A 113,161-nucleotide genomic window follows, 5' to 3' on the forward strand; every position below is an offset into this window, starting at 1 on the left:
AAGAATACATGTTGAGCAACGTTGTTGGAAAGGTTTGGTTCAGTTAAAAATAATGTTACAGTGAAAGAAACCTTGCATTTGAAGTAGGACTGGAGTCGTCTTTTGCCTAACGGCTGCTGTTTCTAGAACTTACCTGCTGTTTGGCTTTAGCAAATGACTGGCATCTTGAGTGCCGACATGTACACTGGGGATGACACCTAACAAGCGAACATCAAAGAGCCCGACACGAAGCAAGCACTCAACAATGACAGGGACTGCACCGCCTACCGCCCCCTTTAGGTATTTTTCTCTATTTGCGAAGCCATAGGGTAAAAATAGATTTTCTTTCAAACCAGCACTGAAATAGTATACCAGGCTTGCCAAGGACGAAAAGGCCCCTCCGGCGCGGCAGACAGGTCAGCTATGCGAAGCGCTGTCTTGAGACCTCCATTTGGGGGCGAGATCCACGACGGGGTGTTCCAGAGGCTGCTCTCCATAGGCGCTCGTGAGACTGAGCAAACAAAACAACACAAAATGACACAAATAACCCACCGAAAACCACTCGGCACCAGCGTCCCGCGGCGTTCCTCGGGCGAAGCCTGGAAAAAGGTGAAAGGAAGGAAGCAGGAAGTGACGCCACCACAAGGGATACGGAAGTGACCACACACCGGAAGTGTACTTGTTTCCAAGGCGACGGCTCCGCCACCACTCCCTCCAGGCTGCAGGCACTGAGACGCTGGAAAACGACTCTGAGGAGAGCGTTCCCGCGGACGGCGGCCTCCGCCACAGCCACCCGCGGGTACAGGAACTCGAAGACGGCGGCCTCCGCGCCAGCCGCCGCGCATGTGCGATCCGCGGCTCGCACGGCTACCTAGGCGCCGGGTCCAGGGAGAGGGTCGTGGAAGAGCAGGGATCCTGTCGCCTCAACCCCAGAGAAAGAAACCGCGAAGAAGGTGACCGCCGCTCCAGGATCTCCGGACGAGTAGGTGAGGACGGCGGCTTTTCCCGCAGGGACTCGAGAAGAGTCAGTGAAGACCTAGGCCAGCACCGCAGTGTCTCCCAGGAGAGAGTCAGGGGACACGATGGCCACCGGCAGAGCGGCCCATGGGTGGCTGTGAGGGGTGCCGGCGGCCAGTGCAGCAGCGACGCGGACCCCCATCCCTGCGACCCGAGGGGAGCTGTCAGCGAAGACGCCTGGGTGGGCATCCCTGAAGCCCGAGGGTCCCGAACCCCCGACTCGGGGGACAGAGGCAGTGACGGCCGCAGCGGTTCTTGTGAAGGAGCAAGTGTCGATGGCAGTCACCGCCCCAGTAGTTCTTGTGGAGGAGTAAGTGATGACCGGGGCTATGAGGCCAGCAACTCCTCCAGGGTGAGCATCAGCGAAGACGCCAGCCGCCGCCTCAGTGGCTTCTGGGAGAGAGACAGCGGAGAAGATTCCCACTTCAGGGGCTCTTGGGAGAGAAGGGAGGATCGTGGGCCCCGCGCCAGCGACGAGGAAACCAGTAGCTGCAGCAGCAGTGACCCGTGCGTGGGAGCAAGTGAAGACCGGCGCAGCAGCAGGGGCCTGGGCTCCACTCCTCCCCAGAGTCCAAGTCCGAGGGCGAAGGACCGGACCATGCCTGGTGTGTCCAATTCAGGCCCCTCCAAGTCCTCTAGGGAGACTGCAGACTCATGTGAGTCACATTCTTCTGTTGTCATCCCTCGTCTAGGCCACGGCACCTTTCCTACTTCAGGGGGCATCACTTTCCTTTGCCCTTTATTTTCACCGATTCCCTACATTCCCTTATTGAGCCTTCCCTTTTATATCTACATCATTTGTCTGTCGGACATCTTACTCAGCTCAAACATCATTTGTTAAATATTATGGATATTTGTAAGTTCTTTTCTGCGGTAATTTAGATCTATCCGTTTTTCTAATTTTCATTCTGTTGGAGCTCCATTTATGGCCTTTTCTTTTTCCTCCTCCTTTTGGTGAGGATGGGTGTTGTGTGGTAAAACTTTTCCTGGGGATACACAACACACATGTCTACTCACCCCAGAGAGGGATCCCACAACAGACCAAAGGACTGGATAACACCAAACTCCAACTTGGTGAACTAATGAGTTTTTCTGGGTTACTTACAGGAATATGGGGGAGAAGTTACAGGAGCAGAAATGACTCAAAGACAGATGCATCACCAAGGCCCACCCAGCACCGGTGACAGCTCACAAAAGCTGGGAAACCTGGAGCACACTGCACAGTCTGCAGGCAGCTCAACAGGTTGAGAGTGTCATTTCCAAGAAACTCTGGTCTGAACCTCTTCCAGGCCGCTGGTCTCAGACAGAGTCTTTGCAGTTTTTTTTTCCTCTTAGGTCTTTTTGCAGCTCAGCTTCCTTTGGTCTGAGAGGGACTCTCAGCTTTTATTGTTTCTTCTATCAGGGAGAGGCCTAGTGAGTCTGGTCAGTTTCAGGGACTTCCCAAAGCTATTTTGAGTTGTGTACCTTCCTGCTCAAGGAGCTTCCTGTAGGATGGAATCTTTCAGTCCTTTCACTTCTTCCTCATTTTATTATGTTCTTTCTGTATTCTCTTTCCTATGAGCTTTGAGCCTTAGAAGAGTTGACTGTTAGATGTTTACCTCTGATTAAGAAATAGGTCACCATGCCACAGTAACAGTTGCCTGTTGAGCTTTACCAGTGGTTACGAGTTGAGGCTGACAACAACAGTGATCTATGGGCATAAACAGGTGTTTACAGGGCAGTTTGACGAGAACATCATATCCATCTAGAAAAGCCAAAATTTCCTCTGAACCTTAACTGTTTTTAGAGCATCTCCATGTCCCTCTTCAAGCAGCAGGTTTGCTGTCCCATACAATGTGGACAGACTGCAGTCCTAGGGTTTCTCCCACAGACACTCTATCCTGATGGCTCAGCCATAGTTGCAGTACTGCCTATTGCCAGAACCATGTGGCTGCTGTCAGAGCACAAAGGCACACTAACGTACACATATAGGAAAGGACAACTCCATGTGTTTTTCCTCTGCAGATGCTCATCCACCCAGGTTTCTCAATCTTAGTTGCATTCCTTGGTACCCATAGCCGGGATCATATACTCACTCTTCTCCAACTCATCTTTGTTCTGTTGTGTTCTTGTTCAGGTGCCAGTTCTTTGCAGCTCGGCTTCTTTTTGTCTGAGAAGGATGTCCCTTTATGGTGGATTGTGATTGGGACATGTAAACTGAAATAAATCCTTTCCTCCCCAGGTCGCTTTTGCTTATGGTATTTCATCACAGTAATAGGAACCCTAACTATGATACTGAGCCTGGGCAAGTCATCAGAATTATCATTTAAGTGTTTCTAGCAGGTTATGACTTCTAGCAATATTTGTAAGCTGAACTCAATTATATTTCTCTGTATATGCTTCTTTCTCTAGATTTAGGATGCCAGTTTTTTCTGAGACTTAGTTCTTCCTTCCTTCCTTCCTTCCTTCCTTCCTTCCTTCCTTCCTTCCTTCCTTCCTTCCTCCCTCCCTCCCTCCCTCCCTCCCTCCCTCCCTCCCTCCCTTCCTTCTTTTTCTTTTTTTGAGACAGTATCTCACTATGTAGCCTTGGCTGGTTTGGACTCACTATGTAGACCAATCTGGCCTTAAAATTATAGAGATCTGCCTGCCTTTGCCTCCTAAGTGTTGAGATTAAAGGCACTCACCACCATGGCTGTGTTTAATTTTTGATATATTCAGTTCCTTTGTTGGAAGGGTGGTGGGTCAGTGGTCATGCTGTATAGCTCAGAACTAGAACCTGAAGTCTGATTAAGATATACTTAGTTGGTTTCAATTTTTAGTTTATATAAACAGTGCTTAGTGATTGTTTCATGTAGGTCTTATTCTTGAGATGTATACCAGGGCAACTGGGATCTCTCATGTTTCAAGGTGGTATGCTTATATTAGCTATTATCTTTCCTTAGTCACAAAACTGTCTATCTTATCTGTCTCCAACACATATATACATAAACTTTTTTTTTTCTGGAAACATGGCTGTTTGTGTGATTTGTTGTTGTTTTTTTTTGTTATGTTTTAGACTACTCTAGTTCAGAATAGTCTAAATTTTGTAGTACATTTTCCAGAAAGCTAAAGGGATGTGCTTTCTCTTGGTTCATTGCTCTAGTCTTTTTTTTTTTTTTTTGTTTTTTTTGTTTTTTTTGTTTTTCGAGACAGGGATTCTCTGTGTAGCTTTGTGCCTTTCCTGGAACTCACTAACTCACTTGGTAGCCCAGGCTGGCCTCGAACTCACAGAGATCCGCCTGGCTCTGCCTCCCAAGTGCTGGGATTAAAGGCATGCGCCACCACCGCCCGGCGCTCTAGTCTTTTTTTCCACAGTTCTGTAATTTATTTGAAGAAATTTGATTTTTCAGTAGGTTCCAGGAAGAAGGTGCATTTTGGCAGTATACATGATGCAGTACGGGCTGGAGATGTCAAGCAGCTTTCAGACATAGTGGGACGTGGAGCCAACCTTAATGAAGTGGATGTTCTCCATCAGTTTACCCCTTTACATTGGGCAGCGCATTCTGGAAGTTTGGAGGTAAGAATCTATAACTACTGTTAAACTAAAATAAATTGATAATGATAGTTTTATAAATTTAGTATACAGGGATAAGGCTTCATGCTTGACACTCAAAATAATCTTTTCAGTTCAATCTGTTATTTGAGTGATCTTAAGTAGGGCTTCCTAACAAATTATCTGAAAATGCAGTGTTGTGAAGTAGCCATTTTTAATGCTCATGAGTGAACTAAGAGGTTGAATTGCAGTGACAGCTTGTCTTTGGTCCATAATGTCTGGGAATGTTTAGTTAGAAGGCTGGAAGACCACAGCTGGGGATATAGCTCAATGATAGAGTACCTGTCCCCCGGTACATGAGACCCTAGGTTCAATCTCCAGTACTGAACTAGTGTGCTGAGGCTGGACTCTCCTGAAGCCTCATTCACTCAGATAGCTAGTGGTTGATGCGGGATATAGACTGAGTACTTTATTTCCAAGTAGGTGTTTTGCTGAGTTCTTTCCTGGAGCTAGTTTGTACTTCTTTACAATATGGTGACTAGGTTCTAAAGACAAGCAGAGAGGCTAACTTGTAGAGCATGACAATGAACCCATGCTCATGTTTTGCATAAAATTTAAAGTTCCAAAGAACACTTCTTAGGCATCATTCCTCTCCAGAAAGTTAAGTATTGCACAGGGTGGGCATTTATCAGTCTTTTGATTACTGGACTTCAATACTTTGATAGCTGGACCTTTGTAGTGAGCCTCAGGAGGAGGAAGTGGCCAAATAAGGGACTAGACCTTGGCAGCTAGCTTTAGGAATGTAATCTAACGGGTTTTAGCAAGGCAGAGGGAATGGAGTAGAAGGGCAAGGCCTACCAGAGCCATGTTTGCCATGCTCAGGCTGGCTAGTGCCCCTTCAGTACCCATTCAGCCTCATTGATTACTTTCATTTATTCATTTTTAAAGGTTTTAAAAGATATTTTATTTATTTATGTTTTAGACAAGGTCTCACTGTATAGCCTTGGCTGTCCTGGAACTTCCTATGTAGTCCAAGCTGGCCTCAGACTCGGAGATCTACCTGCCTCTGCCTCCTGAGTGCTGGGAATAAAGGACTGAAATCATGACACACTATTTCTGATACTGGTTTTCCCAAGTTGTTGGCTACTGAGGTTGGGATTTTTCTCTACAATATGCTTGAGCCTAGTGTTCACTTTGTTCCCTTCTAAATAAAATGACCCTCTGGTAGGAAAATGGAACTATATAACCAAGTAGATCTGCACTATGAAGCTATGGGTAGGGAAAGCTCCAGGTAGAAACAAGCCCTTTCCTTTTCTTACTGAAATATAGTAGCTTTTCTTTCTGTTTCTTTTAAAAATATTTCTATTTATGTGTATGTATGCATGTGTGGATAGTGTGCAGTCTTGTATAATATTAGAGGGACCAGCCTTAATATTATACATCCCAGGGGCTCAGGAGAGAGAACTACTAATGGCGAGGACTGTTTTCAGGAAATTGAATCTCAGCACACCGAGCTCTGTAGTCCACTTGTTTAATTCCTCTGGCATAACATCCTTTATACACACATAGTTTCAGTTCTGTTCTCGTGCCTAGCTCCTTTCTTGCCTGATTTCTCTCTACACTTATCTAAGTTCTATCTTAATTCTCTCGTCTTAATTCTGCCTCATCTAGGTCCTTTTCAGCTTGTTCTTACCCAGCTAGGACTTCCCCATCTGACTCTTCCTCATCTTCCATCTCATTCCTCCATTACTCTCTTCTAGCCCTTCAACCTAGTTCTTCCCCATCTCAGTTTGTTCCTCTCAAGTTCTTACCCATCTAGTTCTTCCATTCTCTTTTCTCTTCTCCATCTCTCGTGCCCTGGAAGTCCTGGTATATAAAGCCAGGCTTCCAAGGTCAAACAGAGGGGTGATAAGAATCACACTAAGAGGCGATAACCATTAATTATCATTTGCAACCCCAAAGGGAAGTGACCAATGGGAAAATGAATTAACTAAAGGCTAAATTCAGGTAATATCTAAGGAGAGGGAATCTTATGTGCTCAACTATAATCTTAAACGTGATTAGTAGAAAATGTTAAGAATCTATAAATTGCTAGGTCAATGGGAGAAAATAAAACTTGTCTTTTTTTTTCCTGTGGTTCCTATCTGTCCAAGATATCTGCCGTTTTTTCTGCAGGGTGGGGGAAAGTGTGCTCAGTCGCTAGGCAACCTGTGTACAGCTAGATGCCTCTGGTGATAGTTAAAGGGAGATCTGGAACTGGCAGTAAGGTTTGGGAAAGGAGGAAGTAAAGCTTAATTGGCACATCCACCAGGCCTTCTCAAACAGGTAGCCTGGATGGTTAAGTCTGTTCTTAGAGAGTACAGAGGTATCTCTGCTAAGGTACTTTCCTCCATCTGGGGATGGACCTGGCGGGATGCTGCCAATGATGATAATTACAGGGAGGCTTGAACTGGGGTTCTGGCTGAGCATAGCTGTCAGTGCAGAGGATTATCTAAATATTCCTAGAAGTGGTTAGATAAGGAGTTAAAGGTCTATAATGTTAGTAAGGCTGTAATAAAGGAGGGTCCGAGCTAAATTGTGTAAAGCTATTACTGAACATCCACCTGACCTAGACGGTGTCTCTTTGTGGAATTTACCATAAATCAGGAGACTTTCATGTGGACTGTTATTACTGCTAGTCCTTGAAAGTGGCTAAGGGAGATACTTGATTCCAGAGAAAGCCTTTCCTGAGGCTGTTCTCCAAATACCTGGAATGTGTATGTCCAGAGAGTGATCAGTCCACACTGTTAGCCCTTCTTAGGGAAAAGTCAATTGGAAAAACTATGAAGGCACACATGATTTTCATAACAGAATACAGCTGATATATAACAAGCCAAGTAACACCAAAAGCTCCTTGGAATTTGGCTTCCTCTAGAGGAAATCCTTGATCCCTCCAGGTAGTGACTTTGCCGTAACCAGCTGAGTTCTTATGATATATTCCTGTGGCCCGCAGCAGTGCACATGTGTGCATGTGCCTGAGGAGACCAGAAGAGGTCTCCCGGAACTGGAGTTCTAGGCAGGTGTGAGCCACCCAGCATGGGTACTGAGGACTGAACCCAGTCCATTTTTCTTTTTTCTAATAATTACTATTTTTTAGATTGATTTTATTTTAAGTGTGTAGGTACTTTGCCTGCATGTATGTCTGTGTATGATGTGTGTGCCTGGTGCCTACAGAGGTCAGAAGAGAGCATTAGATTCCTTAGTATTGGAACTGTGGATGGCTGTGAACCATCATGTGTATGCTGGGAATTGAACTCGGGTTCTTGCAAGAGCAATCAGTACTCTTAATCACTGAGCCATCTCTCCAGCCCCAAATAACATTTTTATTAGTTGTCCTAACTGGACCTTCATGTGAAATGAATGTGAACCTTGATCCATACTAGGCTCCATATAGAATTTATCCAAAATAGATCATAACTAAATATAAAACTTGTAAGATTTATATAAAAGCAGGACAGAACCTTTACAAACCATATCCTCGACTAGAAATCATATCCAGTTTAAATAAGGAACACTTAGAACTGAACAGTAAGAAAATAAATGTGCAAAAGTTATTAGACATTTTCTCAGAGAGAATGTGTGGCTGGACAGCAATTGAGCCTCCCAAGAAGTTCAACATCATTAGCCATTAGAGAAATGCAAATTAAAATTACAGTGAGAAGCTACATATACATAGTAACAGTGAAAGAGAAAGTGAAAAATCCCCAAATGACAATACCTTGGCCAAGAATGTGGAGAACCAGAAACACTCATGCATGGTGAGACGTTAAAATAAAATAGACACTCTGGCAGACATTTGGGTACTTTGTTATGATGTAAAACATACATTATTCCTATGTAACAGCACTTTTATTACATATTTATTCAAGAGAAATGCTAAAGCAGCATGTGAGTGTTTATAGTGGCTTTAATTTCAAGGAGCTAAACAGTGCTTACACATAGTCGTTTCTCCACAAATATTCGTCGAATAAATGATGGTTAGTCAGGTTGCGCTCCTTTAAAAAGTGGACTAGGAAGAGAGCTCAGCAAGTAAAGGTGCCTGTTGCCAAACTTGACAACCTGAGTTTGACCCCTGGAACCCACATGGTGGAAGGAAAGAGCTAGTTCTCACAAGTTGTCCTTTGACTTCCATATGTAGGCATGTGTGAATCATGCAGACAAGATAATGAATAAATATAATAAAAAGCTATAAAAAGAGGGCAGTGTCCCAAACATCCAAGCTTATTTAAATAAACATTTAAAAAAAATGACAAAATTTTTTGTTGGTCATTAATTTTGGTGGCAGACAAATGATGCCTAAATGATAAGTCTTTTAGTAAATTGCAGGTTATGAGGGATGTGGAAATGAGTCAAAGATAGTCAATTCTTTTAAAAGGAAAAGTGCTTCTTAGAAGTAGAATGTGCGAAGTTAAGTATTTAAAGATTAAACACCAGATGCTGCACAGACCTCTAGGTGCAGTAGTAAGGTGAGATGTAGGTTAGTTTAAAAACCCTCAGGTTTTAGTTCACTGACTGCTCTTCTTTTTTTAAAAACCCCTGTTATAGGTATTTTAGAGATACTATCAAAGTAACAGTGTTTGTTTCGATACAGAAGTTTCTGGGCCCATTTAAAAATTTGTAGTAGAAGTTAGGCATAGTGTTAAGTGCTAGTTATGTACTCCCAGCTACGCAGAAGAATAAGGCAGGGAATCGTTTGAATCCAGGAGTTCAAGGCCATCTTGGACAACATTGCAAGATCACAACTCTTAAAAAAAAAAGATTTATTTTAATTAGGTATATGAGTGTGTGTCCCTGTGTGTGTGTGCGAGAGAGTGCATGTGAGTGCAGGTGCTGAGGCCAGAAGAGGGTGTTGGATTCTCCTGGAGATGGAGTTAGAGGTGGTTGGGAGCTACCTGACATTGGTGGTGGGAACTGAACTCCTGTCTCTAGGAAGAGCAGCAAGTACTGTTGAGCCATCTTTCTAGCTCTAGAAGAGAAGAACAAAAAAGAAAATTATAACTGCACATTGGCAGCTCTTGAGGAAACTTACTCACAGATTGGTTTTGTTTGGCATGTACAAAATTAGCCAAGTGGTGTATTTATTGGACCAGCATTTATTTCATTCACAGCAAGAAATGTCTATAATTTAGTATCAAGTGTACCTGGTAGACAAGGAATATAGCTTCCAGTTTGCTATAATTTCTATTACTTTCTCTTACCTGACAGTGAAGCCAAATATTGGTTGCTGTGCCACTGTGTTTGTGCTTTTAATTTTCTTTCTTTCTTTTTTTTTTTTTGTTTTTTGTTTTTTGGTTTTTTTTCAAGACAGGATTTCTCTGTGTAGTTTTGGTGCCTGTCCTGGATCTCGCTCTGTAGACCAGGCTGGCCTTGAACGAACTCACAGAGATCTGCCTGGCTCTGCCTTCTGAGTGCTGGGATTAAGGTGTGTGCCACCACTGCCCGGTGCTTTTGATTTTCTTACACTGGGTTTACACTCATCTATGTTGTTTTTCATGTTATAGTGGGAATCTCATGAAAGACTAAATTTAAAAGTTATAATTTAAAAATATAAAAATACTAAAAGTATCTAACATACCACCCATTAATGCTGTTATTCTCTTAGTGCCTTCACTGGCTACTCTGGCAGGGTGCTGATACCACACAGAAAACTGCAAGAGGATGGACAGCAGCTCACATAGCTGCAATCCGGGGTCAGGATGCCTGTATGCAGGTAATGATTTTGGTTACTGTTTTTTTTTTTTTTTTCCCTTTTAGTTCAGTGAGTTCAGTTACTTTATCATAGCTCTGTTGGATTTTACTCTTATTCTCTTTGATCCAACATGTGCAGTTATATGCTGTAAAGAAGGAATGATGGACAACAGCTAGCCACATCGATGATATGTAGCTGTAGATTCTTTAGTCTCTGAAGTAATTGGGTTGTTTTGAGTGCTATCACACTCATGACCAGAGAATCTTGTTTGTGGTTTGCTGCTGTGGTGCAGATGTTTGTATTGTATAAATCTGTTCAAATCTTAGCTCTCGAAGTTATGGGTGTTAACTTGAGAAGGTAGGCAGTAAGAGGAAAGAGAAAATACAATAGTAACTTTTTGGGAAGTTAGGTCAAGTGAAGCTTTGCTGGATGTGTTCCTTCCAACAAGCTTTAGCTCAAGCCACTCCTTGCACCCCAATTCTCTTTTCTGCCCTACAGTGGTCTCTTCCTTCTTAGACTTTTTATGTTGTGTATTTTGGTGCTGTGCTGTGGGCTTGCTCTTCATCAAGGCCTTCTTTATGTAGTTGATTATGTATCCTTACAAATGTCCTGATTCCCTAGGTTTACAAGGTTTATTATTATTGTTATAATCCTTAAAACACAGTAAGTACCCAGTATATCATTTATGACTGTTATTGGCTGGTTAGATTAGACAAGGTCATGAAGATTATTCTCTTTTAAAGCCCTTGGTAGGAATTATGACTGAGTAATCCTTTGCTAAGGTATTGGTAAATAAAGGCTGATTAAAAATGGAAATGCTGAGTGAGAAAAAAATAAAAAAATATTGACTAGGAGGGAGTTGGGAGTGTAGCTGCATGATACAATGCAGGGGTAGCATGGTCAAGGCTCTGGGTCTAATCCTCAGTGCCAAAAAAAAAAAAGGAAAAGGTACTGAAAGTTCATTTGTAAAAATAGATTTTAATCTTTGGAGCTGTTGTAGGGTCAGCAAAATTGAGCAGAAGATACACAGATTTCGATTGTTAGATTGACTTTCCAGCCGGTGGCTCTCTAGTGGTACAGCATAATTACCTGACACCCATAATTTACACTGGGGTTCACTCTTGGTATTGTACATACTGTGCATTTGGACAAATTTATAAGGACACAGTTCTTGGCTTCTTTGCTTATTTTAGTGATAATGTCTTGATGTATAAGACAAGCTGGGCTTGAACTTGTGATCCTCCTTCCTCAGCCTCCCAAGTTCTAGGATTATAGGCACCAACATACCTGATGATCACTAATTTTTTTCATTCTTCTCTCATACATTACATCCTGACTGCAGTTTTCCTTCCCTCCCCTCCCCTAGTCTCTACCCTACCTCCCCTCTTATCCAGCCCTCCCCGCTCCCCCTGCCACCTCCCCTCAGACAAGAGCTGTCCTCCCAGGAATATTAATCAAACATGGCATAACAAGCTACAAGATGAGGCACATCAAGGCTGGACAAGGCAACACAGTAGGAGGAAAAGGGCCCCATAAGTAGGCAAAAGAGTCAGAGACAGCCCACCCCCCAAGGCTCCCTGATCTCTTCTAGCTCCCAAGAATCCTGGTCAAGTTGATTATGGATCACTAATTTCCTTTAGTGCTGGGTATTTTATTGTCTGAATGTTTGTTAATGTTCACCAACTCAAGGATATTTTTGTTGTTTCCAGTCCTGACAATATGAATAAAGCTTATAAATATTCACTTTAAGATTTTCATTGAGCTGGGTGGTGGTGGCACATGCCTTTAATCCCAGCACTCGGGAGGCAGAGGCAGGCAGATAGATCTCTGTGAGTTCAAGGCCAGCCTGGTCTACAAAGCAAGTTCCAGGAAAGGCACAAAGCTACACAGAGAAACCCTGTCTTGAAAAACAAAAACTAAAAACAAAAAAAAAACAAAAAAAAAAAAAAAAAGATTTTCATTGAGCCTAAGTTTTCTATTTTATTATTAGGTATTTACCTAAATACCAAGGAGTGTGTGATTGTTGGGTTATGGTTATGCTAAGCTAAGGTTATGCTTAGCTTCCTAAGAGACACACCCCACTGTCTTTCAGAGTACTCAGCCTCTGGTTCCTCAGCCTTGCCAGCTTTTGTGTTGTCAGGGTTCTGGAGTTGGGCCATTCTAAAAAGTAGATAGTAGCATTTTATTGTTTATATTTGCATTTCTCTGGTGACCTTTGATGTGGAGTAGCTTTTCATATGGTTATCATCTTTGGTCAGTGTCTGCTCTGAACTTTTTTTGGTATTATAGGAGAGTGGTCTCAGGGTCTGCTGCAAGTTAAGGAGTTTACCACTGAGCTACATTTACAACTCTGAACAATGTTAAAATTGAACTTTTTTCTTATTGTTTAAGAATTTGTTTTGTATCTTGGGTAATAGTCCTTTATCGAATATGTCTTTAACAAATATTTTCTCTGTATGTGAACTATCTTTTTTATTCTCTTTCCAGTGTCTTTTTAGAGTAGTGGTGTTTAATTTCGATGAAGCCTAGTTTATTAGTTCTTTCTTTCATGGATTGTACATTTGGTATTGTATCTAAAAAACTATAGCCCAGCCCCCAGTCATTTAGATTTTTCCTCTAAGGGGTGTTACAGTTTTGTGTTTTCTATGTGTGATCTATTTTAAGTTAGTTTCTTTCTTTCTTTCTTTCTCTCTCTCTCTCTCTCTCTCTCTCTCTCTCTCTCTCTCTCTCTCTCTCTTATTGAGACAAGGTCTCTCTACATAGCCCTGACTGTCCTGGAACTCACTGTGTAGACCAGGCTTGCACCAAACTCACGAAGATCTTCCTGCTTCTGCCTCCCAAGTGCTAAGATTAAAGGTATGTGCCGCCATACCTGGCCAAATTATTATTTTTTTCAATGTTTGTAAGATTTGTGCTTAGTTTAATATTTTTACATGTGACTACTCAATTGTTTTAGCACCTGTATATTGAAAAGACAATCTTTTCTTCATTGTATTTACTGTCTTTTCTCCTTTGCCAGAGTTTAGTTGACTGTTTACGTAGGTCTATCTCTAGGTGCTCTCTTCAGTTTCCTTCAGTTCCTTGCAAAAATATCTGTTTGTTCTTTGGTCAGTATCAGTTTGTCTTGATTTCTGAAATGAGTCTTGAAGTTGGGTAATGTCGGTCCTCCAACTTTGTTCTTCTTTTTTAATATTGTCTTGATTATTCTGGGTCTTTTGCTTCTTTATAAATTTTAAAATCTGTTTCTTGATATCCAGAAAACACATCACTGGGTTTTGATTGGGACTGATAGATTTGTCAAATTAATTCTTTGTCTGTTATATAGGAAGAAATACTATAGTCTATGACCTGTGTGGAAATTGGCTCAGTTGCACATTTGGATGAAACCATCTTAGAAGATTGACTGGGAACCTAGAGCTAGCCAATTAAGGTCCTGCAGGCAGTGTTAAAGAAGACCTCAACCCCTTCTTAGGGTTACCTAAGGAATGTATCATATTTTGCCTGTAGGTCATATATAGTAGTTTTGTTATAGATAAATTAATTGCGTACCTTTACTCTGTATCAGAACTCATAGTTTAACACCTATACTCATGCATGCCTATTCCCATTTCTCTGTTTGTAGGCTCTTATAATCAATGGAGCCAACCTGGCAGCTCAAGATGATCGTGGATGCACCCCTATACACCTCGCTGCCACTCATGGACACTCGTTTACTTTACAAGTAATGCTGCGAAGTGGAGTGGTGAGGGACTCCTTAATTAGTGGTGGGGTGTGATCATGTAGATGGACTAGGTTTGGTAGTCTGGTTATCTCGTCCTGACTTTAAAATCCTTCCTATGACTTGGAGGAAGTAATTTTTTTCCTTTAGCTTTCCCATCTTTAAACATGGATGCAGTAATTGAGACAAATATTCCCCTGCCTCTCACCCAAATGAACAGTAATACAAAATATTTCAGAGGTTTTGTGTTTGGCTGCTGGTTCAGAGCTTAACTGGGAAGATTCTGAAGCTTTTAAACAAATCTTTACCAGGTAATTATGTCTTTATGAATTTGTGTATATCTACAAAATGCTTTAAAAAACCTCTTTATTTCATATACCAGTTTAGGAAGTGATTTATTTCTCCAGGTTTTAATTTATTTATTCTAATGTTTATTATTTTTTTAAAAATATTTTTAAACTGACCAGGTGGCAGTGGTACACACCTTTAATCCTAGCACTTGGGAGGCAGAGCCAAGTAGATCTCTGTGAGTTTGAGGCCAGCCTGGTCTACAGAGCAAGATCTAGAATAGGCCAAAACTACACAGAGAAACCCTGTCTTAAAAAACCAAAAAACAAAACAAAACAAAACAAAAAAAACTATGTGTATGTGCTTGTAGGTATGTGTATATGAGTACAGGTGCCTGCAGAGGCCAGAGGCCTCAGATTCTCACTGGAATAGTTAGAGGCTAATGTTAGCCTACTGATGTGGTTGCTCAGAACCAAACACAGGTCCTCTCCATGTTTAACTGCTGAGCCACCTCTTTGGTTCCCTAGTATTTATTTTTGATAGCACTCAGTGGTTGTCTAATTTTTTTTAAAGAACAGAGCTTCTACTGAGTATGATGGCTCATGCCTGTAATCTCAGTATTTGGGAGGTTGAGACAAGAGGAGTGCAAGCCTGAGGCCACCTCCCCCACCAGAAAGAGAGAGGTGAGGGAAGAAGCACACTGCCAATATAGAAGACACTATAGTAAGAGTCTTTTCCAGGAAGTAAAAACATTAAACATTTTTTCTTTTGGTTAATTCTTTGTTGTCAAAGATAAGGCATCATTACCTATCCCATCCTTTTTATTTTATAGAGTAGAACTGTGAAACAATTACTTTTAGTTTCTTTGAAAACATTGTTTTATGTGACTAGTAGTTTTCTTTTTTTTTTAAGAAGGCTGTTTTATAACAGTTCACTGAAAATTTCATTGCTTATGTGTTCAGATCAGTGGGTGCAGTCAAGTTTTTATTATATTAAATGTTTGCTGTATAATTTTAAGAATAGCTTCTAATTTTCAGTTGCAGAATCAGGCTTCTAGATTTACTGCTTTTCTTACAAAATGGCAAGAAACTGAGCTCTTGTGAATTTTGCCTCTAGGATCCCAGTGTGACTGACAAAAGAGAGTGGAGACCTGTGCATTATGCAGCATTTCATGGGCGCCTGGGCTGTTTGCAGCTTCTTGTCAAGTGGGGGTGTGGCATAGAAGATGTGGACTACAATGGAAACCTTCCAGGTATTGAACTAAAGCAAACATTTTAGTTTTTCATTGATAAAATATTGAAATGCTTGATCATATTTAAGAAATTTAAACTGTCCCATCATTCTGTAATTTCCTCATGACGCTAAAATAGTAGATCAGCTGATATGAACATCACATCTGTGTTATATACCCTTCGTGATTTCTTTTCTAGAGCTGTCCCAGCAGTAGAGAAACTGGCTCTTCTTTCTCTTTTGCCTCTCCCTCCCCTGCTTCCTCAGTATTCATGTGGGATCCAGCTGTGAGGGCCTTAACAAGTTCAGCAGGTGCCTGGTCACTGGGCTATATCCCCCAGGGTTAGTGCTTTTTTTTTTTTTTTTTTTTTTTTTTTAAACTTCCTACCTCTCTGCCACTCTGACAACTCTTTTACTATTTAGGTAGTAAGAGGACAGACTTATGTAGCTAAAGTTTTCCTGCCTGGTCCACGGTCAGGGCAAATCTCTCTCACCTGCCAGTCCCACAGCCGTCAGACCCAACCAAGTAAACACAGAGACTTATATTGCTTACAAACTGTATGGCCGTGGCAGGCTTCTTGCTAACTGTTCTTACAGCTTAAATTAATCCATTTCTATAAATCTATACCTTGCCACATGGCTCGTGGCTTACCGGCATCTTCACATGCTGTTTGTCATTGTGGCAGCTGGCAGTGTCTCTCTGACTCAGCCTTCCACTTCCCAGCTTTATTCTCCTCCTTGTCCCACCTATACTTCCTGCCTGGCCACTGGCCAATCAGTGTTTTATTTATTGACCAATCAGAGCAACACATTTGCCATACAGAACATCCCACAGCACACATATGTATGAGCTGCTTTGTTAATTGCAGTTTAAGTTTAACTTAAAGCAAACTAGCTAGTTATACATAGATTCTAAACACCCTATCTTCTCCATGAAGTGGTACTGAAATTCAGAAGACAGAGCACAGAGATAGGAGTAAAAATGATTCTTGAGGGCTGGAGAGATGGCGTGGGCAGTTAAAATAACTCACTGCTCTTCCAGAGGATCTTAGTTTAATTCCCAGCATCTACATCAGGTGGTTCACAACTGCCTGTACCTCCATCTCCAGGGGATCTGATACCCTCTTCTGGACTCTGTGAGGTCATCGGCACTTACCTGTGCACTTATCCACACATACACTCATGTGTATGCATGATTTTAAAAAGAAATCCTTCAATTATACCTTAAAGGAATCTTAAGCACTCATATGAAGAGTAAATCTAGACAGATAATATGAGCAAGTCTGATCCAGTTGCTTTGCTGTTTAGACCATCTCTGGATCCCTGTGGATCCATGATTGTTTGTGTTTAGACCATCTCTGGATCCCAGTGGGTCCGTGATTGTTTGCCTTGGTATGCTGGATGCTGTTTTCTCTTTCCCTGTCTTGTCTGCCTTCTCACCTTTACACTATACTACTATCCCAGGCTTTCTTTATGAAGTATACTTTTAGCATTCTTTTTGTGAAGGCTTGGTTGCTATGAATACATTTTTCTTTAATATGTGAAAGTGATCTTACTTTGCTCTCATCATTTTTTTTTTTTTTTGTCAGAGCTGAGGACTGAACCCAGGGCCTTGCGCTTGCTAGGCAAGTGCTCTACCACTGAGCTAAATCCCCAACCCCAGCTCTCATCATTTTAAAACTTATTCTTTTGTTCAATTAAATCTGTCTGTCTCTGTCTCTGCCTCTGCCTCTGCCTCTCTCTCTCTCTCTCTCTCTCTCTCTCTCTCTCTCTCTCTCTCTGTCTCTGTGTGTGTGTGTGTGTGTGTGTGTGTGTGTGTGTGTATGTGTGCATGTGTTGCTCGGGATCAGAACCTAGCATGTAATCTCTACCATTGAGATACATTCTACTCCTCCTCCCAAATTTAAAGTATAATGTACATATATAAAAGCACCCAATTCCATGCATATGCCATTGAATTTTCACAAATGAATGCATCTATGTAACCATTAAGATCAACTAATATCTATTACTCACAAACTTTTCTCCCATCCCTTTTCCAGTTTATTGGACCTTCCACAATTAATCCCTATCTTCTGGCTTATAAGTCAGCTCCCCTAGTTTTGAACTGTCTGGGATAAAATAATATATTAATATTCTGAGTGCCTAGCTTGTATTTCTTTTCCAAAGTAGGTATACCAGTTATACCTATAACAGTATTTAAGACTTTCCTTTGCACCTGGGTGTGATGGTGTGTGCCTCCAATCCTAGCATTTGAAAGGTAAAGGAGGATCAAGAATTTGAAACTGCCATGGACTGAAAAATGAGGTCAAGGCCAGCCTGGGCTCCATAGGGAATTTCTCTCATATGCAGAATTAAATTTAGATTTAAGTGTATATGGAATTAACTATGTAAAGACAATATAAAATACATAGAGGGGCTGGAGAGATGACTCAGCAGTTAAGAGCACTTACTGCTCTTGTAGAGGACCTGAGTTTAGGTCCCAGCACCCATTTTGGGCAGCTCACAACTGCCTGTAACTCCAGCTGGACATTCCTACACAGAGACATGCACATATACAAATAATTTTTTAAAAATATATAAATATAATTTTAAATAAATATAAGTAAGGCATTATATATAATATATATATATATATAATATATATATAGTATATATATAAAGCCATGAAATAAAGGCAGAAGGACAACTATTTTGGGGGTTGGGGCAATAAGAAGGGGAAATGGAAGAGTGAATATCAGCAGTTTATGATAATACTCATATAAAAATGTCATAGTGAAATCCATTATTTTAATGATAATTAAAATTAATAAAGAAGGTAATATGAAAATATAGAAGAAAACATTTTAGTAGCTCACCTTATTAATACTGGCCAATAACCAATTGTTTTAATTTTAGGATTATTGGCTCTCTTGCTGGTTTTAAATTGTATTTTTCTCATGACTGCTGACAGTCCACATCATTTTATATCTTTCTATGTTTAATTACTACTAGTTATTTTCTGTTGTGAAGTAGCAGTTCAGACATCCTTCTGATGTCCTGGTTCTTCTTCTTTTTTTCCTGAGTTGTAAGGGTTCTTCACAGAATCTAGATGGAAGCCTTTTATCAGCTTCACACATTTCACAAACCTTTGCCTTTCTATGGACTGCTGTTTTACTCTTTTGAGACATCCTTTAATGAACAGAAGTTTACTTTCAGTGTAGACCAGTTTAATAATATCTTCTCTTTGTGGTTAGTACTTTTTATATTGATTAAAAAATGCTCACCCTATTCTATGTCATAGAGACATTCTTTATGTTTGAGAAGTTTCATTATTTTACCTTTATGTTTACTTTTCTATGTGCAATACAAAGTAGGAGTTAGTTTCATTTCAAGTATGTCTGATCATTTTTATTGGTCCTTTGCCCTTTAGTCATTAAAAAGATCAAACTTGTTTTTAAAAATGTATCCTTGTTATAATACTATAATATAGAGGATAAGAATGCCTGCAGGACTAGAGATACTCTCAAAGACTTTTTTTATGAAACCAATTTGGGGTTTAATAAAAATCTTTTAGTATTGATTTAAGCATGAAAGTTAAGAGAAAGAGATATGCTCAGAGAGACACAAACCATATCATGAGTGTACCACCCATATGTCTATGTCCCAGAGATATCTCAGCATAAAGTACAAAGTCATTGCTTTCATGTAGTAAGTAGTGAGGGGAAGGATAGATAATCATCAAAACGAATGATTCAAACATACACCATTATATAGGGATACTTGTTTGGGAAAATATAGCTAAGGAGTGGCGACTATTAGAGGAATAAAATTTAAAGGAGTGTTGTAGTTAGGAAAGCCTTCACTGAGGCAGTAACAGTTGGTGGAGACCAAAGGATTGAGCTTTTGGCTAGTCCGAGGAAGAGTGTTACAGGGAGAGGTGATGAGGCCTGTGTTGCTCCCCTCTGGAGGCCTGGTGGTTTGCATAACAGCCAATCAGTGTGACCAGAACAAAAGAAAGACCTGAGGAACAGACGAGGTTGCAGATGTACCAAGAGTAACTGAAAGGGTTTGAGCACGGGGTGACCTGAGCAAATGTATGTGTTATGCAGTGGTTCTCAACCTGTGGATGGCAACCCCATAGGCAAACTTTTATCGCCAAAAATATTTACATCATGATTCAGAACAGTAGCAAAAGTACATTTATGAGTTAACAATGAAATAATTTTATGGTTGGGGATCACCACAACATGAAGAGCAGTATTAAAAGGGTTGTAGCATTAGGAAGGTTGAGAACCACTGCCTTAGAGGATCATTTTGGCTATTATGTTTGTGATCTACTGTAGTGAGGGTGTGGGCATGGCAAGGGAGGAAACAAAGAACCCAGATATGGTGGCAGACTCTTATAATCTCAGCTATCCCATAGTTTGAGGCATGAGGATTGCAAATTTGAGGCCAGGCTGAGTAATTTAGCAAGACACTGTCTCAAAATAAAATTTAAGAAAAAAGGAGATGTAGCCTAGTGGTTGGGCATTTGTGTAGCATGTTCAAGGCCCCGGGTTTAATCTCCAGTGCCTGGGGAGAGGAAAACAGAAGTCCAGTACAACAATTTAAACTACTGTTCCGGTTTGACCATGTCTGGTGGTGTGGGATGGAAGATGGAAGGAGGGGGGGAAGAAATTGGGTTCTGTACATATTCTGAGGGAGCCACTAGGAGTTTCTGATGTAGTAGATGTGGGGAGTGACAACAATAATAAAGCCTGGACAACTTAGGAAGGAGAGAGTTTTCTGTTGGTTAAGATGCAGAGACAAGGCTGGAGATATGGCTCAGCAGCTAAGACCACACTGGCTGTTATTCCAGAGGACCCAGGTTCAATTTCTAGTGTCCACATGGCAGCTCACAACTGTAGCCGGAAGTTTCTCCTGTCCTGCCTGGCCCTATAGTTGGGACGAATCTCTCCTACCCATGTCCTGCAGCTGTAGATCCCAAATAAACACACACAAATAAACACAAATAAAAGAGGCTTATATTACTTAATAACTGCATGGCCTACAGCAGGCCTCTTGCTAACAAGCTCTTTTCCTCTTAAATTAACCCATTTCTGTTAATCTGTGTTTTGCCATGTGTTCCATGGCATTACCAGTTCTTTCACACCTTGCTTCTTCTGGTGGCAGCTGGCATCTCTTTCCTCTCCCTCTCCTTTTCTTGTCTCCGTCTTGGATTTCCTGCCTGCCTATAAGCTGCCTTGCCATAGGCCAAAATAGCTTTATTTATTAACCAATCATAGCACCACATATTCATAGCATACAGAAAGACATCACACAGCACACAACAGCCTGTAACTCCATCTCCAGAGGATCCGACACCCTTAGACATACACGCATGCAAAACACAAATGCACATAAAATAAAAATAAACAAATCATTAAAAAAAGATGTAGAAGACAGTGTCAGGAAAATGTGAGGGAAGAACTTATTTCTGATATATTAAGTTAGAAATCTGTGAGATTTGAAAACATACGTGATGAGTAAGGAGGGAACCTTTTGATAGGGCTGCAGGATGACCCAGGATGGCATGGTATGAGCCTCCAAACTAGCCTCTGGACGTAGGACTTCTCTTTGTGATACGGTGGCCACTTGAACACTACCTTGCTTTCTTTTAGTTGCAGTTTGCCCAAATATTGCACTTTTTCTTGGTCTCTGGAGTCATTGCTTTATAACTGATTTTTTTCCCTCTCTCTGCAAAAGGTTTGGTTATGACTGCTCCTCAATCTGATCTAATTTTTTAAGGATTTTTTGAATTTTCTTGTCTGTTCATGCTATTCTATTTTGTTTGTTTTGGTCCTTTATAGCTTTTAGAAATGACTTGTGTTGTTTTATTTTCAAGGATTTAGTGTGGAAACAGTGGATTTGCTAATGTGTGCTTAGTATGCAGCCTTTTTCTTTTTGAGACAGGGTCTTATTGTCTCAAAGCCATGGTGGCTTTGAACTTGTACTCTTGCCTTCACCTCTCCGATGCTGGGATTGCAGGCCTGTGCCTCCATGACTGGCTAGTGTAGAGTTTTAACTTAAGTTTTTGTATTAATTATAAAGAATAATGAATTATGAGAAGGTGACAAATACAGAATGGTAAAAATATTCATCTTTGCTCTTTAAAGCTCTCTTTCTTTCTTTCTTTCTTTCTTTCTTTCTTTTTTTTTTTTTTTTTTTTGTCTTTTTTGAGACAGGGTCTATGTATTATGTAGCTCTGGCTGTCCTGGAATCACTATGTAAACCAGGCTGGCCTCCAACTCACAGAGAGATTCACCTGCTTCTGCCTTTCAATTGCTGGGATTAAAGGTGTGCCAAACTACTCCCGACTAAAGCTATTTTCAAAGTATTTTTTTTTTTTTAGACAGTGTCTCTCTCTGTAGTCACAAGCTGGTCTAGAGCCCGAGATGGCCTGGAAATTAAGAGTCCTTTTGCCTCTCCCATTAGGAGTTCTTGTGTTATAACCAGGTGTCACTCCATCCAGCTTTTGGAGGTATCGTATTGTCAGTTTTAGGATTGACTCCATTCTTTTTGTCTTCTCTGCAGTTCACTTAGCAGCCATGGAGGGCCACCTTCATTGTTTTAAATTCCTACTGAGTAGAATGAACAGTGGGGCACAAGCTTTAAAAGCCTTCAATGATAATGGAGAGAATGTACTGGACCTGGCCCAGCGCTTCTTGAAACAGAACATTTTACAGTTTATACAGGGGGCTGAGTATGAAGGAAGCAATCCAGAAGATCAGTACAGTAAGTAATTAACTCCACATATTTTAGCAGAGAATGATAATATTAAAATGGAACCCAAAGACAAAGAAATTGTAATGCAAATGTTACATTAAAATCTATATATTACTATCCATATTCATCCAGATTCTTTATTATGAAGCATTTTAGACAAATCATGTAGATAGTAGCATAAAGAACACTATATGTGACTGTTGGCTAGTTTTTATGTCAGCTTGATACAAGCTAGAGTCATTAGTGAGAAGGGAGCCTAAATTGAGAAAATGACTTCATAAAATCTGACTGTAGGCAAGCCTGTAAGGCATTTTCTTTTAATTAGTGATTGATGTGGGAGGGCCCAGCCTATTGACTGCTGGTTGTGGGTTCTAGAAGAAAGCAGGCTGAGCAAGCCATGGGGAACAAGCCATAAACAGCATCCCTCCATGGCTTCTGCATCAGCTCCTGCCTCCAGGTCCCTGCCCTGTTTGAGTTCCTGTTCTGACTTCTTTCAATGATGAACAACAATATGGAAGTGTAAGCCAAATAAACCCTTTCCTCCCTAAGTTGCTTTGGCCATGGTGTTTTATCACAGCAATAGTAACCCTTACTAAGACAGTGACATTGAACTTAAGAATAAAATACTGCAGAGTTAAAGCAGTTAGCTCTCCCTAATGCCATTCTCTTTTTCCTCAAGGGGGTGTCTTAGTGTTATTATTGCTGTGATCAAACACCATGATCAAAAGCAACTTGGGGAAGAAAGGATTTATTTGGCTTACACTTCCAAAGTCAGCACAGGAACTCAAGCAGGGTAGGAACCTGAAGTCAGGAGCTAATGCTGAGGCTGTGGAGGAGTAGTGCTTAGGCTTATAGAACCCAGGACCAGCAGCCTAAGGATGGTCCCACCCACAGTGGGCTGGACTCTCCCTCATCAATCACTAAGAAAATGCTCTAAAGGCTTGCCTACAGCCTGATCTTATGGAAGATTTTCTCAATTGAGGTTCCCTTTCTCAGATGACTTTAGCTTGTGTCAAGTTGACATAAATTATAGCCAGGACAAGGGAAAATGTTATTTGGTCCATCTATGGTTTTATATCTTAGTTATAATTCTATTTATATATAATACATTCACAAAATATATAATACTATATTGTGCGTTTATTACAGTAAGAAACTAAACTATTGCAACATATTACTTGTCTTTTCTCCATTTGGCCTTTAAGTTGCTTATGGTTTCTTGCTAAAACTTAATGTGTAATGAATATTTTTGTACGTGCTTCCCTGCATACACAGAGTTTCTTTGGAGAATCATTTCCTTTTCATTATTTCACATAGCCCACACTGAATGTGAAGATTGTATTTCATTCTGAGATCATTGGATGAAGCTTCTTAAAATTTTGACCATTCTGTGGAAACTCATAATTAACAGTTCTGCTTTTGTGGGGACATGGTGCTATGTGCTTTATGTTCCTATGAATATATACATTTTTGTTATATACCTATATTTTCCCTCTTTAAAAGTTGCAATTTTTTTTTAAAATTTTTCTGGAGCTGAGGACTGAACCCAGGGCCTTGCGCTTGCTAGGCAAGCGCTCCACCACTGAGCTAAATCCCCGACCCGCATTGTTTTTCTAAGTAATTTGAGTTCTCTATATTCTTGGTATGAATTATTTATTGATTTTTATCAGATATAATTTTTCCTTACAAGTGAATTGTTCTTTCACTTTGATTATGATATCTTTAAACATCAGTTTTTAATTTACTTAAAGTGCATTTAGGTACACGATTTTATGATCTTTAGTCTATGTGTGCACTCATCATCCTAACAGTGAAGATGGAGACATTCCCATCACTCCTGGGTTTGCTCAGACTCCTTTCAGCTTACCACTCCTTTTATTCTGTCCCTGTGCAGTCGCTGATCTGCTTTCTGTTAATACAGATTCGCTTGCCTTTTTCAGAGTTTTGTGTAGAGAGTCATTTTGAGAATCCACATATATTAGTGTATTTGTAGTTTGTTCCTTTTTAGTGCTCTGCTGTATTCCATGATCAATTGAACAGAGGTGAGCATTTGGATTGCTTTCAGTTTGGCATTTATCAATAGAGTAGCTATTTTGTTTACGTAGACCAGGCATTCTCAACCTTCCTAATGCTGCAATCCTTTAATATGGTTCCTCATGTTGTGGTGACCCCCACCCATAAAATTATTTTCATTGCTACTTCATAACTACAATTTTGATACTGTTATGAATCATAATGTAAATATCAGATATGCAGGATATCTGATATGTGACCCTTATGAAAGGGCCCTTCAACCCTCAAAGGCATCAGGACCCACAGGATGAGAACCACTGACAGATATCTATTTCTATCCCTCTTTGGTAAGTACTTAGGAGTGAAACATATGATGGATATATATCTAACTTCAGATGTTGTTAAGGAGCTGCTTTCCACACTGTTTTCCAAAGTGCTTTGTACCCTTGTCAACACAGGTCATAGTTAGTCTGTTCTGTTGTAGTCATTTTAATGGGTGTATGATGTTCCTTTGGCCTGGATTGGCCATTCATATCACTTCTGTAATGAAATGTCTTTTTAGTTTTTGACATTGTAAAGATAAGCCTATTCTAATTATTGAATGCTTGAGAGATTTTTTTGCATATTCTGGACATAATCTGTCAGATGTGGATCACAAATATTTTCTCCCATTCACAGTCTTTTTGTTTTCAAAGAGAAAAAATTTTAAATTTTATTAAGTTATAGTTTGTAATTTTTTTGTTTTAGATAGTGTTGCACAATTAGTACTATTGTATTTTGTAATTCTTTTTATTTGTCAGTATGTCAGTTGAACTCACCTGAGTAGCTTCATACTTAGAATAATATTGAAACCTGAATTGTATGACAGCTTGAGGTAGGGAAAAGAACAAATGCTCATGTTTACTAAAATGCTGACTTTTTGTTCAGATTTAGCTTTTCCAGGTCATGTGGCTGCCTTTAAGGGTGACTTAGAAATGCTTAAGAACTTGATCGGAAATGGAATAATTAATTTGAATGAACGTGATGATAATGGTTCGACTCCTATGCATAAAGGTGAGCTTGCTTCATACAATTTCTCATGAATTATTCAGCTTTTAAAGTAGTTATTGATCAGAAAATCTACCCTAGTATATATTAGTGAATGTTATATAAAATATACAGTGCCTGATTTCTAATTCAAGGGCCTTTTATGATGCCAGATATATATACCTTTGCTGGTAATGCCAGTCACGTTTCTCAGTGACATTGTTCTTATAGTCATATGTGAAATGCACTGCTAAGGAAACTTCTTACAACAATATTTATTAAAAGATTTATATTATCTATTCATTTATTTGATTTTTTGAGATAGGTTTCTTTGTGTAGGTCTGGGTGTCCTGGAACTAGCTCTTTAGATCGGGCTGGCCTCCATCTCACAGAGGTTCACCTGCCTCTGCCTCCTGAGTGCTGGGATTAAAGGTGTGTGCCACCACTACTTGGAAGATTTATGTTATTTTTCCTCTTTTATTTTTTTTTGGGGGGAGGGGGAACAGGGTCTTACTGTATATCCCTGTCTATGTTTGTAAAGTAGGCTGGCCTCAAACTCAGAGATCTGTCTGACTCTGTTTCTGTCCTGAGTACTGGGATTAAAGGCATGTGCCACCATGTCCTGCTCTTTTTTTTCCTTTAAAAAATATTTATTTTATTTTATGTATATGAGTGTTTGCCTGCATGTATGGATATGCACCATGTGCATGCCTGGTACCTGAACAAACTAGAAGAGGGCATCAGATCCCCTGGTACTGGAGTTACAGATAGTTGTGAGCTGCCATGTGGGTGCTGGGAACTGCACTCAGGTCCTCCTGTAAGAACAAATGCTCTTAATGGCTGAGCCATTTCTCCAGCTCAGCATCTTTTTCTTATATTCCATTTTACATAAATTATTTATCCTTCCTCTTTCCTGTGATAGAATGGAAATGTTGGGCTAAACTAATTATTTTAAATGACACCATTATTCATGATCTTAAATACAATTTTTTGATCACATTTAAGAATAGAATATGTTACTGTTTTTGTCTAATGGGTATTTACTTATAGAGCGTTGGCCAGTCCTTTAGTATTTTTTTTATCAGCTGGTTTTGGATAGGAGAGAGAGAGATGAGGAAAGGGAGTAGGAATTGAGGAACAGAACAAGGTGCTAGTGATCAAAGTGATGCTATGTTTATGGGGACTTAGTAACATGATCATATGTTTATAACACTTAGCAGTGCCTATCTCTCACTACATTTAATGATTATTGAAACCCTGTCTACCTACCTACCTACCTACCTACCTACCTACCTACCCATCCTACCTATCTATCTACCTACCGATCTAGAGCAAGATTTGGTGTGGGGGTGGGGGGGATATCAGTGATATGGTTCAGTGGGTAAAGGTGCTTGCCGCCAAACCTAATGATGTGAGTTCGATCCCAGGAATCTACATGGTAGATGCACCTGAAAGTTGTCCTCTGACCCCCACTTTCACACTGTTCATGCACAATGTGTGCAGATACAGACACAAAGTCAATAAAAATATGTAAAATTTTTGAGAAAAGATTTCTTTCATGTGTGATTTTCATATGCAATAAGTAGGCATAGAATACAATTTTTGCTGTCTCTGAGGTCCTTGTGATTGGAATGTACTTTGGTGTATGACAGAAGACTGCTTAGAAGCTATGCAGTATGACATAGCACTTGGGTAAGGGTTAGAAAGACTGGATTCTAGTTTCAAATCTATGATTTGCTTGTTTGAACTTTGAGCTCCAAGTTTTATATCTGTATCTAAAATTATTTGGATAGGACCTGAACACAGTAGATATTTGATTAAATGTCTAATAAATGCACAAGTGAAAAAGAAAACATTTGCGCAGCCTACTTTTGTTAGTTACTACAAGGTCAAAATATCAGAAAACTGTTTGCAATAACTTCTTTCTCTACGTGTGTTTCCTTGTTTTTTCTTTTTAAAAAGCTGCTGGACAAGGCCACATAGAGTGTTTGCAGTGGTTAATTGAAATGGGAGCCAACAGTAATATTATCAACAAAGCAGGAGAGAAACCCAGCGATGTGGCTAAGAGGTATAAACTCCTGTCTACCATGCTCCTTGCTTCTACTTTTAAAGTTGTGCATTTACTTTCTTATACTTAGAAATTTCTGATAAGTTAACACAGGTTTGGGGGACTCATTAAGATGCTGTTGGAATCAGTTTTTAAGTTGGTTGGTGTTTATTTCTTGTTAGCTCTCCTCTTTAAAGCAATTATTCTCAGCTGGATAGTTGTATCAGTTCTCTTTCCTCTCGGGAAGGGACATATAGAGATGAGAGTGAAGGTCATAACAATGAACATCTACCACATCAGGATGTCAGGTCCAGGAATCCTAAGCATTCTGCAGTGATCTAATTAGTGTGCACAATGCATTCTTGCATTCAAATATCCTTGATACCTTGTTGAGAAACACTGGTAAAAGCAATAATAACAGTGATAACAGAGAAGCAATTATAAGGGGTTTAAGTCATATTTAGAAGTTTACATGGGAAATAAATGTAGCCTCTATCATGAAACTCTGTGAGCTCTTTCAGGTCAGGCCCTCAAGGGATAGTTAGTGCATATCTGTGTTCTCATTTGTTTGTTGTTAATTCAGCATCCTGTCTAGTCACTATGGTCCAGGCACTGTGGCCAGAAGTCAGATTGTAAATACAGGAATGCACAGTGCCTGCTGTCCAGGAGCTTATAGTCATAGAAGCCCTAGAGGTTTATACTTCAAAGAAAAACAAATATACAAGCAAAAGTTCTTAGTCATTATAATCATTGTCCCACCCATATTACATGCTATGTATAAGTGAGGAAAACTGCCAACTCTATTTGTCAATGGTGTGGGTTTGGAAATGGTACAGATGATAGTAAAAGATATGAAAGAAATTGCAGCAGGATAGAATTTAGATCATTGTCAAGAACATTTTTTGAAGAAGCAGCATTTATATTGATACTTGGAGAATTATAGCATTTTTCATTTTTGTTGTTCAGAACTGCTTGAATTTATACCATGAGTGTGGGCTACAATGGCCCATGAGGCTTGATCTGATATTTGGTTGGGCCCAGTCACTCACTTAACTTCATGTGTAGCTCAGGCTGCCCTTCAACTTACACTCCTGTCTCAGCCTCCCTGGTGCTGGGATTAGAGGTTTGTGCCACACTATACCTAGTTCAGATTGTTTTCTTTTTGTTGAGTTTAAAAGGTTCTTTACCTATTCTAGATACTAGTTCTTTCTCAGAAAATATCCTTTGTAAGATTTTTCTCTCACTTGTGGGATATTTTTCATACCTTAAAAATATCTTTGGAAGTGATGTCTCCACAAAGTTTTCCTCTTTTGGATTGTGCTTTTGGTGTTAGATCTTGAAAATTTTTGTGACCTTGTATCCTATGTTTTCTTTTAGAAGTTGTATAGTTTTAGGCTGTGATGTCTATGGTTCACGATAAGTTTTTTTTTATATTATACTAGGTATGTATTTAAGTTCATTCTTTTCATGTGGATATCAATTATAGTACTATTTGTTGAAAATGTTATACTTTCTTCATTGCCTTTGTGACTTTGTCAAAACCAACTTTATTTGCTTGTTTGAAACGGTCTTTCTCCATAGTCCAGGCTGGCTTTAAATTGCCATAGAGCCCAAACTGGCCTCCAATTTGCAGTCTTCTTCCTGCGTTCATTTCTTAAGTGCTGAGATTGTAGGCATGTGCCACCATATACCTAACCTAATATTTAAATATAGTAAAATATAAAAAAGGAAATAAGAAATATATCCCCAAAGAATAAAAAAGGACAACTAAGGTAATTTATAGAGTAAATTAGGATATTAAAATGTAATTCAGGTAAAATATTAATAAAGTGGGGAATATGAGTAAGGGAAAAGTAGCATGAAGATTGGCAAGAGAGGAGAGGTATGTGTAATTAAGGTATGGGAAATAACAGGGAAAAGAAAAGAAAGCAATTAAAAAAACTGAGATGGGCATGGTAGTACATACCCACTATTCTGAAGGCAGGAACGGGAAATATCTGTAGAGTTCAAGGCCAGCCTGTTCTATATAGTGAGTTCCAGACCAGCCAGGGCTACACAGTGAGACCTTGTCTGTGATTGTTTTTTTTTTTTGTTTTTTTGTTTTTTTTTTTTGAGCCCCACCACTCAGCTTCCAAATAAATATACAGAGACTTATTTTTACTTATGAATGCCCGGCCTTAGCTTGGTTTGTTTCTAGTCAGCATTTCTAACTTAAATTAACCCATTTCTCTTCTTCTATGTTTTGCCCCTGGGCTTTTTACTGTTCTTTATTCTATGTCTTTCTTCCTTTCTTACTCCATGGCTGGTTGTGTGGCTGAGAGACTGGCCCCTGGCGTCTTCCTCTCCTCCTTTTCTCGTTCCTAGCTCTTCTCTCAAGCCTAGATTTCTCCTCCTATTTATTCTCTCTGCCTGGCAGCCCCACCAATCCTTTTCTCCTCCCTAGCTACTGGGCATTCAGCTCTTTATTAGATGTTTTAGACAGGCAAAGTAACACAGCTTTACAGAGTTAAACAAATGCAACATAAAAGAATATATCACATCTTTGCATCATTAAACAAATATTCCACAGCATAAGCGAATGTAACACATTTTAAACTAATATTCCACAACACCTGTCTCTAAACAAAAAGGAAGACAAAACAAAAACAAACTCAAGTAGCCATCCTTAGTTCCTTCTTGTAAGCAGGTGGGAGATAGTTGGTGTTTCTCCCCCAAGCTGCTGCTTCTAACATGTACTGGGGTTGGAGAGGTGGGCGGCAAGTTGTTTTTCTCTCTGTTCCAAACAGGTTGAACCTGAAAGAAATGTATGGAGGCTGAGCCCTTCTGAGCCTTACTAAGTGGGGCAAGGGCTAAGACAGTGACCACCATTGGCTCAGTTCATGCCTGTGATCTCTGTAGTTAACCTAGCACTTCAGCAAGTACAGGAGCAGCGCCCCCATGTATGGGAGCAGTGCACCACCAGTGCATACTCGGGCATGAGGAATACCAAAGCTATGGCAGTATTTCCACCATTTGTCTCTCGGGGCTCTGAGAGTGGAGAAGGTGATCAGACCCACACAATCTGCATCAAGAGTATGATGTACAGGCACTGAGTAATCCTGTCTGTTCTGACAGTGCTAGTCTATGCTCCAGCCTCTGCTTATAGCCACCAACTGCTAGTTTCAGGCCACTGTTTCCAAATAAATGGAAGTGCCATTTCCCTCTGCATGCATTTCCCAGCCTTGGAGAGCTATGTCGATACATGTGTGTCCACATCGCAGCCAGTTTCTTGGGCCCACATTGTCTCCTGCAGTAAGCACTTACAGAGCTAGTAAAGAGAGGCTCTTGGCACTTCAAGGTATCAAGGTGCAGGGCATCTAGTTCCTCAAGCCTTAGGTTTTGTTTGTTCGTTTTCTAGACAGGGTTTCTCTGTGTAGTCCTGGCTGTCCTGGAACTTGCTCTGTAGACCAGGCTGGCCTTGAACTCAAAGATCCTGCCTCTGCCTCCCAAGTGCTGGAATCAAAGGTGTGCACCACCACTCCTGGCTCAAGCCTTAGGTTTGATGGTGGCATCTCTCTCAAGATGATTGCTCAGAGCACACTGAGCAAACTAGCAAGTGCAGGGGCCCTCTCCTGGGCATGCCTGTACTGTGTGGGTCTAGATACTGTCTTAAACTCATTCTGCACAGACTGTGCACTGGGCCTGCCTGTACTGTGTAGATCTAGATGCTGTCTTAAACTCATTCTGCACAGACTGTGCACCTGTGGAGCTTGCCCAGGTTCTCTTCTCTCCTGTTCTTAAAGCGTCAAGGGGAATTTTGTCCTTGTCCCCACTGTGCTGCCTAGCAGTCAGTGCTACAGTTCTTTGCTTCTTTCATAATTGAAAGTACAGTATGTCTCAATTTGACCTGGTCACCAACGGTTGCACACACCTGCAGCCACACACCCAGTGTTCTTTTTTCATCTTATAGAGATTCAGGAATGTTCTGGCTGTCTCCAGTCTACCATACTTACTCTTTTGTCAGCCACACAACTTTCTCTATAAATTTATTACCTAGGTACTTATACATGCTAGGCAAGTGCTCTACCACCCAGCTGCAAAGCCAGCCATATCCTTTAATAATTTACTTGCTGCACCTGATAAAAAATAAGAATGTAATACGTAATGTGTTTTAAAAATATGAATGTATTAGTTTTTGTTTGTTTGTTTTTGCATTGTTGTAACCAAAATACCTAACCAACAGCTTGAGAGGAGAAAGGCTTATTTGGGCTCAGAGTTTCGGAGAATCTCAGCTCATTACACTTAGGAAGGCTTGGCAGCCGAGGCATGGTAGTAAGAGCATGTGTTGGTGGCTGCTCACATGCTGGGAAGCTGGAAGCAGACAGTTCTGGCTCTTTAGGGGTAGGTATAATCTTCAAAGCCAGGCTTCATCTCTTAAAGGTCTTCCCTTCCACGTAGCACCACAAGCTGGGAACCTGAGCTGGCGTCCAAAACACGAGTGTATGGAAATACTGCACATTCACACTATAACAGTGTGGAAAATAGAGTTTAGTGTGTGGTGACTCTCCATGTCCTAGAAGACAGTATCACATAGTTCAGTTAACAACACTGTGGGAAAGTATGCTTGTTCCATTCATTCACAACAGAAAAATTTTCTGAAATCAAAAATTTATTAGTAGAGGCTTCATGAAATATGAGAAAGAGCAAAGAGAATAGAAAACAGAAGGAAAGGTCATATTGTTCCTTTCAATTTTAAAATCAAGCCAGGTGTTTTGGGTTGAAGGATGAAGAGTAAGTATGGTAAGAACTATAGGTAACTTGAAAACTGGAACAGAATTAATTCTGTCACCTATCTTGGGCTAAGAAAAGGCAATAAAATAGAGAGTCAAGTAGGATAGTTCTGGGCTCTGTAGTCACTAGAGTCATTCTATTTGGAGGCACAGTAACTATTCTTCTACTGTGGGATCTCTTCTCCCAGTGTATTTTAGATCCACTACTGGGATCACTTCTCAGTATGAGTACTATATAGTAGTCAGTAACTGAGGTTCCCACATAGCTGAGTGTGCATCAGATTCACTGACCTTAAGCTACAGGTTTGCCTCCTTGCTTGGTGGTGGGTAGATAGAAGTGCATATATGGTGGAATTGCCCAAGTTAAGTATGAACTGCAGTTTAAATGTATGGCAGTTTGGGAATCTGGTTAATTATTCATTCCTTTCTACAGATTTGCCCATTTGGCAGCAGTGAAACTGTTAGAGGGGCTACAGAAATATGAGCTAAATGATGAGATTGGAATTGATGACAATCATACAAAGTTTTTCCTGAGACACGGTGTTGAGGGAAGCACCGATGCCAAGGATGACTTATGTCTGAGTGATGCAGACAAAGCAAATGCCAGAAGTAAGTGTGCTGCCTCTGTCAGGAGTTAGCCATTCAGAAAGACTGTGGCCACGGGGACGGGGAGATGGCTTGGTGGGTAAAAGCGCTTGCTGTGCACCTGTGAGAACCTGACTTTAATCCCCGGAACTCATGTAAAGCTGCCATAGTGGCATGCTTCTGTAATCCCAGTGCTCCTAAGGCAAAGACAAGATGGGAGGCAAAGACAAGAGAAACCCTCGAAGCTCGAGGGCCAGGTAACCTGGAGTATGCATCCGTGAACAACAAAGAGACCCTGTCTCAAGTAAGGTGGAAAGCAAGGACTAACACCAGAGGTTGTCCTTGGAGCTCCAAAAGTGTTGTAGCATGTGCTTGCCTGAGTGCACATAAAAGAGCGTGTACACGGATGAAATGTGTGCACACAGACAACATATATCATACACACTGCCAGCAAAAGGAAAGAATACATTGGGGCTGGCGGGATGGCTCAGTGGTTAAGAGCTCTTGCTGCTCTGTTAGAGGTTGATTCCCAGCACCCACTTCTAGTGTAACTCCAGTTCCAGGGATGACCTCTCTTAGCAGTCACATAAGGAAAATTACGATAAGGCCTACTTTTTACTGTGTGTTTGGAGATTATTCAAATGACACTGTCTACAAAGAAAAGTAATTTAGTGTTTTTGTCCTAAGAGTTATTGAAATATAAACAAGTGTATGATATGGTCTTTGGAATGGAAGAATGTAACATGGGAACTAAAGAAGTTAAATAAGACAGACATACTTAAGTGGATCATAGACATAGTAAAAGACAATCAAGAGTGATAATCCTAGCACTTGGGAGACTGGGTAAGAGGAAGACAAGTTTGAGGCTAGTCTGGACTGTATAGTGAGCTTAAAGTAAGCATGGGCTGCAAAGAAAGACTTTAACTCTCTCCTGCCCCAGCGCACACACAAAAGCATCTCAATGATTGCTAAGGTTTGTTGGGAATGATATTTTTGTAAAGATTTATTATTTTAATTTGATATGTATGGGGGTTTTGCATATATATATATATGTGTGTGTGTGTGTGTGTATGTGTGTGTCTGTGTGTGTCTGTGTGTGTCTGTGTGTGTGTCTGTGCACCACACATCCAGAAGGAGGCATCACATCCTCTGGAGCTGCAATTACAGATGGCTGTTAGGCACCATTTGGTACTGGGAATCAAACCTGGGTCTTCTCTGCAAGAGTAAGAATACTTTTAGCCACTGAGCCATCTCTCCATCACAAGTAATTATTTCATTTTTGAAATTATAATATAATTACACCATTTCACACTTTCCTCCCTCTAAACCTTCTCATATACCCCTTCCTTCTCTCCTTCAAATTCATGGCAGATTCTTTTTTTCACTAATTGTTATTGCATATATTCTCAGTCCAGTAATTTTTTTCTTTTTTTTTTAAGAGATTTATTTATTTATTATGTATACAATGTTCCGCCTGCATGTATGTCTACAGGCCAGAAGAGGGCACCAGATCTCATTACAGATGGTTGTGAGCCACCATGTGGTTGCTGGGAAGAGCAGTCACTGCTCTTAACCTCTGATCCATCTCTCCAGCCCCCCTTTTTTTTCCTTTGGTTTTTCGAGACAGAGTTTCTCTGTGTAGTTTTGCGCCTTTCCTGGAACTCACTCTGTAGTCCAGGCTAGCCTTGAACTCACAGAGATCCGCCGGCCTCTGCCTCCCGAGTGCTGGGACTAAAGGCGTGCGCCACCATGGCCCGGCCAGTAATTTTTAAAGAGAATCATTGCAACAAGTTTTACTGATAGTCCATGTGCCATACAGTTGTTGTTATTAGGGAAAATGAGTCAATTCAAAGGCACTTCTATTTGGTGATGGTAGTCATAGGGAGGGGTAATAAACAATTGATAAGAAAATAGGAGCAGCCGGGCGGTGGTGGCGCACGCCTTTAATCCCAGCACTCGGGAGGCAGAGCCAGGCGGATCTCTGTGAGTTCGAGGCCAGCCTGGGCTACCAAGTGAGTTCCAGGAAAGGCGCAAAACTACACAGAGAAACCCTGCCTCGAAAAACCGGAAAAAAAATTAAAAAAAAAAAAAAAAAAAAAAAAAAAAGAAAATAGGAGCATAAAGAAAATAGTGTAGGTAACTGTTAGGACTCTGTGGTAACATTTCAGAAGAGACCTGAATGATGAGAATGAACTGTATGGAGATCTTAGGAGAAAATTCTAAACAGAGCATGTGCAAAGGCTGAGAGGAATCACTAAGGAGAAGTTAACAGAGAAAGTTGGAGAGGAAAGTGGGGGCCCAGTAGGAATCATAAAGGGCTTAATAATAATTTAGCTTTAGGTTTTCTTCTAAGCCATTGGAACAATTTAGGGCAGAGATGATGTCATTTGAGTTATGTTTAAAGACTGTCATTCTAACTACTGGGGATGTAACAGACTGGAGGGCGAGGAGAGTATACTAGTTCAGGTGGGTTGTTAATTAGGAGAGGAGAGAACATACTCATTTGTCAATATGGATGGTTTCTAACTTAATTTATGAAGGATAACTCAACTAAAATTGTGCAAGATATAGTATTACCTGTATAGTTTCTTGGGCCCTGTAAGTCTGTAATGGAGGCCCATGACTACCAGAGACACATTCTTGTTTTGTTTCAGCCTCTTTGTACTAGAGATTTTCATTCCAGCAGAGCTTGCATTAGTACTATGCATTTCCCTTTAATATATTTTACACACGCACACACACACACACACACACACACACACACACACACACACACTTTGGTACATTAACCAGACAGCAGTAGTAAAGCCATACAGTATCTAGAGGTTGATTATGGAGAAAGCAAGCCAGGACCCAATTGGTTCTGCCTGTTTGTGTATTTAGATTTCTAGAAGGTAGAAAGGCCATTTGCTCTCACAGAGCAAGAATGGAAGTAGGGCCGGGCGGTGGTGGCGCACGCCTTTAATCCCAGCACTCGGGAGGCAGAGCCAGGCGGATTTCTGTGAGTTCGAGGCCAGCCTGGGCTACCAAGTGAGTTCCAGGAAAGGCGCAAAGCTACACAGAGAAACCCTGTCTCGAAAAACCAAAAAAAAAAAAAAAAAAAAAAAAAAAAGAATGGAAGTAGGAAAGTCAGTTAGGAGAATGTGGCCTTAATTTGGAAGAGAGTTGGTGATAGCTTGGATCGGAATGGAGATGGTGAGATTTGGAGGTGCTTTTTAAAGGGGTCATGGGATTTGCTGACTGAGCTAGGTGTGAGGAGTTTGAAGATGAAGGCAGGAAAGGATGACTCTTAGTTATTTCACATACCTAGGTGAATGGTAACGAGTTTTAAAGGATTATTCACTCAGGAGAGAGTAGAAAGGAAACCTTTGTAAAAGTGGGATTTGTGCTTTGCCTTTACTGACTAGGGCGAAATGTTTGAGGAAGGCGTGCCATTTATCCAACATGTGTGGATCTGTTCTGTGTTCGTAGCCTTGGCTCAGGACTATGGTAATATACCAGATATATATAGTTCCTCATTTTTAGAAAATATTCTGAACTCAACATAGTACTATAAGATGTTTCTGAAACTGTGCCTTCTCAGTTATTTCTCTTTTATCATCCAACAGGTGCTTACTGAATATTGTTTATGTGTCAGGCAGTGTTTAAGCACTAGAGTTACATTGGTAAACATGTAAATCATTTCTCCATGCTTTTGAACTGATTTTTAATAACCATGGAAGTGTTTATCATTTTCTTTCAAAAATATTTTTTTCTGTTTTAAATTGTGTGTGTGTGTGTGTGTGTGTGTGTGTGTGTGTGTATCTGTGCACATGAGTACAGGTGCCCTTGGAAGCCTTCGGAGTGTGTGTGTGTGTGTATGTGTGTGTGTGTGTGTGTGTGTGTGCGTGTGCGCGTGTATCTGTGCATATGAGTACAGGTGCCCTTGGAAGCCTTCGAAGGAGGAGTTGCAGGTTGTGAGTCACTAAATGTGGGTGCTGGGATCCAAACTTGAATCCTCTGGAAGAGCAGCAGCAAGTGCTCCTAACAGCTGAGAGAATGTATTAATTACTTTTCTGTTGCTAAATACCATGACTGTGGTGATTTTTGTAATCTAAGAAATAAAGCTTGCCTGAAGATCAGAGGACAGAGCTAGCCACAGAGTTAGCCATAGAGGTCAGGCAGCGGTGGCATACACCTTTAATTCCAGCACTTGGGATCACACACCTTTAATCCCAGCACTTGGGATCTCACATCCTTAATCCCAGCACTAGGAAGACTGAAACAGGAAGTGATATGCTGGGCAGAGAAAGGAATATAAGGAGTGAAGAGACAGGAACTCTCAGGCTTTCACCCCTGTATTTGGCTCTGTGTTTCTTATTTAATAAAACTGTTTAGAAATTCGTCTACAAGAGAGCAAGATCAACATGGGAGGCTTTTAGCTCTCAGAGCCCAACCCCAGTGACTTCCTCCAGCAAAGCTGCACCACTGAATTTCTTCAAACAATCAACTAGGGACCTTGTGTTCAAATACCATAGCCTACTGGGGACATTGTAATACAAACCATGACAGCCATGTTAATTGGTTTGTGTTTAAAGACTTTCATTCTAACTATTGGGGATATAATAGACTGGAGGATGAGAAAGGGTATAACATTTCTAGCCCCTCAATTATTGTCATGATGACCACTTGGAGGATAATCTGATTCCATTTAATGATGCCTTAATGTGCTCAGGCTGTTGTAATTAAACACTAGAGACTGGAAAAGTTAAACAACAGAAATTTATTTCTTACAATTAGGGTCTGGAAGTCCTAGATCAAAGTCTAACATGACTGTTTTATAGAGAAGGGTCTGCTTTTGGCTTTGATATAACCATATACTCAAAATGGAAGAGTGAGGAGCATTTGGGGAAGAACATGGATGGGAATGTAAGCCATTTAAAGTGTTTTCCTCTAATGATACTAATCTCATAAGAACAGTACATGGTATTTAACCCCAATCACCTTCTAAAACCCTATCTCCACATAATATCACCTTGGAATATAGAGCTTTAATGTGAGTTTTGAGAGCGATTCATGCAGTCCATAACAAATGGATAACCACCCAAACCTTCTAAATTAGTTTAAGTTAGACTGCTCCTCCTACCCGCAGAATACATGTTGACACAGATAGATACCCTGAAGCCAGTGGGGCTGTGGTTTCTATTGGTATTATGCTTTAAAATTTTTTTGAACTAAACAGAAGTCTGGTAATTAGAGCAAATTTTGTTTCTGTGGCATTTCTGCTGATGTTTCAGCTACTGGCATCTTAACTCTTGTGCCAGAAATTTGACTCTACAATATTGAAAGTTTAATATTTCTGTAGAACTTTACAGTTTACAAAACTTCCATTGATCACAGTAAGTGTATGGGAATGATTATATCTGTGTTCTCTCTTAAGAAACACTTATAGAGTATCATATTATTTGATTTATAAAGCACCTTAGGTTTAGAGATGCTAAGTTGCTTGTCCAAAGTCACCCAGCAAGTGGACATAGGCTTTAGACTTCTTTATATAATGCCCTTGTCACCACATCTGGAAGGGAGTATTTCCATGCCATGTAACCTTGATGTTTCTTCTGTGTTTGGTCAGGGAGCTGTGGTTTATTCTAGTGAATGAGAGGGATGGTTTCAGTGGCTCTCTGAGTGGTGAGGAAAGTTAGAAGAAAGTGTTTGAGTTGAGGCTGATCTAAGCACAAGCAGCTATGTAGTGAGTGGACAGTAGGTCTTAGGCAATGGATTCAGACATCAGAGCGTCCCCACTTTTTAGTTTGTTGCTATCAGAACCTTAGTTTCTCATCTATGAAAATCAGCAATGTTGATATTGCTACCCTGACAGAATTGTTATAAGACTTCATTTCATACTCTAATGAATAAGAACTGCCTAGCTTATGGCAGAGGCTCAGAAAATGTCAGTTCTCCGTCCTTTTGATCTTTGGAGGGTGCTTTTAGTTATTCTGGTTGGAATATATAGTTGTGCTTAAACTATATTTTCTAAAAAAAATTTGAAATTCATGTCTAGATTTTTTTCCTCTAAAAATACTTAAAAGCTCCAGGTACAGTCTTAGGCTTATTTTTCAGGGACATGGGAGATCCTTCCATTTTGAGTTCAATCAAGGGAGAAACTGAAGGTGCTGGCATGAGTTTTCACTAATTTTCTGACATGCAGTAGATAATACATGGGCTAGTACTTACTTTTCATCTTAAAACACTATTAAGCTTTTTTGGGCCATCATGCCTATAATATCAGTATCATAATTATCTGGTACATGTTCCAATAACAGATAAAGAATCCTCTAACTAGGCATTTCCTTGCTTGCATCACTGATATTTATTCCTCTGCATGTGTACCACACTTTCATCAAGTCCTTCCATAAACAGCAGACTTGGTTTTATTAAAAAAGAAAATGGGGCTGAAGAGATGGCTCAGTGGTTAAGAATACTTTTTGCTTTTGAAGAGGACCTGGGTTTGGTTCCTAGCACCCATGTGGAGGCTCTCAGCCATCTTTCTCCAGTTCCAGGAGATCCAATGCCCTCTTCTGACATCCTCAGGTACCAGGCATGAATGTAGTCTACAGACATACATGCAGGCAAAGCACTCATACACATAAAATAAATAAATATTTTTAAGAAGGCTGTTGCAAAGAAAAAGAAGGAAAAATGTTGAGAGAGAATCACTATCCTGTAAGCATATGTGCTGTTGTCTAAATTAGGTTCCGATTCAACTGTCTTTCAGTGAGAGCCCACAAGAAAATTGTGGAATTGAGACAACTTCTGGAAATCGCTGAGAGCAACTTCAAACACTTGGGTGGGATAACAGAAGAGGAGCTACAGCAGAGAAAAGAACAGCTGGAGGCTGAGAAGTAGGGTCCTTAAAGCCAGTGCTTTGTATTTCAGTACCTATGAATCCCATGTGGGGCTTTCTTACCAGAAACGTGTTCTTTCATTCTGCCAGAGTTAGGTTCCATTCTTTCCCCTCCTGAGTTCGTTAAGACGTTTTTTAAAGTTGTGGAATAATAGGCTTAACATAAAGTTACCATATCAGCAGTTTTAAGTGTGTAGTTCAGTAGTGCTAAACATACTCATGCCATTGTGATTCCAGTCTTCCAAACTACTTTCATTTTGTAAAATTGGCATTATTTATGGAGTTCTTGAGACCACAGCTATTTTAAATCCTTCAGCCAGTATAGGTGACATGGTCTGTAAACATTCTCATTAGGCTGAACTTCCCAATCAAAAAATTATGAAATCCATTTCTTTGTTGACTAAATTGTAGGCCCAACATGCTATCCTCACCATTCAGTTATAGAGACAGAAACTCTGGTTCAAGTCACAGCATCTTTTATCTGGATAATTATCACAGTTTCTTCATAGGTGTCTCAACACACTGACTTCTGCTGTTTACCCATACTTCTTACCCTGTAGTTTGTACTTAACACAACGTCCAGAAAAATCATAGGAAAGCTTAAATGAGATCATGTTGCAATGTCAAGCCCTCTCCTGGCTTCCTGTTTTACTCATAAAAGCCAGTCTTTGCTCTGACTGAGAGGCTGTATTTGTTCTGGTTCTCTTTATCGCTAGTCTACATGACTGTCTTATTTAAACTATTCCAGTCATGCTAGCCTGTAGCTTTCTTGTATTTGCTTAGGCAGAATCCTTTCTTAGGGCTTGTTCCCTACTGTCTGGAATGATCTTTCCACAGTGTCTAAACACTTCTCTCATTCCTTTCAGGACGTGGCTCAAATCTCTTTTCAGTAAAGTCTCCTTAGCCACTGTATATGAAGTTGCCCTTTCTGTTGCTGTGATAAAACGCTCCCCAGAACCAGTTTGGAGGAGAGAAGGGTTTATTTGTTGTTCCCTCTTTCCAGATGTGCTTTTGTGATAGTGACAAAAAACTGACCAGCCCAATTGCCCCTGGTCAGTTTGGCACAAATATGTAATTATTAAACCAACCTTTCTTGTTCATCCCTAAGATCTCATGTTAATATTTTAATATAAAACATAGTATAACTTTTAAAAGTCCTAATGTCTTTTAAAAATTAAAACACTTTAAGAGTTAAAAGGTTTTTTTCCTTCTTCTTGGCATGGTGGCACAGTGCTTGGGAGGCAGAAGCAGGGAGAGCTCTGTGATTTGAGGTCAGCCTAGTCTACGTAGTGAGTTCCATGACAGCCAGGACTAAATGGAGTGATCCTGATTTGAAAACAAAACAAAACATAAATTGTTACTTTAAAAAAAAATAATGACAGGGTCTTATTATGTAGCTTTGGCGGTCTGGAATTCACTATATAGTCCACAGAAATTTGCCTGCCTCTACCTCCTGCATGCTGGGATTAAAGGTGTGTGCCACATGCCTGGAACCTGGGAGAGTCTTAAGTGTTACCAAGTTCAACTTCTGGCTTAAGATGCCTCCTTGACCCACGACTGGACCACAGCCTCCATGTGCTGACCCCAAGAAATACTTGCCAGAACACTTCACCTCAGTAATTCTGACCTCTTGTTAATCACGGCTGCTTCCTCAGCCTCAGCTAACCAGTGTTAATTAGGCCAGCAAACCCAGTTCCCTCGAGTGGTGCTGGGCTCTTGTTAGTCACAGCTGACTCCAGCCCTAGCTGAGGGCATCGCTGTTGTAGTGAAGCACAGGCCAGCTTCCATAGATCTTAGCTCAGATAGATCACAGGAATGGCTCTGATAGAGTCTCTTCTTCTTCCAGAAACAGCTCATCCTACATCTCTCACCATTCTTACTTCCAAGCTCCTACAACAGTTCATTAAGCTTTTAGTACTTAGAACCCAAAGTTCTGAAAGCTTCCACAGTGCTCCCTAGAACAACATGGCCAGATCTGTCACCATGTTGTGGGTCCAAGGCTCTGAATCAGCAGACACAGGTTCCGAAAAGCAAGATTTATTGCAGGAAAGTACTACAGAAACTAATTGGTCAGAGACCACAGTACAGACTCGGGAGCTGACTTTGTCCCCAAATGTTCATTTCAGCAAATATTTAAGCGCAAACCCCACAAACATCTGTGCCAAGTTACAGTTAGATTTTTCCACCAATCAGGATTCAAAGATTGGGGGCTTTCCCTATGTGTTCCATCACTGTTAAATGACATACAATGTAAGCTTTTCAGTCTAACCAATCAGATTCATTTGTTCTTTATGTTGTTAGGAACAGCCATAATGTTTCTAGAGAACTAAAGATGCATAACAGACTGTTTCTGTTTAAGGAGGAGGTGGGTCAGCTGTTAGAAGGTCCCCAGCTCCCCTAAGGCTTGGGGATGTGAACTTTGTTTCACCCTACAAGTAAAACGGAGTCTGAAATCAAAATAGCAGTACTTAGGACAAGGTGTTTTTGCCTGTTCCTAACAACATTAATAGCCCACTCTGGTACCAACTTCTGTCCTAGTTTGCTCCCCCCCCCCCCCCCCCAGAGCTGAGGACAGAACTCAGGGCAATCTACCACTGAGCTAAATCCCCAACCCCTAGTTTGCTTTTTTGTGACTGTGATGAAATTGACCAAAACCAGCTTGCGGGGAGGAAAGTGTTTATACTTCCAAGTCACACTGTTAAAGGGATGCCAGGGCAGGAACTGCAGCTCTTACTCACTGGCTCCTCATAGCTTGCTCAGCCTGTTTTCTTATATCCTAAGGGTCACCTGTCCAGGTGAGCTTGGCTAGGCCTTCCCACACCATTCATTTTAATCAAGAAAATGTCCCACAGGCATACGCCTCCTTGGGCAGTCTGATGGAAGGAATTTCTCAGTTGGGGCTCCCTCTTCCCACATGACTCTAGCTTATGTCAAGTTGATAAAAACTAACTAACACAGAGGTGTTAATCATCTGCTCCACATTTTCTATTACTGTTTCCTGCTTTATTTTTCTCCCTCTTAGTACTTGTTACCTTCCTGCATATCGTGTATTTTGCTTATTTATTCTTGGTCACTACTCATTCCCAGTACTTAAATCCCTGCTGATTCATATAAGACCCTAAATGCAGTTGACAAATAAATGATTTTATTTGTTTTAAACTCAAAGTATAGATGCTTTCCACACTTAACAAAAATAGTTGTTAGGTAAATCATGATTGACTGAGAAAACATTTTTGCTAGGACCATCAAAGAACTGCAGGACCAGCTAGCCTATGAGCGACTCCGCAGAGAAAAGTTAGAGAGTCAACTGGACGAATACCGAGCAGAGGTGGATCAACTCAAGGAAACGCTGGAGAAAATTCAGGTCCCCAGTGTCGTGGCTATGGTTGGTGTTCTTAATACATTTCTTTTTCTTGATAAATGGTATATAGAAGAGGCTAAGATTTTGAGCTTTGAGTTGGGGCAGAACTTGAATCCTGTCTATAATCTTTTTTGATGTGGGTAAGCTTTTGGCCTATTTGAACTTGTGTTGCAAACTAGAGCTAACTATACTTTCTAGAACTGACATCAAGATTGTGAATTTGACGCTCTTTGCCACTGTGAGTAAGTATTATTTTTTACTGTCTGGAGCTGTATTTGAGTTTCAAATGCATAACTTTTGTTATGAAAAAAAAAAGCCAAAATCCAAAGGGCAAGAATTTAAATAGTGATTAAATTTAAAAAGAAATTAAATAGTGGTTCCATTCAGTGTCAATTTTTCTAGTAGAAGAAACAACCTCCCCACAAAGTCCCATATCAGCAACACCTGCACGAACAAGAAGCATAGAATGAGGACAGAAAAGTAGAGTTTCTCTGTCAGCAGGGAACTTAGAGCCATTAAGTGTCAGTAGACTGACTAGGCTTTGATTCCCAATCTTCTGCAAGAAAAGATTCTGTGAGCCGAGTGTGGTGGGGCACGCCTTTAATCCCAGACTGGGGAGGCAGAGGCAGGTAGAGCTCTGAGTTCGAAGCCAGCCTGGTCTACAGGGCGAGTTCCAGGACAGCCAGGGCTGTTACACAGGAAAACAGTCTGAAAACACACTGTGATGTGGCTCTGGGGACAGCTTATCCTGACATTATGGGGACTGAGAAACATTAACATTTTCATCCTTTGCAGCAGTTTTTTTCTTCAGTTGCCATGGATAAATTGTTTAGACCTTTGCCACCTTGTCTGATCTGTAACAAACTCCCAGGCTTTATTTTATCCAAACTAATCATTAGCCTTGTAATCACTTCAGGATCGTGACATAATAGAGTTGCTTGCAAGATGTTGAAACCAGATAAATGTTCCCCAGATGAAGCCTCTGCTAACAGTTTAGTTCATGAGATGTAGAAAAAATTTCCATTTATCTGTGACACATACTTGTATATATGTGTCTTCCTTCCTCCCCACTCCCTTATAATTTTCTTGAGAGAGGGTCTTATGATACCCCAGACCTAACATGCACTAGGTAGCCCAGGCTGGTCTGATCTTATCTCCACTTCTGTATACAAAGACTAACTTGTACTTTAGTATAATGCTCTCACTAGGGCTCCCTCCCTTTGTTCGGACCAATAGCTGACTATTTCCATCTGAAATTCCTAGCAGTGTCTAATTTAAAACTGTCTAAAACCAAACTTAACATCAAGACCAGAGTTTCACCCCCAGGTCTATTTTCTTAATTGCCTATTTTTCTACTTTATTTATTTATTTATTTAATTAATTTATTTATTTTGACCAGGTCTCTCTATGTAGCCATGGCTGGCCCAGAACTCATTATGTAGATTAGGCTGGCCCCTGTCTCCCAGGTGCTGGGATAAAGGTGTACACCACTACACCTGGCCAGTTTTGGACTCCTGAGGCTTTCCCTACATTTCTTTCCCTATAACCATAAACTGTGGTTCACCAGCATGGTCTACTTTTTGTTGCTGCCCTAATACATGAACTCTTAGCACAGAATTTAGTATCTAGTCTTTCCCTACCCAAATACATTTGAGAAAACAGTCAGCTTGGTTTCCTGTCATTTTTTTGTTCTAAAAATCTTTGAACAAAGTGGATTCCTCAGTTTGGATTCTGACAACTTACCTTATCAGCCCTATACTTGTCACTTCTTATGTAGGTGAGCCTTTTCAAACTTAGCACATAGCACATACTTTCCCAACTTAGCACATACTTTCCTGCACCAAGCCTTTGTTCTTCCATCTCAAGGTCCCCTATCAAATCTGCCCCATAAAAGCCCCTAGGAGTCATCTGTTACTTTGTCCCAAGGCTCCTAACCACTGATACTCTTTCCATTAAGCACTTTATACTGCTTTGAGGGTGTCTCACTTTTTTAGTGAGGTTGACCACTTTACCCACAGTACTGAAATTTAAGTTTCATGAGATCGTTTAACACACTTTGAGATCTTGGTCATCATCAATAATAGGTATTATGATTTAATTATATATTGGGCTTAATGTCAAGCCTTTTTTGCTTAGCATGCTAATTGAGAAACCTAGTGCCAGATAAAACAGTTTGTAAAGTTACAACAGTCTGTTAGATAGCTGCGATTTCATCTGCCTAGCTCCAAATCCAAGCGTGCTTTTTCCACCACTGTTACTGCCATTGTAAGCCATTCTCTCTCATTTTCTGATGGGACTCGTGGACAATTCTGACACATTTTGTCTTTAAGACTCAGATGATTCCAAGTTAAGTGTCAGAAACAGAGCAGAGGGAAGGGTATGGAAACACGGTTTTGTTTTTCCAGGTTGTATTGGATAGTAGCAGCTTCCATGTTCACATGCTAGTGTTCAAGAGTTAGCAATGGCATGGGCAGGAACACCTTCGGAAGTAACTCTAGCCATGAGCTCTTCCCAAGGACATGTGCCAGAAAGGCTGTTTTAGGAACACCTGTGTTCACAGCTGTCTTGCCTAAATAAGGTATTTTCTTTTTAAAATTCATTTAAAATTTTTTGTGCAGTGTAGTTTGGTCATATTCCTCCCCACCCCCTACTCTTTCCAGACTCCCATTCCACTTTATATAAACTGAACAAATTTCAAACACACACACACACACACACACACACACACACACACACACACACAAAACATCCAAACCAAAAAACTAAGACAAAACCAAACCATGGAGCCTATTTAGTGTTGGCCAACCATTCGTGAGCATGTAGCCTGCCCCAGGCTCACTGGCAGGCACAGCCTTTTTTACTAGAAGTATTCAACAATGACAACATCCAGTGACATGTGTTGTGCTCTTGTCCCCGCCTTTGCTCCTCCTATAGCACTTGTTGACTCTTGTGTGTTAGGTTATGTGAATACCAAGATGATGAGAGAGTTTCAGAATGGGCTGTAGTAGAATATTTTAAGGTGTGTTACTTCTGTTTATGTTGCATTTGTTTAACTCTGGAAGTTGTGTTACTTTGCCTTTCTAACACACCTGATAGTCTAATAAAGAACTGGCCAATAGCACGGCAGGAGAAAGGATAGGTGGGGCTGGCGGTCAGAGAGAAGATATAGAGGGAGAAATCTCTGGGAGGAGAGAAGGAAAAAGATGGAGGAGTGAAAGAAGGAAGGAGCCAGAGAAGGAGGAGGACTCCAGGGGCCAGCCACCTAGCTACAGCAGCAAGCCACCGGGTAAGAGTAAGATTTACAGAAGTAAGAGAACAAGAAAAGCCCAGAGGCAAAAGATAGTGGGATAATTTAAGGAAAGCTGACAAGAAACTAAGACAAGCTAAGGCTGGGCATTCATAATTAAGAATAAGCCTGCATGTGTGATTTATTTGGGAGCTGGGTGGTGGGCCTCCAAAAGAGATGAAAACATAAAACAACAATGGACAAAGTGGAAAATGAAAAAAGTTGGAAAGGAATACTGTACAAACAAAAACTCAGGAATGGAGAAGTATAAATCCTGGCCCTGTAGGCTCCATAAGGGTTCCAAATGAAGTCATTTTACCACATTCTGCGTCACAGGTATGCAGACAATGTAGTCAAGATCAAAGCAGAAGTGACAAGATGCTCCCTTTGGGGTTTATATTAAGCAGAGATGGCACTGAATGACTTTCTAAGGTGTCTCCCAGTCTTATGATCCAGCACAACACGAAGCACTAGTCCTTTAGATCTGGGAATGTGGTTATACAAATTCCTAAAGGAAATTTAATCAGAGCAGAAAATACTTAGCATGGCTCCTTTTTCCTTTTTGGATGCTGTTGAAGAATGTTAGCATGAAGCTTTATTTGACTCTCCTTTTCTTTGTTCATAGGAAGAGGACTCATCTGAGTCTACCAAAGAGAAGCATCGAGTGAAAAAAAAAGTGTCTCCGGGGGGAACGCTTGTGAGAAGGTACTAATCAGTGTAATAAGGTTAAATAAACAATTGATTTTTCCCTTCACTTTAAACATGATATAAATGTAAATCAATAGAAATCCTTCAGTTCTGAAGGTGAAAATGTCTTATCAAAGGGATTTTAAAAATTCCATGGACTCAGGATACTTTTTATACACATATATACGCAAGCCAACAATTTGTGAGTAATAATTTTCCAAGTATTCACATAAACTGTGAAATATAAGATGGTACAATCTAATAGTCAAAGGAAATCCAATTCTAGCTAATAAACATTATTAAAATGACACTATGGCTTCATAATAAAGTTGTATTCCTTTTCTCTCTCTGGGTTTTTTTTTTTTTTTTTTTTTTTTTTTTGTTTTTTTTTTGAAGACAGGGTTTCTCCGTGTAACAGTCCTGGCTGTACTGGAACTCTCTTTATAGACTAGGCTGGCCTCAAACTCAAGAGAAATCCACTTGCCTCTGCCTTACAAAAAAGGCGTGCACCACCAAGCCCAGCTAAATTTGTTATTTCTTTTACTGTCTAGAAAGTGGTATTTACTACTACTAATGTGCATATAGTTTTAAGAGTTTTGTTCTTCGTCAGGTATTACAGTGCATACCTCTAAATCCAGCATTTAGGAGACTGGGGAGGGAGTATTATGAATTTGTGGCAGCTGGCCTCCAAGTGACTGTCTGAAGACGACATGCATGCATGCATGCACCTAAACACATTCACCCACCTTGAACAAAACATTTTATTTATTCAAATGACTTAAGTTTTACAAAGTGTCTAGACTTGGAAGAAAATTTTTTAAAAAGTAGTAAGTTTTTACATAGAACAGCTTTATAACAATTACCAAATATCACTCAAAAGCTTTACATGAGTGAAAATCTACTCTTAAAAAAAAAACAACCAAAAACCTATGCTATACTTTTACTAAGAATGCCCCCTTAGATAATCTGGTTCAGAATTCCATCTTTGCTCTCTGCTGCAAGCTTTATGGGAATATAGTTAAGAATAAAACAAGTTTAATTCAAAATAATCCTGCCAAATTTTAAGGTCCAAACTATATAGGAGAAAAAAGGTATCTTGGTGTCTCTTTATTTGAAAGAGGATCTCATGTAGTCCTGGCTGGCCTCAAATGGGCTAACCAAGAATGACCTTGAACTCCCAAGTGCTAGACTTACAAGCATGTGCTACCATGCCCAATTTTATGTTGTGCTGGATATTGAACCTAGAGTATTCATGCATGCTAGGCAAGCACTTTCCAACTGCTCTCTGCTCTCCTCCCCATCCCAGCCAAGCCATTTTTTAACACTTGCTTACAGACTTTTGATGAGCCTGATCTGATCTCAGCAATCAGGTTCTCCTGATGATACCAGGTTAAAATAGCCACCACATATCTTGCTGGCTCACCATAATAAGAAAGAGGACAAATAGCCAAACGAATGGAAACACATGAACTATGAACCAATGGCTGAGGGGTCACCAACTGGATCAGGCCCTCTGAGTGAGTGAGACAGTTGATTGGCCTGATCTGTTTGGGAGGCATCCAGGCAGTGGGACCGGGTCCTGTGCTCATTGCATGAGTCGGCTGTTTGAAACTTGGGGCCTATGCAGGATCGCTTGGCTCGGCCTGGGAGGAGGGGACTGGACCTACCTGGACTGAGTCTACCAGGTTGATCTCAGTCCTCAGGGAAGGCTTTGCCCTGGAGGAGGTGGGAATCGGGAGTGGGCTGGGGGGAAGGTGAGGGGGGCGGGAGGGGGGAGAACAAGGGAATCCATGGCTGATATGTAGAACTGAATTGTATTGCAAAATAAAAATTAAAAAAAATTAAATAAAAAAGAAAAGAAAGAGGAATAGAATGGAAATGTTCAGAAACTAAATCAGAACCACAGCCACTTTTTGGTCAACAAAAAACAAAAGTTTCTAAATTCAAGGGATTATAGGGGAAAGAAAAAAACAAGCCATGTGCTGTCATCCTGCATGTGCCACTGTGACTGGTTTAATAAAGAGCCGAATGGAAGAGGATAGGAGGGACTTCTGAGCCTTAAAAGAGTATAGATAGCTGAGTGGCGGTGGTGCATGCCTTTAATCCCAGCACTTGAGAGGCAGAGCCAGGCGGATCTCTGTGAGTTCGAGGCCAGCCTGGTCTAAAGAGCAAGATCCAGGACAGGCTCCAAAACAACACAGAGATACCCTATTTCGACAAGACAAAAAAAAAAAAAAATAACATAGGTGGAAAGACATTGCTTAATTTAAGTTATAAGACCTAGTTAGAAACAAGCCTAAGCTAAGGCCGAGCTTTTATTAATTAATAAGTATCTGTGTCATTTTTTGCGAGCTGGTGGCTCAAAGAAAAATCTGTCTATATGAAACAAAACACAAAAACCCACCCCTCAAACTGCTATACATATGAAAAATTTAAAAGATACACATAATAATCAGAGTACCTCTATAGATTTCATATTAAGTATAACACATTTGCAATGGGATAGACATTATTTAAAATTTATTATTCACTACAAAAAAATCTCTACTTACATAGGAAGTCACTTGGAAAATCCAATTAACTTTGTTGTAGCATTTTATTTTATATAAAAATCTAACTGCAATAAGCAGGGAAGTAAAATCCAGTAAGTATGCAGACTATGGAACTGTCTTCAAGTATGCAATCTGATAACAAATACTAATTCATTTACAAAGCTACAAAGCTCAAATGCAAAACTGTTTTTGTTGCTGTAGTTATCAAAAGGATAAGGACAAAATGCCCTTTCATTTCAAACCAGGCTTTGGGAGACAGCTTTTCAACATATAAAGTCATACAACATAAAAGTAAAATACCAAAACACTTGTATTTAGTCCATAAGTACTTTGGAGAATTTGTAGTAAATCCATTCTATGGAGTGATCAGCAGCCAACAGCAGGAGTGTCAATATTCCTTCCAGAACCTATAAAACCCCAGTGCTATTGCCAAACAAGTGAACACGGAGGCTGTGGAAAGAAAGAAACTATGTTACAAGTTAGAGTTTAATTAATTTCAGGTAGTAAAATAATAATTAAATGAACAGAAACAAAATCAAATTTATATCCCATGTTCTTTATTCCCTAGAAAACTAAACTAAGGATAAAAGGCATTTGTAAAGCAAGATTTAAATCAATAGCTTCCTGTATTTTAGAGGGTAAAAATGAAAATAATTTAAAAATATAGGTGTCTTGTCAGAAAATGTAAGCAGTACCTCAAAGTTACTAGCACTGTGTCTTAGGGTTTCTATTGCTGTAATAAACACAAAGCAGCTTGAGGAGGAAAGGGTTTATTTTATCTTAAACTCTCAGGTTACACTCCATCACTGAGGAAAGTCAGCACAGGAACTCCAGGCAAGAACATGGAGACAGGAACTGAAGCAGAAACCAGATGGCTAACTGACATACTCAGCCTGTTTTCTGCCTGTCCAGAGGCTGGTGGCACCACCTACAGTGGGCTGAGTCCTTTAAATCAATCATTAATTAAGAAAATTCCCCACAGGCTTGCCTATAGGCTGATCTTATGGAGGTGTTTTCTCAGTTGAAGTTTCTGGGCACAGATGGTATATGCCTGTATTTCCAGATACTTGGGAGACTAAGCCTAGAAGTTTTGGCCAAATTGACAGCCAAATCCTACCATGCCTGGTATTTGTGAATTCAATAAATGGGACCTTATTGTGTTAGCAATGGCTCAGGTATTCTAGGACAAATGGATCCACTCATGCCATATCTTCCTACTTATTTAAAAATAGGTAATTGCAGATTCCTAAAATGCTTATCAGTAACAACAGTACTAAAACATATTTAAAGAAGGAGGAAAGAGAAATTGCCTCATATTATTGGTTCTAAATCCTCAGTGGAAAAAAAAAAGAAGGATGACTCGGGAAAAATCTTTATTATTTATTTATTTTTATGTGTATGTGTATTTTACATGTATGTCTGTGAACTATGTGTGCGCTTTGTGCCTATGGAGGCCAGAAAAGGGCATTGGATCTCCTGGGACTGGAGTTATAGATGATTGTGAGCCACAACGTGGGTGCTGGGAATCAAACCCTAGTCCTTTAGGAGAACAACCAGTGCACTTAACCACTGAGCCTTCTCTCCAGACCCAAGGAAATTTTTTCTAAAACAATTGCTAATTTGCTTATTTCTTTTGCTACCACTAAATCTATTAGATTTGCCTTGTAGATCTAAACTACTGAATGGAAGCTTTTTGGAAAATGTCACCATCTTCAACTTGGAGGGTAAAAGGGGTTGTTTAAACTATGGTATTCTTTAGGTGACTACTCACGAGAATATTGGAAAATAGTAGGTAGGATTTGTTGCTGTGGGACTGATTTTAGAAGAGAATGAACATTCCAAATGGCTGTTTGGAATTTCCCTCAGCATTACAGTTAAGCTCAAGGCCTTCAATTCTACAGACTTTTCTAGAATAGGGGTTTTCAAAGCCTAGCTGTAGAATTATTTTTTTAATCTGAATTTTAAGCAGGAATATAATGTTAAAGAGATAAAAAAAAAAACCAAAAACAAAACAGAGCCCTCAGAGTTAAGAAAAGTGCTACACAAGAGTTGAAGGCTGGCTCCTTCATCTTCTAATTTGCCAAATCACCACAAGCAGTGGCTGGTGAGAAAACCACTATGATCAGGAATTTTTTTTTATATAGTATTTTGTTAATACAGACATTTAAAATAGGTGTACCTTCTGACTCCAAATTTTCAAATGTGCATAGCAACAAGGGTATAGAAGTGTGTGTCCTTAGAAAAGCATGCACATCTATGGATGTTCAGAGTAGCAATGCTCTTAAGGATGAAGAATTCAAAGCAACATTGTTGGGGAAATTATAACATTTTGATACAACAGAATGCTATCTTTTGTAATTAAAAAGATGTGTAGTAATGTTAAAATATATTTAAGACATATAGTTACATTTAAACACACAGAGTTAATTATAATGTGTAATTCCTTTTTACAAGTCTATATATTACTTGTATATAGCAGACAAGATATAAACTGCTAATAGTAAATAAAGAAGGCGAGGGGATTTTCACTGCTCTTGAATTATATGGACAATTTAAATGAAAATATATTGCTTTTAAGAAAAAGGAAACAGACAAGTAATACTTAACTAATGCATTCTTCTCATCACATGGGGCCATAAAATCTTAGGAGAGATTGAAGTTGTGGAGCTCAGTAGGGGACAAGCCAGTTTGGGGACGGTATCTGTGTGCTCAGTTGGTTTGAGGTAAGATGTTTCTGTACCCTCCACTCTTCTCTGTTTGCTGTGTTTTTAACAGCCTACATCTACTTTAGTCATCTTTCTAACACCATTCAAATCTTTACAATAATCAATTTTTTTACTGTGGAATTTATTCAATTTTACCACTTGTTTTTTGGTTTATTTTCTTGATAGCCAGACACCTTTTTCTCTAAGGGAACTGCCCAGTTGCCTAATCAACTTCGATGTTGAAACTGGAACCTTCTTCAAGCAGAACAGGGTATCAAGCAATAAAGAACATTTTAGCTCCTTTGTTCTCTGTCCTGGCATGGTTATCCTGACAGGTAGGACCCAACAGATCCAAAGACTCCCTGTCGGCAATTCCTTTCTCCGACAGACTTACCTGCAAGATAACGAATTGTCTCAAGTTTGTTCGACTCCATTAGTGTTTTTAAGGATGCAATTTCAGTGTCGATTTTATTGCTGGTCTCTGAAATAATACTTTTGGTTTGGGTATCCTGTAGCAAATCCGAATAAACAGAGTTTTACTTTTGTCCCTATGTATTATGGACAAAAACATTTATATTAAAACCTTCAGTTGTGTGCTAATAGTGCATTTAAAAAAGTCTGAATTGATAGTAAATGAATACTGCCAAGTGACAAAAACATTCCTCCAATTTCATATCTGGAGACAATTTCCTCGAATTATTCAATACTGGGCATAGTCTACTAAAAATCTCCTAAGATATATGAGACCTAAATATATGATAAACTAAGAAGTAAACATGTTGGTCCCAGACCTATCATTTTATGTGTAAAGTCCTTGGAATATTATTAACACTTTAAACATAAAGACATACTTTAAATATATTTTGCCAAAAAAAAAAATCATCCAAGGTTATAGTATGAATGGAGATCAATATAAAAGGAACTGGAATATACCTAGTGGGTAACTTTGCACATATAGGGAGCAGAACTCAGAAATTAGCTGAGAGAATTTGCTCATTTCCTTAATTATCTACTTTCTCTGGCCAAGAAGTATATGAAAATGGATTCCTGAAAGCACAGGTGATCTTCCCTTCTACTGAATTCTGAACAAGAGAACTTTTAAAGAAAAGGATGAGGCTAAATCAGAAAGCTAGAGTTTACTTACTATTTAATGATTATATTACAGGATTATTGAGAATGTAAACAAGACCTCTAAGTACAGGGTTTAGAGCCTGGGTTCTTGATTTGAGACAGGATATCACATAGCCCAGCCTGGCTTCAAACTCATGACAGTCCTGAGTTCTGGGATTACATACCATATCTGGATTAGAATCTTCTGGATTAGAATCTGTATTCTTTTTTTTAATTATTTATTTTTATTTCATGTGCATTGGCGTTTGCCTGCATGTATATGTCTTTGTGAGGGTGTCTGATCCCCTGGAACTGGAGTTAAAGCCACTTGTGAGCTGCCATATGGGTGCTTGGAATTGAACTTAGGTCTTCTGGAAGAGAAGCCAATGCTCTTAACTACTGACCCATCTCTCCATCCCCTATAATCTATATTCTTATCTCAACTCTATCAACTACTGGCTGTGTGGTTTTGACCTTTTTGTGTATCATTTTTCAAACTGCTAAAGTAGAAATAATACTAATTATAGAGGCTGACCTGCAGATTAAATGCATTAGCAGACATAAGTACATGTATATTTACTATGATTTAAAAATTTTAAAGATATCTGTTTATTTAAATCTAGACATTTACTTAAACAGTAGTGAATTTTTTTTTTTATAAAAGTAGCTACTGTCTATATAAAAATAAATTAGTATGTCATGAAAAACTTAATTCTTTTTTTGGGGGGGGGTATGTTATTTTCAAGACAGAGTCTCACTGTGTAGCTCTGGTTGACCTGGACCTCACTATGTAGAGACCAGGCTAGCCTCGAACTCACAGAGATCCACCTCTGCCTCCCAAGTGTGAGATTAAAAGCATGTACCACCATGCCTAATCCTTAGTTCATATTTTAAAAAGATTTATTGTATTTTACAGTGTGTGTCTGTGTGTGGATATGCACTGGAGGCATCAGGCATGTGATCCCTTAGAACAGGAGGTACAGGTGGTTGTGAGCTGCCTGTTGTGAGCGCTAGGAGCCAAACTCTAGTCCTCTGTGAGTGTGGTATGCTGAGTCATCTCTCTAGCCCTGGTAAACTTTCATTCTTACTCCAGGGTTGCAGCTCATGGAACCCCACTTCCTAGGGGCAGCTTTCCCCAGAGTGCTGGAAAACTGTAGCAGTGATGAAATCACATTCTACAGGCTAGGTATTTAATCCAAGCTTACAAAGTGATGCATATAAGAGTGGTCATACAAGCAAGGAACATGATTAAGTGGAAGAAAAACTTCTGTGTATTAACCTTACCTTTTTGGTAAATTCATTGGTCGCTTCCATAAGTTGTTTTTCTTGATCCGTGAACTAAAGGATATGAAGCCAGAAGGTTAAAGGAAAAAGGGGCTGCAAGATGACTCAATGGGAAAAGACACTTGCCGCACAAGCCTGCAAGTGGGATCCCTGGAGCCCACAGCAGGTGAAGGACAGACTGACTGCAAAGTTGTCTCTCACCTTGCATGTGTCACAACAACAACAATGAAAAAAGGTTATAAATAATTTAAAAAGGAATAAATAACAACAATTTCATTTAAAAACACATTATTGGAGGGGCTGGGAAAATGGCTCAGCTGTTAAGAGAATTGGCCGCTTTTCCTGAGGACCCCAATTTGATGTCTGGCACCCACATCATGCCGCTCACAACAGTATATAACTCCAGCTCCAGAGGACCAGACACTTCTGGCTTCCTAGGGCATCTGTACTCATGTGCAGATAGCCACATGTGGGGACACAACATACTTACATCTACACATGATTTTAAAAAAATCTTCCAAAGCGCATTCCTGGGCTGGTGAGATGACAGCTCAGTAGCTAAAGGCACCTGCCACCAAGCCTGTCAACCCAGTTCTATCCCTAGGACCCGGAGGAGGAAAGAGAAAACTAAATCTCATAAGTCAGTCCTCTGACCTTCACCAGTGTGCCCACACAAATGCACACACACACAAAATGAACAAAATGCAATTAATTTTTTTAAAAAGTACATTACCATGTCTGTTACTCTGCTCCTTTCCAGGTTGATATCCAACTTATTATCTGCTCTGATTCGACTGGTTTCATGCTTTAAAGAAAATCAGTACTTTTAAAAATCATCTTGTAGTGGGTATTTGTTCTAAAATTAGTGGAATAAATTTCACTTACAGTCAGCTGTTGCTTAACTTGATCTAATTCAATTTTCATTTTCTAGGTGTAAAAGAGGTAACAATTAGCATCAATCCAAAAGTCCCTACAATTACTTTAAAAGTTTGAAAACTTAGATTAGCGAAATTTGCATATCTATGGATTTTTAATACAGAATTATGACTTAAAAAAGTAAAGAACTAGCAGACCACTGTGTTCATTAAACAAATTAGGTAGAAAACATTTAGTTTTGGTATTAGATTCTACCTTTAAAATGATTTGCTTTTTTAAATTTTAAAATCTTTAAGCTAGGGCTGGAGACATGGCTCAGTGGTTAAGACTGCTTGCTCCTAGTTCAGAGGACCTGAGTTTAGATCCCAACACCTATGTCTCATAGCTCACCAGCTGCCTATAACTCCAGTTTCAGGGGATTTGATGCCTCTACAGGTCCCACAAGGTATGTCTCTCTCTACAGTCCCCCTCCTCTTCCATCCTAAGCCCCCCCCCAAATTAATCTTAAATGCTAAGCTAGTAAAGAACTTAATTTCTGATTTAACTACAAAGATACAATTTGAGGGTCTACAGAGATGGCTCATTGGTTAAGAGTGCTTACTGCTCTTGTAGGGGCCTGACTTTGGTTTGTAGCAATCATGTCCAGTTGCTCACAACTGCCTGTTAATCCAACTCCATAGGATCTGATGCCCTCTTCTAGCACCTGCACACACACACACACACACACACAAACACACACACACACAAACACACGCACACACACACAGACACACACACACACACAGACACACACACACACACAGACACACACACACACACACACACACGCACACACACACAAACACACACACACACACACACACACACACACATAGCCACATACATATAAACAGAATTTAAAAATAATATTTTAAATACATTTTTCTCATAGTGACAAAGACAACACAGCATTAAATAAAATGGAGAACACAGTATTTTCAGTTTTAGGAACAATACATGATAAGCTATACATTTTTAATTTAAAAACTTATAATACATAGTATTATTTGGTCTTACTATTTACTAAGTAGCATCCTTGTGAGATCAATTACTTTTTTATTACTAGTAGTAAGTTAAAAGTTTTATCACCTCATTCTCTGCTCTCAGATTTGCAAATTCACTTTTTTCTAGGATGACCATGTCTTTTCTGATGGAATCCAAATGAGCCATTAGCTGTTGCACTGTTATTTCCTAGAAAATAAAATAAAAATAACCCAGTGATGTATGAAACGGTAGCACCCTTTTATTTTTTAATTGTTTTATAGAATTTTAAAAGAATATGTCAACATGCTAACAGGTACAGTTACTGGTTACATAAAAAATACACATGAAACCCACATATCTAAAATATAAAAATAAAAACGAGGAAATTCAGGGAAGAAAACTTTATCTCCCAGTGAAAAGAAATATCTAGGTCTTTTAATGAAGAGAATCCTAACAAAAGTGCTTATGTAGCTCCTGTAAGTTCCTGAACAAGTAGTGCTTCAGAGTTTTTTTAGATTAATTTATGTATTTTATATATATAAGTGCTCTGTCTTCATGTATGCCAGAGTAGGGAATCAGATCCTTTTATAGATGGTTGTGGGTGCTGGAAATTGAACTCAGGATCTCTTGAAGAGCAGCCAGTGCTCTTAACTGCTGAGCCATCTCTCCAGCCCCTCAGTTCTATTTTTTAATAATATTTCAGTGTTTTGATTTTGAGAGACTTTTCTACTACATGAAAATACTAAGATATCGAATAGGTATGGGTTTTTTTTTTGGTTTTTTTTTTTTTGGTTTTTCGAGACAGGGTTTCTCTGTGTAGCTTTGCGCCTCTCCTGGAACTCACTTGGTAGCCCAGGCTGGCCTCGAACTCACAGAGATCCGCCTGGCTCTGCCTCCCGAGTGCTGGGATTAAAGGCGTGTGCCACCACTGCCCGGCTGCATATTCAACTTCTTAAAATTAGGTGGTTCAAAACAAGAATGTGTAATCTTGAGAGGGCCATATTTCCAGGGCTTGTTAGTCAAGAAGGTCCATGTAAGAAGAGCCACAGTTCAGTTCTAAAGTTACAGTTCTCCACTGCCTGGTGTGGGTAAGAAAGACTGAAAACTGACTTCAGTTTTCAGTAACAGAGGGCATAGCAACTTCAGACACATGGTCAAGAAACTAAGTTAGCTCAAAGCTAAGCAGTTTAGTCTTCAAAGGGTCAACAACGCACACATCGTCAAATTTCACAAAGAGAATGGTTTACAAAGCTAGCTGAACCTAAACTGCCATTTCTGTGTGACTTTCAACAAGTTACTTATTTCTTTGGTTTCCCTATTGGTAAAACAGAAATAACTACCTACATTCTTCATAGAAATACAGCTTGAGATCCAAAAAGTCTACAAAACAGCACAAGTGCCTATCAAAACCGTTAAATGTAAAGCTGTAATCCATTATAAGCAGCCACTTCTATTTTATGTGACTGTTCTACGTCTGTGGAGTCATCAGTCTCGGCAGACTTACAGTGGCCCTTTCTGAAGTGATCATATAGTAGTGTGATTGCCAGATGGCCCTGAACCTTAGCTCTATCCTTCGTATCATCTTTGTGCTCTCTTTGTCCTAGAGGTATGAAAGCGTATTTTTAACGTCACAAACCAGTACTTTAAAAAGCCGAGAGTTTAACACTAACATTTTTACACTTATGCTACTTTTAATATGTAGGATTACGTGGCTCTGGCAGCAGGAATATTCCCCAAATCACAGTTTTAATTGCATAAAAAACAGGCATAAAATTTAATTGTAAGTTATTTTATTGAAAATGTCAATAGCTCCTTTGGATAGATCAACAGAAGATAGAACAGAGCTTTGGGAGAATTAATTAAATGCATGGCTTTTTTTTTTTATTCACTTAATTACTAGCCTGTGATGACCCTGAAATAAGGTAAGCTAAAATAATGCAAAACTGAAAGGCAAGTTAAATATAAGAGATTAAGTGTTTCCATTTCCAATTAAGGATTATAGTATCTTTAAGAGCTTTTGATTTTCTATAACCCTTAAAATAATTAAATTCCATGAAACAGATTCTAATTTTATGTAAGAAATCCAAATTTTTTTTTTTTTTTTTTTGTTTTGTTTTGTTTTTCGAGACAGGGTTTCTCTGTGTAGCTTTGCGCCTTTCCTGGAACTCACTCTGTAGACCAGGCTGGCTTCGAACTCACAGAGATCCACCTGGCTCTGCCTCCCGAGTGCTGGGATTAAAGGCGTGCGCCACCACCGCCCGGCGAAATCCAAATTTTTATGTCTGTGTTTTGAAATAACCATCAGAAATTTGAAAAAATAATTATAAGAAGAAAACAGATTTTTAAACAGTTCAATATCTTATTTATTTTTGTCCACTATCATTGAAATATGAAAAGTCTTAAAAATCACTCAACCCATGCACAGGTCAACAAAATGGCTCAGTAGGTAAGCATGTGTGCTGGCAAGCTTTACAACCTGAGTTCAACCCTTGGACCCTCATGGCAGAAGGAGAGAACTGACTCCCGCAAGATGTTCTCTGACCTCCATGCCTGTGCCATGGCATGCACCCCCACCCTCAATAAATAATGTTTAAAAGAAATTTTTTCTCCTGAAACAGGGTTTCTTTGTGTAGCCCTGGCTGTCCTGGAATTCACTCTGTAGACCAGGCTGGCCTCGAACTCAGAGATCTGCCTGCCCCTGTCTCCCAAGTGTTGGGATGAAATACGTGTACCACCACCACCCAGCTTACATTTTTTTTTTTTGAATTTCATATCCAGTCAGATTTAGACATTTTAGCCAGGTAATTTATAAAGTCTTTTCTAGCCATGTTATTCCCTTCTAGCTTTCAGAGTCTGAAGATTAACCATACAAACATAAAAACAGCAAATGTGTCATCATATACAAAGGCTAACTCTTCTACTTTGGAGGGTTTTCCGGGAGAAAAGTTGTTTCACTAAAGTCTACCACCATTTCATGATTGAAATACCACATTTATTTCACACTGGGAAGATGACTGGATTCCACTCTTGGTATCACACTGTTAGGGACACTCCAGTTCTTCTGTTTTGAGACAGACTCTATGAAAGGTCTTTCAAATTCTTCCTTTCCTCCTTCTTTAGGAGAAACGATCTAAAGAAACTCCCAGGAGTGATAAACAATGGACGGATTACCTGTTGAGCTTTAGTTACCATCTCCTTATAGATAGTGTCCAGGCTGACATTTGATAATGTACTTAGTACTGACACAATTGTCTCTGCTTGTGGCTTGTCAAATCCTGCACACAACAAGAAAATCAGCATTTAAAACATCACATTACTAGCAGAAGAGACAGCTAACAAACTTTCAACACTTCAACTATTATACTTAAAACAATTACAATGCTATCTTATTCTAAAAGTACTCTAATTCCTAATATAACTAGATCTAGAACAAAACTGAACACTTCTAGGCTTTTTTTGATAGTGCTTACATAATTGGCAACACAGTGTATTATTTTCACTTGTACTCAATTTCTACTTGGTTGATAGGTTAAGCACCTTCACATACATTTTAGTTATTTTTCTGTGTACTGCTTTTTTATACAGCCTTTGCCTACTTTTCTATAAAATTACTAAACTTTCTTTTTTTGATTCATAAGAACTCCTTAACATTTAGGTTTATCTAGAATTTCAGTAAGCAGATTTAATGTTTTTGAATACCTTTCTGCAATGTCAATCAGCTGTTCACTTGTAAGATATTACCATATCTGAAAATATTTTATTCCTTAATTTTTTATTCTTCAACATTTATACTTCGATCCAGAATTTACTATTAGCCTTTAAAAGTTTTTTTTCTTTTTTACTTCACTGGAATTATTTTGTACATATAATTTTATACAATGCTTTTTTTTCCCTACAATATATCTTTCCCCAACAATACGATTTTAAGTGACTATAAAACATTGTGGTGTATGGTGGGCACTTGTTTCAAAAATTCCTCTAAATTGTTGGTAACAGTGCCACTGTCTTGACTTGGGAATTTATTATATGAGTGCTGCTAATTTTCTTCTTTCAAGTACTTGTTTCTCACCATGAATTTCCAAGTCCTGCACCAGCGCATGGGTATCAAAAGTTAATTTTCTTTGTTCTAAAGGAGTTATGTCCACTGGCCTCCTGTCATAACTTGCCTTAGTTGTGGTGGTCAAGAAACCTGAAAAGAGAAGACAGTGTTATCTTCTAATAATTTACAGTGGTATCACACTTTGGCTTCTAAAGAGCTTTTCTCATCTATTTAAATACAGTTCTAGCTTCCTAATTAGGAATCAGTTAATTTGGGTGAGATTTCAACTGATTCTCCTGAACCCTTGTCATCTGAAAAGTCTCTGATGCTATTCTGTACATATCAAACATTCAACACATTTCATTTTCTTCTTTCATCATTCAGAAATGTTTTAAGAGTTGGTCTAAATTCTAATGTGACATATATTAACTGCTTTGGACATCACTGCTTCTATTCTAATTACCAGCATCTGCCCTACTTTCTTCAGTTCCCAGAAGTTTCTTACAGAGCTACAAAACTTTTCTATGTATATGTTCTTACCTAACATACCCTTTGTTCTCTTATGTACCCATATCATTTATTTCCTACAGTTTTCGTCTCTAATACAGTTAGCATGTTAGCTGTTTTCTTTCTGACTCAGACTGTAAGTCCTATGCTGCCATGGCTGTATTTTTTGTTACTGTATGTTTAGGACTCATAAGGGCACTTGTGTAGCAGTTTCCTCCAAGATTGGAACATTCCATCCTGCAGGGAAGCTCCTTAAGCAGGAAGGTAAACAACTCAAAATAGCTTCAGGAATTCCCTAAAACTGACCAGATTCACTACAGCTCTCTCAATACACCAGAGTAAGCAATACAAGCTGAGAGACCCTCTTGAATGGAAGGAAGCTGCATAGATGATTCCAGGAGAAGCCAAATTGCTAAGAAGACTCAGACAAACTGAACTGAAAGAAGACTCCTAGAGGAGACTTCAACCTGTTGAGCTGCCTGCAGGCTGTACCTTGTGCTCCAGGTTCCCAGCTTTGTGAGCTGTCACCCATGCTGGGTGGGACAGCTACTGATACTTTGAGTCATTTCTGCTCCTGTAAGTAAACCTTCACAAATCCTGTAAGTAACCACAATAAAACTCATGGTTCACCAAGTTGGACTTTGGTGTTATCTGTACTTTGGTCTGTCATGGGCTCCCTAACTAGTGTGAGTAGATGTGTGTGTTGTGTCTCCCTAGGAAAAGTTTTGTCATACAACAACACTTTGATACACAGATGAGTCACAATTGATGAATTGGATTTTAAGTCCTGGAGCATTTACTGGTCAGTATAGGAGCCCATTCATTTCTGAAGTCTTCTGGTCCCGTTCCATTAAATTCCCAAAACTTAATTCAGACACAGTATAGTCTTTTTCTCTGTTACTAATTTTATTATAAAGTATTTCCTCTCAGGATGAATTCTGCACATATAAAATTATTATACTATGATACATTAAGATAATAGCTGTCAGTGTAATAGTCAAATATAAGGTATTATACCAGATAACTTATATGCTGCCAACGCAAAGTAATATTATTCACATTTTTAAATAAAAAAACCACGCTTATTAGAGCTGGATATGGTACTCATGTTGGATATGGTACTCATGTTGGATATGGTACTCATGCTGGATATGGTACTCATGTTGGATATGGTACTCATGCTGGATATGGTGATTCTAGCACTTAGAAGACTGAGGCAAGAGGAGCATGAATTCGATGATATCCTGGGCTACATACTGAAACCAGACCAGACTAGACCAAACCATATGGTGCTTAGGAAAGGTAAAGGAATTTGCTTAGGTTACAGACCCACTGGTAGGTAACAGAATTCCAGTTTAGGTTCTTTTGCCTACAAAGCTCACATTCTATCTATCACCTTATATTGTCTCTTATTTATCCCAAGCTACTTATATATCTAGGTACTTAAACAGCAGCTTCAACTTCAGGCATTACTTTATGCTAGTAATTTATAGGGCATGTGTGATTTCTTTTTAAATATTTTAATAGCCACGAATGTAGACTAAACACCATGTCATGTGCTAGGCACAGAACAATATATACTGAAGCCAGAAATTCCTGGTGTCTTCACTGATTTTGTGGACTGGAAGGCAGTAAATAGGTGTTATTAAAAAAAAAAAAATCAAAGCCTTGCCTCTGAATTCCATTTAACCAAAAAGATAAAAGCAGCAGCTGGAAAGGTGGAAGCATGCTTTAAATAAACTAATATAGTCAGCCTTTTTTTGGCTGAGTGTCACCTAGAAAAGGGTTAAAAATGTACTTTTGTGTGTCATACCCAAGTAGGAGAGAAAAATAAAAGAACTGGAGATTTCAGTAGTTGCCATATACAGCTGCATTAGGAGTAATGACTTGTAACCTTAGTTACTGCTTCCTCATTACAAGTTTATTCTACTTTAGAGAAGAATCAGGAATACTTATGTAACATTTCAATATTTTCATGCTCATTACCAAATTCTTAAAATTCTCATTTTATTGATGGAGGAAAGTGATGCTTAGAGGCAAGTATACATCTTAGAACTTAGGTCTCATAGGTAGTCAAACTGGTACAGTTCCTGATTTTAGTCAATAAATAATGAATGCTTCATACAAAAATCAGTTCTTTTGGATAGAGACGAAATACCTTACCATTGCCAACAAATCTCGGCAAGGCACAGCTAATCTAACATCCTATTATGCGCTCTGGCTCTTAGACTTTAACTTTACAAACATGCCATCTGCTTGCTTTCCCTTCTTGGGACATTTGCACAGCCTGTGTTCTGAAAGCTCTCCTTTGCCTGTTCCTATTCATTCTTCAGAGCTCTGCACAAACGTCTTTTCTGGTGGGAAGTGTGCAAGGATTCCTGAGGTCAGATCTCTCCTAATGGGTTTTAAAAGTACCTTGTGATATTCTTTTATAACACCACTCACAATTTTCATATTTACACACAACTATTAATGTATAAGTTCCCTGTTAGATCAGGCATTAGTCAACTGCTGCCCTCAGACTACCAACACCCAGTCTTCAAAGTTGCTTCTATAAATAAAACTTTATTGGAATTATTATCTATGGCTGCTTTCATGCTTCAATGAGAGAACTTATATTTAACCACATGGCCCACACAGCCTAAAACATTTACCATTTGCCCCTTACACAGAAAGTTTTGTTAACCACCAAAGTAAACCTTGAGAGTAGGGGCTACATCTGTTCTTGGTCTCCATTGGGTTCCCAGTACCCAACGGTTTTAGGTGCTCTGAAGATACATGTTGGACAACAGGGACTATGTTTGGCATTGTATGTACAATGATGAATGATGTTTTGAGGTCAGAGACTTGTTCACGTTTGTCTCAGATGTGTTGCAGGATACTTGATCACACTGTGAACCACACACTGTGATTGTGTTATTTACTGGGAACACCTGTTTATAGTTGTGGTGTGGCTCAGCCCTAGCACACACTTTTAATCTAAGAGCTTTCTGCTTGAATAGTGTAAACAGGATTAAATAAAGTGAACTATAGGTCAAGAGTTAGAGCAAGCAACCTGATGACAAGAGTGAACAGAGGATTATTAAGAAAAAAAAAGGAGAATAAGAGGGAGTCAGGATGATGGATAGAGAGAAGCATGTAGAAGGGAGGGACATTGGAGTTTGAGGAGGTTTTGTTTGAGAAGATAGGAGAGAGAAGGCTTTTGGGACATCAGTGTAGGAGGAAGGTCATTTCTGCCTCTCTGAGCTAGTAGGCTTTCACTCCAGCATCTGGCTCTCAAGTCTTTATCAGTAAATCGAACAATTGAGATTCTGTTAAAAACAACAGCTGGGCTCAGATGATCCCATCTTAGCCTTCTGAGCAGAAGACTGTATGGTGTGTACTTCTGCTCTGGACTTTTAAGGTTGTGTTTTTATGATGTGATTTCAGTATATATCCACAGGGGCAAAAAGAGACATTTGATCCCTTTATGGGAATAAAGATTATCTGGAAATGACACTTGTTATAGGAAATCTTAAAGATAAAATCTTTAAAGATTTTAAAGATAGGAAATCTTAAAGATAAACAGAATAGGCAAAATTCACCAAGGCATGCAACACTGTCGTTTCTACCTTGGGTTCTATTTATAATGTGGCTAAGTATAATGAAAGATATGTGGGATATTTCTTTAAGATTTATTTTTATTATTTTTACTTATATGTATGTGTAAGTCTATGTCAGTGGTTCTCAAACTTCCTAATGCTGTGACCCTTTAATAAAGTTCCTAATGTTGTAGTGACCCCCAACCACAAAATTATTTTCATTGCTACTTCCTAAGTATAATTTTGCTACTGCTATAAACTGTAATGTAAATATCTGTATTTTCCAATGGTTGGTCTTTGAACCCCAAAGGGGTCATGACCCACAGGTTGAGAACCACTGGTGTACATGTCATATGTTACTTGTGTGCACGCCTGTGGAGGCTACAAAAGAGTGCTGGAGCCAGTGGTGGTGGTAGTTGCACATGCCTTTAATCTCAGCAATGGGAGGGCGGAGAGGAGACAGGCAGGTCTCTGTGAGTTCGAGGCCAGCCTGGTCTACAAAGCAAACTCCAGGAGAGCCAGGATGGCTACACAGAGAACTCCATATCAAAACCAAAACCAAAACCAAAACCAAAACCAAACCAAACCAAACCAAACCAAACCAAAAAACAGAAAAACCCAAACAAACAAAAAAATACTGGATCCTGGGCTAGGGAGAAGGCTCAGAGGTTAGGAGCACTGGCTGCTCTTCTAGAGGTTCTGAGTTCAATTCCCAGCAACCACATGATGGCTCACAACCATTTGTAATGAGATCTGGTGCCCTCTTCTGGCACGCAAGCAGAGCACTGTGTACACAAATAAATCTTTTTAAACAAAACAAAACTGGATCCCCTGGAGCTGGTGTTACAGGCAGTTAGAAGCGCTGCCTGAGGTGGGTGCTGGGAACCGAACTCTGGTCCTCTGGAAGAGCAGCTTGTGTTTTGAACTGCTAAACCATCTTGCCTGCCCATTTATTTCTTTTATGCCCATTTATTTCTCTTATGTGACTTTGTCTCTGTTGTGGGTGTTGATAAGGTCTCTGGCAACAGGACTTTGAGTGAGTTAAGGTGTGTGTTTCTTTTCTCTTTGAACAGAACTGAGAAGCCTTTGAATGTTCCTAATAAGGTGTCATGATGACTGGCTTGACTGTGCCGTGAGCAATTGGATTCATAAATACTCCTTAAGAGTACATTTGACATCTAAACAAAATCCAAAAATCTATAAAAACCCTATATCTTTCTCTTCATTTTGATTTTTTTTTCCAAACTCATTTACAGTGACAAAAACAAATTCAAAGTTAAAAGACTTATCAACTTAAAAAACTACTAAGTTGTACATCAGATCTCTGGCCTATCTTGTACTACATGCCTTTCTGCTGGAAAAGGTCAGAATTTACTTTTTAAAAAGGCATAAAAAGCTGGATGGTGGTGGTGCATGCCTTTAATCCCAGCACTTGGGAAGCAGAGGCAGTAAGATTTCTGTGAGTTCGAGGCCAGCCTGGTCTACAGATCAAGTTCCAGGATAGGCTCCAAAGTTACACAGAGAAACCCTGTCTCAGAAAAACAACAACAACAACAACCATATAAAATAATCATAGAGTTCATTAAATCTAAGTTGCAAGTTTTATTAATTTACTGCCTTTATAACAACCACTTCAATAACATAATAGGTTAGTTTTCTTATTTATTTGTGTATTTGTATATGGAGTATGCATGTGGGAGTGTGCATGCATCAGTGTGTGTGGAGGTTAGAGGACAACTTTCAGGAGTTAGTTCTCTTCCATCTCATGAGTCCCAGGACAGAAATCTCATCATCAGGCTTGGGCAGCAGTACCTCTGTTCGCTGAGTCATCTTGGCTGGTCCTAGCTTGTTATTTCTCTATAGGAATTCAAAGAATACCCATTAAAGCATATATTCTTACATTACAGCCTACTGACATGCTGTGTATGTTGCTTCAGGAGATCTATGGCAAATTAAATGAAATTAAATGAACTAACAAAAATGCCTGCTCGCTGCCCTTGGGTACTAATTCAGTACTTCTAGCCATAAGGCTTGGGAATCTGTACTTAAAGGAAACATCTGCAATGTCTCTGATGTACTTAAGTGTAGAAATTAGTAACAAACTAGTAATGTGGCACTTTGAAGAGAAAATTTAGACAAATCACATCTTCCTATTCATTATTCCGTTAAAGAGCAGTGGACTAGATAACTATGTCTTTCCATGGAATAAAGATCAGCTTTCAAATTTGCTTGGCTATTGATATTATTTATTTATAGTAAGCAGTAAATACCTGTTACATTGAACAGGGGCACAAACCATGCACTAATTTTAAGGGAAGACTTAAGATTTACTTGAATACCCAGACTCAAGTGGAATAAATCAACAACTGTATTAAAATACTAACATTTACTGGGGGTGTTATATTTTTGGTATGACGTGTATTTTAAAATGTTTATTTATACAAATTTCTAAAAGCACACAGATGAATTGAGATTTGAATTATTTCTCAAAACAATGCTAGCCCTTTGTGTGTGAGGGTGCACAGGTCAGAGGCCTTTGGTATCCTGCTGTCATGCCCCACCTAATTCTTTTGAGAGGGCAGCTTTCATTGAAGCTGGAATTGGCTGATGGCCATAGCGAGGGCCTTCTGTGAGAAGGGTGTTGGGGATTCAAATTCCTGTTAGCATGCTTGTGCAGTACATGCTTTTACCACTGCATCTATCTCCTCATCTATCCCCTTTTGAAAAGTCCATCAGAATGTATATGCATACTAACTACCTAAATATGTAACCAAAGACTTGTCAATATCCTGGTTAGTTGCACAGCAGCCTTACAGGGGCAGCCGTGACTGCAGGTCAATGATGTAAATAAAATTAAAGAACAGGTTAAAAACAAAACAAAAACAAGAAAACAAGCCACACAAGTGTGGAGGCAGGAGAGATGTGTTTGAGTACTGAATGGCTCAGTTTATCATCATAGATCCAGGAAGAACAGAAGGAGGTGGTGGTTTTAAAAATTGAAAAGCAAATATATATATGCCTTGGAAATAGTTCTCAGCATAAAGTAAGATACTCTTCAGAATATACAGACTAACAGAGGGGCCCAAGTTTTGGAAACGCAGAGGTTCAACTTAAAAAATGCCTACTATAGTGATTTTTTTTTTAAGGACTCGAGAATTAGGGCGAGAATAAAGCGCTTGACTTGAAATGTGTGCTGCAATCTACCACAACCCTGAGCTCCAAGTTGCTAAATAAGTAAATCTGAACAGTAAACTAAAAGAAATCAAGACACTCGCAAACTATCTTAAGAGTTCATTAACTTTATGAGACCAAACAGCAAGCCCGCATCCTTCCTCCTTACTCCAAAGCCCAGATCCATAGAAACTGCGTCTCCAAGGTGGCCGGCTGCCTTTCTCCTAGAACCCCATGGGTTTAACCCGCGACCCGCAAACCCGGATCCTCTAGGGTGGCTTTGCGCCTGTGGGCGGGGCCCGGCAGGGGGTGTGTCCCTCTCGAGTACGCCTGAGCAGACACGACCCGCCCGAATCGTCTCCCTGAGCGATTCCGTCTCACCTCTCCGCAGGGCGGATGACAGACGCCCGTGGGGCGTTGAAGTCCAGAGGGCTCCACCGCCTTCAGGGCGCAGGAGCCGCCAGATCCAGCGGCTCCTCATCGTCTCGGAGATCCGGGTCAGCAAGAGGAAGCGGAAAGCGTGTTTAATCTCGCAGAGGCTTTCGGACAATGAAGTTCTCGCACCACAAGGATGCTGGGAAATGTAGTTTCCGTCATTTTAATAACAACATCTATTTACGGGGTCTCCCACGTGAGTCTGGGCCTCGTCACAGAGCCACCCTTCACTAAAACGACTCAGAGCTTATTCCTTTAACCTGTCGCCTTTCCGCAGCTCTTTCCGCCTTTACGGCTCCTTCGGGCGCCCATTTGCGGGCGGTGAGCTACAGTCCTACAGCAAGCTTTCCAGAGTCCAGTGTAGCCGCAAAGCATCCTGGGACTCGCAGTCCTCGCTGCTGAGCTTTGTAAGGGGAGACCGCGTAGTAGCTTCATCCTGGAGGCTTGTGGAAGTCCATCCCGCAGCACATTTTTGCAGTTTCCCATCTTTCTGCTTGGCCCTCTGGTGCACTGGAGGACCAACTGTTTTAGGTCCTTTCTTCAGGGAAACGAAAGTTCTCTCTTACTGGGTAGATCATGTTCATAATTTACACCTCTTCAACTTCAGTTACCATAGTCATTGCTCCACTTGGTAAAATCTTGAAAATGACGTTATCAGTAGCTTCCTTAGATTTCAACTTTGTGAGAATCAACTATCTACCAACCACCATCATGTGAGTGTTTAAACAGTTAATTTTCTAGTCCAGCTGAGAGTGAGATATTGGCAGTATTTGCAATAGCCAAGCTATGGAAGAAGCCTAGGAGTCCGTCAACAGATGAATGGACAAGAAGAATGCACTATATGCACAATGTAGTTTTATTCAACCATAAAGAAAATAAAAATCATGACATTTGTGGAAAATGGGAGAATATCATATTAAGCAAAGTGAGTCATACCCACAAATACGAAAACCCCATGTTTTTCTTTATATATACAATCTAGGGGTGTGTATGTGCATGACATAAAACTGAAGGGGGGCTCTTTGGAAAGAGGAAGGGGAGAGTAAAAGGAATAGTTAATGGGGAATAAATAAGCACAAAGTACATTATACTCGAATAAGAATGCCAATTAAACACATCACTTGTACAGTGAATATACAGTAATAAAATAACTTAGAAAAGAGAGAAGAGGTAGGATTCAAACTTGTTTTTTTTTTAAGATTAACAAATGCCTTTAATTTGATCAGGTATGAAAAAATATTCATTTTTTTTGTTACAATATAATACTTTTTCTGTTGCCAAAATACATTTCGTATAAACAAGGATATAACCTGAGATCAAACTTGTTTTTAAGGATTTTTATTAAGTAGAGATTGTAGGACAAGGCTTCCTAAGGAGAGCGCTGGAGTGAGCAAGCACACTTTATTAATCTTGCTTCTTACTCATGGTCTTTGCATTCGCTGCTTTTTCAACTTGGTGAACTTTTTCTAGTGTGTTCTACCAACTTCTTCATGTTCTTCAGATCCCAGTTGAAATGCCTCCTCACCAAGCCTTTTATCACCACACACAGACATGTACACATTTGGTGCTTTTGTTAAGAACCCAACCTTTTCATGTCATGAGCTTATCTATATCCTACATAATGGTGACAACCACATTTAATGCTGTGTTCTCTAGCACTTGGCATAGTGCCTGGCCCACAACAAGCTTTGATAAATAGATGTTAAATGAACGTGTGAGTGTTCAAAATATAGTCATAATTTGGTAAGGAAACTTTTAGATGGAGGCAAAGGAATACATGGATCTTGGGTAGAATTAGGGAAAATTAAGGTAAAAATTGAATAAAAATGAGTAAAGAAATTGAGTTTTGTACAGTGGAGTCACAAGAAATTTTGAAAGTTTTCAAGCCAAAATAAGTTTAAAGTCCATTTAAGTTCCTTTCAAGAAAGGAACTATTTGCCTTTCCCCAATTAAGGCAAAAGAGTCAACTCTTGTGCCACTGGTGTGAGGTGGCCTGGGTGTGAGAGCTGCAACTTCTCTGAAGTAACCTAGTTTGTCCGTTATTCAAAGGCTGGAGGCAAGGGAGCAGAGGTAGTGGGTCCCGGTTTTTCATTATGGAGGACAGCTTTTATTACTTGTTATTCTTATGTAGCCCAAATTTCGATAAGCATTACTGTTTGCCAACCACATATGTAATAAAGCCGTTACTTCTTTTCCAGTTTGCAAGTGGTTTGTGCTAAATTACCTAATTGACGAGTGGGGAAAAGTAGTGCTGGCTCAGCCGCGCCGTGGTAAATCTCCAGCAGAAGGCAAAGACGCTTGCCGGTTTCTTCAGTGGGCTTCCAGTTTCATCTCTAGTGATGATGCAACATCTGGAAGCATTTAAAATGCCCAAACTCTCTCCAAGGCCCAGATGTCTGAGGACCCAGAGCTAAGGTTGGCATAATTGGTTGAGAATGTCCGGGCAGTGTGAGTGCAGTTTGGGTGATGTAAATGAGAGAGAATGCAGCACGGTACACTCACACAGCCATCCTCTTCTCTACCATAGCTGGCTGATTCCAGTGCATTTTAAAAAGAGGCCAGTGGAACTGCTTTGGATCTGGATTTAATTTTCTTCCTTAGCTTACTTGTTAGTTCTTGACACTAGGGGGCGTATTTGAGAAAGGCTAGAGGACAGTCTTTGTTCTTTCTGAAGCTTATTTTACAGATTTTTGTGTAATTCTGGAGACAGAGGAGCCCTCGGTCACTAAAGCTTTCTGGGAACTATGCTAATATCACATTGCTTTCCTGGCTTAAAAGTGGCAGCCACTCCTTACCTTTTGCAAATCAGGGGACAGCTCTTTTCCTGAGTATACCAGGAAGTCAACAATGAAGTCTCAGTTACAAGTCTGCCAATTACAGTAAAATCAAAGGAAAGTATGATTAAAATAAAATAACAAAAAAAGACCTGTCTTAGAATTGTATGGAGCAGTATATCATCTCCTGGTGTCTGTCATTAAGTATTCATTTGTTCTTTCAAAAAGTCACGGTTTATGGTGCTAAGTACTGTGACAGACTATGAAGAGACACACACAAAACAGTCCTGGCCTTGGGTTGATTGTGAGTTTAAGAACTACTATAATGAAGGGCAGCATGGCTGCCAAAGAAACACATAAGAGAGGTTTATACTCCTGGATGTGAAGCCCTGTGAAGAGCACTCCTTTGGAAGACTAGGTAAAGGTAGAGGCGGATTTGGCAGATGGTGTGGGGAATGTTGTGTGTAGAAGGCAATAGCATATGCAAGAATTGGGAAGTGTGTGTGAGAGAGCCTAACTCACCCAGGAACAGGAACAGCTGCTATAGCAGTGAACTGAGTATAGGTTTACAAGATGAGGTCAGAAAAAGTGGGGCTGACCCTCCGTGAGTAAGAAGCACCGTGGGGCCAGATGGTGGTGGTACACACCTTTAATCCCAGCACTCGGGAGGCAAAGGCAGGCAAATCTCTGAGTTCAAGGCCAGTCTGGTCTAACTGGTCTACAGATCGAGTTCCGGGACAGCTAAGGCTACAAAGAAACCTTGTCGTGAAACAACCTGCCACCCTCCAAAAAATAAAGGAAGCACCATTGGAAGCCATTCACCTGGGGTGTGGCACTGAGAAAGTCTTTGCTCAGCCTTTATATCTAGGCTTTTCTTTTGGCTATATTTTTCGTCAAGGTCCCCTGTGCACACTGACTTTAGTAGCCTTAATGAGTCCTCCTTTTTTTTTTTTTTTTAAGATGTATTTATTTATTATGTATACAGAGTTCTGCCTGCTTGTATGCCAGAAGAGGGCACCAGATCTCAGTATAGATGGTTATGAGCTACCATGTGGTTGCTAGATCTCTGTATAGATGATTGTGAGCTGCCATATCAGTGCTGGGAATTGAACTCAGGACCTCTGGAAGAGCAGCCTGGAAGGGGTTTAAGTGCTCTTAACCTCTGAGCCATCTTTCCAGCCCACGACTCCTCCTTTTCTGGGCAAGGATAAACTCTTTCTCTGTAGAGACTGAGCCCCAGTTCAGGATAACATCCTCATTGTACTGCTTGGTTGCCTCAAACAATTAATGGGATTTAGTTTGTACAACTACTACATCTATTGAATTCTATCTCTGTAGCAGTACTTTTCTTTGGGCAGCCAGCTCACAAATAACAACAGGGAGACTTATTATTAATTATGAAAGCTCGGCCTTAACTTAGGCTTGTTCATAACTCATTCTTATAATTTAAATTAACCCATATTTTAAAATCTACATTCTGTCATGTGACTCGTTACTTCATCTCTCTGTACTGCCTATCTTGCTTCCTCTCTGTCTGGCAGGAGATTTCCCCTTTCTTCTTCCCAGAGTCCTTTCTGTCCCCGGAAGTCTCACCTAACCTCTTCCTGCCTAGCTATTGAACTCTCAGCTCTTTATTAAACCAGCCAGAAGGCACCTTGGCAAAGACACATCTCCAAAGTATAAATAAATGTTCCACAGCACATCCTTGCCAGCTAAAACCTCTTACCTACTAGGTAGGCTTCCCCTTTTTCTGCTACTGTCAACCCCTGGCTAAACCAATCTATATTCTGTTTCTGTGGACTTATCTATTCTGTATATATAATATAAGTGGAACTACTAATAGGTGACATTTTTGGTATACCTTTTTGCAAAATGTTTCAGCTATTGATCTGTGTTTCAGCATGTATCAATATTTCATGCCAAATATTCTTTTAAATGCATCTACTATTATATGCTTTTTCATTCATTTATTGATTAATGTTTGTTATATTTTTATTTTGGCTATTGTATATAGGCTTGATATGAATATGCATGTACATATACTTCTCTATCTTTTTTCAGTCTTTTGGGTATACATTTACGAGTGTAATTGTAAGGTTCTAGGATAATTCTGTTTAACTTTTTGAGAAAAGATCCAGTTTTCTTTGTTGATTCTATCAGGGATATGTGTATGCTCGATGAAGAAGAAGAACAACCTTTTATTATGTATGTGTGTCTGTGTTTCATGTGCTATGACACATGCAGTCAGAGGACAACTTTGTGAGTCGGTTGGTTCTCTCCACCATGGGATCCAGGATGAACTCAGGTCACAGGCTTGCACAGTAAGTGCTTTTATTTGCTGAGCCATCTCACTGGCCCCAAACTAACCTCTTCTTAGCCATACAGTTTGTATGGTTTTAGCTTTATTTTGGAAACTTTTAAGCCTGACTCACCAATTACAGTTACCTCACTAATTATACCTACCCTACCAATTATAATTACCTCACTGGGGCAAATATTGACATGGGTATTTAAAGGAACAGAAGCTGGGAACTCTTGGAATACAGACTCTTATCTCCAAGACAACAATTCCCAGTAGCAGTGATTTCTCCAACTTTATAGATGTATACACTGAAGCCCAAAAGGATAAAGAACTTGTTTAGTGCCCCACAACTTCTGTGGACGGGATCTAAGGCTTTGGATGTCTGACTACAGGAAAGACCTTTCTTCTCTTCTGTGTGACTTTTCTCATGAACTTTCTATCCAGTTGTTGTCCACCGTGTTGTTGGGTTTTAGGATTTCTACAGTGATCTAAAGTCATATGAGATAAGGGAACCTCAGTTGAGAAAATATTCCTATCAGATTGGCCTGGGGGAGGGTCCAGCCCACTGGGAATGGTGCCACCCTTGGGCAGGTGGTCCTGAGTTGTATAAGAAAGAAAGCTGAGCAAGTCATGGAAACAAAGCCAATGGATAGCTTTCCTTCGTGGTCTCTGGTGAACTCAAATCAGGCCTTGAGTTTCTGCCTTGGATACCCTTGATGATACACAGTAAGCTGTAAGCTAAATAAACCCTTTGTCCCCAGGTTTGTTTTGGTCAGTGTCTTATCATAGAGACAGGAAGCAAACTGGGACACTATATTGGGGAGCACTCAGCTCAGTTGAGAATCATTTAATTCCAATCCTAGCTTGCTAGGGAAGGGACTCTGATTGGCTCCATTTGGATTTGTCACCTAACATTTAACTGATAACTATGGCTATGTGACAGAGCCACATTGTACAGTCTGAGATGATATGGGAGGAAGTGGGTTGAGAATTCCTTATTGAAAGAATTTGCTTATAGAAGACCCAGATATGACAAAGGACATTCATTATCAGCTTTTATGAGAATGTGTAAAAAAAAAAACACACACACAACAGAATTAGAAATGTAAAAAATTGTGGCACTCCAAACTGTTATGGATGTGGGAGGGGAGAGGGGATGATACTTCTGAGACACTGAAAGCAGCCTGAGATAGAAGACTTTTGCATGTTGTGGATACTCCTGAAGATGGCCTTTCAATCAGAAGTGGTGCTCTTTCCTCCTGAAGCCTGAGGGACAGGAGTATCTTTGTTTAGCTCCCAGTAGCTACAGAGACATCAGCAGGACTGTGAACCTCTTCAAGCATTATGTAGATCTTTGTGTTGGTATATTAAGAGTAACAATCACCAGAATCACAGAATGTCAATATTGTGATACAATTAACCCTTAAAGGATTGACTTAGGACTACAAATTGGAAAGACTAAGAGTTCTCTAAACTTCAAAACTAAGAAGTGGTCCTAAAAGGCAGATGCGCATAATAGGGGCTCTGTAGAGGCCCAGAGAAAGATCTTAATGTAGAGTTAGGATGATAAATGAACACATTCTGCTGCAGGAATGCTGCAGAAACATGTTTAGATGTACTCAGCCAAGATCAAAGGGTCTTACCTAAATATGCCTTTCTATCACACTGTGATGGTTGCATTTGAGTTTATAGATAAAGATGCTTAAAAAATTTTACAGTTGCTTTTAGCAAATTCATTCCATAGCTTGGGTTTGTTTATTCTCAAGTTCTTAAAGCCATTATAAGATCCCAAACTTTGAATCTTGCAGGTAAGATGCAATGGTCCAGCATAGGCATACCAGTTATACAGCTTGCAATGTAAAATAGGATTGGGTAAAGCATTTCTCCCATATTCAAGGTCTTGATAGGTGTAGGGCCCCATGGAAGCTCCCTAGGTCAGAGAATCTGAGCTTGCTTTGCCCAGCAGGGCTGCATAATGGGATGATTTGGCCAAAGGTGTGGTTACCAGGTGTTTTGAAGGGTCTACACTTGCTTGTACATTATGCTTTGATCTTGAAAGGGGCAGGTCTTTTGCCCCTCCCCTTGCTGATGGATAAAAGGCCCATTATCAATAAAGTTGGGGCAGCTGGGTATTGACCCAGGGCCCTCCCAAAGCTATCCTGTGTTTTTGTCTTTTCTCTCTGACTCTGTCTATATTTCTGTCTAATACTTCCTCATTCCTCTCTCCTCCCCCGCAAAACCCTTCAACAGGTAGGAGCTGGACTCTGACATATGGTGATATTGTGTTCCCCAATATATTGTGCACCCTAATAAACTTATCTGGGGTTAGAGAACAGAACAGCCACTAGATGTAGAGGCCAGAAAATGGTGGCACACACCCCTTTAATCCTAGCATTCCAAAGGCAGAGATCTGTCTGGATCTCTGTGAGTTCAAAGCCACACTGGAAACAGCCAGGCATGGTGACACTGTGCAGGCATTTCCCATATACCATTTCTGTTAGGTAGCAGGTAGTTGAAGCCCAGGGAACAAAATGATGTGGAAGTGGTAGCGAATCAGCTAGGTAAGGGGTCCTTTGAGGCTATCCTGAAGTCCTGAAATCCAGGCTGTGGTTTCTGCCCCTGGAGTAGGGAATAACAAAGACCAGCCAAAGGAGCAGGACCAAAGCATATTCCAACCCTGATGCCCACTTGTGGACAGTTGGAGAGGGCTTAGACAAAGGAAAGAACAGGAGCTCAGGGGAGTCTAGGAATATAGCTCCTTCCCTTTAGTGGTAGAGTCCTGTGGGAATGGACCAGGGGCACAGTAATACTGAGAAATAAAGAGCAAGACTCTCGACTCTAGATATTCTGTGTTGCATCTTTAAGACCTTCTAATATCTTCTGTAGGCAGGAGGAAGATACTAGAGGGTCTTAAAGATGTATATTTTGGGACTGGAATATCATCATTCTGGCCACTCAGTGGAGATGGGAGAGTAGGTTGAGAGGAGGAAGATGTTGGTGAACAGCACACTGCATGCTTAGAAAGATCCTTTCTTGTCAACCACAAGCTTGTTTAGCTGCTAGATAGAAACTGGCCTTGTGAGACAAATCTGCATCGTACAGGGGTTACAGTCTACCTTTTGAAGTTACTGGGAATGGGGCTTGAATGTGACCAGGCCTCTTGTTATTTCACACTTTTGCTATATTCTGTCTTCCAAGTCTGAAACAGATACATTAATAATTGAGGTGAGAAGGGCTAGAACCAGATAACCTTTCTTATAAATTGTGTGATGTTGACTTAAGCTTACTGTGTCCAATTTTTCGTCTTTAGACAAGGGTGAGCAGGTCACTAACCTCCTAGGGTTGTTGTAAGGACTAAATGAGTTCTGGAGGCTCAGTGTGGTGTCTGACACAGAGAATGTCCTTGCAAACTGTTAGGGTTAATGCCATTATTTTTATTATTCTGTTTCAGACTGTGGTTTTCCAGATGGTAGGAAAACAGACTGTTAGCTCTGAGTGTTATTATGTTTGACTCTAGTCATCTGAATGATGCTGAACTTTCTTTAGTTCTATGTCTAAAAACCCAAAGGGAAAAGCCTCGCAGACTTTAGTTTGATTTTTACCCGCTCCCCCCACAACCAGTATGGTCCAGTGAATAGGTGTCTCATCCCTGTGAAAACATCTCAGGCCAAACACTCCACCCTCTACCATCTAAGAAGCTTGTTTTGACTTATGAGGGTAGTACAAATAGAAGGACCACCAGGATGAGTCCTTGACCATCTAGAAGGGAGAAAGGAGAATCTCAGATTCCTCTGGGGACACTGTGAGGAGGAAAGCTCTGGTGGATTCTAGTGGACAGCTAGCTATGTTGTTAAGAGCAACTGCTAAGGCCTTTGGGACCTCTGCACTTGGGTGTCCTCTATAGCTTCATATTTCCTACACTAAAGTCAGCAAAGCAAACAAACATAATGGAAATATTGTGACTAGGTCAGGCTGGATCACAGTGTGGAAATCAAGATGGCTGACTCTTGGGGGCTCACTAAGTTCTCTGGCCCTTAGACCTTCAGCTTCTACTTGACAAATGGTGCCTGAGTCTAAGCACCTAACTAACCCTGCTCCAGTCTTGTTCTCTTGGGTCTCTGTTACCTCCTCTACATCCTTCCTTTTCCCCCTTTGTGTGGGACCTGACCCCTCCTGATGCCCCGAGACCCTTCTGATGGCATTTAGGAACTAGGTCCCAGACATGACCATTCTTTACTTCATGAGGTAGAGTGAAGATGATGTGGGAATAGGAGCTTGATCCATTGTCTTCTTCCTTCAGGACTTCATCTTAACAAACCTCACCACCTTGTTGGATCAATGACATTCTCCTCACGGTAGCTGCGAGTTGAAGTCTACTCCAACAAAATTTCAAATTAGTCCATGGCCTGGATGCTTAAGGTGGTATGAAAATGGTCAAAGTGAATAATGTAGAAATCTGTTAATGTCAGAAATTCACGGTACAGATATGGAATAAATTACTTCTGCCAATAGTGATTGATTGAAGGTTTGTAGTAAGGTGGCATCTTAGCTAAGCCATGAGGAATGGGCAGGATATTAACAAGGCAGGAGATCAGTGTGGAGGATCAGAGTGAGGGAGGCACAGGGGACAGGACATGCTGTGTTAGAGATCCGGGGAAGGTCACCTTGGCCTGAAGTTCAGGATGGAGAGGTTGATGAGAGCTAAGACTGTAATGCTACTAAACCTCACAATTCCCAAGATAAACAGCGTTCTCTTCCCCAATAGTTGCCCGCAGGTAGCAGTTTATTGCTCCTTGATCTGTCGTAAGCAGGGAATGACAGCATCTGTTAGGAAGAGACAGGGAGTCAATGGAGACCTTGTGTGTTTCGTTATCCTTATGGAAGTCAGGCTGATTGTGACGAATGATGTTTTTGGTTCATGGTAGATTTAAAATCTATCACTTCTGAGAACATTTACTCGTCCTTGGTCCACTAATCAGAAGATGTCCAGAGTAGTGCTCAGTGGATAGCACAAAACAGAGACGAGATGCCTGTCAAGTGTTCTTCCCCAAACCTGAGTACCCTCGCTCTAAAACCCCTAGAAACACAAGCACCTCCCACTTAAAGTTAGATTAGCAATCTCTGATTAATGGTGACTTCACAGTTTACTGTTCCTCTGAAAGGGCAGGGAGCCATCCTGACGATAACTCCAGCTTCTAGCCCCGAACCTGAAGCAGAACCAATTCACAATAGAGCATAGGTAAACTGAATTACAAGGAAGCCTGTAGGAGTCTTCAGTTATGGAAATCACTTTGCAATGTGCAAGGTGAATATGAGAGACTGTGAGGCATCCTTTAGAATCGGAAATACAGAATCGGTCCCACTTGCCTAAGTGGGAAGCTTGTGGAAAGGCATTTGTGGACCACAGAACTGTAGCAAGTGACAAAGAAACAACTTGAGGTGGGCTTTCAGGCACGGCTGTTCAGACCCACACTGCAGAGTCAAGGCTTTCACAGGAAGTCAGGAAGCTGCTGCGAGCCACAGCTCCCAGCTCTGGAACCAAGTGGGCTCAGTTTTGATTTACGTGAAACACTCGACAGCTCCCGCTGTGTCTCTTTCCCCATCTAACTCAGCTCTGAACTTGAGTCTCAAACCATCTCATCTGACTAGAGGAACTAAATCATGCTCACAGTTTAGGTGACTGGAGGTTTGGGAAATTGTGCTTTTGCTTTAGTCCTCTCTACCTCTACCTCTCTACGTGTGGTGGTATTGTGTTCCCCAAAATATTGTGCACCCTAATAAACTTATCTGGGGTCAGAGACAGAACAGCCACTAGATACAGAGGCTAGAAAATGGTTGCACACACACCTTTAATCCTAGCATTCCAGAGGGAGAAATCCCTCTGGATCTCTGTGAGTTCAAGGCCACATTGGAAACGGCCAGGTATGGTGACACACGCCTTTAATCCCAAGAAGTCATGGCAGAAAGCAAAAAGATGTATAAGGCGTGAGGACCAGAAACTAGAAGCATTTGGCTGGTTAAGCCTTTAGGCTTTTGAGCAACAGTTCAGCTGAGACCCATTCTGGATGAGGACTCAGAGGCTTCCAGTCTGAGGAAACAGGACCAGCTGAGGAATTGGCGAGGTGAGGTAGCTGTGGCTTGTTCTGCTTCTCTGACCTTCCAGCATTCACCCCAATAACTGGCTCAGGTTTGATTTTATTAATAAGACTCTTTAAGATTCCTGCTACAATACCGAACGTGGAAGGGTAGCCTGGGTAAACTGTTTTCCAGTGTGTGCCACAGCTGAGCCGTGCTTTCCAGTGTGTGCCACAGCTGTGCCATGCTTTCCAGTGTGTGCCGCAGCTGAGCTGTGCTTTCCAGTGTGTGCCACAGCTAAGCCATGCTTTCCAGTGTGTGCCACAGCTGAGCTGTGCTTTCCAGTGTGTGCCACAGCTGAGCCATGCTTTCCAGTGTGTGCCATAGCTGAGCTGTGCTTTCCAGTGTGTGCCACAGCTAAACCATATTTTCCAGTGTGTGCCACAGCTGAGCTGTGCTTTCCAGTGTGTGCCACAGCTAAACCATATTTTCCAGTGTGTGCCACAGCTGAGCTGTGCTTTCCAGTGTGTGCCGTAGCTAAGCTGCCGGGAAGCCTGTGGGGAAGACATAGGAAAATTCACTCTTCCTTATACAGCAATGGTGCCTGGAGAATCTGTGGTGTTTAAGGCCTGAACCAGAAGTCCCTGCCCTTGAGGACACTGGTGGTCCCTCAAAATAACACAGGGGTGGTTAGAGGGAAATGCCATTCTTGTCTCTGGACAACTAGCTTCAGAGACTAGGTGAGGATGATGTTTCAAATAGGAGTCAAGTAGTACCTTCAACCTCCATCACTGGGAGACAGACAAACGGCATTCAGTGGTGAATGAAGTTGGGCCAAGGATGTAACTTTACCATTTAATCAAAAAATATTCTTTCCTTCCTTCCTCCCTCCCTCCCTCCCTCCCTTCCTCCCTCCCTCTTTCCCTTTCTTTCTTTCTTTCTTTTTTTTTTTTTTTTTTGGTTTTTTGAGACAGGGTTTCTCTGTGTAGCTTTGCGCCTTTCCTGGAACTCACTTGGTAGTCCAGGCTGGCCTCGAACTCACAGAGATCCGCCTGGCTCTGCCTCCCAAGTGCTGGGATTAAAGGCGTGCACCACCAAAGCCCGGCTTCTTTCCCTTTCTTTTTTCTTTCCTTTCATTTTTTTTGGGGGGGACAGGTTCTCTTCATGTAGCCTTAGTTGTCCTGGAACTTCATAGGTAGACCAGGCTGGCTTTGAGCTCACAGAGGTCTACCTAGCTCAGCCTCCCAAGTGCTAGGGTTAAAGGCATGCACCACCACTCAGAGCCTTCCAAAGATTCTTTAAACTAGAAAGAACTGAGAAGTTAGCTAGTCCTGTGACAATGAAATATCTCTCAACAGTTATTGAAATTATTTTTAGCTCTATCCAGATTCTTAGTTTATTTTTTAGTTTTGGGTTCTCATTTTCCAGGTCACTGCTCAGTGGCAGGTTGCCTTCCAGATAAAATATGCGAACAGGTGTAAGAATAGAAAATTTAGTAACAGCAGAGTTTAAAAATGTTAATGAAATCAGGACACAAAAGATTCATAGGAGTTTGGTTCTCTCAGAAGTTTAGTCTATGTGTCAAGTATTCAAGCCTGTGGGGAAAATGTGACTCTGAGCTGTGACTCCTCTCTGATGGACATAAGAGGAAAAGTTCTCTTCACAGGAAGACAGGCAGTGAGGATACCTGCTTAAACCACAAGGGGATGGTGTAAAAGAGATTCCTTTATAATAAAGGGACAAATGTTGTTCCTGCTTCATTTCTTTTGCCTAGCTGGTGATTCTGAGGTGTCTCTGGTTGGCAGCTGAGTCCATATGCAGAGAGAGAGTGCTCTTCTCCCCCTTCTGATGGATGCGTGCACGAGGCTACTGTAGGCTGCGATGAAGTGGCCTTCCCAAATGGTATGACAGCTCTGTAGGCCATGACCAATAGTAAGCACCTGCCTGTCAGCCTCCAGCCCTTGCAGGTGGTATGAGAACAAGAGAATAGGAATTTTAAAAGAAGGAAAAGACATGGTCTTGTGATGTAGGTTGGTTGGCCACAAACTCACTCCTCTTCTACTTAATCTCCCAAGTGCTGGGATCACAGACGTGTGCCCTCATATATCATGGGACATTTACTGAAGAGACATGTGATTAAGAGGAAAACAGTTGTGTAGTAAGCTCAGTCCTGGAGTCTAGGGGGAATTTAAAAAATAAGACACCACTTTGTTGTAGAGGGAAATTTATCAGTAGGATAGAGTTGAAAGAAGGTGACCTGGAGAATTCAATGCCTCAGAAGACAGACTCAGCTATACTATTAAATTGACTTTTCCCTATCTCCTTGTTTTTGGATCAGTTCAGATCCCAATAGCATTCCTTAGCTGGGATTTTCATAGATTAATTTATTTTGTGTGTGTAAATGTTTTCCCTGTATGTATATATGTATACATGTGCACCACATGAATGCCTGGTGTGAAAGTCAAAGGGGAGGTTGGGACTCATGGAGCTGGTGTCATGGATGATGGATGCTGGGAACTGATCTGGGCCCGCCCTCTGCAAGAGCAACAGCTGCTCTTAAACACTGAAGCATCTCTTCAGCCCCTCACCTGGGGTTTTTAGAGCAACTTTTTGATGAAGAGACTATCTGCAAAAGTGTGGGCAGAGACCGTGGCAATGCCTGCAAGCCATTATCACGGCTGATCCTGTGGAAATGGTGATCTTAGAGCCTGGAGAATAATTGGAGCTATATACGGGCTACCTGAGGACAACTGTAACTATAAAGAAAAGGCGATACTGCCAAAATGAGTGAAGGAAGGAGAGATGGGGGTTGTGGGAGAAATACACACCATGGCTTTTCTCCCTCTCCTCTCCAACCTCCTGCCAGTGTTCCATTGGCTAACCGTGAACCTAGGCAGAAGCCAGAGTAAGGGACCCTAGTGGTGCACCCACATATGAATCAGAGCAGAGAAGAATGTAGACTAAATCAAGAGCGAGGGTGACAGCTAGTGAAGAATAACCAGAATGACATTCCCTCGTTTTCTCTCTTAAACATGTGATTCTTGAAATGTTCTCTGATCAAGTTCCAGAGAGAAACGAGATTGGCTCCGTTAATTACTATTGTTCCTCTCTGGGTACCATTTTTCTTTGCAGGTTTCTGGCCAGCTTCCGAATTGCCTACTCTTGAATAGTTGTTCTCACACTTCCAAAACAGTTCTGGAAAGAAGAGGAAGGATGGGGCCTCAGAGCCTGGCCTCGCCCTAGTAAGGAGTTTTGGAAGGACGTTTTTGCTCAGAACTGGTTGAAGCAAACTAAGCCTGTCCAAATGCTAGGCCAACCTTGAAGAGCTATCAGCAGTGTGTGAAAGCTCAGCATACTCTCCGCACTGTCCCCTCAAGATGGTTCCAAGACAGTATAGTCTCAGCCAGATTCACTATTACTATGTGGGAAAGAAGATCGTTGGGCTCTCTTGATGATATTCCTGGTTGTAAACACCAGGACCTGGGCAACATAGGATAACTTAGCATCTGACCCAAGGTGGGCAGTCCATGTATCCGTAGTACCTTAGGACGATCTCTCTCCTCTTAGAGCTCTCTGTTTACAACCAAGAGCTTGGGATCAGTCAGCAAATGTGTATCATCTTCTCCAGTATGGGCCCTCTTCTTTGTCTTCACCATAGTGTCCTTCAGTGTACTGGGAATGGGATGCTTTCAGCATCATCCCAAAGAAGCAAAAATATACCAATTCCTCACTCCATACCATGGGTGCAACTTCAAAATAAGGTAAGCCTCGGATCCTGCCCTTGGACAACTCCCTAGACTGGCAAGGAATGTGATTGACCGCCAGCAAGTTCACTGGAATTGACTTAACGGATCAAATACATGGGGCTATTCTTTGTATGTTTTGTCAAATTGTCCTCCAAATAATTTGAATAAATCATCCCACCTTTCTACTTTTGAATGTACCAGTTTCTCTGTTCTTTCACTCACACTGTAGCTGATTATGACAAAACCCCCTTTCTCCTTTTTACATCTAGAATGATATTCCACTATTATTTGTGACTGTTATTTCTTGAATTATTAATGAAGTTGATTACTTCTCCATTTTACACCAGTGATTATTCCTTGTGTGAATTTTGCATTTACATTCTTATTTTATCTACCAATTTGGCTCTTAACTTTCTCTTCTTTATTATGTGTATATTTTATGATAAGTATTTTCTTCATATTCCCAAATTAGAGAGATGGACATATTCTAGACTGAATATATTTTCATGACTTGTTCATTTTTTCTTTCTATATTGATCATGGTATGTATTGCTTTAAAGTGATGGAGTTTTGTTTGTTTATTTTTGGCTTTTGGTTTTTTGAGACAGGGTTTCTCTGTGTTGCTATGGCTGTCCTGGAACTTGTTCTGTAGACCAGGCTGGCCTCAAGCTCACAGAGATCCTCCTGCCTCTGCCTCCCGAGTACTGGGATTAAAGGCATGTGTCACCATTGTCCGGCTCTAAAGTGTCATTTTCAAATGCAGTTTTTCATTAGGGGTAACAGTTCATGAGGTACAAAAAAAAATCATCTTACTCAAAATAGAATAGAAAGACTTGTGTGGTTTAATCTGAACAAGACTAGGGACAGGAATGTGTTCTTCAACTGTTTGATGGGCAACTGTACTAAAGAGGAATCATGCTTACTTTGCACTATTGGAGTAGGCATAACCAGGGTAAATGATGATATGATAGTAAATAATAGGTGATATTTATTATATTTGTGTCAAGTATTCATTAATTCTTATTACTTTAAGGGAAAAATTATTATACTCTTTTCCGGTGAGCTGAAAAAGACCTACTGGAGGTCACTTGGATTAGCACTGGAGGGAACAGGCTGAGCCCAGGCCCAAGATAGATCACAGATTCAATATTTTTCTCAGGACCAGGTGATGAGGGCTGGTCATTGGTTGTATCGGGTCTATCAGCCACCCCCACCCCCCAAATATGAGGGATAGATCAGGGGCCTCCAAGGTCCAGTCTGACTTGAGTGAGTGAAGGAGCATATGCTGGGGAGCGTGGAACTGCTGTTTCTCATGAGCTCTCACCCATCCTGATGGGCCAGGGAGACATAACGAAAGAATGTTCCTTTTTCACAGTGTACTATTTGAGTGGCAAGCCTCGTCTTCTAGTCATATGAAACACTGGATTTGATTTTAAATATGGTAACTTCAAACCTCCAAATAGTTACATTCTTTCTAGAATGAGTCAAGGAAATCGGATGATTCTAGTGGGACAGTATGGGTGTTGTCTTGATGTACATGCTTGATTCAAAACAAATGAGCAAGACAGGGGTGGATGGAGCCAGCCTCTAACTGGTAGCTCAAGGCCAGTTCCATCTAAATAACAAGACCCTGCCTCAAAAAAGAAAACTACCCAGAGTGACAGAAAGCCTCCTGGAAACAAATGAAACCTGTTTATTAAATGTGGAGTCAGGACAGGAAGGAATACAAAAGCCACAGTTTCAGGCTAGAGTGTAGAAGGAAGCAATTGGAGAGATCACTCAACTTTCTGAATGACCTTCAGTTCTTCTCTCTACATTGGGGGTAATAACATCCATCACTGATGCCAAGATACACTTTCTAGCTTTGTCAACTCTGAAATAGAGGTGTATTGATTAAATGATAAATATTCTTCTTTCTCAGTGTTACATAAAGGAATCGACTGTTTTATAACTGATGCTGTTGTATACAGGGTTGCATCAATTACCATGAGATAATATATGCATTATACATACACAGCAAGACATATAACATATACCAAATATACTTACTTTATAATATAGTGGGTTTTGTTTGTTTCTTTTTTTCTTTATGTCTTTCCTCTTTCTTTCTTTCTTTTTGAAAAATATATTGTTGAAAAGAAAGCCACTCACTATTAAGGTTCATGGCAATAAAGAGGAAAAACAGAGGTGACTTCAGCTGGAAAATGGGTGGGATTTCAGGGTTTGAGTGGTGGTTACAGATCAAGGGCAAACATTTTGGTAATCCTGAGCATTTAAATTAAAAATAAAATCTAGGTAAGCTAGTTTTTCATTTCTGTTTTGGTTAGTGTGACTGGAGATTTTTTTGTCACATTCTTAGTTCTTTGAGAAGAGCGCTTAAAAGGGTGCTGCTTTTATTTATTTATTTTTTTACTTCATAAATGTCTGTCTTTTACTTTTTCATGGCTTTATTTATTGTTATTCCATTTCATCTTGCTCCTATCTTTATTCAACTTTATTTTTTTTTGCATTTATTTGGGGACCAAAAAGATGACGTAGCAGTTAGGAGCCTTTGTTGCTCTTGCAGATGACCTGGGTTTAGTTCCCAGCACCTGTATTGGGTGGCTTACACCTGCTTGTAACTCCAGTTGCCCAGGGCAGCTGAGCCTTCTGACCTTCGCGGGCACCTGCACACAGGTGATGCACATAAGTTTGTATAGGCACACAGAAAACTTTAAAAAAAATTCTCAAAAGTTCCCTGTGTGTGTGTGTGTGTGTGTGTGTGTGTGTGAGAGAGAGAGAGAGAGAGAGAGAGAGAGAGAGAGAGAGAGAGAGAGAGAGGGAGAGAGAGAGAGAATGTGTGTGCCACAGTTAGAGGGTAGAGGTCACAGAACAATTTACAGAAGTCTACTCTCTTTTCATTGCATGGGTTCCAGAAGTCAAACTCAGGTCATTAAGGTTGATGGCAAGCACCTTTATTTGATCACCATCTTGCTGGGCCTATTTTGTTTTGTAATAGATACCTCTAGGGCTATGATTTTTTCCCCTGATATTGTGTTTCCAATCAGTTTTGATATTTACTCTTTTCTTATTTTTTATTCTAAAAATGATATATCATATTAACTTTTTTCTCTTTAGCCTAAGAATAATGTAAGGGTATACTTTATAATTCTCAACTCAAATTATATATATCTATGTATTTTCCTTTTTCTTTGAGACATGGTCTCACTGTGTAGTTCACACTGGCCTTGAACTCACAGAGATCTGAGTGTATCTGCCTCCCAAGTGCTGGGATTAAAGGCATGCTCTACCATGGCCCCCCAAAAGTATATTTTAAAATCTCATTGTTATCAATGTTGTATTATACTTCAGGGTCTCTTATTGCTTCTTTTCCTTGAAAGTCTGATTTCTTCAAATAAGGATAGTAATTCAAATAACTATGTCATTTTCTTCTGCTTGGTTTTAAGCATTAGGTTTTTTTTTTTTTTTTTAGAGTCACATATTTTTCTTTTAATTATATATACAGTATTCTGTCTGTATGTGTCCCTGCAGGCCAGAAGAGAGCACCAGATCTCATTACAGATGGTTGTGAGCCACCATGTGGTTGCTGGGAATTGAACTCAGGACCTCTGGAAGAGCAGTCAGTGCTCTTAACCTCTAAGCCATCTCTCCAGCTCTAGTTTTTTTTTTTTTTTTAAAGATGGATTTAGTCTAAATCTTTAAGGGTATTTCTGTATTCAAAGGTTGGTGCTTCTTTTCTTTTTAAATTTGTGAAGGATTTTTCTAGATTATGTTAGATGAAGTGGAAGGACCTACCCTAATATAGGATGTACCAACCCAGGGGCTGGGTTCCTGGACTGAATAAAAACAGAAAATGATTTGAGCAGGAGCATTCATTTCTGTCTGCTTCTTTACTATGGATGTGGTGTGACCAACTGCCTCAACCTCCTGCCAACATTATTTTCTCACTGAGTGTAGAAATGTAGAGTCTACACTTCAAGAGTAGACGGACTATACCTTTGAAATGTTAGCCAAAATAAAATTTTGCTAAATTAATTTGCTTTGTTAAGGTATTTTGTCATAGCAATGAGAAAAATAAACCAGTTCATGGAATTCATTCATCTATTTCTATTCTTTTCCTTCCCAGAGGGCTATGTACCCAGCATCTTCTATAGACAGTAACTGGCCAGGCCAGACTATGTGTCCACAGAACTCTCTGTTGATGGGCACCCTACCCAGGACTTAGGATGCTATTAAAAGCTAATGTGGAGGATGGTATCTTTGCAGTGAATTAATGCATACACAGTTCATTTCTCTTTTAATTTTGGGCTCCACAAGGAAGCCTTGTAGGTAAAGGGAGAGGCAGAGGCAGCCTTTGATGACAGAGATCTCCCACCTACCTGTCCTATTCTCTATTCTCCTCTCTTGAGGAGGGGGTGTGATTGGCAGCTTGAAGGGAGCAGCACTCAGCTATGCCTCTCTTCTAGAACACCTGCAGAAAAGCAGAGTCTAGCCTTCTTAAGTCCTGTGAACAGAACTAGGCTTCTCTTCTACAGCATCAGGCAGGGTCAGGGGACAGGCAGAGGCAGCTGGGTGTAGGGAGGGGAGTTGGCTTCTGTTTTAATGTATTGTTAGCTTCAAATAAAAAAAGCATGGAGACATAGACAGGTCAAATGAAACCACTCTCTAATTCTTCATCATAGTAATCACTGTTAATGGTTGGGGGCATATCTTTCCATTGTGTTAAAGGACAGGATCAGGTGAAGGTGCACGCAGCAGAGATGAGGGCTGAATGCTGAGACATTCCTCCATATCTTTTGTATCTGAGATGCTTTCTGGTCAGAATCAGGCCTCGAGTCTGTCACTTAAGCAAGTTTATCACATCAAATGGCAAATAAAACTGTATTGATTTTGTTTTGCTTTTGCTTTTGTCTTAAAACAGTAAATCCTTCTGCTTGGAAAATGTCAAATCTGTTGCATCTGGGGGAAATGAGGATTGGTTCAATTGAAAATTGCTGTCTCAGGACCAGAGGGACTTATGTTCTGGACCAGGCCAGCGAGAAATCTCTATTGGGCTGATTTCTCTTCATGATTAGGAGTCATACATTGACCCAGGCTACCAAGGGGTGGGAGAGGACACAGGAAAGAAAACCAAAATCTTTCTCAGTGGGTCTTGAGAAGGATACAACACCCAGGAGTTCACACAGACGCATAGGGATTCATTCATTTACCAAAGTTGGGCATATCATTCATGCCCAAGAAGGTTCTAGGCTTTGGAGACACAAAGTTCCATCTCCTAGGAGCACTTGGTTTAAGATCAGAGGCAATAAGAGCTTACAAATATGTTGGTTCTTCAAATTTAGTCAGTAAAAGCATGGAGTCGTATATGTTTGACCTTGGAACCCTTTCCTACCCTTTTCTCCATCTTATCTTCTCCGTCTTCTTGATGTTGGTGGGTTTGTGTGTCATTCCTGTTCTCAGCTAACTTCCAGGCAATCTGCATTAAAGCACTGGCTGATGATCAGAACGTTTCTAAGAAGAGCATAAGACACGCTCTATCCTGAGCTTGCTGGGGAAAAGATCAGGTTGTATTCTGGTCCCAGCCTTACTACTCACTAACTTTTTTACTATGGAAAAATCATTTAGCCTTTCTGGGCCTCATTAATCATAACTCTTGTTCTGCTGTCCTCCTGAGATGGTTGGAAGACTCAGTAGGATGTGGATATGCTTTGAAAATTGTTGAATGCAATATGAAAGCAAGAGCCTGTAATTACTCCCTGTGCTCTCTGTTGCTTAGAGACGGGACCTGGATGATTATTATCACAGGGTGTTCACAATTCACAGGCATCTTCTTTTTGCTCCATTTCTCAAGGGAGTGATCATATCAAACCTTGGTCACCTCCTCCTATTCTAAGCTGATAGACTTTGGTTAATGAGGGAGAACTAATTTTCTTTTAGAAGATATGTGTGAAGGGCAAAGAGAGTGAGATTTTAAAAGGAACCACTAAAGCTTTCTATGGAGGTTGCAGAATAAGAGTGAATTGTCATCAACAAAATCAACAGATCAGTTACTTATCAGGAAGAATAAACCTGGTTTAAAGGAACTAGTAACCTGAACTATGTGACCATAGAATAGTTTATGAGTTAAGTGTGGTCTATGATGAACAACTATGTGATTTCAGTAAGTTTCCAAGGTCACTAAATTCTTCTCTCTCTCTCTCTCTCTCTCTCTCTCTCTCTCTCTCTCTCTCTCTCTCTCTCTCTCTCCCTCCCTCCCTCCCTCCCTCCCTCCTTCCTTCCTTCCTTCCTTCCTTCTTACCTTCCTACCTTTCTTTTGAGACAGCATCTCTCTATTATGTAGCTCTAGATGTCCTGGAACTCACTATGTAGAACAGGCTGTCCTTGAATTTATGGAGATCTACCTGCCTCTGCCTCCCAAGTGCTGGGATTAAAGGCACATACCACCACAGCTGGCAAGTTATCATTTTTTTTTTTTTTTTTTGGTTTTTCGAGACAGGGTTTCTCTGTGTAGCTTTGCGCCTCTCCTAGAACTCACTTGGTAGCCAAGGCTGGCCTTGAATTCACAGAGATCCGCCTGGCTCTGCCTCCCGAGTGCTGGGATTAAAGGTGTGCGCCACCACCGCCCGGCAAGTTATCAGTTTTTATGTTGCTAAGGTCTTCTAATTTAGTAGGTCTGGAATGGTATGTAAGATTCCATTCTAATAATAATAATAAGAACTTAATAATAAGTTCTCAGATGAAATTGAGGCTGCTGGCCAGGGACCCGCTTGGAGGAGTAGGGAAATTGATGTGCTACAGGTTCTGCACAAAAAGGAAGTCTAAGTATAATATCTTAGTAACATTTAGTAGGTTCTATAGTATGGTATTATCACAGTGGAAATAGATGTTTGAATTTGGTGCTGTAGCTCTGTGGTAGAGCACTTACCTAGTGTGGGCAAGACCCTGGTTGAATCCTCAATACTAAAACAAATGAACGAATGAATGAATTAATGATCCAACCAACAAACACCAAAAATGACAACAAAAGATAAAGTCATATTAGTTACTCTTCTATTGCTGTGATAATACATCATGACCAAGGCAACTTATAGAAGGAAGGGTTTATTTGGGCTTACACTTCAAGAGGGTTAGGATTCACAATTGTGGGGATAGCATGGCGGCAGGTGGCAGACATGATGGCTGGGACTGGAAGCTGAGAGCTGAGGAATCACATCTTGAACCATAAACACAAGCAAAAAGAGTGAGGTGTGAATAGACATGACTTTGAAACATCAATGCCTCTCTCCAGTGATATACTTTCTCTAGCAAAGCCACACCTCCTAAACATACTCACTGGGGACCAAATATTCAAGTGTTCAAGGCTATGGGGGGGCACATCTCATTCAAACCAACACACACTCAAAACCTAAAAGAAAAAGAAATGCTTGTTTGCCATTTGTCTGGTGGTGTGAACATTTGGTTCTGACGGCTATACCCCTGTGTCATGCTTTTTGCTCTTTCTGAATCTCAGTTTCTCTTGGTTTATAAATTTGGGTTAAATTACATGACGTTTAAGGTCTTTCAAAACCATGCTGAATTATGAAAAGAAATGTAAGGATGCAGGCAGGACTGCTGTGGAAAATGTTTCCATGACACTGGAAGACTGGGAGAAAGGATTGACCTTCGATTGTGTCTTCAAGAGTCCGCTGACCGTAGAGAAACCATTTTCTCTTTGAGAAAAGTAACCGTTAATGTCATGACCGCCTCCCTGAGTATTGATCTTTTAAAAGATTGTGATTTATCACTCGAAACCTTGAGAACTGTTAGGAAGGCTCTCTAGGCTGTCATTTAAACAGCAGCAAGAGAATGGCCACTAGATACCTATCAATCCTGGACTTTCAGCTCTGTCTGTGAGGGGGATATTTCCTTCTCACCTATCATATCAGGGTAGGAGCCTCATCTTGCAGCCAAGAGCCCTAAGGTGAAATAGCATGCTCAGGGAGGAATATACAAGTGCTCAAGTTTTAAAAACTCTCTTGGGAGTAACACAGTGGTGCTCTTGAAGGAGTCAATAACGACCCAAACTAAGAAATTTCCAGTCGGAGTGATGATACCTTGGAGGGTATGGTTGACTTTCTGGGACAGAAGCCAGTTGGGACAGCTGGGGAAAGAGGATGAACAGTACTGATACTACTACTCTTTTTTTAAAAATGTCATTTAATAAGCAAAAGTACCTCTTTGTTAGATACTAAACCCATTAAGAAACAGAGTCTTAGAGATAGATTTGAGCTGCTTGTCCAAGGCAACTCAGTTGGTGAATGGGATTCAAGTCCTGGTCTGACAACTCCAAATCCTGTGCTCTTTCATTCCGCTACACTGCTTATCCTGGAAAAACATTCCCAAGAGGAACTGAAGGTCACACTGGAAGTCGTGTTTGTTCCTCAGTCCTACAGTTGATCTTGGGTTTAAAGGTAAGACATAGTCAACGGGAAAGGAGAAATGAGGTGTGGAAGGTGAAAGTAAGTTGTGGGAAATTAGGGCTTTAAGTGTAAATGGAGCCCAGAACTCTGTCCAAAGATTCTTGATGCAAATGTGCTTCTTATTTAACAGGTACCAGTGAGTTTTTAGCTTGGTGTAAGCTGTTGCTTCTTGGCTGTGGATGAAACCACGGCTTCTCTTGACATAAATCTTCCCAGTGAGTTCTGGCTTCACTTTGGTCTCACGGGACACCATGGACTTCCTACTTTAGCATTTGTTTTCCTCCATCTAACTCGTCTGTGTGCATCCACCCTTGATCATCAGGCTGAAGTATAATCCCCCTGGAGAGTGTGGATGCATGCCTGTTTGAGATGCATGCAGGTTAATCACAAAAGACATGCACTCCATCTCTCCTGGGCAGAGTCGACCTAGATTCACTCAGCATGATTTTTCACAGCTCACTACATCAGGGTTAGGGATAAGTCTGGACACGAAAAAGCTTTGATTCAGATTTTTAAAACCTCATAAGTAATGGAACCTAGTTATTATCTAATGAACGAGTATAATTCCATCCCTCATGTACCTGGCTCTGTGCTAAATGCTGAGATCAGGCTAAGTCCTATTGTGCTTAAAAGTGGTGTTCCAGACTGAGATTACTCTGGGACTCATTTTATAAGCAGCTTTGACTACATTTTGAGGATAGGGGATGGCTCTGCACCCGGACGACACATAATTGGCATAATCTGGCTGGTACCACCCATAGAGCACAGACTGATAAATGACTTATTTCTAGGAGTACAAATGTGTCACCCTATATTTTATCATGGAAAATTGGAACTGTAGGGGCATATTGTCATGTGAAAACAGTACCGAGGAAATCAGGCACAAGAACTTATCAGACACACAAGACCAAGAAAAGGTTATAACTCCCTTACCTAGACCCCATAAAGAGGTGGACACCTAGCTATGATATAATGATGATGGCCACTATCAACCTGTCACCTGACCATCTGGTGTATGCAGAGGGACCTATAGCAGAGAACCTGACTGTCCCAGGGGCTTCAGCTTGGCTTGGTCACTGTCTATTTGAATTGCTATCTGCCAATCTTCCTGTTCGCCAGTCTGGAGCTGCTATTTGTTGGTTCTCCAATTGGTTCATCCACATTTAGTCTCTTTAATTCACCTTGATCCTCCAGCTTAGCTCTGACTCTGCAATCTCACTTTACAGCAGGGCTGCAGCAACTTCTTCAGCAAAACCCCCAGTTCCCTAAAGTTCCCAATGTAGGCTCTCTTTGTATTTCTGTCATCTTCCCGGATTCTCAGGACCTCTAAAACCTCTCGAATTCTGTGATAGCCTCTTAACTCCTTATAGCCATTCTGTAACACACACACACACACACACACACACACACACACACACACACACAGATTTACTAGGTGATATGTCATGTGTGATCTCTGAGTTAATATTAGTAATTAAGATTGGAGTAAAAGAACCTGTTTGTTTTGGGCAGATCCAGATTCTCAAGGAAAGTGAAGAGTATCTGGCAAATTGCTGACATTGAAGCTGCCACATGTTGTAAATTTACTGTTACTCAACAGATTCTGACATATTAGCAAGACACAAATGTGCTTGTCTGTGTTCTGATGTAACACACTCACGACATAAGCAATGGGATAGGAGAGGCTGAGGAGGAAAGAGATCTTTTTATTCATTTTACATACCAACCACAGATCTCCCTCTCATCCCTCCTTCTTCCCCCTCACCCCTGCCTAATCCCCTCTCAGCCCCTCAGCTCCTCCTTCAAAAGGGTAAGTTCTCCCATGAGGGGACAGCAAAGCCTGGTACATTCAGTTGAGGCAGGACCAAGCCCCTCCCCCCTGCCTCAAGGGTGAGCAAGGTGTCCGACCATAGGTAATAGGATCCAGAAAGGCAGCTCATGCATCAGGGATAGATCCTGATCACACTGCCAGGGGCCACTCAAACAGACCCAGCTATACAACTGCCTCCCATATGCAGAGGGTCTAGGCTAGTCCCATGCAAGTTCCACAGCTGTTGGTCTAAAGTTCATGAGTTCTTATGAGCTTGGTTCAGTTGTCTCTGTAGAAATCCCCATCATGATCTTGAGCCCCACTCCCACCCCTGCTCATATAATCCCTTTTCCCTTTCTTCAGCTGGACTCCTGGAGCTCTGCCTGGTGCTTAGCTGTGGATCTCTGCATCTGCTTCCATCAGTTACTGGGTAGAGGCTCTATGATGACAATGTGATGATCAAGTTTAATGGCTAAGATAATAATTTATGCAATAGATCTTCAGATTAGATGCCCCTTATATGTCAGGTCCTAGGTGTCAATCAGTTAGCAATTCCTGCCAAGTTGAAACATCCAATCTTAGTGAGAGGCTGGATGAGGCTCAGGAATTACTAAATTAAAATGTTCCATTGAAGGGAGACATGTTACCATTCAGGAAGTAAACAACTCAGAAGTCTCAGGAAGCCCCTAAAACTGTCCATTCACAATGTGTCTTCCTCCCCAAGGCTACGTAAGTGGTAAGGACTGCTGAGGAGAGAAGACTCTCTGGCCTGTTGAGCTGCCTGCAAGCCTGCAGAGAACTCCAGGGTTGCAGCTTTTGTGAGCCATCACCCATAGGGTTGGTTTTTCAGCAATATGTCTGCCTTTGCATGCATTTTACTCCTTTAAGTAATCCCTTATTCATACTGTGGAAGTAACTGTAATAAACTTACTGCTTCTCTAAGTTGGACTTAGAATTCTTTCTTTGATGTGTCATCAGTGTCCTATTGGAGGTGAGCAGATATTCACGTCTTACCAGGAAAAGCCACACAACAGCATCAGGTGTGCCAGATAGACGACTATTTTCACTGTGGAGCTGGAGTCTAGAAGATACTTACCAACAAGTAAAAAGGCAATTGGGGATTTTTACTGAATATTCACAAAGTGATAGACAAAGATGAATTATCATGAAGCTCCTATCCTTTAAGAAGATCACTTATATACTGGTGATGATAACTATGTGAATAAAAAGTGAAATGGGATTCGTAGAAGTATGAACTATGCTGAGTCAAGGTGCTTGGTAGAGAAGAAGGGAAATTTGGAATGTAATGGTGAAGAAATAGCATTTTTTTTTCAGGACAAGATATTTTGAGCAGTATGTGGATTATCTAGGGCTGTTTGGTCCCTGCAATTTAGACTGAGGGAAGTAAGTTTCAGTTAAACTGGGGGAATGAGTTTTAGTGACCCGTGGCCCTGCAGGCTGGCCACAATTAATAATAAAATACTGTGCATTACAAAATTAATAAAAAAAATATTTTAGCATTTTCATCACACATGCACAAAAGATACATAGTAAACTGAATCTTTCTATAGTGTATACATAAGATCAAAACTATCACAGTCATTGTCAGTTACAAATTTAACAGTGTTAGCCAGGCAGTGGTGGCACATGCCTTTAATCCCAGAGATCTGCAGAGGCAGGTGGATCTCTGAGTTTGAGAATAGCCTGGTCTACAGAGTGAGTTCCAGGACAGCCAAAGATATACAGAGAAATCCTGTCTTGAGAAAACAACAACAACAACAGATATAATAGTATCAAGTGGTGGTTGATGGTGCTGACTAGGTAGGGAAGGGCCAGTTCATAAAGGGCATTTAGGCCATGCTTTAGGAAGCTGGATTTTATCTTGTAAATAAAGAATTACTGAAATATTTTCAGCAGCAAAATGAGTTTAAAGGCTTTGAAATGTAATAGAATGAGACCCAATACAAGGAAACTTATTAGGGACCTCTTTTAAAATTTGGGTAAGAAACCAGTTTGGCATGGAGGGGAAGCAACTAAGTCTAGAAATATTTGTCAGTATTTTTGAGACTTGGTATGAGAAGTGAAGAAGGACAAAGGATTTAGAAGTGTCTGCATTTCTTACTTGGGCAGTTGAGGACAAACTACTCCCTATTGAGATTTATAATGTAGAGGGTTTCAAGTAAACTTAATGTATCAATTTAGCTGGACTATAGTGTCTAGCTGTTGGTCAAATACTGAGATGCATATTTCTGGGATAGAATATCCTGACTCTCTTTCTATTGATGAATTTTTTTCACTTTGAAACAGGGTCTCACTGGGTAGTCCCACTGGTCTGGAACTTTCTGTGAAGATCAGGCTTTCCGAAATCTCACAGAGATCCTTGATAGATAAGTGGTGCTGGTTGATGGTGCTGGTTACCAGTGGAAAAGTCACGGGCCAGGGCCACGATTACTAGAGTTACAGAGGGCTTTATTAGAAGGAAGGAGGGGATAGGAGGGAGGAGAGCCAGGCCTGGGGGTAGGGAGAGATGGCGGGAGCAGAACTGAGAGCACGTAGCAGAGAGGGAACAGAGAGAGAGCAGAGAGCAAAGAGAGAGGGTGGGGTCTGCATCTGGCTTTTTTAAGGCACAGATTGTGTGACCACGTAGTCGCCAGTACCCCCTGATAACGTAAGATGCAAGACCCGAGCTGCGCATATAGCAGGAGTGAGGGCAGGATCTTAACAATCTTCCTGTCTGTACCTCCCAAGTATGTGATTAAAAGACACGTGCCACCATGCTGGCCCTTATCTAGTTTTTCATTAGCATATTAACTATATATAACAATGGGTTTCATTATGACATACACATATATTTTTTAACATTCATAGCCTGTTACCATATTGTCCCTCTCTACTATCACTAACCCAACTAGTCCCCCTTCTATTTTCATGCGTTTTTGTTTGATTTTTGGCTTTTGGCCCAATGGGTTCCATTAGGGTTACTTATAGGAGTGAATGAGAGATAATTTACAGGAATATGGGCAATGTCAGGAGCCAAGTAGCCTAACTGATTCTCATGGGAAAAAACTGTGTACCCAACCTTCCGTTAACAGTTTCAATAGCAACCATTTTTCAACAAGACCACAGCATGTACCTTGTGATCAACTCCCTGAAACATAATGGTTTGCTGATGGTCCGTTGATCAGGCCCTGGAACAAAGAGACCTTTTCCTGAACCCTACCTTACCCTAACTTCCTCCTAGTAACTTTCCATACCCCTATCTACTTCTCCTAGCTCCTAGCATATATAAGCCTGATTCCCCTTGCAATAAACGAGACCTTGACGCAACTCAGACTGACTTTGTCTTCCTTTACGTGCCTGGTCTCCTTTCTCTCTTACCCCCATTGATCTTACAGGAGGTGCCTCCTCGGGTCTCATCAAATAACGTGGCCCGCGGGACGGGTCAGGGCAACTTGCTAGTAACTACACTATGAAAAAAAAAGATATAGATCTTTAGGAAGGAGTGAGATCTTGTGCATCTCTTCATGTGAAGTATCTTCAAGTGAAGATACTTTTTAAAAGTGAATAACATTTAAGTCAGTAGACTTGGAGTACAGGTTGCCTTTCATAGTGAGAGAAGGCGTCATCTAATCTGTTGGATGCTGTGAGGGAAATGGTAGCCATTCCACAAAGAAGCAGGAAGTCTGCCTTCCAACTGCTTTCTCAACTACCTTCCAACTACCATTCAAGTCTGCTATATCAGTTCTATTCTTATGTCCAGGCTGCTGGCCTGCCCTATGGAATTCAGACTTGCTAGCCTCCACAATTATACACATACATTCTTTAAAATATGTCTCTCTTTCTTTATGTGTATTCAATTGGGAGGATGTCTTCTTGTCCAAGCTTGAATTTCAGCTAGCCTCCACAATTATACACATACATTCTTTAAAATATGTCTCTCTTTCTTTATGTGTATTCAATTGGGAGGATGTCTTCTTGTCCAAGCTTGAATTTCAGAGTTCTTTTTGCTGAAGCAAGCATTCAGGTTTTTTTTTCTTTCCAGAGCTTCTTTTAGGTGAGGAGGAAGCATGTTTCTGCTCAGCGCCATGATGGACTGAGTAGGACAAAAAGACCCACATGCAGTCCTACCCCAGGCTTTGAGGGGAAAACACTGGTTTGCACAATACCACAGGGTGTCAGGCAGACAGGGCACCATTATGTGAGCAAAAGTACAGTGGGTAATGGGAGGGAAAGAAGGAGGGAGGGAAAAAGGGAGGGATGGATGGATGGATGGAGGGAGGGAGGGAGAGAGAGAGAGAGAGAGGGAGAGAGAGAGAGAGAGAGAGAGAGAGAGAGAGAGAGAGAGAGAGAGAGAATGGTTCATTTCCTGTGGACAGAGGTTTATCTGAAGAGGTAAAAGAGGTGAGGAGTGTGCTGAGGTGGGTAGCTTGATTGCCACCCAGGGCCATGGTGATATCTGGGCCTGGGCCACTGCCAGGCCCATGTCTAGGTTCATGGCTCTGATGCAGCCTCTATCTGTGTTGATGTCTGAGGCTCCTGATACCACCAAGGACAGAGAGGATAGGGCTCTACAGAGTTGACCTCACCCTTCACTGGCTGCAATACTAGGAAGAACTGGTCCTGAAGCACTCAGGAGGTTCCTACACTTCACCTGGGCAGCACAATAGAGCTGACCCTGTCCACAGGGGCATGGGCAAGCTGGCCCTGAAGGTGTGAAAATGGGAGAGCAAGTCATGTCCCTCCCATCTGCCATGTGGTGGTGTAGGCGAGGAAAAGATACCCTCCTTCCCTTGCTCCTCGACACCGGCAGCAGGTGGGGGGACCTGACCCAACACCTCACCGGCCACAGCACTCAGTAGAATGGGCCCTGAACCTCTCCTGGGTAGCACAATAGAGTTGACTCTGTAGACAGGGGCATAGGTGAGCCATCCGTGAGGGCATGAGAAGGGCATAGCTGGTACCACCTCCCTCATCTGTGGTGTGGTGGTGGGGGCAAGGGAAAGATGCCCTCCCAACTTGCCCCTACTGCTGGCGAGGGAGCTGACCCTCCCCTTCACCAGCTGCAACATTCTGGAAAGCAGGCCCTGCACCTCACCTGGGCAGCACAATAGAGCCAATCCTGTTGGTGGAGGTGTGGGTGAGCCAGCCCCAAAGCTGTGAGTGGGAGAGAACTGTCCCCACTACACATCTGTTATGTGGCAGTATGGCTGGGGGAGAGATGTTCCTCCTACCCCTTGCCCCTCACTGCCTGCAACAGATGACGGAGCTTACCCTCCCCTTTACCAGCTGCAGCATTCAGGAAAGTAGACCCTGCATGTAACAGGCTTTCTTTCGGGCCACCAACCAGCTCCCAAATCATGACATAGAGACTTATTATTAGTTATGAATGCTTGACTTTATTTCATGCTCATTTTTTGCTAGCTCTTATAACTTAACCTGTTTCTCTTCACCTACATTTTGACTCGGGGCTTTTTACCTTTCTTTCCTTCTGTACGTCTCACTTTCATGGCTTGCTCTGTGTTTGGCTGACTGGCAGCTGCCTGACTGGCCCCAGGCATGCTTTCCTCTTTTCTCTCTCCTCCTACTTATTCTCTCTGCCCGCCAGCTCTGCCTATCCCTCTCCTGCCTAGCTACTGGCCGTTCAGCTTTTTATGAGACCATTCAGGTGCCTTAGGCAAACAAGGTGAAATAACAACACATCTTTACATAATTTTAAACAAATGCAGCATAAACAAAAGCAACACACCTTCACATAGCTAATATTCTGCAACATAAACAAACATAACACATCTTTGCCTAAAGTAATATTCTACAACACCTGTACCTCGCCTGAGCTACACAGTAGAGCTGACCCTATTGACAGGGGTGCAGGTGAACTGCCCCAAGAAGGTGAGCATCTGCCATATGGTGGTGTGAGTGGGGAAGAGATCCCCCCCTACCTGTGGGAAGTGGGAGAGCTGGCCCTGAGGTAATCTGCAGCACTTGGGAGAGTGGCTCCTACACCTCCAGCAACACAGTAGAGCTGACCTTGAAGGTGTAGGAATGGGAGAACCCACCCTGAGGATGTGAAGGCAGTAGAACTGGCCCTGCCCCTTGTTCATTTCTGCAAGGGGTGAATTAGCAAGGGCAATGCTGGAGAACCACCCTGGTGGTGAAGACAGGGGAGAGCTGATGGGCTGACCAACCCTGCAACTATCCAGGGTTATGAGTTGACCCACCCCCAAATCCACCCCATCTGTGATCTGCTAAAGCACATGAAGGAGCCATTCCTGCAGATCCCAAATGCAGGATTTCCACGACACAGGGCTCCAACAGGATATCCAAGAGGAGTCCCAGTGAGGGCCCAGCATCAATAGTGTAGCAGAAACCAAAGGCCTCAGACCAAACCAATGACTCTGCAATGAACACTTGCACATAAAGATACATGAATAATAGAGTTTACTGCATGACTCACTGTGTCATACTACAGCTTCCATGACAAGATTTTCCCTTTTTCTTTTCTCTTAAATTTTATTTTTTTTATTTTTTTGTTGGGGAGTATTGCAAGGGCAGAGGGGGATATGAAGGGATGGGAAATGAATGGAATTGAGATGCATGATGTGAAAGACAAAGAATAAATAGAGATGAATCAGTAATACCTCGACTTCCTGTTGAGTGGAGATTATTAACTGCATGCTTTCTCATCGGAGTGCCCATGTAGTTTTTGTAGGGTAGCCTATAGTTTTAGCCCTCTCCCTGTTGGCAGTTCCTATCTGAGCATGTGGCTATCAGAAGATAACTTTTGTTCAGTCTGTTCTCTCTACTTTGTGTAGAGACAGAGTCTCTCTTGTTTCTGCCATTGTACTGTGTGTGTGAGTTTCTGGCTGATTTGTCTGTCTCTGTTTCCCATATTGCCTGTAACTGGGATTATAGATGTGTGCCACCACATCTGGATTTTTATGTAGGTTCTAGAGAAATCAAACTTAGGTTATCAGGTGTGTGGCAAGTACTTGCATCAATCAATTCTTTATTTTTCTTTCCATGGGATTTTTTTCCCTTAGCAATTCCCCCACTATAGGTCCACGTTATTTATCTATTACTCTCGAACTAGAACATTGCCACTGTTTTAACAGCTTTCATATTTACACTGACAAATCAAGAAAGAAAATGCCCAGACTATACCCAACTAGATACTTCAAGTCCTCCAGGGAGGCTTCTGTATTTTTTGGACATCATTCATTCAACAGCTCCTATTTTAATTAAGTCTTTACTGGGTGCTGAGGATGTCAGAAGCAAAGAGACAAAGCCCGTATTATGGACACTTTTGTGTCAACTTTAGGTGGGCCACAGGCCCAAATATTTGATCAAACACTGTTTTGGATGTTTCTGTGAAAGTGTTTCTTGACATAATTTATCTTTAAATAAGGGACTTTGGGTAAAATGGGTTATCCTCTATAACATGAGTGGATCTCATATACAAGTTGAAGGCCTGAGGAGAATGAAGGCTGACTTCTTGTGAGAGTGAAGGATCTCGCCCAGCAGATAGCCTCAGGGTATGGATGTCAACCATTCCTGAGACCAGCCTGCTGGGCTTCATCATCAGCTTTTGATTTCATTAACCCTCCACAGTTGTGTGAGCCAGTTGCTTAAAATAAATGAGTGTGTGTGCGCGCACGCGCACACATACACACACACACACACACACACACACAGTATCTGACATGACAGTTTGATTTACAATATCTCAGTCTTACAATGATGCATCAGAAAGCGATATACATTCAATACAAATGGACTCTGAACTTTGCTCTTTTCCCAGGCTACTGATATACACTGCAATATTCTCACTGTTGTCCAAGTACATGTGGCTGCCAGCTACTTATACAGTCATAAGGGTAAATAACCAATACAGTGTAACGAGTACATTGTGCAGTGAATTACATTGCTAATTATGCTATTTGGAAGGCAAGGTGTGTTAAATTCACTTGGATTTACAGTATTTTTATTTACAGCAGGTTTATGGGGATATAGCCCCATCGTAAGTTGAGGACCACCTCTTTGTCTTATTAGTTTCATTTTGGGAAAGCTCTGTTCTCAGCATCTCAAGGCCCTGAAAACAGACATGCAAACAATTAGAATCCACTGGGGAAATTGCCTTCAGTGGCAAATTTACATCAGTCTTCCTTCACCACAGGGGCTATGTCGTAAGATCCAGTGGATGACAGAAACTGGGTAGTATCAAACTCTAAACATGCATATCTATATAATGCTTACTATGTAAATTAGGCATAGTAACAGGTTAACAGCAACAATAATAAAACAATTATAGTAGACTGTAATAAAAACTATGCAAACACCCCTGCCTTTCAAAATATTTTTATTAGACTTTTACCTTTCAAGTAAAAGGAGGCTCTTTGTAGCATCAGGTCAACAGAACTGAGTCAGCAACACTATCACTCCTGCACTTGGGGTTGATACTAAGGAGGAGAAGATATTTGAACACAAGCACTGTCCTAAGAGAGGTACTGTGTAGCTAAAGGGGAGTAGTATATTTAGAGTGGATGTGCCAGATAAAGTGATGATTCACTCCTGGGTATGACAAAACACTACACTGTGAGATTTTGTCACAATATTTGAAAGAGTGCACAGTTTAAAACTAGTGAATGTCTTTTTTCTGAAATTTTCCATTTAGTATTTTCAGATTGTGATTGAACTTGGCCGGCTAGAACTGCAGACCTGTGGATAAGGAGGGACTATATGTAAAGTGTGGTTGGGGGCGGCAAGATGGCCCAGAGAGTACAGGTGCTTGTTCCCAACCCTGATGGCCTTAGCTGGATTCCTGAGACCCACACAGTGGAAAGAGAGAAACTAGTCTTATGAATTGTCTTTTGATCTCTAGGTTCACACACACACACACACACACACACACACACACACACACTGTAAAAAATAAAAGAAGTATGGCTAGAACATAGTCAAGAAATCATTTATTCCTCTGGGGATACTTATAGAAGCGTTGGGGTATATTTTCTAGGAGGGTGGCACCTTAGTTGAAATACAAAAAAGTTTGCAAAAATTCTAAGGGATGGAAAACATTTTGTTTGTTGTGCTTTGGGAATCATCTGTACAGGTGGCAGTGGTTAAAAAAAAATTAAGGTGTAGCAATTGAGCAGATTGAATCTTTCGGGGATGCTAGCTGGAAGGGGGCTCATTTTGTGCTTTAGAGCCCAACGCAAAAACAAAAACTAAAAAACAATCAAGACAGGCAAATGCCAAGCAGCCTTTGCTTCAAATCCAGATGAAACTAACCTGATCAGAATGTGAGAACTGGAGGGAGTTCCCGGTGAGGGTACTTACTGCTTTCTCATAAACACCCAGGCATAGAACAGCCTGCTCTGTGGAGCATCCCAGGGCACTGTCATGCTGAATATTGGTTAAAAATTATGCATTGCTCAATGTCTTAAATCCATTGTCATGTGGAAATGAGGGTTTCCTCTGATAGCTATGATTGCATAATGAAAATGACTGGGCCGTTTAGAAAGGAAGAGAACCAGTAGCCGTTAAAATAAGGAGTCATTTGAGAGCTCTGCTCCATTTTCTGAAAGAAGTTTCAGAGACAAAGGCTAAAAATAGATCCTGAGAAGCAAACGACAGGTGAACAAAAAAATCTACATCTGCAGCCTAGAGGCTGATTACAATAGAAAGAGGGTACTCTTAACCTAATTGTGGTGCACTAACTGTAATTAGGTTAACAGAAATTTAGAGTGCTCTCCTTTCAAGGACACCTCGGTCTGTATGAGGTTTCAAAGTGGAGATGTTAAGTAGGGAACGAGCATCGTGTTGAGAGTCTCAACCATCTAGAGGCTGTTTGATGGCATAATGTGAGGTTGAAAGAGTGTTTCTGTTAGCTGGCCTCCCTTTGAGCACCTGTACCCTCCACTCAGGTGCCCAGTATCTCTCCCACATAAAGTGTTTTCTTTTGCTGAGCTCCATTTCGTGTGGTTTTGTTCCGTGGCCTATAGCAATGATTGCCTGCCAGCTCTAGACACATCTCTATAAGCCTGACTCTTTAAGACCTGAACTCAGAAAGAAGTCATTTTTAATACTTCAAAATATATTGAATGGAGCTTACTTCAAAATATATTGAATGGAGCTTATAACCGCAAACTTACATGATTTTGCCTAGATTATGTGGCTGTTTTCAGAGCCTGTGGCTGATGGAAAAGGGCTTTGTTTAGTAACCCACTGTCAGGTCCAAAAGAAACTGGGGACAAATGGCTACCTGTGGTGCTTATTAGCATACCAAAGTGCATGTTGGCCGCCAGGCTCTCTCAGCACCTCAAGTACCTGTTACCGAGTCCATGCTGACACCCTGACTCCTCAGCTCTTCTCATCACTCTCCCTCCCCTAAACTCATGGGCTTCCTTCCCTTCGCCCAGCTTCTCATACCTATATAACCTCGCCCCCTCTCTCTTGGCCCTCCCTTTTCTTTGCTCTCTCTCTCCCATTCCTTTCTTGCTCTCTCCTTCACCATGACCCAGTTCAGCCTACTAGCCATATTTAGTTTACTGCTTTCCCTCCCTGCTCTGGATTGTTCCTGATGCCTCTGGCTGTACTGTCCCTCATAGCTACAATAAAAACTTTCCCTTCCTCATACCTTGGAGTGGTCATGTCCTCACTTTATATGTCTGGTGCTGAAGTTCTTGCTTTATACACCAGCCTCCTGTGGAGATTTTAGGGAGATTCAGTTTACTTCAACTGTTGATAGTAATAGTATCTCTTATGTCTATTCAGGGTGTGGGATGAGGCTGTAAATGTCTGGTATGTGGATATCAACTTGGTCATCAACTCTACATTAATTTTATCAATGTGAAAATTCAGACTTGGTGGCAAGAAAATTTGCAACTAACTGGCTGTTGGCCGTAGGCACTTAATCTTGTAGAGCCTTCAAGTCTTCATGTGTCTAAATGGGGATACAGGATGTGAAAGGCAGCATTTATGATATGTTCTTAGCATTCAAAGTCCATGATGACATTGCTAGCCTTATCTTATCCTGTCTTGAACTCTTCCCCTAAACGAAGTCTTTGCTTCATCTCAGCTGACAGGTTGGGACACCTCACATGTGCCATGTTGTGGCTTATCTCAATTGTTTCCCTCTGGAATTTTCTTCAAAAACCTGGCATGAATCCCTGGACTTCATGTCACTTCCCTGAATTATCTCACCTTTCAAAATGATGTCTCTTTCCTGTCAAATTTATTTATATTTTAAATATGTTTTATTAGCATATATTAATTTTCACAAAATAATGACTTTCATATATGTATAATGTACTTGGATTGTTTACTTCCTGTTACCCTCTTTTGTTTATCTTTCTCACCTATACTAGCCCCTTTCCTCTTCCCAAATAGTCTTTTTTCTTTCATGCTTTAAAAAAAAAAATCTAGATTTGTGTATAAGTGCTACAGGCTGCTGGAATAGATCATAAAAACTCAGCTGGTTATGGCAAAGTCACTACCTGGAGGAATCAGGGAATTCCTCCAGAGAAAGCCAAATTCCAAGGAGTTTTTGGTGTTACTTGGCTTGTTATATATCAGCTGTATTCTGTTATGAAAATCATGTGTGCCTTCATAGTTTTCCCAATTGAATTTTCCCTAAGAAGGGCTAACGGTGTGGACTGATCACTCTCTGGACATACACATTCCAGGTATTTGGAGAACTGCCTCAGGAAAGGCTTTCTCTGGAATCAGATATCTCCCTTGGCCACTTTCAAGGACTAGCAGTAATAATAGTCCACATGTAAGTCTCCTGAATTAAGACAAATTCCACAAGGAGACACTGCCTAGGTCAGGTGGATGTTCAGTAACAGCTTTACACAATTTAGCTCGGACCCGCCTTTATTACAGCCTTACTGACTTTATAGACCTCTAACTCCTTATCTAACCACTTCTAGAAATATTTGGATAACTTTTTGCACTGACAGCTATGCTCAGCCAGAACCCCAGTTCAAGCCTCCCTGTAATTATCATCATTGGCAGCATCCCGCCAGGTCCATCCCCAGATGGAGGAAAGTACCTTATCAGAGATACCTCTGTATTCACTAAGAACAGACTTAACCATCCAGGCTACCTGTTTGAGAAGGCCTGGCGGATGTGCCAATTAAGCTTTACTTCCTCCTTTCCCAAACCTTACCTCTAATTCCAGATCTCCCTTTAACTATCACCAGAGGCATCTAGCTGTACAGGTTGCCTAGTGACCGAGCACACTTTCCCTCACCCTACAGAAAAATGGCAGATAGCTTGGACAGACATGAATCACAGGAAAAAAGAAGACAGTTTTATTTTCTCCCATTGACCTAGCAATTTATAGATTCTTAACATTTTCTACAAATCACGTTTAAGATTATAGATGAGCACATAAGTGCCCTCTTCTTAGATATTACCTGAATTTAGCCTTTAGTTAATTCATTTCCCCATTGGACACTTCCCTTTGGGGTTGCAAATGATAATTAATGGTTATTGCCTCCCTATGTGATTCTTATCACCCCTTCGTTTGACCCTGGAAGCCTGGCTTTGCACTGCTAAGTGAATACTGCTTGTAAGTATATATATACCAGGACTTCCAGGGCACGTAGAGGACAGAGAAGAGAAAAGAGAATGGAGGAACTAGATGGGTAAGAACTTGAGAGGAACAAATTGAGATGGGGAAGAAGTAGATTGAAGGGCTAGAAGAGAGTACTAGAGAAATGAGATGGAAGATGAGGAAGAGCCAGATGGGGAAGAACAAGATGAGGAAGAAAGAGATGAGGAGAGAGAAGGAGATGGGAGAGGAAATGATATGGGAAGGAACAAGATGGATGAGAACCTAGAAGGGGCAGAACTAGATGAGGGAATTAAGATAGAACCTAGAGGGGACCGCAGACAAGTGTAAAGAGAAATCAGGCAAGAAATGAGCTAAATATGAGAGCAGAATATAAGCTTGTAACTGACACAGAATAATAAAGTATATGGACTAAGGAGTTTTGTGTACATAGATTCATTTCTTCTCATCACAGATTAATTATCAGCTGGTTGTAGATTCTTCTCGGACCCTGGGAGGGGACTATCTAGGGGCTGGACCCCGATAGTCCCTGATATGTAAGAGACAACATGTAGTATTTGTCTTCCTGCAGCTGGCTTATCTTGTGTGATATGGTGATTATCCAGTTCCATCCATTGTCCTTCAAATGTCATGATTTTCTTCCTCTATAACAGAATAATATTCCATAATAATATGAATATGTGTACAAGCCACATTTTCACTCTTCATTCATCTGGTGGTGGACATTTAGGTTGATTCTAGAGCTTAGCTATTATAAATACTTCTGCCACAAATGTGAGCACAGGTGTCTCTTTACTGTATGATGACTTCGATTCCTTGGGTGGGTATTCCAAGTAGTGGAGCAGGATCATTTGATGCTTCTAGTTTGGGTATTATTTATTTCCACAGTGGCTGGGCCAATTTATATTATTACCAACAGGGTATAGGTTGCCCCTTTGACTCTTCTGAGCTCCTCACACACCTCATTAAACACTTAGCTTAGCTCCTTAGATGATCAACATTATATGTATAAAACATAATATTACTAAAAATAACCATGGTTGCATTTTACTTCCTATTGATTCTGTTTATTTTTCACATGTCTCTTCAACTAGACTTTACCATGAGTCAGAAAGGAGGAAAGGAGAAGGCTGTGATGCTGGGAATGCCTTCCTGGAGAGAGGAGAAGTCTGGAAGAGTTTGTGGTTCTGGGTGGAAGAGGTAACAAGGGAGGTGAAGTTCAGGTACAGAATGCCCCACCCCCCAGCTCTGCAATAGCAGGCAAGTGTGTTGGTTATATTACATTTCTCCTCTTCTCTACAGGTAACTTGAATATAACACTACTCTGTCTCCTAGCAATGCAGAAGAACCAACTGAGGTATGGTTCCGCTCCCATTGTTGGTTTTACTTTTTGGCATGGGGGAGAATGTGGTGAATGATTCAAAGTCAGCCAACCACCATTGTTCTTCAAAACCCAGATGATCTTGGGAGGAAGATGTCTCACTGAAAGCTAAAGAAAAGAAAAGAAAATCATATCTAAATGTTTTTCTTCTGAGCTCTGACTTTGTATCTGAGTCCCTCTTGGGTCGTTTGGTGCATCTGCCGTGTCTGGATGGAGGCTCAGGTTTATATGATAACCCCTAGAGCTGCAAACTCCCTCTACTGCATGTCTGTCAGACAAATGCTTCCCTCCCTTTTCACTGACTTTATTCTCTCTTCCAAAATGCCCGCCCTCATGAGATTCTCCTCTGATCCTTCCTGATTCCTCTCCTGAAATGAGAGAATCGTCAAAGCTCTCCTGAAAAACACAATTTTCAAAACTGCCTTCAGTGACCTACTGCTAACCCTGAGAGCTCACATGCTCACTGAGGACTGGTCGATGGTAGGGCTTTTTAATCAATGAGTTGCCACACTAATGCAAGGAATTGGGTTTAATTAATACAGACTTATTTGTCTGAACTTCAGATAAGTCCTAGCTATTTTTGACACATTCCCAAGGCCTAGATAAAAGGAAGTTTAAAATGGTAATTGGGAAGGACAAGCTTCCAATCTTTATAAACAGGAAAGATGGTGCATAGGCTATTATTACATTTCAATATGACCATTGCTGTAAGATAGTCTGCACAACTGAGCCTCCAGGGACACACTCAGCCAGCTCATCCTTAGAATCAGAACAACTGAATCAATATACAGTGAAGTTCTATATTAATATGCAATTTAGGGGATATTTATGCTGAATTCAGAAATCTAATTAGTGCTTTCCTCTTCAGGGACTAGCAACTATTTATTCCATTTCCAGTTCACCTGTGTCTGTATTCAGTTCTCACTCTTCATTTCCATGCTGCTGATAACACTCTGCTGTTCAGCCCCAACCATTTCACACAAAGGGCCCAGTAATGAAATGTACCAGAAACAGATGGCACAAAGAACTCAAAATGACTTTTAATTAAAATGCTTAGGTCTCTACATTATCACTAGAGAAGTGTTAATAAAATTCATAGTCAATAATTAGGGAGGACATTTGCAATGTGCTTTTCCAGGGGCTTCTCTCATCACTGCCTCCAAGTAGCTATCATGACTATGAGAAATAAAATGCTATTGATACATTGCTCTTGAGTCATAGAAAGTCTAGATGATGTAATGATTCTGTGCTCCAAAGCAAGTCTCAAAAGAACAAAAGTTGATGTTCATGACTACTTTAAAGCTTCTTTCTTAATCCATTTATCCATACAAGGTCTTTTTTTTTTTTTTTTTTTTTTTTTGTTTTTTGAGACAGGGTTTCTCTATGTAGCTTTGGTGCCAGTCCTGGATCTCACTCTGTAGACCAGGTTGGCCTCGAACTCACAGAGATCTGCCTGCCTCTGCCTCCCGAGTGCTGGGCTTAAAGGTGTGCACCACCACCGCCCGGCACAAGGTCATTTTTAAGACTGAAATTCCGGATAGAACTAAGAATAAAGTCAGCAGAAACAGGAAGCTTTCATTTAAATACTTCTGTACATCGTGTAGTCACCTACTGTATAGACATGAATTTTTGCTTGTGGAACACACAAAGAAACACATCGCAATGTCTGTGCTCCCAGATAATTGGGCATTTAAAATGCTGATCATATACTTTTCAATTTTGCAGCTGTGTGTTTTAGCCAATGATTCAGTCTCAATGACTGCATTGCCTTCTTTGTACTAACAATTCAATACGTAAAAAGCTTAATGGTCTATCCATGTGTTTAAATGCTTGTGTTAACTTTCCATTGCTGTGACAAAACACATAAGATAAAAGAAAAAAATTATGTTTTATCTCACAATCTCAGAAGTTTCAATCCATAGTCATTTGGTTTCAGTGTTCCTGGGTCACAGTAAGACAAAACATTATGGTAAGGGCCATTTTGTCGGGGAGAGGTCTCATTTCATAGGGATCAGGAAGCAGAAAGAACATGGGAGAAAGGGACCAGAGATATGATATAACCTTCAACGTGTGCTCACCATGACCTGCCTTCTATAACTAGGCCCAAAGGCCTGGCATGGTGACACATGCCTGTACCCCAAGCACTTAGGAGGTAGACACAAGAGGATCATTCTTGGATACATAGCAAATTTGAAGCTAGCTTTGACTAAAGAAGAACTTAAAGGAAGAAAGAGAGAAAGAATGAGACAAAGAGAAAGACAGAAAATTAAGTTTAATCTTAGGCACAAGGGGAATGAAAAACAACTTTTCTATAGATTTCTCATGGTAAAATAATGAAGACCATTAGATGGGGATAAATATCTTTAAGTGCTCAAAGGATTATGCTTATAGTTAAATTTTCACTGGAGTCTGCGGGGAAAATACTCAAATAAAGGCTGAGAAAATTTGTTAGTCATAGACCCCCTGTAAAAGACCTCTGAAGGCGGTGCTTAATGTACTTAGGGAAGAAGTGGGGTACAAGAAACAAATGACCACAAAATTATATTTTGATGTTCAAATAAATCAATAACATGAAATTTATAACATTAAAATTCATTCACTCATTCATTCATTTGTTTGCCTGTTTGTCTTTTGAGACAGTCTGTCATGTAGTCCAAGCTGGCACAAAATTTGTTATATATCATAGGCTAGCATTGAACTCATGATCTACCACCTGTCTTATTTTTATGAGTGCTGGGATTACAGATATGTAGTCCCATTGTCTGATTCTATTATTACATTTTATAATGTAGGTATGGTGGTTTGAATGAGAAATGTCTCCCATAGTCTTGGTTCCTGGTTGGTGGTGCTGTTTGGGGAGGTTTAGTAGGTGGCTTGTTGGAAGAAGTATGCCACTAGGGGAGTGCTTTGAGAGTTTTAAGTTCTTTCTCTCCCTCTTTGCTTTGTGCCTGTAGAATAGAACAAAGTTTGAACTTTCAGCTTTCCGCTCCTGGGGCTAAGCCTGCTGCTTGCTGTCATGCTGCCATTATGGACACCGATCCTCTAGAACCATAAGCTAAAGTAAACTCTTCATTCTGAAAGTTGCCTTGGTGAAGGTGTTTTATCTCAGCAACAGAAAAGTAACAACTACAGAAGGAGACCACTTAATGAATTAATGTCTGATTTTAAAACCAGAAAGGGCACAATGGAAGAAACAAAATGCAATCTCTTTATAAAATGTAGTAGAACACATGAAGGAAAGTTTACGGTAGCTGTCAGAACTGAAAAGACATAATGTCAAAGAAAGGATGTTCTATCTCTGTGAGTTTGGGATATGAAAATTCAGGGAGATACAGGAATGTATTAAGATCTTTATAATCATCTAATGACCGACCCCATGCTGCTTTTTTGATCATTGACTTTTCAAATACATATGTCTGAGAGAGGGAGCTGGCTGTCTGAAGCCTTCCCCACACTGTTCAGGACTTTGAATAAGCAGTGTTTTGATGGAGAAATTAGCCAGCTGCAGGTACTGTTGATGCATAATTTCATGGTTGGTCTTTGTTACAAGAAGGCTTCAGGTCCAAAGACATGCAGTAAATATGATGACTCACAGAAAGCAAGGAGCTGAGAGGGACAGTGTTCCATATCGTCAGCCTCAGCTATCTTTACTCAGGGAGTTTGAGAAAAGCTGATGACTTGAGTAGTGGCAGAAATGATACAGCTACTTCCAGAAATAAAACTGCTATTACTACCAACAGTCACATGGGGTCTAGCTTTTAGTATTCTCCTCAGGAGTCTTTAACGGAGCACAACTGGTAGCACTGTTGAGCAGCTGTTAATGCCCATCTCTGCTGTTCCGACTCCCAAGCCAGCCAATAAAGTCAGCCACTCAGAGAGACCACGCTAAGTTCACTGGTTTACACAGCGACGAAATGCTGATAGTCCAAGTCTTATTGCTGAGATTGTAAGAGCCTGTGAGCAATGGGCCATAGCTAATTAAATCTGGGACCACCTATAGCTCTGAGCTCCCCAGGTCTGATGTGTTCTACATCAACTATTTTGAGAGTCCCATTCTCCCCACTGGTGAATAGCTCTCTAGACCCCTGGAAACCCAGGACCCCAGAACCCTATGCTCCAATGGTCCCACTCCTGCACAGGCCTCCTCTCGGGCCTATTCTCTGGACTATGGTGCAATCAGTGTGTGCTCCTTTAGGGCTGAAGCAGGGCTGAGAGACGGCTACTTTCACAAAGGAGAGAGTAGAGGAGCTTGGGAAGGAGGATCATCATATCTGCTTTCAGAGGTCCCTCAAAGTGCATTCCCATGGGTGAGGATACAGTGAGGGTTGGCATGGTGGGATAAGTGGGGGCAGTGTTCAGATATACCAGATTTTTTTTAAAAAAAGTTGGCAGATATTTGGTTATTTGTGTTAACTTGTGAGTAAAGCTGCAATGGACACTCATTCATGTACTATTGCTTAATATTCTAAAATATGAATGAATCAGAATTTATCTATTGCCTATGGAGAGAAACATAACTTCTCCTTTCTCCTTATTATCTTAAATTTACAATTAAAATCCATCTTCTTGGGCACAATTGCAGAGTAGCACCTTAAAAAAAAAAAGAAGAGTAATAATATTTGATTGTGGTAAAAAGTCACAGAACTTGTTCTATTTTTTTAACCTGAGAGATAACTTTAATTTTTAAAAATATTCATCTATTACCACTGTGTATGCATATAATCTTCAGAATGTGTCACTGTATGATAAACTTTGAAATTGTTAAGAGGACAACTTTTTGGCCAGGGAGGTGGCATAGAGGGTAAGGGTACTGGTTACACAAGCTAGACTAAACTTAGTCTCATCCCTAGAACCCAAGTAAGGTGGAGGGAGAGAATCAGCCACACAAAGCTGTCTTCTGACCACACGCACCATGGTATTGTGTCCCCCCTTTATATAAGGAATTAAAAAAACTCTATCAAAAAATGCAATCCAGTACCCAGCAAGGAGTCACTCCCTGTCTCTCCCTTCCCCTGGTCCTGACAACCACGCTTTGCTGTCTTCCTCAGCGGATGTGCCCTTTTAGATGGTTCATAGAAACAGAATCATATACCATGTGGTCTTCTATTAGTGGCTCCTTTATCTCGGCACGATGTTGGCAAGGCTCATTTATATTGGAGTTGGTATTTCTAGTGGTGTGGTATTAACTACTAATCTTTCAGACTTCCACCCTCTGCATACTCCAGTGTTGAAGCCTGACTTCTTAGTGTGATGGTATTAGGGACTGGGGCCTTTGATAGAAAAATGTTTAGACGAGGTTCTGATAGTGGACAGCCCGTTATAGATTTAGTGGCCTTATAAGAGAAAAAGGCACTGGAGCTCACCCCTTTAAAAAAATCCATTATTTTATTTTATGAGTTTGAGTGTTTTGACTTCATGTACGTTTGTGTACTACATGCATAACTGATACCCAGGGAGTCCAGAAGAGGGTGTTGGATTCCTTGGAACTGGAGTTCCATGGGGTTGTGAGCTGCCATGAGAGTGCTGGGAATCAAACCTGTGTCTTCTGGAAGAGTAGCTCGAGCTCTTAATCACCGAGCCATCTTTCCAGTCCTGGGCTTCTCCTCTTTACTAGGTGAAGACACAATGGGGTATCTGCTAGCCAGGAGCTACATTAGCTGGAACCTCAGTCTGCCATCTCCCCAAACAAAGAAAAGTAATGTCTGCTGATGAAGCCACCCAGTGCACAGTAATTTGGTATTGTAGCTTGTACTGGTTCCGGCAATGTTTAATGAAGCTTTGGCGCTTCATTCCTCTGTTTCTGTGCAATGTTCCTCCTCCCTCAATTATGATAAACACCTCTCTTTGGTTTTCAACTTTATTTTTAGTTTTTTTTTCCT

At 40.7% G+C, this 113,161-nt stretch overlaps 2 protein-coding genes across 6 annotated transcripts; one reads left to right on the plus strand and one right to left on the minus strand.

Moving 5' to 3' along the window:
* Window positions 1–658: 658 nt before the first annotated feature.
* On the plus strand, window positions 659–47,222 carry Ankrd42 (ankyrin repeat domain 42). Of its 5 annotated transcripts, none has more exons than XM_059271341.1 (12): window positions 659–1,652; window positions 4,365–4,531; window positions 10,149–10,256; window positions 13,858–13,977; window positions 15,358–15,493; window positions 22,027–22,227; window positions 25,159–25,284; window positions 27,220–27,325; window positions 32,507–32,682; window positions 39,413–39,539; window positions 42,782–42,926; window positions 46,814–47,222. In XM_059271341.1, exons 1-12 carry the CDS (start codon window positions 1,595–1,597, stop codon window positions 46,898–46,900), a joined length of 1,557 nt encoding a protein of 518 aa, XP_059127324.1. In that variant the 5' UTR covers window positions 659–1,594; the 3' UTR covers window positions 46,901–47,222. The 5 variants fall into 5 exon arrangements, with proteins under 5 accessions (XP_059127324.1, XP_059127340.1, XP_059127350.1 ...); XM_059271357.1 differs by having other exon boundaries at window positions 25,165–25,284; XM_059271367.1 differs by having other exon boundaries at window positions 13,858–13,956.
* A 2,230-nt stretch (window positions 47,223–49,452) lies between these two features.
* On the minus strand, window positions 49,453–68,451 carry Ccdc90b (coiled-coil domain containing 90B). The gene is made up of 9 exons (XM_059271390.1): window positions 68,105–68,451; window positions 60,495–60,614; window positions 59,597–59,700; window positions 56,531–56,632; window positions 55,412–55,453; window positions 55,260–55,331; window positions 54,527–54,580; window positions 52,527–52,641; window positions 49,453–49,877 (listed from the first exon to the last, which is right to left on the minus strand). Exons 1-9 carry the CDS (start codon window positions 68,202–68,204, stop codon window positions 49,816–49,818), a joined length of 771 nt encoding a protein of 256 aa, XP_059127373.1. The 5' UTR covers window positions 68,205–68,451; the 3' UTR covers window positions 49,453–49,815.
* Window positions 68,452–113,161: the final 44,710 nt, after the last annotated feature.

Source organism: Peromyscus eremicus, chromosome 1 (assembly GCF_949786415.1).
Source record: "Peromyscus eremicus chromosome 1, PerEre_H2_v1, whole genome shotgun sequence".
Taxonomy (NCBI): domain Eukaryota; kingdom Metazoa; phylum Chordata; class Mammalia; order Rodentia; family Cricetidae; genus Peromyscus; species Peromyscus eremicus.

Excerpts from the sequence above, each read along its gene's own strand:
- Ccdc90b (XM_059271390.1), bottom strand. The coding sequence starts at position 68,204 with ATGAGGAGCCGCTGGATCTGGCGGCTCCTGCGCCCTGAAGGCGGTGGA. Across the intron at positions 54,581-55,259 it reads GGAGCAGAGTAACAGACATG|TTCACGGATCAAGAAAAACA; the intron begins GTAATGTACTTT and ends CATATCCTTTAG. Across the intron at positions 52,642-54,526 it reads CCAATGAATTTACCAAAAAG|GATACCCAAACCAAAAGTAT; the intron begins GTAAGGTTAATA and ends GATTTGCTACAG.
- Ankrd42 (XM_059271341.1), top strand. The coding sequence starts at position 1,595 with ATGCCTGGTGTGTCCAATTCAGGCCCCTCCAAGTCCTCTAGGGAGACT. Across the intron at positions 10,257-13,857 it reads GTCAGGATGCCTGTATGCAG|GCTCTTATAATCAATGGAGC; the intron begins GTAATGATTTTG and ends CTCTGTTTGTAG. Across the intron at positions 22,228-25,158 it reads CAATCCAGAAGATCAGTACA|ATTTAGCTTTTCCAGGTCAT; the intron begins GTAAGTAATTAA and ends CTTTTTGTTCAG.